The sequence below is a fragment of the Dendrobates tinctorius genome, unplaced genomic scaffold, assembly GCF_039654945.1.
Source record: "Dendrobates tinctorius isolate UK_male_01 unplaced genomic scaffold, ASM3965494v1 ptg000011l, whole genome shotgun sequence".
In the NCBI taxonomy this organism is placed as follows: domain Eukaryota; kingdom Metazoa; phylum Chordata; class Amphibia; order Anura; family Dendrobatidae; genus Dendrobates; species Dendrobates tinctorius.
The window spans coordinates 105,959,500-106,103,678 of NW_027361679.1; the positions used below are offsets into that span (position 1 = coordinate 105,959,500).

Consider the following 144,179-nt stretch of genomic DNA (forward strand, 5'->3'; position numbering starts at 1 on the left):
TCTTAGACCCCGGATCCTTCTCTGGTAGTCTTAGGGTTTCAGGGCTGCGGGGTTCCATCCTGCCGGCTGCGCCAAATGTAACAAGGTGGCACAGGGTGGTAGTCATGGGCAAGTTCACTAGGTCACAGTCACTGAGCACCCTAGCCCCTTGCACATGAAAAGACAGTTCTAATCCCAGTCCCACGTCACAGTTGATTGCACAAAAATATTGCAACTTTTGTAGTTTTCATAATAGTCTTGGTCACCTATGCCAATACAGGCAGAGCATGGGTTGGACCGCTTGTGGCTAAATCCACCTTTCAAATTAAAGTACTTTAGTCACTGACTGGAGCACATTTCTGTGCAACAGGCATTTTGCTGCTATTATTGTGTGTCTCCACTAGACAGAAAACTTCAAATATGTACCCCAGAAATAAATGGCAAATGCTTATAACTGTATGTTGTTTTTATTTCTATTACTATTTCTAATTTACACACACTTGAATTATTCTGAAAGACAAAAACTTAGAGATATTAAGAATGAGTGATACGCCAATGTCAGACATTAAAAGTGAGATTCCTCACTATTGGTAGGGAAATAACCAATATTAGGTTTTTAATGAAACACTGCTGTATATTGTTTGATAAGTGTTTTCAATCTGAAGTCCTCAAATAACCCAAACAGGTCACAATTTAAGGATATCTCTTAGGGAGAGCAAACAATTCCTGATGCATGGAGAATAATAAAATCACCTTGAAAAACAAAGGAAATCCTGAGACATGTACTGTAATAGGTAATAGTCCTTGAGGACTGGAGTACTTACCGTAAATCAAGGTTAGAGACTTTCATGGTTATGTGCAGACTATAAAGACTTTGCCCACAAAGAAGCTCGTTTTGGGTGAAGGAATAGACTGATTCAAGCAGAGTTTCAGTCTAAACATGCAGTGGAGAAGATTATCCTTGGTAGGTACCTACCAAGCAATTTTAAGGGGGGAAAAAAAAAAAAAAAAGTGTAATGTAATAAGACAGAGGCTAATGTGTGAATAGCTCGAACTTCATGTTCAATTTTAATATATTTTTTTAAGAAATAAATTCTCATTGTGACAAAAAAAAAAAAAATAAGGTTTTCCTATCCATTATAATTTTGAAGAAAATCTTAAGATTTTCAAAATGTTCCCTTTTATTTTGTCTAATGACTTCAGTCTTCTCATCACACAAGTTTTTTTCTATAAAACTACCCAACCTTAGAGTATCTGCATACATATTATAATAACATCTGAACCTTCCAACATTGGCAGGATCAGCTGATAATCTAATGTGTATTGGGATCTTCCGACTCTTCCCTGACAGATCATATCAAGGGAAAGGAGGATCAGAGTGTCCTATTTCAGACTGCCAATCTTTGTTCTCTCAGAAGAAAAGCTGCCACCAAAGAAGTCTGGTAACAGCTCTCTCCTAAAGGACATCAGAGCTTTTGGCCAAGCCTGTTTATCAGAAGTCAGGAGAGATAGCTTTCAGGCAATGGCTATCTATTGTGTATGGGGCTTTACTGTTACTTTCAGAAAAAAAGTCCTCCACTAATTACAAATGTGGCTTGGAGAGCAATTAACTTCTAATTTCTGCTTTCTAACCCTTATCACGTATCATTACTTTTATTTTCCTCCTTAGCTCCAGTGTGTTTCTTCAGAATTGCTGCAGAACGAAGATGGTGGGACTATCCTACTGTGCTAGTTGCCAAAACACTCTGCATCGTGCAGTCTGCCCTCAATGCCCATGAAGTATCCATTGGCACAACTCTAGGCAATACAGCGCTATGGAAGATAAATCATGGGCTAGCTTCCCAACATCTCTGTATGATTATCTGTACTCAGCTAGCACAGTGGTGAGTACGGAATACAGATGTCACGATAAATGACTGACCAGGTATGAAACAACCCACCAGTAGGATGGTCACCAACCACACAAGGGAACACAATTACAAAGGTGGGCCCTGCGATAGGGAACGCGGAATGGACACCTCCTATACTCTTAAGGATATGCCCTGGACTATCCTGATGTCCCTATACAGCTTCTTTCAAACCGTCGCCGAGCAGGATACCTTAGCCCTCGCTTACCCTGCACCTATCCCTAATTAGGGAATTGGCTAGTGCAGACACTGGTCCCATCACTGCACTAATACAACACCAAGGGTAGATATGACAAACAAGGTAAAGACAAAACACTTAGGTTTCTGCTGTAAAGCACCGCACAGCAGGATCACGACGCCAGATACACCATGAACAGCTGAGGCACCACTGCTCCCAGCAAGCTCCTTCTCCCAGCGTGGTCACTGCAGAATAACCTCTAACACCGATGGTCAGCTGATTCATCAGGTGACCCTTTGAAGGAAGGTGGGAGTGGTCACCACCTGCATCAGCAAACTCAACAGCCATGTAGTTACACCAGCGACCACCGTGGGGAAAAACTGACATTAACACCCGATGGCCTGAAAGGAAAAAAGTTTATATGTGAGAATCCAGTCTGCCACAGATCCAAGAATGGATCATGACAGTTGATCCCCTTTACTGGTGAGGTCCGGTCTTGAGGGTCCAGAGGCCCCTCATTAAACAACCTATGATGAGGACACCTCGATCCTCCAGAGTTCACCTCGGCAGTCACCTGACCCTCAGGTTTATGGCGAATGCAGTGCGATCGAGATGACCAACATGTAGGCTCTGGAGGTGCCACAAATCTCCAGAGCGCCGACCTGTGGAATGAGTTGTGTACGTGCATTACTGGGGGGCAACTCCAGCAGATAAGTCTCTGGGCCAAGAATGGCAGACACCCGATATGGCCCAATCATCCGATAACTGCAGACCCCAGCAGCACACTTCCACCAGATGTTTTTGGTGGACACCCACACAAGTCTGAACCTGAACGTTTATTTTCAAGCATGTGTGTCACAAGATGGTAAACTCATTACAGAACTGACAGAGGCGTCCCCCTGTGTCGTCACTCACACCCCCACTATGCACAGAGGGAACCACCACTCTCCTCTGACCCCCTCCTCTTATGAGGACTCCGACTCACCGGGTTAGCTTGTGGTGAGGGTTGAGACTTGCCCCTACTCCCTGGCAGCACCTCTGCTGCCCCCACTGGAGGAGAAGGGGTAGGTTGTAGAAAGACGGTAGAGATAGTAGCTCCTGGGCAGCAGTCCTTACACGACTGACCCCAGGTCGCCATTTCCCTGGACCACCAATCTATGACTGGGTTGTGTTTTTTCAACCAAGGGTGTCCTAAGACCATGGGAGTTGACATACCCTCCAAGACGTAGCACGAAAGGAACTCTTCATGACAAGCCCCTATACATAGGTGTATATTTTCTAACGACCTGGGTCACCTTCCCCTGGCTGAGTGGGACAGAGTCAATGGCCTGGACGCTTAGGGGGTCTCGCTAGCATCCTACACCTTAGGCCATGCTTCTGGACAAAGTGAAAATCCACCAGATTGACACCTGCTCCACAAGTACCAGTATATCCTCAGTTATCCTGCCAACCAACACTTCAGCAGACAAGGTACACTGAGGGGAAATGGAGGAAATATACACTCCCTGGTCACCTCCATCCACATGACCAGGGGGACGCGACTTCTTAGATGGTACAGATAATTTGGCGTGTGCTGGGCAGACCCCGATAAAGTGCCCAGTCTGTCCACAGTAAAAACATGCCCCCACACCACGACGAACTGCAGGCAACACCGTTTGGGAATCAACTCTTCCCACCTGCATGGGCTCGTCCGACTGCACCACTGTGTCCTTCTCCCTAGCAAGGACTAGAGGGGACACATTTGGTGTAAGCCTCTCCCTCAAGCGTCTATCCACCCAGATGGCAAGGGACATGGCATCCTCCAATGACCTGGTGGTGGCGTACTGCACCAGAGTATCCTGCAACTTTGGGGACAGACCCTGCACAAAATGACTCCTAAGGGTAGGGTCATTCCACCACATGTCAGTGGCCCACCTCCTGAACAGTACTCCTCAACTAGCCGACGCCCTTGCTTGATCTGATGCATCAGGTGACCCTTTGAAGGAAGGAGGGAGTGGTCACCACCTGCATCAGCAAACTCAACAGCCATGTAGTTACACCAGCGGCCACCGGGGGGAAAGACTGATATTAACCCCCAATGGCCTGAAATGAAAAAAAGTTTATATTTGAGAATCCAGATCTTCCACGGATCCAAGGATGGATCATGACAACAGATCAGATGGAGAAAGTTGTAGGGGAGGCATTTTAGCTGTATAGTAGGGGAAGAAATCGGAAGGCACCTCGGGGAAGGGGGGACTCCATGGTCGTGCTACTTACAGCTCATTAAGTGACAAGTATTTACAACAAAATGAATTTAATACTTTTGTTCTGGTGATAGTTCACATGCATAGTCATTGCCTTGGCATTGCAGATATTTTTTTGAATCATCAGGACACATGTTTTACTTTATAATGACCTGTTACTTATCATAGCATTTGTGCTTAGATAGGAGGTACAGTTGTAGGAGGAGCAGTCCCCGCTGTGTACCCAGGCCTGAACCAAGGAGACTGTCACCAAGGTTCCTAGGGAGATTGTTTCCGAGGGACATAATAAGGGGACAGAACACAAAGTTCTAGAAAGGTTGGGGGTGGAGCCAGTATAAAAGGGGCTGAGGACGCCAGGAGAGGGCAGTCGAAGGAGAAAGGAAGGTAGAGGGAGCCAGAGCCAAGAGAGGAGAGCAGCGTCTGGAGAGACTGAAGGGAGACGGCACCGAGCAGTCCCGCAGAGAGACACCGTCCATCTGTCCCCGCTCCTAGCAGCCACCACCGCCCAACTCAAGCCCGCGGCTGCCGCCACTCCAGTCTGTGGTCGTGGCCTGTCCGCTCCCGCCCGTGGCCGTTGCTACTTCAGTCCAGCCCACGGTTGCGAGGTGGCCGTTGCCAACCGCAGCCACCACCGCCTGACTCAAGCCCGCGGTCACGGCCTGTCCGCTGCCACCCGCGGCTTGGCTTCGGCCTGTTCGCCACCACCTGCGGCAGCCGCTGACCGTTGCCAGCTTGTGGCTGCGGCCTACGGTCCCTGGGCAACGCCGTACAGCCTTCGCCGGGAGGCGCAATGCAGAGGAACTCTTCAGGGGCCTGCTGTTCCCCCACTTCACCTGGGCGTAGGAACGCACAAAGTCTCCGCCAGATCCTTGTCGGCTGGGCCCAGCGGCTGATACACCGAAGCTTCATCGACCATCAATCTGCCGGACATCAGAGAGGATAAGTGACACATTGTAGTTTATACCCAGGACCCGTAGTCGGCCATACCGCGGCCCTATAGTGACCGGTCTTTGCCAAGTTAGTTGTGTTCGTGTTACCAGTGTATTCTTGTCTTGATCCCTGCGAGGATAACTATTGTTAGCTTGTTTGGTTGCTCGAGATAGATGCCTATAGGGGCTATCTATAAAAGTTACACCTTACGGTCATCCCGTCTCCTCACTGCATCCCGCGTACCTGTGATTACTACATAGTCACAAAACAATGCATGCACACATGATGCAGCCATAAAATGTTGGTTTATATTATCTCCTATTTGGTACATTTTATTTAAATTAAAAACATTTTTTGAGCTGTTTTTATATTGAATGCACAACCATAGGATTTGTTCCTTCATTTCACAGCACTTTGTTCCGTCTTTTAAAATGGTTGTGTAAATAAAAGGAAAAACTTTAATTATTTACATGCTTCTTATTTGCTACCTTAATATGGTGAAATATTGGTAACAAAAAGCTTTCAGGATGTATACACAGTATAATGCCCCCATAGTTCTCTTATATGCAATATAATGAACCCCTAGATACACTATACACCACATGAGCCCACAGCTCCCTTATACACAATATGAGGAGCCAACAGTCCCCCCATATTCATATAATATCCCCACTGTTCCCCAAACTGTCTAACACCCTTCCAGTGTGTGCGCTCCTTTAGACCGGGTTTATTTCTAGCTCTGCATATTTTTTCCTCTGTTGAGGTTCCCGGCTGGAGCTGCACCTTTTCCTTAATCACACCTGGCTGGCGCTCCTTTTTGGACTGTCTCACTTATCACCCAAACTGTATAATGACCCCAACAGTAGCCCCCAAACTGTATTATGGCTCCATAATAGTCTCCCACACTACATGAAGGCCCCCCACAGTATCAACTTATAATGGCCCCACAGTAGCCCACCCCTATATGAAAGCCCCATGAAGTCCATCACAGTAGCACCTACAACACTGTATGGACCAAAAAGTGGATACAGAGTATCCTGAACACACCACTCACAAAGAGATATATCATATAAAAAATAAATTGTATTAAGTTAATTCATATCATAGACAAACAAGATACAAGTAAGAGGAGGGAATGTTTACCCAAGTGAAATACACACAAATACAGGAATAAAGGAATGGATACAGGTAATGGTAAAGTGCAAAAATATATCAGCATATATCCACCTAGACCCATAGTGGTCTGTAAAGTGCAAAGTGCTATATAGAGGAAAAAATCCCCAAGCTGGTAATCACATACCCATTTAATCACCTGTTCACAGAATTCCTGGAGTCCGCCACACATTTCACCTTTTTTGCTTTTTCAAGGAAATTGTGTGTGTCATGACTTGAGACCTGTTTGATTTATATAGTAAACCCACCCAGTCATGGGCCAATCCTCCGTCGCCTACATCACCGCCGCCCCCGGGTCTCAGGTGCAGCCGCTTTCAGCACTCAATTGAGGCGTGCATGGAGGAAAACCCCCCTGATGACGTCATATCCGCATGCCACAAATGATAGAGGCCGTCGGCAAGAAGGAGGAGACTCAGGTGTGGTGCACGTGCGCGTTGCCATCTTTTTGTAGCCCGATCACCATACTTTCAGAGACTATATCTGAAGAGGCAAAACCTTTTACTTGCCGCGCCTGCAGCACATATTAAATGCAGGAATCTGGGAAAGTACCGCTGCAGTGTAGAAAGGGCCCTATAATTAACGCCATATGCAAAAGATAACATTAGAAATCGCCTAAAAGGTGAAGCACAGCAATAAAGAGCACACTCCATAACAGGTTAGTAGTGAAACATTAACCTATTCAGAAAATTTGCAGGTTGGTGACAAAGGACTCTTTTTGGAATTAAGAAACAGAGATGGGGGTGTTTTCCCTGTGGGAATTGTCTGGCATGTAATTTACATAATATTATTAGGACAAAAACCTTTACAACCACCGACGGTACCCGAGAATACACACTCTCTCACTATAACTCATTTAGAATATTTTGATCACTGATATTCTTAAGATAAAAGTGTCCTAATCGGTCAGTGTCCCCCAGGATATTTATGCCCATCACATATAGCGAACACATGCGGAATCACCGCATCCTACACATAGACTGGGTTATTTATTTTGTGGATACGGAGTGTCTCTGCAAGATAAATAGAGATGCTGCGATCGATAAAGACGCACCGCGTGTCTGTAATTTTGGGTTCTTCCCCAAATCTAGTGAAGCATCTGTTAGGCGTCGGATTCCTGCAGCTGCACAGCAGGAATCCAGAGCCATACATCCTGCGGTCTCCCTTTCCGACCGCTCAGGGACCTGCACAGCAATCTCGGCGATCCAGGTGCCCTGCTCAGACCAGCTCTCTGGGTCTGGAAGTTGCTGCCACCTCTGGACCAGCAATGGTAGCGCAACCTGCTTTGCAGGAAACCACTCCAGAGGCTAAGTCCTCTCGCCGCGCTACTGGGCACGCCCACGAGACGATCTCCCAGTGGAGATCGGGGGTCACATGCTCAGGTCCTTGTCCTGATCTGACTGGCCCATCTCAGAGGTCTGGAAAGTCCCGGAAGTGCATGGCTATAAAAGGCCCACATGGCCGCTCGCCCATGCACTAGTATAGGCTATACTTCCTATGTGTGAATGGTGACGGATGTATGATTCTGCTGACTGACTCATTTGAAACCCTTTCCGTCTGATATTACGCATGTGGATAGGGAACTAGAAAGATAGTCAGCACCAGTCAGTGGCAAGCTATAGGCCACAGTGCATACCGCACCTCTGCACTAGCGTCCGATGGTGTCACGCCTCACGGCACTATCGTATAGCGGCAGTAGTTACCGCCGCGCTGCAGTTAGCAGCACTTACCGGCGTCCGCGGTTGCGATGCCGCACGGTAGGTCAAGACGGACACCCACCTCTGTCTTGGGCCATGTCCTGTGACCATATACCGTGTGTGCACGCCAGCTGAGACCTGTGAAGCTAACAGGCTCGGTGTTTATGCTTTAGGGCCTCTGTGTGTTTAACAGAGTCCACTCTGTGCACCCCGGGTGACGTTTAACCCGAGCGCAGTATGCCGCCATATAAGCGAGTCCGCCTTTGCTCAGCAGCGGTTGTTGCACCTACTGCATGGTGGACCCCAGGTTTCAAACGCACTTCCTATTTATATTTAGTGCGTTTCGCCGTCCCTAACATTATACTAGAGCCAGGGTCTGGCTAGTAATGACGGACCTGCTGCATTCGGCAGCAGGAGAGCAGGTTGGCAGCTATCGAGAGCTCCACCTCAGCTGCGAATGCTATGGTAGTCGTTGCTCAGGTAGTCGCAGAGGCTGTCTCGCGCGTGCCCACACTCACGCCTATACCGACAATATCTCGCCTCCTGCTCCCCGACAAGTTTTCGGGTGACAGCGCCACCTGTAGGGGATTCGTGAGTCAGTGCTCTATCCAGCTTGAGTTACTAGTTGCACGGTTCCCTACAGAGCGGGCTAAGGTGGGGTTTATTGTTTCTCTTATCTGGCAGGGCAAAAGAGTGGGCTACGCCATTGTGGGATCCCGTGGTTCATGGGGCTACTCAGTTCCTTGCAGCTCTGAAGCAGATATTTTTGGGACCATGGATCACGCACGACACCTCTCTCCAATTATTGGCCCAAACACAGGGGTCTCTCTCAGTCAGCCATTATGCCGTCCGATTCCGGCCATTGGCTTCCGAACTGGATTGGCCCGATAAAGCACTCATCCCTGTCTTTTGGAGAGGGTTAGCAGAGCATATCAAAGATGCTCTAGCAGTCAGAGAGGTCCCCACAAGTCTGGAGGAAGTGATTGCCATCTCCACCCGCATTGGTCTCCGGTTTACGGAGCGCGGGCTGGAACGTGCGCAATCCAGACGAAGGGTTAACTTGGCTCCCACCTTCACCGAGCCGCTAAGATCTTCCTCTCAGGAGCTACATCCTCCGAACCTATGGAGGTGTCTCGCACCGGCTCCAAGCCACGTCCGGTGCGAAGCTCCGCACGTTGTTACCAGTGCCGGCTGTTTGGTCACTCGGCTAGCACGTGTCCTCTGCGGTTGGAAAAACGATCACGTCCAGTGGTCATAGGTGGTGGCCAGACAAATATGAAACCCTTTTCTCCCAAACCGGTATTCCGAGGGACATTAGATAGTGGGGCCTCCACCTGGGAGGTAAAGGTTACCATGGATTCCGGGGCTGAGGGGAACTTTATGTCCCCGACCTTCGCCCAGAAACACGCTATTCCACTGGTGTTACTGCCCCAAACTCTGACCATCAGGGTGGTTAATGGTGCACCTTTACCATCTCAGGTGACCCACCAGACAGCCCCACTCGGGCTCTCAATCTCACCCTCTCATCGTGAGATTCTGTCCTTGTTCATTTTGCCAGATGGCATCGACCAGGTGCTTCTCGGAGTTCCCTGGCTCTGTTGTCACTCCCCTCATATTGATTGGGCTTCAGGGAATATACTGGGTTGGAGCAAGGACTGTGAGGGAAGGTACGTGAAGGGCAGTGTTCAGGTAGCTTCCACTGAAGTGCCCGCGGATCTCTCCGCGCTTCCTAAACCTTACCACCAGTACGCGGACGTCTCCTCTAAAAAATCTGCATAGACGCTCCCGCCGCACCGTCCTTACGATTGCCCGATAGATCTTCTGCCAGGCACAGAACCTCCTAGAGGCTGTGTGTATCCGCTGTCACTCCCTGAGACAGATGCTATGTCTCAATATATCCGGGAGAACCTGGCCAGAAGTTTTATCAGAAAGTCAGTGTCGCCGGCTGGTGCAGGGTTCTTCTTCATGCAGAAGAAGAGCGGAGAGTTACGTCCCTGCATTGACTACAGAGGTCTCAACGCCATTACAGTTAAAAACAAATAACCTCTCCCGTTGATCTCTGAGCTATTTGACAGGTTGCGAGGGGCCCGGATCTTTACGAAATTAGATCTACGGGGGGCGTACAACCTGATCCGCATTCGCGAAGGAGACAAGTGGAAGACAGCCTTTAATACCAGGGATGGCCACTATGAATATCTGGTCATGCCCTTCGGCCTTTGTAATGCGTCTGCTGTCTTCCAGGATTTCGTCAATGACGTCTTCCGCGATATGCTCTCCACCTCGGTGGTGGTCTATCTGGATGATATCCTCATCTTCTCGCCAGATTTGACCTCCCACCGGAGAGACGTCTGCTGGGTCTTCGACCGTCTTCGGGTGAACTCTCTTTTCACCAAGCTGGGGAAGTGCCAGTTTGAGCAGGAGTCCTTGCCGTTCCAGGGCGACATCATCTCAGTCCAGGGGTTGGCTATGGATCCGGCCAAACTGCAAGCGGTAATGGACTGGTAGGAACCACACTCAAAGTGGTGCAGCGCTTTCTAGGGTTTGTCAACTATTACCTCCAGTTCATACCTCACTTCTCCACACTGGTAGCTCCTTTGGTTGCTCTCACAAAGAAAGGAGCTAATCCTAACGCTTGGTCTGAACAGGTCTCCAAGGCCTTCTCGTCTCTAAAATCCCATTTTGCTGGCGCTCCCATCTTACACCGTCCTGATGTGGATAAACCGTTTATCCTGGAGGTGGATGCCTCTTCCGTCGGTGCAGGAGCAGTCCTTTTCCAGAAGGATGCTCAAGGTCGGAAGCATCCCTGCTTCTTCTCTAAGACCTTCTCACCGGCGGAGAAGAATTACTCCATTGGGGACAGGGAGCTTTTAGCAATGAAGTTGGCCTTTTCCGAGTGGAGACATCTCCTGGAGGGAGCCCGGTTTCCCTTCCAGGTGTATACGGATCATAAAAATCTGGTCTATTTACAAACGGCCCAGCCGCTTGAACTCTCGTCAAGCTAGGTGGTCGCTCTTCTTCTCCCGCTTCCGCTTCACCTTGCACTACCTCTCTGGAGACAAGAACGTCCATGCGGATGCTCTCTTGCACTCGGTGGTCTCAGCGGAGGAAGGGGAGGCTGAGCCACGGTTAATTCTCCCTCCGCAGAGTTTTACGACCGTGGCTCCAGTTGCTCTCGAATCATTGCCACCGGGCAAGACCTTCGTGCCTCCTCATCTACGGCCGGAGGTTCTCGCCTGGGCGCACGCGTCCAGGGTGGGTGGTCACTTTGGCAATAAGCGGATCACAGAACTCCTGGCAAGGTCGTATTGGTGGCCGCACAAGACTCGAGACACTAAGGAATACATACAAGCATGCGTCTCGTGTGCACGGAACAGGTCCTCTAGACAGAGGCCGGCTGGGTTATTGTACCCTTTGCCGGTGGCGGATAGACCTTGGGAGATGGTTGGCATGGATTTTGTGGTTGGCCTGCCCAAGTCTGGTGGCAGTACGGTCATCTGGGTGGTCACTGACCATTTTTCTAAAATGGTGCATCTGGTGCCACTTGCACGGTTGCCTTCTGCTCATGGTCTTGCCACACTGTTAATAAAACATGTATTCCGTCTGCATGGCATGCCGGACAAAATTGTCAGTGATCGAGGTCCCCAGTTTGCGTCCCGGTTTTGGAGGGAGTTCTGCAGCCTACTCAGCATTGAGCTAAACCTGTCCTCCGCTTACCATCCCGAGACGAACGGCTTGGTTGAGAGAGCCAACCAAACCTTGGTCACGTACCTGCGGCATTTCGTCTCTGCCAGGTAGGATGACTGGGCACCCTTGCTACCATGGGCTGAATTTGCCCTGAATAATGCAGTGGCTGATTCCACTGGTCAGACGCCGTTCCTTCTAAATTACGGCCAGCATCCGCACGTCCCTGTCCCGATGCCAGTGTCCTCCGCTATCTCCAGGGTGGCAGACAGGGCAGTGGAGGCTTGCGACATTTGGGATCGCACTCATAATGCAATTCGTGCCTCTAAAGAGAGAATGAGGGCATCCGCTGGCTCTCTGCTCGAAACATCAAGCTGCGGGCCGAGTCCTCCAAGTTCGCGCCGCAATACATCGGACCTTTTAAGGTTCTCGAGCGAATCAGCTCGGTGGTCTACCGCCTGGCTCTTCCTCCACATTTAGCCATTTCTGATGTTTTTCATGTGTCCCTTCTCAAACCTGTTCACATGGCCCGTCTCTCTGAGTCATCTGCCGGGTCATCAGACTTGTCTTCGGACGAGTTTGAGGTTAACGCCATTGTGGGAGGCAGGATTGAGCGTGGCAAAAAGTTTTTATTTGGTGGACTGGAAGGGTCATGGTCCAGAGGCCCGGACCTGGGAACCTGTGGAGAACATCCACGCTCCACTCCTGATCGCAGCCTTTGAGCGTAGCGAGGCTCAGAGGGAGGGCAATGTTAGGCTAGTTTCACACTAGCATTTATGAGCGCAGCGACAGCCTGCGCACGGCCGCCGCTAAGCCCCACCCCCTGCCACCACAGTAGCTCCGCCCACCGGCACATGACGCTGCATGCGCCCCCTATCTTTATCACTGGGGCACAGGCTGTGCACAGTATGCGTTTGGCAGCGCATGCGTCCTTTTGACGGTGCGCCAAACGCAACCTGCTGCAGTTTGGTTGCGTCGGCGCACCGTCAACAAGGCGCATGCGCCGCCAAACGCATACTGCGCACGGCCTGCGCCCCCTGTGATAAAGATAGGGGACGCAGGGTGCATGCAGCGTCATGCACCGGAGCTACCGGCGGAGGCGCGGCTTAGCGTCGGCCGTCGCTGCGCTCATAAACGCTAGTGTGAAACTAGCCTTAGGCGTCAGATACCTGCAGCTGCACAGCAGGAATCCAGAGCCATACATCCTGCGGTCTCCCATTCCTTTCCGACCGCTCAGGGACCTGCACAGCAATCTCGGCGATCCAGGTGCCCTGCTCAGACCAGCTCTCTGGGTCTGGATGTTGCTGTCACCTATGGACCAGCAATGGTAGTGCAACCTGCTTTGCAGGAAACCACTCCAGAGGCTAAGTCCTCTCGCAGCGCTACTGGGCACGCCCACGAGACGATCTCCCAGTGGAGATCGGGGGTCACATGCTCAGGTCCTTGTCCTGGTCTGATTGGCCCATCTCAGAGGTCTGGAAAGTCCCGGAAGTGCATGACTATAAAAGGCCCACATGGCCGCTCGCCCATGCGCTAGTATAGGCTATACTTGCTATGTGTGAATGGTGACGGATGTATGATTCTGGTGACTAACTCATTTGAAACCCCTTCCCTCTGATATTACGCATGTGGATAGGGAACTAGAAAGATAGTCAGCACGAGTCAGTGGCAAGCTATAGGCCACAGTGCATACTGCACCTCTGCACTAGCGTTCGATGGTGTCACAGCACTATCGTATAGCGGCAGTAGTTACCGCCACGCTGCAGTTAACAGCACTTACCGGCGGTTGCGACGCTGCACGGTAGGTCAAGACGGACACTGACCTCTGTCTTGGGCCGTGTCCTGTGACCATATACCATGTGTGCACGCCAGCTGAGACCTGTGAAGCTAACAGGCTCGGCGTTTATGCTTTAGGGCCTCTGTGAGTTTAACAGAGTCCGCTCTGCGCACCCCGGGTGACGTTTAACCTGAGCGCAGTATACCGCCATATAAGCGAGTCCGCCATTGCTCATCAGCGGTTGTTGCACCTACTGCACAGTGGACCCCGGGCGGCGAACGCACTTCCTATTATTTATATTTAGTGCGTTCCGCCGTCACTAACAGCATCATAGTAATCTTAGTGTATGCAATCTTTTGTCTTTGCAGTAATAGAAATGCTTTAAAACATTCTCTCTCTTATTATTCTAGCATTTGGCAAATATTAATATTTATGGTAATGGTACTTGACCAAAAAAGGGGAAAGGTTTATTCTGATTTCATGTCAGATATTGAGAAAAACATGCGTGTGTCTTTTTATGTAGTGTATGTAAACTTCTGGTTTCAACTGTAGGTAAATTTGATCATGTTTATGATGTTTTTGTTTTAACATGGCACACAATGTACCATTATTTTCATGGTACTGTGGTGTAGTAACCACTGTGTCCACTAGGGGGCGCTGTGTGGATATCCCAGGAGAAAGGATGAATGGCAGAATACTGAATGGCCATTATGTATCTCAAATCTCAAAGTGGGTGGCTTTGAGATGGAGACTTATGTGTGTGTTGATCAGCAGTGATACTGCTGAGGTGCTGCTTTAATGTGTCAGGGAGAAGTCTTCAGGTAACTAGGGAGATGGGCGGGCCAGTTACCTACAAACCCACCCAAGGGGTGTGTTTATGAGTGTCATAATAAAGTATATGTGTGTGAATGCTTGAAGGACCTGTGATGAGGTCATAGCCATGTGACCCGCTGGGCGTGACTACGGACCATATAAGGTAACCAGAGTAGGTCACGAGAGAGAGCGCATGGATCTGATTGGACCATGTGGAAGGTCCCGACAGGCCTATGTGGAGGAAGGTGTGCTACCTTCCTGAAGACCACGTGCTGAGGCTGCTGACCCGGTGAGGCCTATGTGTATTGGCTGTATATGAGGACGGATAAGCCTCCTGTGTTTTGCTGAGGCTCCAGGACAGAGTCTGAAATCATGGACACTTATGCTTGCTTTTGCCTGAGCTAAAGGCTATTCATTATGTGCTGCTTTATGGGTTATGAAGCAATAAACCCTATGAACTTTTAAAGGAACGTGCCTCCTGATTGACTCCCGTGGCTCCTGAGTGAGTTGAATCCCTACAGTACCTACATATTGCTGCTTACTTTTATCATGGACTACACTGTTAATGTTTTGTTTTTGACTTCTAGATTTATATCCAATGGTCTCTCCTATGCAGCACTTCATCTGGAGTTTCTTATTGGGCAATGTACCATCTCAGCCATTGTACGTTCTACTTGTACAGAAATCTGGTCCCGCCTTCAGAATTCCGTTATGCCCGACCTCTAACGAGAAGACTGGCTGCACGTTTGGAATCGGTACCTTATGTAATGGCTGCTGATGAAACCAAGTAGAGGACTTGACCACCGGCGGCGAATTTAAAATTATCGGCTATCACGCACAAGGCTATTGTTGGAGTTTGCCTTTGGAATCCTATGTGCAAATACTTATGTCCCCCCCTAAAAAATTGAGAAAAGTATTCAAGCAGTGATACCTTTTATTACAAGTAATCTAGCCTGATGAAGGGGCCTTTTGAGCCCTGAAAGCTTGCTTGCAAATATAATTTCTCTGGTTAGCCAATTAAGGTATAACTGCTTGAATACTTTTCTCAATTTTTTTTTTTTTTGGGGGACATAAGTATTTACATCTATTATTCTGGCTAACACAGTACCACAATATTATTTTGTATTGTACATCGTAAGAATCCTATGTGCAAAAGAGTGGATGTCAGCCATCCAATTAAGTGAAGCTAATGTAAATGGTGTGATTATGGTCTGTGTGATCCTTCACAGTTTCACAAGGATCCCTGACTGTCCAAAAAATGATGCTGATGAGGGAGAATATAGGAATAATAGCTGACCTACAACACATGTTGTCAGCCTTTTGGCCTTAAAGTGCGGGACATATTCATAAATTATTTTGTTTCACCAGAGGGATATACTCCTTGGCAAGACTATGATGTGTCTATGTTATAATAGCCTTTGTTTACTTTATTTCGAGAAAAAACTGTTAATATGTACAAAGTGTATGATGTGTTATGAATGAGTCACCGAAGGAGGAAAAAACAAAAATATACGCTAAGTCCAGAAAACCGGAGAGGTTGGTCGCTATCGGATTGCAGACCCCTGATCCTATTCACACAACTAACAGTAGCCGTGGGGGGTTCCTACGGTGCCCTAGACCCCTCGTTCACAGCCGGAGAACTATATAAGCCTAAAGAAAGAAAGGGGAAATCTAAACTTCCCCAGAGCAGACCCCAAAGCAATAGACAGCCCCCAACATGTATTGTCGGTGAAAAGCATATGAAAACACAAACACAGACAGAAAGACAGGTTGAGCAAATGATGGGGCCCAACTAACTAAATAGGAAAGGACAGAAAAGATGCTGGCTGCAATTCGCAAAAATACTGCCAAAATAATGTCCAACACGTCTGATAGAAAAAAGGCCCTGAAGTCAGTAGACTTCAAAAACACTATATCAGCACTCAGGTATATTCTGAAGACTGAGCAAAAGATCAACTTGACCAGAGACAAAAATGGAGCTCAGCCTGTACCAACAAGGGCAGGCAGAACACAAACACTAAGTAAACAGACAATATCTCATGGAAAAATAGGAGAGCAAATACTTAGCTTTCAGAAGACAGGTACTCAACTGGTTTGCAAGAGCTCAGAGCAGAATGGATCACCAGCACCCCTGTAGGGCGTCGGCTGCCTTATATCCACTCAGTGATTCCGGGTGTCCAATCAGGCTCCACCTGTTCAGATGACAGGTTCTTCCCAACCCAATTAATTTCACTACCTCTCTTCATCAGCAGAGGGAGTTCATCAGACATCAACGGTGAAGGGGAAAATGAACTCACAACAGCACCTCCCCCTTGAGGAGGGGTCACCGAACCCTCATCCACGCCACCAGGACAATCAGGATGGGCCCGATGAAAAGCACGAACCAATCTTTCGGCATGAATATCGGATGCAGGGACCCAAGAATTATCCTCTTGGCCATAACCCTTCCATTTAACAAATACTGGAGTCTCCGTCTAGCCAGGCGAGAATCCAGTATCTTCTCAACCTCATATTCCACATTACCTTCCACCAATACAGGGTCAGGAGGTGCCACCACAGGAACTACTGGCTCAACAAACCTCTTTAATAGAGACTTATGAAACACGTTATGGATCTTAAATGTAACAGGAAGAGCCAATCGAAAAGAGACAGGATTAAGAATCTCCAAAATCTTGTAAGGTCCAATAAATCTAGGTTTAAACTTTGGAGAAGCCACCTTCATAGAGATATTCTTTGATGACAACCAAACCATATCACCCACCTTAAACTGGGGACCAATGGTCCTATGACTGTTGGAAAACCGCTGGGCCATTTCCTGGGAGAGAGACAACTTATCCACCACTTGGTCCCAGATCTGGTGCATTCTCTCCACCACAGTGTCAACACCTGGGCAGGCAGAAGACTCCACCTGCCCTGAAGAGAATCGAGGATGAAACCCAAAGTTACAAAAAAAAAGGTGACATCAAAGTGGCAGAACTAGCTCTATTATTTAAAGCAAATTCGGCCAAGGGCAAAAATGAAACCCAATCATCCTGATCAGCAGAAATAAAACATCTCAAAAACGACTCCAAAGTCTGGTTTGTTCTCTCCGTCTACCCATTGGTCTGAGGGTGAAACGCAGAGGAAAAGGCAACTGAATTCCCAGCTGGGAACAGAAAGTCCTCCAAAATCTAGAAATAAACTGAACTCCTCTGTCAGATACAATGTTCTCAGGAATCCCGTGCAAGCGAACCACCTGTTGCAAAAATAAGGGCACCAACTCTGAGGAAGATGGCAACTTAGGGAGTGGTACAAGATGGACCATCTTAGAGAATCTATCACAAATCACCCAAATAACAGTCATTTTCTGAGAGACAGGCATATCAGAGATAAAATCCATTGAAATATGGGTCCATGGCCTCCTGGGCACCGGCAAAGGCATCAGCAACCCACTAGAGCGAGAACAAGGTTTAGACCGGGAGCAAGTACCACAGGACTGCACAAAACTCCTGACATCACGAGACAAGGCGGGCCACCAAAAAGACCGACTCACCAAATCTTTAGTACCAAAAATACCTGGATGACCAGCCAATGCAGAGCAATGAGCTTCAGACATCACTCTCTTCCTCCACTGGTCAGGAACATACAATTTTCCAATGGGACAACGCTCAGGTTTGTCCTCCTGAAACTCTTCCAGAGCACGTCTCAAATAGGGCGAGATGGCAGAAAGAACTACCCCCTCACCTAAGATGGTAGCAGGCTTGGTCACAACAGGAGAATCAGCAAAGAAACTCCTAGAGAGGGCGTCTGCCTTGACATTCTTAGTGCCCGGAAGAAAAGAGACCACAAAATCAAAACGTGTGAAAAACAAGGCCCACCTAGCCTGTCTAGGATTCAAGCGTTTGGCCGACTCCAGGTAAATCAAATTCTTGTGGTCAGTAAGGACCACAACTTGATGTTTAGCTCCCTCCAACAATGTCTCCACTCCTCAAATTCCCATTTCATGGCCAACAGTTCCCGATTCCCCACATCATAGTTACGTTCAGATGGGGAGAACTTCAGGAAAAGAAAGCACAGGGATTCATCTTAGATGTTACCGGATCTTTTTGGGACAAAACAGCTCCTGCACCAATCTCAGAAGCGTCCACCTCTACCTGAAATGGGAGTGAGACATCAGGTTGCCGCAAAACCGGAGCAGAAGTGAACCTTCGCTTCAGCTCCTGAAAGGAAGAAACAGCCTCCGGAGACCAATTCAACACATCAGCACCCTTCTTAGTCAAATCAGTCAATGGTTTGGCAATACCAGAAAAATTAGCTATAAATTTACGATAAAAATTAGCAAAACCCAAAAACTTCTGGAGGGCCTTCAAAGAAGTGGGCTGAACCCAATCATAAATGGCCTGTACCTCGGCTGGGTCCATTTCAATAGTTGACGGAGACAAAATAAATCCCAAAAATGAAATCCTCTGTACCCCAAAAAGGCATTTCGATCCCTTGACATACAGGGAATTATCCCTCAAAATCCGGAACACAGTCCGAACATGTTCCACATGAGAGTCCCAATCCTTGGAAAAGATCAAAATATCATCCAGATAGATGATCAAAAATTTATCCACAAAGTCTCGGAAAATATCATTCATGAAGCACTGGAAGACAGAAGGGGCATTAGTGAGCCCAAAAGGCATCACCAGGTACTCAAAATGTCCCTCTGGCGTATTAAACGCCGTCTTCCATTCATCCCCATGCTTACTGCGAATAAGATTATACGCCCCCCTGAGGTCAAGCTTGGTAAACCAGCAAGCACCTTTAACTCTAGAGAATAGATCAGAAATCAGGAGTAACGGATACTGATATTTAACAGTAATTTTGTTGAGGGAACGATAGTCAATACAAGGCCTTAATGAACCATCCTTCTTGGCCACGAAAAAAAAACCAGCACCTAAGGTGAAGAGGATGGTCTAATATGACCCTTCTCCAACGACTCCTTAATATAGGATCGCATGGCCTCGTGCTCGGGTACAGATAAATTGAAAAGTCGACCCTTGGGAAATTTACACCCAGGGCTTAGCTCAATTGCACAGTCATAACTCCTATGAGGAGGCAAAGACGCAGACTCATTCTCACTAAATACATCATAAAAATCAGCCAAATAGTCAGGAACATCATGCTACTGGGGAGAGGTGGAGAAAACAGGAGCATCACTAAAGGCACACCGACAACCCCAACTCACCACAGACACAGATTTCCAATCCAAAACTGGATTATGGATTTGTATCCAGGGAAACCCCAGAACAATGCTATCATGCAGATTATGCAACACCAAGAATCTGCAATTTTCTTGATGATCTGGGGCGACCCGCATTACCACCTGGGTCCAAAACTGAGCTTTATTCTTCACCAAAGGAGTAGCATCAATACCCCTCAAAGGGATAGGCGTCCGCAGAGGTGTCATAGGAAATCCACAACGTTTAGCAAAATCCAAGTCCATCAGGTTCAGAGCTGCTCCCGAATGCACAAAAGCCTTAGCGGAAAATGTGGACAGGGAGGAGATCAGAGTAATGGCTAGAAGAAACTTAGGTTGAACACTGCCCACAGCAAATGTGTGTGCAAAACGTTTCTCTTGTTTAGGGCAGAGAGAAATAATATGCGAGTCATCTCCACAGAAAAAACACAACTTATTACGCCTTCTGAACTCCTGACGTTGCGCCCTAGACAAAACTCTATCACATTGCATAGGTTCAGACATTTGTTCAACAGGTGGCAACACCTCTCGTGCAGTTTTGCGTTCGCGCAAACGCCGATCAACCTGAATGGCTAATGACATAGAATCATCAAGACCAGAGGGAACAGGAAATCCCACCATAGTATCTTTTACGGTTTCTGACAAACCCTTCTGAAAGAGAGCTGCCAAGGCACCATCATTCCAAGTAGTAAGGACCGCCCACTTTCGGAATTTTTGACAGTACAACTCTGCAGAATCCTGACCCTGGCTCAATGCCAACAGGGCCTTTTCAGCCTGATCAATAGCATTACATTCATCATACAACAGCCCTAAGGCTTGAAAAAATGCGTTCACATTAGCTAGAATAGGATCATCAGGTTTCAAAGAAAACGCCCAATCCTGAGGATCGCCGCGCAGCAAAGAGATGACAATTTTAACCTGCTGCGCGGAGCTCCCTGATGAGTTAGGCTTCAAGGCAAAAAATAATTTACAATTATTCTTAAAGTTCAAAAATTTAGACCGATCCCCAAAAAACACATCAGGAGTAGGGATCTTTGATTCAGCAACATGTGAATGAGCAAGATAGGTGGAAATTCCCCGCACTTCAGCAGCGAGCTGCTCCACACGATCAGACAATTGCTTCATCTCCATTGAGAAGAAAAAAATTCCCCCTACAGCCTCAAAGACATAGAGGAAAAAATATACACAAAAAAAAATTCCTTTTTTTTTTTTTTTTTTTTTACAATTCTTTCCTGCTATTGAGTACCCTAGAATCTGCGGTATGGCTGGTGATTCTGTTATGAATGAGTCACCGAAGGAGGAAAAAACAAAAATACAAGCTAAGTCCAGAAAACTGGAGAGGTTGGTAGCTATCGGATTGCAGACCCCTGATCCTATTCACACAACTAACAGTAGCCGTGGGGGGGTTCCTACGGTGCCCTAGACCCCTCGTTCACAGCCAGAGAACTAAATAAGCCTAAAGAAAGAAAGGGGAAATCTAAACTGCCCCAGAGCAGACCCCAAAGCAATAGACAGCCCCCAACATGTATTGTCGGTGAAAAGCAGATGAAAACACAAACACAGACAGAAAGACAGGTTGAGCAAACGATGGGGCCCAACTAACTAAATAGGAAAGGACAGAAAAGATGCTGACTGCAATCTGCAAAAATACTGCCAAAATAATGTCCAACACGTCTGATAGAAAAAAGGCCCTGAAGTCAGTAGACTTCAAAAACACTATATCAGCACTCAGGTATATTCTGAAGACTGAGCAAAAGATCAACTTGACCAGAGACAAAAATGGAGCTCAGCCTGTACCAACAAGGGCAGGCAGAACACAAACACTAAGTAAACAGACAATATCTCATGGAAAAATAAGAGAGCAAATACTTAGCCTTCAGAAGACAGGTACTGAACTGGTTTGCAAGAGCTCAGAGCAGAAAGGATCACCAGCACCCCTGTAGGGCGTCGGCTGCCTTATATCCACTCAGTGATTCCGGGTGTCCAATCAGGCTCCACCTGTTCAGATGACAGGTTCTTCCCAACCCAATTAATTTCACTACCTCTCTTCACCAGCAGAGGGAGTTCATCAGACATCAACGGTGAAGGGGAAAATGAACTCACAACAATGATGCCTATTTATGTGAAAAACTATACCCTCTATATCTGAAGCATAGAGTATACATTCAAAAACACAAAACTCACACACTTAACTAACATTTTAACTTCAAACAAGTGTCATTTTTATCAAAAACAGCCATATTAAAATCATATGGCAAATTAAGGAATTATTTGTGGGCTCTGTCTTGGGACAAGGTATTGGCCACTTGGGTAAGGGTAGGTAAGCTCATGTGGAATTTAGTATTGCATATGGCTAAACCTCCCAGAATGGCCATGTTGAACATTCCCATGTTGAGACCATTCTCCTACAGTGGGTAAGTACAAGTGGCCATATTGGGCAGGTACAGCTGGATTTGGGAAGTTTAATTGTGGTGCTTATAATTGGAGGCGTTGGTAAGGTGTTTGCTGTGGATGAGGTGATGGGATCCATGGGAGAGGTGGACCAGTAGAAGCGCAAACCAGCGTGAAACGTTCGTTGTCTGTCATTTTTCTCTTTATGGAATTACTGCACCTGTTGCCACGCTGCTGGCACTTTTGCAATTTTTTGTCAACTGTCCAATAGAATAAAAATTAAAAAGGACTGAATTTTCTTCAAAAAGAAGGGTGAGCTCTGACTTTCTTTTTATATACGTTATAGTAAAGCTCCAATTATTTCCTGTCTTGGCAGCGCTCTTTATTGGAAAGTAGAGGCAGCAATATCAATAACAGGTACCTTTAAAGGGGTTGTCCGGGCTTTTCACATAATCTCAGTACATATCTGGGCTGCAGAATTATGACATTAAGGCTGAGTTCACACGTGGCTTTTTTTCGCGTTTCCGCGGCGGTTTTAACTGCGTGATTTTGCCAGGAAAACGCGAAAAATAAGCATCCCATGCATTCCTATGGGATTCCGCAATGCTGTGCTAATGCTGCGGTTTTTACCGCGGCGGAATCGCTTTGTGGTAAAAACCGCAGCATGCTCATTAATTTGCGGAATCGCGGCGATCCCGCACCCATAGGAATGCATTGTTCCACTTACTTCCCGCATGTGGCTGTGCACACCATGCGGAAAGTAAGAAGAACAATTGCGGATGGTACCCACGGTCCGGAGGAGAGGAGACTGTCCTCCAGGCTTTGGGTACCATATCCCTGTAAAAAATAGAATTTAAAATAAAAAATATTGTTATTCTTACCTTCCGGCGTCCCGCGCAGCATTCCCGCCTCTCTCCACGCTCCCGGTCCCAGTAAGCCTTTGCGAAAATGCCCGCGATGGCGTCCGTTCTCGCGGGATCGCGAAGTCTGGCGGTCATTCGCGCGACGTCATCGCGAATTACCATGAGACATCGCGATCCCGCGAGAACGGACGTCATCGCGGGCATTTTCGCAAAGGATTACTGGGAACGGATGCGCGGGATGTCGGAAGGTAAGAATAACACCATTTTTTATTTTTTTTTACATTCTATCTTTTACTACTGATGCCGCATAGGCGGCCTCAGTAGAAAAAAGTTGGTCACACTTGTCAAACACTGTGTTTGACGAGTGTGACCAACCTGTCAATCAGGTCTCCAAGCGATGCTACAGATCGCTTGGAAAACGCTAGCATTTTGCAAGCTAAATACGCTTGCAAAATGCTAGTTTTTCCGCGGGAAAATCGCGGGAATTTAAAATGCGATTTTCCTGCGGAATGGAATTCTGGAATTCTCGCAGTAATTTCCGCGAGAGTTCCGTTACGTGTGCACTTAGCCTAAGTAATTTACTTTCTGTCACTAGTTTGCATGGTTTTCTAGATATTCTGAACAGAACATCCAAGGGGGGTGTGTTATGGCATTGAAATGAGAACTAGTCGTAACCTCCTACTCTACTCCAAACATGCCCTCTATAGCAACAACCCCACCCTCCATAGCTCCAGGCCCTCCCCGTCCACATGAAGAAGCCCTCCTCACACAGTAACGAATCCTCCCCCTCTATCAGCCTCACTACAGAGAGCAGCTGCTCCTCCCCCAGACACACACAGTTATCTATATCTATGGAAAGTGAAACCAGTGACGAGGAGGGAAAATCGTCCTGTATTCTAATCTGCACAGGGGATTTCAGTCACTGATGTAATCTGTTGTGTGACAAAGCCTCTGCTGTGTGAATGAGACAGCTCTGTGTCACTGATGTCTTCACACAGCAGCAGATTTGGTGCAGTGTATGTGTGAGCACTGTTGTCACGCTTACCGCCTCTCTCGGCCCCGCCGGCTCCACGCTCTCCACCCCCACCTCACGCGCGGCTCCTGCTGTCGCCTCCCTGTCGGGCTCAGCGTCGCCCGTGGCCTCCGGGAGCGCCCGCCACCTTCGGCACGCCCCTGCAGCGGGCGCGCGCTCGCCTGCACTTCTGCCGTCGGGTCCGCGCTCTGTCCCGGTGGTCTACCCGCGGTGCATGCGTGCCTCGCACCCCTGCTCTCAGTACAGGCCAAGCCCATCCTTCTCTCCGCCTCCCTGACCCTGCTGACCGGACCCGGAACTCAGGTCTCCATAAGAGGCAGCCTCTTCCTCGGAATCACTGCCTGATCGTCACTTGTGACTCTCTGTGACTCCGGCTCCCTGTCTGCCTGTCATTTCCTGTGCTCCTTGCTTTATCTGGTCCTTGTGTTTCCCCAGCTCCCGCCATCTCGTGTCCCCTTCCAGCCTGTGTCTCCGTCTGACCCGTGTCTCACCGTTCCTGAGTTCCAGTCCTACCGGTTCCGGTCCAGCGCCTTCATCTGCCTGCCTGCCAGTTCTCTTGTCGTGCCTCCGGCCCTCTCGGGTACCAGCTGCCGTGGTGAGTAGTTTCCCCTGGGCCTGTCCCTAACGCTCCCTGTATAGGGGGTGGTCCACCTGGCCCGCTCGCCCAGGGGAGGTTCGCTTGCCACGGTCCAGTGGGTTCTCCCTTGGGAACCATCACAACTGTGTCTCTAATGACACAAATACTGATGGGAGCAGCCTGTCCAATCAGCAGCTGTAACAGTGTGAAGTGTTGGGGGGTGTATGTATGTATTGTGCTGCTTTCACAAATACAGGATCACTGCTGTGTTCTTTCAAATGCTGGAATGATGATAAAGATGAGTGCTGGTGCAGTTTACTGCCAGCCAATGAGTGGGCAGTGGGTGGTGCTGGTCACTGGAGCTTGCTGGGAGTTTGGTGGAGCTTCGCACCTACACTGCACCAACTCTCATTCACACAGCAGAGGTTTTGTCACAGAACAGATTACATCAGTGACTGCCATCCCCTATGCAGATTATAATACAGGACAATTTTCCCTCCTCACTAGTTTCACTTTCCAAAGATCACTGTTCAGCGTGTGTCTGGGGGAGGAGCAGCTGGGTGGTCTGCTCTCTGCAGTGAGGCTGCTAGAGGGGGAGGATTTGTTACTGTGTGATGAGGGCTTCTTCATGTGGATGGGGAGGGCCTGTAGCTATGGAGGGTGGGGTTGTTGCTATAGAGGGAATGTTTGGAGTAGAGTAGGAGGTTACGACTAGTTCTCATTTCAATACCATAACACCCCCCCCCCTTGGACGTTCTGTTCAGAATATCTAGAAAACCGTGCAAACTAGTGACAGAAAGTAAATTACTTATTGTCATAATTCTGCAGCCCAGATATGTACTGAGATTATGTGAAAAGCCCGGACAACCCCTTTAACACTGGTGAAAAAGCTTTCAAATTGGTGCTTCAACTCTTCTGTGATTAAATAAAATTATTTGCTTACAATATTTACCTGAGGGCCAAGTTTTCTACAAGACAAATTCAACTAGACCGTAACCAAATATTACCAACATATACAGTAGTGATAATACCACTACCCTAATTATTAATCCGAACCAGTGTGGTATGACTAACATTACTACCATACAGCGACCATTCAATGGTCTGTTCCACACCGGTGCTCTGCAGAGGGCATAGTGAAGAAACAGATGGGGCACTCACTACTTAGCATTTAATTCTTTATTTGCGGATCCTCATGGAAAACATTGCTTACTGTTCAGAAGAAGAGTGGTCGCTACACGAAATAGCTGTAAGCTAAGCTTGTCTCGTCAATCTGTTTTCCATGAAGAATCACAAATGAAGCACTACATGTTGCGCTAAGTGATGAGTCCCCCATCTGTTACTTTGCTATGCGTAAGTGAACTTTTTCTATGGTAAGCACCACTGAGGCTGTCTTATACAGCTTATCTATTTGGTGTATTTATACACATATCGATTAACTACTGCATCCATATGGGTATACTCTACTGGTTTTTACCAATGGCTGATTGTAGTGATTTATTTTCCCTTTTCCATTTGGCCCAGACCACCATGACCACTTCTTCCATCCATAACACATCCTTACAAAATGCATCACAGATACATCTTTGACTTACAGCTTCACATGCACAATCTTCACATTCATACATCTCTAGACAAGCCATGTAGTGCTATAACCAGGCTCCGCCCACAGGAGAGCAGGAGAATCCTCTGGTAGGCCCCTATGAAGGAGTAAAAATGAGTAGTGCTATTATATTGCAGGAAAAGATATAATCTAATCATTTGTTAAACAAGCTGTAAAACTGCTAAGATGTTGTAGTGTGCAACCTCCACCAGGAGGTGCTGGTGGGGGAAAAAGGTTGCACTAACAGTGGAGCACCACAACGCCACAACACAGGTGCCATTAGGTGGCAGATGAGAAGTCAGACAGATCGGGTCAGTAAGCGATAGGAAACTAAGTACCAGAGGACACAGCAATACACGTGGTCAGAAATGTCAGAGCCGATTGGGAGCAGGAAGGCCAGAGACAGAAGACAGACAAACAGGTCAGAGGGCAAGCCGGGTCAAATACCAAGGGGTCACAATACAGAGAGCAAGCACTAAGACGAGCGTAGTCACAGGGGAGCGCAGGAACAGGACCTAGGAAAACGGGCAGAGGACAAATCAGGGTATAACGGGGTCAGCCGCTCAAGCCCGAGGCAGGAACTATAACTGACGCTGCCTGCAGGTAGCAGTGGACTGAGCTAGCCAAAAAGATCCCAAAATGAGGCAGGGAGAGTTAACCTCCGCATGACCAGACACAGAGAAGATAACCAGAAACAAACCCCAACCTGGATCATGACACAAGCTAGTCAAATTAATATTACATATAAGCAAAAGTAAATAGTAAATTTGTGTACTAAGGTCATGTTAATTTTTGCATGTAGCTGAACAGTGGGCCCCAAGAATTAATAGAAATCACAGGCCTCCATAGCAAAAGTCCTATCACGGCACATAGGAGCGGTCACAGTAGGACACACAGGCAGACATACCGCCGATGCAGCTTCACAGGGTCCCAGAAGGAGAGGGGGCCTGATCAGCTGCGGAAATGTCTCATAGAGCCATCAGAAGGAAGGGGGCCCATACCTGAGTCTTTTGCCGTCAGATAGGTAGGGGCATTCACTCTGCAGAAAATGTTAGAAGGGGCCTCCTTCCTCTCCTTCTAGTTGACACTACCGCTGGCTCTATGATGCAGGAATCCAGTGTTCATGGACACTCCCCTGGCTTCTCAGCGTCATTCAGGCACAGGCAGGATGACAGGCCTGGTAAGTATGGCTGACGATCTATACCAATTCTGCCTCCTCCCTGCCTCTGGCAGAGGAGAGGTGAAGGATGCAGGTGGAGACCTAAGCAGAGGTGGAGGTGCCAGAATCAGTGGAGAGGAGGAAGTGTTAGAAACAGAGGTTTATTCCGCAAGCCTTGGGGATTCCGAGACTTGTGGTGGAGCCCCTTGATTGCCTGTCCCCACAGATACTGGAGTCACCCATTGCCCAGTCAGCGAGATGTAATTCCCCTGCCCGTGTTTGCTTGTCCAGGTGATAGTGGTCAAATGCACCCTGGAAAATATAGACTTTTTCAGGGAACGCGTGATGTTGTCAGCGACATGCTGGTGCAGCGCAGGCACAGCTTTCTGACAAGTAATGGCGACAGGGCAACTGGTACTGGGGGACTGTGATGGCCATCAACTTTCGGAAACCATCTGTATCCACCAGATGGAAAGGCAGTATTTCCGTGGCTAACAGATTCTAGATGCTAGAGTTCAAGCTCTTAGCTTCGGCATGTGTAGGAGGAAAAATTATTTTACGTGCCCACAACTGTGGGATTGAGGGCTGGCTGCTGTGCTGAGAGGGTGGAGTAGGGTGAACAGGGCAAACTGCTGGACTGTGAGTGAGGTGCAGGGGGAATTTTTTATTTTTTTGGATTGAGAAAGATGTGGTGTGCTCAGTGAAACAAAAGCAGCAGTCTTGTCCACTTCCATAACAGAAGACAGACTCTCACTAACCTCGACTGTAGGGGATAAATAAGTGGAGATTCTGCAGATGGAGACCTGTGTGAGAACATTTGGCACTGTGATGGAGGAGTGAGAAGCTGCACATGGGGTTGATGGGACAACCAGTGGCTGGAGAGGCCAAAGACAAAGGCATGTTGATCGTGCATGTGCCAGTTCATGCATGTAGTAATCAAATTATTGCAGATTTTACCTCTATTGTGTAGTTTTTTACAAAGTTGACAGATAACGTTGTAGACTCATGACTGGTGCTAGCCACAGTTGTGGTGGAGAATGCCATGCTTGTTGTGGTTGAATCACTGCATGTCTGTGTGGCAAGCCGCAACATAACCTCATCGTCTTTCTTCACCTCCTCTGCTAAGCTACTCAGCTGCGTTCCTCTGGGTTCACATCAAGTGGGATCTAAACCTCCTCATCATCCTCTCTGTTCTCCCACTCCTCGCCCTGAAAGTCACCCTCCGCCTCTATTCCTGCCCTGACAGCACAGTACAACCCGCGTGCGCCCCTGGTATCTGAGTGTCATTGGTATCGCCTCCCCTCCGGTGGTTAACGTCTGGTGAAGAGGGTCTGGATTGTGCTTTGACCCTACTTTGTCCTGCCCTGGATCCAACAGGAAAAAATGTTGGACATCTGTGCAGATGCTTTCCACCTCTGGATCCTGTGAATCTTTGGAACAGGCCTTTGATGCCCATGGAATGTGTGAACAGCTCTGCAGAGTGGCCCATCTGTGGTTTCTCACAGTCAGTTGAGCAGTTGGAAATTTGTGACGTGGGGGAAACAAGGGTGATTGGGGTGACATCTCTGAGGATTGTACTGTGTGATTTTAAGGTGGAGGAAGAAGAGGAGAGGCCACTTGAGGCAGTGCTTGCCATCCACTGGAGCACATGCTTTTTCTGGCCCTCATCCACAAGGCATACCACTGCGCAGCTACCAAAGAAAGGGAGTCGAGTAGCCCATCCAGAAGCAGATGTTGTCAGTTGTCTTTGGATAGGACGACACAGTGTTTGTTCAGTTGAACTTTAAGTAACATTAACACCTAATCCACGAACACGTCGAACACCAAGCCTATTCCTCTTTCCACCACAACCTTGCTTTTTCCCACTCATGTTGTATGTACCCTTCCCCTCTTTTAATCAGATGTTTCACAATCTTAGGTCCAGACCTGTCAGTTACTTGTCACTAAATGAACAATCAGTATTTATTTTCTCAGATAGTGTGCCTGAACAACACTTATAGCCCTAACAATTTTGATTAGCAAATGGGGCCTACTGGCTGAACCCCAATAATAGGCCTAATGATTTTGACTATCAAATGGGGCCTCCTGATTCCTGACTCCAACAATTTTAGCCCAAATGATTTGGATTAGCAAATGGGGCCTCGTGGCTACACCCCAATATTAGACCCAACGATTTTGATTAGCAAATGGGGCCCCTTGATTCCTGACTGCAACACAGTTTTAGCCCAAATGATTTGGATTAGCAAATGGGGCTGCCGGAATGTACACACAATCAGTTATCAAAACAAAAATTACACTCCGCCGCTCCTCTGACCTATACACACCACCTCCCCTCATAAAACATGTCTCCCCTGCTCATCATACAACAACACTATCCTAGAAAAACTAAAATGACAGCATTAGTGGAATTACGATAATTTACCAATCTTTGACCGAATTTTGCCAACTGAGGAAAAATGCTCAGGAAACCAAACACGAATCCGAATGTGCTATGTTTGTGCCGAATCTAAGATTGGAGAACATTTTTCAAACAAGTTCGCTCATCTCTAGTTGTGAAACTTAACTCATGCGAAAATTGGTCAGGGAGTTTATCACATCAAACCCCTCTTGCACCCCGTTAGTTACATTACATTAGCTACTTTATTGGAAAACTGCTGCACTGTCACATTCAGAAACAGTGCAGTCATTCCTCATTAAAGAACCCTCAGTACAGGGTTTGGTAAGTGGCTACAGGTGGGGAAGGGAGGTTGATGTGATGACTGATGTTAATGTGAGGGAGCACCAGGGCCGTAGTCATAGCTGAGGCTAATGGCTCTTGCGCACCCTGGTCTCCCATCACATATAAAGAATGTCCTTTAATCAGTGTACTTGCCCCTCTCTGCTCTCTGCACCTTCAGGGTCTCCTCTGAGCTGCTGCAGCGCTCTTCCATACAATTGTACACAAACAGAGACACAGTCCAGTTGCAACTTAAAATGCAGAACTTTACTTTTTCCTTGTCGCAGCACATCCTTGTCAGACGCAACATCAGCATAGGATTCCATACAGTCCACATTCTCCGCTTTCCCTGAACTTCTCCTACGGCCTTCAGTACGTGCCTGGGTCGTACCGCCTCTTGCGGTAATGCAGCATCCTCCCTGTTCAGACTTTCTATGCTTAGGAGTTCCCACGTCCGTTTCGCCCCAGGTAGGCTAGTTTCACACTAGCTTATTTTCCACGCAGCGCTCGGCGCCGCTAAGCCCCGCCCCCTGCCGGCTCCCTGCCAGCCCCATCCGGTCATCGCCGCCTACTATCGCACACGGCTGCATGTGATCTGCGCACCCTATCTTCTAGCGCACGGTCTGCGCACCCTATGCTAAAGATAGGGTGCTCAGATCGCATGCAGCCGTGTGCGATAGTAGGTGGCGATGATCGGATGGGGCGGGCAGGGAGCCGGCAGGGGGCGGGGCTTAGCGGCGCCGAGCGCTGCGTGGAAAATAAGCTAGTGTGAAACTAGCCATACAGCATCAGCTCATGCAGTAAACTGCCACATTATAGAGTCACCTGCATCCCCGTACTGGTTTGGCCTCAGCTGTAGTCTCTATTCCACCACTGCTGTCACACTGCTGCTCAGGCTGTACTTCTGGCCCACTGGGCCCTGGATGGCTGGGTTCCTGGCTTTGTATGTTACGGAGCTACCGGGTAGCTCGGGCACTAAACTCCACCCGAGCTCTCCTCTCCCCCATAACAACATTATATATCCCTATGCACATAGCAGAACATATATATATATATGTGTGTGTGTATATATATATATATATATATATATATATATATAGCAAATTAATCGGGACAAAGCATTTTTTTAAGTAAAATCGTAAGTTGGTTACCAGTCAGTGATTCAAACCAGTTTTAACTGCTTTGAACAGGAGTGAGTGCCTGTTGAATCACTGACTGGTAACCAACTTACAATTTTACTTAAAAAAATGCTTTGTCCCAATTAATTTGCACAGCACTGTGTGTATATATATATATATATATGTATATATATATTTTTTTTTTTACTCATAGATTGTAAGCTTGCGAGCAGGGCCCTCATTCCTCTTGGTATTTGTTATAATCTATGTGATTATTGTTATGCTGTAAGGTCTATTGTCTGTACAAATCCCCTCCGAAATGTACAGTGCTATTATTATTATAAATAGGAATCAAATTTATTAACCAATGGAGGCCTGGATTTGGAGTCCCACACAAAATTAAAGTGGAATGTTGAGACTGTGTGGACCCCATCTGGAATGTAATGTCCTTAAAACAAGTCAAAATGATGCTCAGTAATGTGTGTGGCCTCCACGTGCCTGTATGACCTCTCTACAACGTCTGGGCATGCTCCTAATGAGGCGGCAGATGGTGTCCTGAGGGATTGCCTCCCAGACCTGGACTAAAGCATCTGCCAAATCGTGGACAGTCTTTGGTGCAAAGTGACGTTGAATGGAGCGAGACATGATGTCCAAGATGTGCTCAATCGGATTCAGGTTTGGGGAACGGGCCAGTCCATAGCTTCAACGCCTTCATCTTGCAGGAACTGCTGACACACTCCAGCCACATGAGGTCTTGCATTGTCCTGCATTAGGAGGAACCCAGGGCCAATCGCACCAGCATATGGTCTCACAAGGGGTCTGAAGATCTCATCTCAGTACCTAAAGGCAGTCAGGCTACCTCTGGCGAGCACATGGAGGGCTGTGCGGCCCTCCAAAGAAATGCCACCCCAGACCATTACTGACCCACTGCCAAACGGGTCATGTTGAAGGATGTTGCAGGCAGCAGATCGCTCTCCACGGCGTCTCCAGACTCTGTCACATGTGCTCAGTGTGAACCTGGTTTCATCTCTGAAGAGAACAGGGTGCCAGTGGCGAATTTGCCAATCCTGGTGTTCTGTGGCAAATGTCAAGCATCCTGCACGGTGTTGGGCTGTGAGCACAACCCCCATCTGTGGACGTCGGGCACTCAGACCATCCTCATGGAGTTGGTTTCTAACCGTTTGTGCAGACACATGCACATTTGTGGCCTGCTGGAGGTCATTGTGCAGAGCTCTGGCAGTGCTACTCCTTTTCCTCCTTGCACAAAGGCTGAGGTAGCGGTCCTGCTGCTGAGTTATTGCCCTCCTACGGCCCCCTCCAAATCTCTTGGTGTTCTAGCCTGTCTCTTGGTAGCGCCTCCAGCCTCTGAACACTACGCTGACAGACACAGCAAACCTTCTTGACACAGCTTGCATTGATGTGCCATCCTGGATGAGCTGCACTACCTGAGCCACTTGTGTGGGTTGTAGAGTCCGTCTCATGCTACCACGAGTGTGAAAGCACAACCAACATTCAAAAGTGACCAAAACATCAGCCAGAAAGCATTGGTACTGAGATGTGGTCTGTGGTCCCCACCTGCAGAGCCACTCATTTATTGAGGTTGGCTTGATAATTTTGCCAATAATTTCCATCTGTTGTCTATTCCATTTGCACAACAGCATGTGAAATTGATTGTCAATCAGTGTTGCTTCCTAAGTGGACAGTTTGATTTACTTGGAGATATATTCTGTTGTTTAAGTGTTCCCTTTATTTTTTGAGTAGTGTATATACACACACCTGTGCAAAGTGTATATATGTATCTATTTGTACTGTGGTTTTCTGCGTATATATGTGTGTATATACACACTGATAACCACAGTACAATATATAGAGTATGTGTATATATATATATATATATATATATATATATATATATATATAATGTGTACTAATATCTGAGCCACTGTAGACAGTAGGTGTAAAGGTAAATATCACTTAACAGGGTTTCCTGGGAGTAGACAAATCGCCGGTGCAGCTGTGTTGGGCCCAGAGGTGGAATGAGGCCGGCTGACACCAGTGAATATTTCATCTCGATGTAACATTATTTTGACATAGTTTTGAAGGCTGAAGGAAGACCTTATGTCCATCTAGTTCAGCCTATTTTTAGTGCAGCTGAATCCTCTGATGCACATTCAGCTGAAAAATATTGCAGTGCAAGGAATCCGCCAGCTCCCTGCGCTGCAGTACACGCTGCAGGCCAATTTGCAGCCAGCAGCTGACATCGGCGTGCTTATGTCTGGGGGCATATGGCAGTGACTTCATGCATGATGGTGGGGACGCCTAAGTCAGCTGGTGGCTTCTGCGCTGGTTACAGAAGAGAATGCTGCCTGGCATGGGAGGGGAGAAAGGTGAGTAGAATCATTTTTTTCTCATGTGTTGCAGTGGAACAAGACAAATTCTGAGATGAAGGGGCATGTCGCGCTATGCATGGCATTCCTGCATGGTGTAATCTTCCACCTCCGTGCAAGGATGCCGGTTTACTCACTGCCCCGGCCTGGTTCCCAGCATACTCCTATACTCCTGCTTCCTCTGTGCACATTGCCCTGTGTCCCAGCGGCTTGCCTAGGGTAAGCATGGGCACGCTCCCCTGTTCTTAAAGGGGCAGTACGAGCACATGGTAAATGCTCCCAGTAACAGCTGGGAGGCATTTAATTAAATGTATGTTCACTTGCAAGGTGTCTCCCTGCCAATAGCTGGAAGACATCTTGTATGAAAGACACCCTCCCCAATAGGGAGGTGCCTGAGCAACCCCTATAGTTTTGTGTTAGGTGGCTGGTTTGTACACAACTGTAAGTTGCCAGGTCCACCATCTCTAGTCTGCTAATATAAAGTCTATAGTATCCAGTATCCTGTTAGTCCTCTGCTATTAGTCATTTCCTGTGACTGCTTCGGTGGTGTATGTATCCCAAAACCGTGTCTGCAGTAGCGGTACCCCATGGCAGCATCAGCGAAACCTGTCTGCCACCCTGGTGGCTCAGTTCCCAGGCCAGAACTCTGAACTTGTCCCTGTGGCCTTCCTGACTGCACAGTGAGAACCTGTCCCAGTAGCCGTCCTTTCGGCACAGTCTGAACTTGTCACAAGTAGTCATTCTGCCCTATCGACAATCTGAAGTAACATATCTGCCCTTTGGGTTAAGCAGCTACTGCCAGACGCTGCCTGGGAGTAGCACCTGACAGTTTCATGCCACACAAGTCTGACCTCACCACTAGAAGCTCCAGCGAACACCAAAGAAGCTGCTTAGGGACGCCTCCAGGGTAGCTGGCACAGTGGGTCCACAAATCACATGCGCCACCTTGAAGTGTGACAGAGCATAAAATGGAGCACACTATCCAAGGAACGGGACCAGGTTGGGGCACATTATACCAGGAATGGGACCAGGATGGAGCACATTATCGAAGGAACGAGACCAGGATGGGGCACATTACACCAGAAAGGGGCCCGGATGGGGCACGTTATTCCAGGAAGGGGACCAGGATGGTGCCCATTCTACCCCAGGAAGGAAACCAGGGTGGGGCACATTCTATCCCAGGACTAAAACCAGGATTGGGCACATTCTATCCCAGGAATGAAGCCAGGATGGGGCACATTCTATCTCAGGAATGAAACCAAGCTGGGTCATGTTTTATCCCAGAAAGGAAATCAAGATGGGAGATGTTATTCTAAAAAGGCCGTGTTGGTAGACATTATCTATGTAAGAGGCTCAGGAAGAAGGACATTAGTACTGGAAAGGAGCCTAGGATGAGGGACATTATACCTGAAAGGGGCCAGGATGAGGAACATCATTATATGGGGGGCAAACAATATGTGTTTATAGGATATAAAACGCTACAAGGGCACATACATCTGACCAACACGCAGGTGGGGGCTGAGATCCAAATTTTGCTAAGTAGCTGATTGCATACGCTCCCACCCCCTAATTCATTAAAAGATCCTGATAACGTCATAATTAATTAGGGGGTAGACGAAGATGTTATCAGGGGCTTAAGGCCCTTTTACATTTAGCGATGCACCAGCGATCCAACCAGCGATCCGACACGGTCAGGATCGCTGGTGCATCGCTAAATGATCGCTAGTGAGCTTTCATACAGAAAGATCTCACAGCGATGCAGCAGCGACGCAGCGCACGATACTTACCTTTCACACACAGCGATCCTGGCGTCCTCCCGCCCGCCTCCACGCGTCACTCGTCGTCACAGCAGGAAGTCTCAGCAGGAAGCAGACGACGAGAAATGGAGCTGGACATTCTCGCGCGATCAGCGACGGACAGCGGGGGAGCCGGTCGTTGGTAAGTATCACACATAGCGATATCGCTAGCAATATCGCTATAACGTCACAAAACCAGTGACGTTTTAGCGATATTGCTAGCGATATTGCTTAGTGTAAAACCCCCTTTAGAATGAATCTGTGTTGGGGGATTGGACACAGGACAGTGACTAAGTCTATGTGCACACATTCAGGATTTGCAGCAGTAAAATTCTGCTATAAATCCTAACGTGTTGGCAGGAAAAATTGCATAAAACACATGCTTTTATCGTGTTTTTTTATGTGCGTTTTTGTTGCGTATTTTTCCCCACTCATTAGTACGGGATAAATACGCTGCCAAGTATTTGACATTATTTTAATCTGCTGTTAATCTGCAAGGAAGAAAAAAAACAAGTACATGACACTTCAGAAATATCATTCACTTTGCTTTTATTGTAAAACGCTGCATATTTTCCACAAATTTGTGAGGGGAAAAGCAACAAAAACGCAATGTCTGCACATAGTCTTTAAATAAATTGGGGGAGAGTAAGAGTGACTGATCAATTTATTTATATTTATTGGGTGCCAGATACTATAGTAAATGGGGGGCACAGTGATGGCTGATCAGTTTATATTTTGATTGGCACGTGGCTAATATACATTAAGGGTATGTGCACACACTGCAGATTCACCTGCGGGTTTTTTCCTGCGGAACCGCAGGTAAAACTGCAGGTAAAGTGACCTGCGGTTTGGCCTGCGGTTTGACACCTGGACAATGGAATAGGTGGCAAACCGCAGCAGAATCCGCAGAAACAATTGACATGCTGCGGAAAAAAACCCGCAGCTTTTCCGCAGGTAAAAAACCGCAGCGTGAGCACTGCAGTTTTTAAAACCCATAGGCTAACATGGTAAAGTACCATGTCTGCGGAAATGCTGCAGTTCTGCAGGGCCAAAACCGCAGCAAAACCGCAGCGTGTGCACATACCCTAATAGTGTAGTACATATTTAGACCCATGAAAGCGCTTACAGTGCAAAATGGCTGTAATCCTCCAACTACTCCACCTCTTCTCCCCTGCAGCTATGTGTTTATCTGCTCTTAAATAAAGAGCAAATGGCCAGTATGGTGAGTGCTGCCTTTTCTCTTCCCAGGACATTAGTACATAGTTGTAGTCAGGGGTACAGCATGGGAGACAAATGTGTGTACACAATATATGAGACCTTGTTATTTTCAGGGCTGCGGTGATGAGTGTGACAAGATGGGTTGTGGCTGGAAGATGTGGACATGAAGGTCTGACCATATGGAGAAGAAACAAGAAAAAATGGCTCTGATCAGACGAGACATCAGCAGTCATTGGATGTAATAATTTATTCTTTACACTGTGTGGTTTGGAGTAATTCTGTTATTTGTAAAACAACCTCCCTTGGGCCACATTCTCGCATTCATGTGAAATGTCTGTGTGCGCAAATTTTTTTTATTGAACAGTACACAGACTCAGTTTCATGGGTCCATCCAAAACATCCATGAAAGTCACATATACCGAGAACGAGATCTGCGAAACTCAGAGCATGTCCTTTTCTGGTTTGCTTTTGAGGATCAGAATAACACACTCAATGGGGCTGTGTGCTGCCAAGAAAAAAAAAATCAGGCAGCACCCCGACACGTCACATGGGTACAGGAATATAGCCATATATATATAGTACAGTCTTAGTATATAATGTACTTTCTTAAATAGAGCGCCATCCCTTAGTATAGTGTTTGTTCTTGTTATACATTCCGCCATCCTTAATTCATTTCCTTTTTCTGGAAAACACCATCTCTTGTTACGCAAAATCCTCTCTATGGTGCCGTCCTCTAATACGTAGCATCCTCTGATCTGTGGAGTGCCATCCAATATTACATAGTATCTCTTGTCATCTGCAGCACCATCCCTTACACTGAGCATTCTCATTTTTGTTATTCACAGCTCCCCTTTGTTTGCCCTTAGTGTTCTCACCCACTGTGATGCCAATTACATAGGTCCCATAAGTATGATTCCTCAAGAATACCTCCACACAGTATAATGAATGACCACATGCAGAATATCCTCACATTCCTCCACAGTATGATGGCACCAAACTCCACAGAAAAGAAGGATACCCTACAGCTTCCCATATATTATGATAGTCACCAGAGCTCCCCACAAAGCACGATGGCCCCCAATAGCCCCCACACATGGTATGATGTCCACCACAGCCCCCAAACAGTAAGGGATCATTCACAACCCACAGTATGATATCAACATAGTATGATGTCCCCCACAACCTCTCATTCAGTACAAGGGCCACACATTGTATAAAGTCTACTAAAAGCCCCATACAGTATGTCTACCACAGCACTACACAGTGTATAATATTCCACACAGAGACTACAGTACACCAAATATATTGCCTATAAAAGCCCACCACACAATATGATGTCCATCAAAGCCCCCCACACATGCCATCTGCAGCCTCCTTCATAGCAGGATAGTCTCCACAACATCATTCTGCCACCCAATGTTCCCTGCGTGACACCAACCTCCAGTAGGCTGGAAGTAGCTGGTGTCCCTATTGGAAAAAGTGGCAGAGCATGTAGACAGTAGCTGATAAAATAGGGCACCAATTGAGAAGTTTTGTTTCTCACATTGATATGGGAGAAGCAGTGATAAACAGTGATGGGCAAACCCCTGGCTGTTCAGGCCAGACGAATAGGTAAGAAAAAAAAGTTTTGCTTGGGTACCAGAACAGTGCCCAAACTGGACCATATTAACATACATGGGGGGGCCTGAACATCTATTGTTTGCCACACTCATGTACACGACAGCGTGGCAAACACCGCCTCTGATTGGCAGCAAGATCATTACTGCCTGTCAGAGCTGCGGTTTGCTGTTCCCACGCTGTCAGATGACAGTGTGCCCATAACTGGGACTACCACTTCCATCAACCTACTCCTGCTGCTACTGATAACAGCAAGAGCAGGTGCCAGCTGATTGGAGTATAAGTATATATAAAAAAAAAGTGGGATCCCCTGTATTTTTGATAATCAGCCAGGCAAAACCAACAGGTGCAGGCTGCAATGCCCAGCTGTCAGCTTTACTACAACAGGTTATTAAGAACAGAGGTGTCCCCATGCGGTGTTTTTATTTTAAATTAATTTTTAAAATAATGCTGTGGGGGGTCTCTCCTATTTTAGACAAGCAGCCAAGCTAAAACTGTGGGCTGGAATTCTCAGGCTGGTAAGGGGCCATGGATATTGCCCTCTCACCCCCAGACAACATCCATGGCCCCTTAAAAGCCTGAGAATACCAGCCCCCAGCTGTCCACTTTACCTTGGCCAGTTTTAAAAATTGGGGATGGACAGATTGCTAGATTAAAAATGTGGGGATACCCCTTCTTGATAACCAGCCATGGTAAAGCTGACAGCTGTCAGTCAGTTTTGCTGTCCTGGTCATCAAAAACACAGGGGAGCCTGTGCTTTGTTTTTTTAATTTATTGCCGTTCGCAACGTACTACTATGAGACAATGCCTCTGTGACCAGAGGTAAACCTTTTACTTCCAGTCACAGCTGCAGGTTTACGCTGTTATTGACAGTGTGGGTACCACAGCGCTCTGGACCAGCTATAATGATCTTACTGCTGATCAGAGTCGCCGGTCTCTCTTTTGTCATGCAGATGACAACACAAGAAACATCTGGTGTTTAGTGTACCAAACTTTAACAGTAACAGACTTCCTGCAGAAATCTGTTTTTGGGGTCCGTGCCTGAACAGTAGGCGTTCGGTACAGCCACTGAACTTTACACTGTGTGCAGAATTATTAGGCAAATGAGTATTTTGATCACATCATCCTTTTTATACATGTTGTCCTACTCCAAGCTGTATAGGCTTGAATGCCAACTGCCAATTATGTAAATCAGGTGATTTGCATCTCTGTAATGAGGAGGGGTGTGGTCTAATGAACCCTATATAAGGTGTGCTTAATTGTTCGGCAACTTCCTTTCCTTTGACAAAATGGGTCAGAAGAGAGATTTGATGGACTCTGAAAAGTAAAAAATTGTGAGATGTCTTGCAGAGGGATGCAGCAGTCTTGAAATTGCCAAACTTTTGAAGTGTGATCACCGAACAATCAAGCGTTTCATGGCAAATATCCAACAGGGTCGCAAGAAGAGTGTTGGTAAAAAAAGACGCAAAATAACTGCCCATGAATTGAGGAAAATCAAGCGTGAAGCTGCCAAGATGCCATTTGCCACCAGTTTTGCCATATTTCAGAGCTGCAACGTTACTGGAGTATCAAAAAGCTCAAGGTGTGCCTTACTCAGGGATATGGCCAAGCTAAGGAAGGCTGAAAAACGACCACCTTTCAACAAGAAACACAAGATAAAATGTCAAGACTGGGCCAAGAAATATCTTAAGACTGATTTTTCTAAGGTTTTATGGACTGATGAAATGAGAGTAACTCTTGATGGGCCAGAAGGATGGGCCCGAGGCTGGATCAGTAAAGGGCAGAGAGCTCCACTCCGACTCAGACGCCAGCAAGGTGGAGGTGGGGTACTGGTATGGGCTGGTATCAAAGATGAACTTGTGGTACCTTTTCGGGTTGAGGATGGAGTGAAGCTCAAATCCCAGACCTACTGCCAGTTTCTGGAAGACACCTTCTTCAAGCAGTGGTACAGGAAGAATTCGGCATTGTTCAAGAAAAACATGATTTTAATGCAGGACAATGCTCCATCACATGCATCCAAATACTCCACAGCGTGGCTGGCCAATAAAGGTCTAAAAGAAGAAAAAAATAATGACATGGCCCCCTTGTTCACCTGATCTGAACCCCATAGAGAACCTGTGGTCCCTCAAAAAATGTGAGATCTACAGGGAGGGAAAACAGTACACCTCTTGGAACAGTGTCTGGGAGGCTGTGGTGGCTGCTGCACGCAATGTTGATCGTAAACAGATCAAGCACCTGACAGAATCTATGGCTGGAAGGCTTTTGAGTGTCATCGTAAAGAAAGGTGGCTATATTGGTCACTGATTTTTTTTGTTTTTGAATGTCAGAAATGTTTATTTCTATATTTTGTGTTATATTGGTTTACCTGGTGAAAATAAACAAGTGAAATGGGTATATATTTGGCTTTTATTAAGTTGCCTAAGGGTGTGTGCACACGCTGCGGATTCTGCTGCGGTTCCGCAGCGGATTTGGCCCTGCGGATCCGCAGCAGTTTCTGCTACGGTGTACAGTACCATTATTCCCTATGGGAAATGGAAACCGCTGTGCAGATGCTGCGGAGTTTTCCACGCAGATTTTCTGCGGTTTCTAAACCGCAGAAAAGAATTGACATGTCAATTCTGAGGATTCCGCAGCGGTTTACCATCTCCTCCATTGTGGAGATGGTAAACCGCAGGATAATCCGCAGGTCTTTTAACCTGCGGATTTATTCTGCGGATTTTGAAAATCCGCGCGGATCAATCCGCAGCAGATTCCGCAGCGTGTGCACACAGCCTAATAATTCTGCACTGTAATAGTTACCTGCACAAACAGAGATCATCCTAAGATAGCCAAATCTAAAATAAAAACCCACTCCAACTTCCAAAAATATTAAGCTTTGATATCTGAGTCTTTTGGGTTGATTGAGAACATAGTTGTTATTCAATAATAAAAAGAATCCTCTCAAATACAACTTGCCTAATAATTCTGCACACGGTGTACTGTTCAGGTTTGCTCATCTCTAGTGATAAGCATTACAAAAGATATGAATCCACTGCCCCCCACACATCTCAAATTTGTGTAATAAGTGAAAACTTCATAGTAGTATAAAAAATTTTATTTAATGAAAAACTAAATTGGTCAATACAAATGCATACAAAAATACCCATGTACTCTGGCTTAAAAAGCAGACAGTGAATCAATTAACACAAGTTGCATATGAACCTTATCTGAATACAGTAACATAACAAAAGTGCAATAATAATAATGCCATAGCAGATTTCAGCCATGTGCCTTAGCATAAAAAGCTTTAATTTTTTTTTTTTACAAACTTAGGCATCGTTTGCATCCACATTTTGCAGCAACAGTCTCCCAAATAAAGTTGCTGACCATGTGCTATAATCCAAGATCCCAGTTATGTCACTGGTGTCTGCTGGTTGCTTCCTTGTGATGCATCCGGCGCTGAAGTGGCTTCTCTTTAACAGAAGCCATCATACAGATGTGTACAGTTCCCAAAACCAAAAAGGAATGGTTTCTTTCGAACTATGGGCCCATGCATACATCAAATGCATGAAGCAATGCAATTGTGTGGTATTTAATGTTACATGATTATAATTTTTTTATATATATATATATATATATATATATATATATATATATATATACACACATACACACAGAAATTCTCAGAAGAGTACAGTCAGCGATAAAGATCAAGTTTAAGGCACATTAGCACATAATGTTCAAGAATTCACTTTAGATATACGACAGCATTTCCCATCCAATAATACTGTAAAAAGGGTCACATTTAAACAGTAACGTACATTTGTGCTTCACAGCAAAAAAATATCCCACTTCATTGACCTCACACCACCTTCTTTACAGAGTAAGAGCTCACTTTGGTGAATACAAGTCATAAGGCATTTGATGTTTTTTGGTGTTTATATATGATATACAGCTCTGGCAAAAATTAAGAAACCACCACATCAAATCCCTGTCATGGCCAGCCCAATCTCCAGACCTGAACCCCACTGAAAACCTCTGGAATGTAATCCAGAGGAAGATGGATAGTCACAAGCCATCAAACAAAGAACTGCTTACATTTTTGTACAAGGAATGGCATAAAGTCACCCAAAAGCAGTGTGAAAGACTGGTGGAAAGCATGTCAAGACGCATGAAAGCTGTGATTACAAATCAGGGTTATTCCACAAAATATTGATTTCTAAACTCTTCCTGAGTTAAAACATTAATATTGTTGTTTCTAAATGATTATGAACTTGTTTTCTTAGCATTATTTGAGGTCTGCAAGCACTGCATTTTTTGGCTATTTTGACCATTTCTCATTTTTGGAAAATACAAAAATTTAGTACTTGGAAATTCGAAGAAATGTTGTCAGTAGATTATAGACTAAAAGCAATTTACATTTTACTCAAAAATATACCTATAAAGAGAAAAATCAGACAAACTGAACATTTTGCAGTGGTCTCTTAATTTTTGCCAGAGCTGTACATTGCCTTCACTGAGCACTTTTATGCAATTCTTCATCAAGATGTCATTTCATAAAATGTCCATCAAATAAGGTTTCCTTGACATGCATGACTGAGGTAAGAGTCTAGCGCCATAATGGTTTGGCTGCATGAAATGGCTCAGTAGGTTCCTCTCCCTCTGACAACATATTTTGAGAAATCTTGGTATAATCAGATTGTCTCAGCCACAAAACAAAGATCATGTCTAGTTTATCACGTCCTGCATAATATGGAATTTTCCCCTAGACAAGCAGTGTTAGTAGGGATTAATGTAGCAAAAGATAAAATAGTTTTAAGGTCTCAAATATAAGGCAACAGCTCTTTGGTACAAAACGTTAAAGCCACCCAATGTGCAGATGATTAGAATCTTACACCCCTGGCCTTCAGTGACCAGAGAATCACTAGTGGCTACTGGATAGTCTCTCCAATCGAGTCCCCTCCACGTTATTCATTTCCGGGACCCTCGCCATGTATGGACTGAGTTGGAAGCTCAGTTTAATGAGAGAGATCCTGAACTGCAGGAAGACCGCCCCCACTCCTGAATTGGCCTTCAGTCTCATCACACTCCCAGATGCAATGAGCCATCCTTATGGAAGGAAGGGAGCACACTCATTTTTTGCAATAATTTCTTCAAGTGAAATGTAGATACAATTCTGCACCATCCTTCAACAGGTCATACAACGAGGACGTATATCTGGAGTGGGTGGATTTGGATCAACCTATTAAAAAAAAAAAAAAAAAAAAAACACTTTAATTCATATTTTACATTAATATTCAGTTTTAAAGTTCTAAATTACTGAAAACAAGCCAGCAGGTTCTAGACAGACTATCAAATGGTTATAAGAATTTAACAATAATGGTCTATCATTAGGATAGGTCATCAATGTCTCATAGGGGTGTTGCACTGGGCACCCTATTGATCAGCTGTATGGTGGCCACAACTTTATACTGAAAACCCTGCCCCTATTTGAATCAATAAATGGCAGATGTGCAGTACCTAGCCACAGGCACTATTCCATTGACTGAGCTGTGCAGATTAGCTGAGCAGTTCCAGACGGCACCAGGATCATTAGTGGTGGGGTGCCGGATGTAGAACCCTCAGACAATGACCTAACCCAAGGATAGGCGAATAATGTTAAAGTTGCAGACCACTCCTTTAAAGGGCCTAGCTGCAATTTCAGGAGTTGAACAGATCACAAGTGGAGAATGACGATGAGACCACAGCCGAGTGAAATTGCACACATCCTCGTTTTAGGGTTCGTTCAAGTGCATTATATGGACAGCGCACACACCGGTTGTAGCCAATGGCCCAAGTTTTAGAATGGCCATCTAAACCCAGCAGAAGAATGAAACAGGTTGTCTATATGAATGTCAGTGCTATTTAATGTGATTAGATACAGGGCAACATGTATTTAGGAATCAGGAGGTAGCATTTGTTTTACCCAGAAGTGTGTGAGGACACCTTAAAAATTGCCTCTCCTGGTGCGGAAAAAAAAAAAAAAAAAAAAAGTGTCAAAATTAGGGCTTACCTCCGAGTAGAGAGGAGGAGGTCTGTTCCTGAACTCCTGGACGTAGGCATAAAACGGTCCCTCTAGAATACAGCCCATACTAGCATGCCGTGGAGGAGCAATCCGGTTTTCAACTTCCTCATCTGACACAATAGAAGAGTATTCAGGAGGAGCTATGAGAAGAGATTATAACATTAATATACTTCAGAAGGTGTTACAGGGCTACATGGGAGATACAGATAGGACTGCTTAGATACTTACGTTCTGGTTGCTCTGGGGCAGTCAAGTACCGCCAGTCCAGATTAACACTATACTGACTACCCACACTGGACGTCCGGCTCCCAAAAGGATGGAGTGGAATAGTGCCAATCACCAATGGCAGCTCCAAGAGCAATTTTGAGGAACCAGGAATTTCTACACACACCTAAAGAGGCAGATAAAACAAAAAAACACTTGTATAACATGTTCTCTACCTAATAGAGATTTACTAATCTGAGTTTTTTGGTGTAGAACAGGGCAGAATTTTGGCACACTGGCATTAGTGGGCCTACCTAAGGGTGCAGTCAGACGAGAGACCGGAACATAGTGCGAGGACTGGCAAGGGGCTCTCCTGACCCGAGTGACTTCATTTCTATGCAGCAATCACGCTCGGTAGGGAGAGCCACCGACCTGTCCACGCACCATGTTCTGAACTCTGCTTGATTTATATGGCCGTCTGACTGCGCTCATAACAGTAGTAATTAGGGAGAGGCAATTTTTACCTTCAAAGCGTATTCTACTCTAATAATTCGGCACTGTGTAATGGAGGGTCCGAGCGGAGGGATTTTTAGAGCTCTCCCATGCCAAGTCTCTCTCTTTCCTGCAGGCACAGCATCTCCAGCCAAAGTAGCGACTACACATTTCTTCTGTTTCACTGTGCCACGGGCAGTGAATGTCTGAGACTGTATTATGGCTGCTTTAGGCACAACTGTTCGACTGGTGCAATTATCAATCTCTGCAAAAATCGGAATGACTTCTCCTAGGGAGAAAAAAATAATTGAAAGAAAAGTTAGTGTGTTTATAAACCCTTATATTGCTAGCCATTTGGCACAATGTTTAAAAGAAGCCAACAACTGATACTGGGTGTCCCTGCTGGAAATAAAAAGGCATGATTCATTATTGAATTTGTGCCCGTTTCGCCCCATATTCATCTCTTGCACAACTCACCACAGGTTTGGTCCCAATAAAATAAAAATCTTATATTCCCCTCCCGTGCCAGCGTTGTTCCCACACTGCCAGCTCTTGCTCTACCCCGGGCTTTTGCTCAAGAGTTTGACTTGTGACCCCAAGATGGCAAGTGCCGACACGGAGAACCGTGCCGGTACGGGAAGAGAGTTTGGGTATTTTATCGAGGCCAAGCATGAGGTAGTCCTAGTAGTGGACAAACCCTGTAAATTTTAGAGTTTAAAAAGGTTTGCCATCCTTTGTGCATCTTTTCGATAAGTTGCAAAGTTTGTGGTGAATGTACTTCAGAAAAAGTTTAAGGAAAAGTGCAGCTAGTGAATCGTGCCCAAAGTGGACATCTATAATCTTCACAAGTGTTTCCACATCTTCTAGGTTTCTAAACGAGACTTTCTTAGAGAACCATATTATTGAAAAAGTGACAAAATATAAGAAAGGGGGCTGTGGCAGATATCTAAGAAACTCGCCTGTAAGTAAAAAAAACAATGCCCGTACCTGGAGTATATCCTTTCCGGTCAATCTTGGCAGTGACAGTGACTTGCCCCAGGTTGCAGTACCAGGCATGTGCAACCTTCTCTTTAGTGCCAGCCTGAGGGGCCTGAAGAAAGAAAAAGGGTTTACATCACGTTGGTTAAAAACAAGCTAAAGTGGTCTACATTTAACCCCTTAATGTCCAATGACGGTCACAGTCCGTCATCAGACATTTCCCCTGCTTTGATGAGGGCTCCGGCACTGAGCCCGCATCAAAGCCGGGACATGCCAGCTGTTATGAACAGCTCACGTGTCCGCAATAGGCGCGAGCAGAATAGCCGTCCGCGCCTATTAACTAGTTAAATCCTGCTGTCAAAGTTGACAGCGGGCATTTAAATAGCATTTCCGGCGGCCGGGCCGGAAATGACCTCATCGCCGACCCCCGTCACGTGATTGGGGGTCGGCGTTGTGTTGCCTGGACAACCAGAGGCCTCTATGGTTGTTCCAGGCATATGGCTTTCAGCGCCACCCAGTGGTCGGCGCTGAAAGCACAGCAGTAAATCTGCTACATAAGGGCGATCTGCTCATCGCCCATATGTAGCAGAGCCGATCGGGTTGCGCATGCTTCTAGCCTCCTATGGAGGCTATTGAAGCATGCCAAGTGTAAAAAAAAAAAAAAAGTTTAAAAATAAAAAAAACCTAAAAGTTCAAATAACCCCCCCTTTCGCCCCAATCAAAATAAAACAGTAAAAAAAAAAAATCCCACATACACATATTAGGTATCGCCGCTTTCAGAATCGCCCGATCACAAAAAAAAAAGCATTAACCCGATCGCTTAACGGCGTAGCAAGAAAAAAAATTCAAAACGCCAGAATTACGTTTTTTTGGTCGCAAAGACATTGCATTAAAATGCAATAACGGGCGATCAAAAGAACATATCTGCACAAAAGTGGTATCATTAAAAACGTCAGCCCGGCACGGAAAAAATAAGCCCTCACCCGACCCCAGATCATGAAAAATGGAGACGCTACAGGTCTCGGAAAATTGAGCAATTTTTTTTTAGCAAACTTTGGAATTTTTTCTCACCACTTAGATAAAAAAAGAACTTAGATATGTTTGGTGTCTATGAACTTGTAATGACCTGGAGAATCATAATGGCAGGTCAGATTTAGCATCTAGTGAACCTAGCAAAAAAGCCAAGCAAACAACAAGTGTGGGATTGCTCTTTTTTGCAATTTCACCGCACTTGGAATTTTTTTCCCGTTTTCGAGTACACGACATGGTAAAACCAATGGTGTCATTTACAAGTACAACTTGTCCCGAAAAAATAAAAAAAGTTATGGCTCTGGAAAGGGGAGGGAAGTTCTACCATCGACCATCTTTCTCTTACCAGTAGGTCTGGCGTGTTAATATCAATGGGTTCAATCACAGTAAACTCCTTCTTTGTCTTCTTCACTGTTGACCATGGGCGGTGCAGTTTTGCTTTGACCCAGTAGCGAACACATCCATGCTTTCCTTCAAAGGAGGTCACCAAGTTCCTGTAAGGCACGACGAGCGGTGATCGTGAGACACCTGCTGAACTGCCAACAACCGGAATATGTTTACGCAGAAATCCCCATCCAGGAATTGGCACTCCTCCATACTTTCTGTTCTGTAGCTACTGACGGGCTGGCTCCTCTATAATATTACAGTGGGGGCCTACACAACAAGGACCATACACCAAGTGAAGGGCGATGGTAGGAGGTCTGCCACCTGACATGCCAGTGCCTTCTCCATCTAGTGTAAAGTGGCAGGACATAAACACATACTCACTCAGGCAGCTGAAAGGTGAAGGGAAACTCGTGCTTTCCTGCCGGCAGAACATGAAGGGCACCATTGTCTGTGCAGAAACAAAACAGAAATATAAGTGCATGCCAACTGCTTCTTACCACACTTCCTCTCACAAGTGTGCACCACCACAGCTTCCTGCTTAAAGGGACCTTTAAATTTGGGGTTAGTCACACGCTCGGACTTTAAATGGGTCCGTTTGTGTGGCAGGAAGCCGCCGTGAGCAGCCGACAGCCGTGACCAGTGGCAGCCGCCCTCACCTGTGTGCAGTAAGCGCTCCCGCAGCTGCAGGTACTCCACCTCGTCGCTGTAGTTCTGGGTGTAAGCCGTGCTGGAGCCGGCGCTGCGGGACTCCGTCCACTGCACCTTGGCGTAGCCTCCAGCGTGCAGCTTCACCGACTCCACCTTGGTGGCGCTCACGAGCTCCAGCAGCACCTTCCCGGACACCGAGGCGCCGCTGCTGAACACGGGAGGCGCGTCTTCTTCCGCGCAGTCCAGGACCACAAGAAACTTCTTCACTTTATCAAAGATCATCCTGCCTGCAGCTCCGCTAATCCTACGTCCCCCGGGGATGCCGCGCAAAGTCTGTGCTGCGCCGGGACCGTCCCTTTATATAGGGGACTCAAGGAGGCGTGTCCATACGTGATCAACAACACTGCTCCAGCCAATGGTGGATCAAAGGGGGTGTGGCTGAACGGGGCACACCCAACAGGAGGAGGGGCTACAGGTTGCCTTGTGCAAAACAAGCGAGCACACACACACACACACACACCCTGCCGTCAGCCTTGGTGCTGTCCTGGACCTGCAGCTTCAGCAGCCCTGCATGACCGGTCCAGCCTGTACCGTGTACACCGGGTACTGCAGGGAAAGGTCAGCCAGTGGCTGATGCCGGCTGCCCCACACACACGGTACTATGTGGCATCCGTGTGCCGCATCAGCGTGACACCTACCAGCGACTGAGAGAAGCGTGGTTCCCGGACACCCAGGCGACAATGATGAGCGATGGATTCAGCATCCGCTGTCTACATAGTGTGTAATATAAAGAATAATAAATGGGAAGAGGGAGGCTAAGTGCCAGATTCGCTCATCTTATCAATGCGCCATTTCTGTGGCAGCTGAGGGCTGACGTTCTTAGCGCGAGAGAGGGGGCCAATATCCCCTGACCCCTTACCAGGCTATTAATATTTATAAGGGGATATATCATTTTTTACAGTTACTAATAGCTTGGGAACTAGATTAGTAACATCAGCCCCCAGCCGTGAGCTTTCCATCTGGTCATGAAAATTACATGGGAGCGCACGCCATTTTTCTAAACATTTTATTTTTCACAGGAGGGACACAGTGGGTACTGAATGCAACTCCCATCATTGTCACCTGGTCCAGCTGAACTTAGGGAGACCAGGCAACAATGATGCGAGCGGTCTTCAGCACCTGGAACCAGCACGAACTGTCCAGCTTTTTCCCAGTCACCGATACGTGTCACACTGATGACATACAGATGTCGTCCGTGTGCGAGACATTTTGCGGTTCGTTCTGCTTATGATAGACATGTCAGCGTGTTTTGTGCATGGAAACGCACTGACATGTACAGGCTCATTCACTTGAATGGGTCTATGTGTGTAAGTGTCTCCGGTAGATGTGAAAACTGTCACCACACGTACCGGAGACACTGACTTGTGAAGGAGGCCTAATTCGGGTGTTTCCAAAATCCTTATTTCTATAAGAAATCCACTTGGCTGTTCATGGAAGTTTTTCAAGCTTTATTCCCCTTCTGGCTACCTTCCCACAATGAGCTTTTGGTGAGTTTTTCATGTTGCAGATTTGCCAAGTGTCCTTAGCGGAACCGGCCCGATTCTCTCGCATGAGAGAACATATGGCAGTGTAAGCGCACCCGTACACTGTATTCTCCCTCACTGCAAGTACACTACAGTCTCGAACCACATTCAGCTTGTAGAATACAACTTTCATGACATTTCTATTTTACAGCCTAAGGCCAGGGTCACACCAGCATAGATTCTCTCTTCCATGAGAATCGGATTGATTATGTTATTGATCATGTTAATGACACTCTGATCAGAGTTTCACCCAAATGTCACCTTAGTGTGATCCCATACTCTCGGCTGACAGAATCGTAACACAGGTGTGGAGAACAAGATTTCTCCATTGTGAGTCTGCAGAAATCTGACTGCAGGCGTTTCTCTACATCAGTGTTTCTCAACTCCAGTTCTCAAGACCCGGCAACAGGTCAAGTTTTCAGGATATCCTTAGTATTGGATGGGTGATAATTTCAAAAAGTTTTCAAGCATTAAGCCCATCACCTATGCAGTACTATGAAAATCCTGAAAACATGACCTGTTGGTGGGTCTTCAGGACTAGAGTTGAGAAACCCTCCTCTTTATAGTTATTACTATATTGCTACCTGTTAGAACCTTATTAGACAGCCATGTGTTTAGAACGTCCAGACCTTGTGAAAAGTGGTTTTCTAGAAGGTTGGTGTCACGGGTTTACGGCGACAGAGGAGCCAGAAGATCACAGCGTAAGATTTCTCCTACTTCTGTACTGTTTAGAAGCACTTCGCCTTCATATTAAACTGTGGTTTATTTTAGTGGTGCAGGGGTTAATCTGCTTTGTTGAGAGCTACCGGAAGCTTTCCTGCATTAAAGGGAATCTGTCACCTCAGTTTGGCGCAGTATTTAAATGACTTGGGTCTGGTCTGATAGGCAGTGTTTCAAATCCTTTCCTCCACCCCATCTTGGCCACTGTCCACAATATTTCTGTGAAATTCCGTACATGGCCTCCATATTATGCGCATGTGCATGGCAATCTGGACTCGCGCATGCGCAGTATGCTTTGCCTAACTGCAGGTAAAGCTGAAAAGCATTAGTGCGCATGTGCCGGTGAACTATATCCCGGAACACAGCGAAATACTTCCGGGACATAGTTCACTGGCGCACTAATGCTTTTCGGCTTTGCCCAGTTGGGCAAAGCATACTGCGCGTGCGCGAGTCCAGATTGCAATGCGCATATGGAGGCCAAGTAGGGAAATTCACAGAAATATAGTGGCCAAGGAGGGGTGGAGGAAAGGACCCAAAACACTGCCCATCGGTCATTTAAATACCACGCCAAAAGGAGGTGACAGATTCCCTTTAAGGTTCTCAGCTGTTCACTGTATGCTACTCCCCTCTCCTATATATTCTGGGCCCTGGCAAGGACTCCTAGCCAGATATAGCTTCATGCTGCTTGGCTAGGAGATGGAAATAAACTCACAGGAAGCGATTAAATCTCAAAATGGCTGAGAACATTTGTATTCATTATTGTACCCCCATACATGGGTGGTAAACTCTAAATTATACAGATAGATAAATATATAGACTTGCAGTTGTCCCAACCTTTTTGAGATGTGCTGCTGCCATTAATTTCTAAATGTCATTTTTTTCCCAAACAAAATGGGAAAATCTCTAACTTTCGCCTTCTGATCTGTGTTCCACTGTGAATAAAATATGGCTAGAATAGATTTCCTAATCAGTGCATTCGTGCTTTCTGCGCATTTTACAGAATCAACGTGGCTTGTACCATTGTAGCTATAAAAAGGTCACGTGTCATCTCTTCTGAAACCAGTTTTATTTAGTCTGTTAAGTTAGTCATAACCTTACCTGACATGAATGAGTTCTGGCTGCAGGCAGTATTTCCTTGAAATGCTATATATAGCCATACAGACAATGACACACTGCATTACAGTCTAATTGAAACTGTGCCAAATAATTCATAATAAAAGCTAATTGTTGTGTCATTAACTGGCTTTTTTACGAGGAAATCAAGAACTGTAAATCCTAATTTCTTTCTTAGCATTACATGGCCAGCAGTTCAGTCTTAACATTCTCAAAAGCTTTACGAAAAAAGCCGTATTCCCACCATAAAAACCAGTGCTCAACCAGCGTGAAATAGGTATCTCTAAGGGAAAAGCAAGTTACTATATAATTATTATGCAATACATTTTCAGTAAAGGGAACCTGTCAGCAGGATTGTGCACAGTAACCTACAGTGTCAGGTCGGTGCCTCATGGGCTCTGCCTATGTAACATTCAAGCAATATCTCCACTCCATTCGCACTGTGCCTCAGATGTAGTTTTTGACCATATATGGGATACTGCTGTACTCAGGGGAAATTGCACAACAAATTTTGGTGTCCATTTTCTCCTGTTACCCTTGGGAAAATAAAAAAAAATTTGGGTCTAAAGTAAAATTTTTGTGAAAAAAAAGTTAAATGTTCATTTTATTCCTTCCACATTGCAATTTTTTTTGTGAAGCACCTGAAGGGTTAATAAACTTCTTGATTGTGGTTTTGAGCACCTTAGGTGGTGCAGTTTCTAGAATGGTGTCACTTTTTGCTATGTGAGGTGGTCCATAAAAGAATGGTTTTGTAAATTTTGTTGAAAAATGAGAAATCGCTGGTCAACTTTTGACCCTTCTAACAAAAATAAATTTTGCTTCCAAAATTGTGCTGATGTAAAGTAGACATGTGGGAAATGTTACTTATTAACTATTTTGTATCACATAACTCTCTGGAGTAAGGTAATAAAAATTAAGTTTGAAAATGGCAAAATCATCGCTGGCAGAGCAGGGGAAAATGATGAGAGCTGTCTTCAGCACCCGGCGCCAGGGAACAGCGCTTACTGTACTGCTGCTTCTCAGGCGCTGGGACACGTCACACAGATGACATCCCAGTGTGTCATCCGTGTGCAGGACTTTTTGCGACCTGTGCTGCCGGTAAAAAACAGACATGTCTACATGTGGGTCACACAGACATGTGCACATCAACGTAGATTTCAATGTGGCCACATGTGTCAGTATCTCAGGTACATGTGAAAACTGTCACCACATGTACCGGAGACACGGACTAGTGAAAAAGCCCTCAGAATCAGTGTGATATGTTGAAGCATTGCAGAGTTATTACTTCATAAAGTGACACTGGTCAGAATTGTAAAATTTGGCCTGGTCAGGAAGGTGAAAACAGGCATTGGGGGGGTGGGTGACGGAGTTAAAGGGGTCTGCTGCATCCTGTTTGCACATAGTTTCTGTGACTTTAGCTGAAAAATACCATTTTCCTTTTGATATGTTTATAATTTAATTTTCTAGGAATTATTTTAAAGTTCTTTTTATTTCTTTGGCTGTGCTTATGAAGAAACTACTGCATGTAGCAATTTGTTTCATATACAGCTCGGTCTGTGAAAAAAACACACATAGGAACAGCACAATAGAACACCACTGGTCAGAGTGCTGCCCATGTGTGTTAAGCCTGTGTAAGGGTGTGTGCACATGTTGCGGATTCTGCTGCGCATCCACAGTGGAATTGGCCCTACGGATCCGCAGCAGTTTCTGCTGCGTTGTACAGTACCCTTTTACTCTATGGGAAATGAAATCCGCAGTGCACACAGTGCAGAATTTTCCACGCGGATTTGCTGCGGTTTCAAATCCGCAGCATGTCAATTCTTTGTGCGGAATCCGCTGCGGTTTGGCACCTGCTCCAATGCGGGTGTCAAACCGCAGAAAATCTGAAATTAAACCGCAGCTCTTTTGACCTGTGGTTGTACCTGCGGATTTAGACAAATCGGCGCGGAAAATTCCGCAGCAGAATCCGCAACGTGTGCACACACCCTAATAAATCACTCAGGAATAATTGGTTAAACTCTAAAAACCAAAACAGACTGACGATTCTTGTACAGACTAGGTATTGAGACACCGCAGTCCCTAGTGTTGCCCGAAGGAACAGAAATACCCTAACTACAAACTAGGAGATGGCAATTCGGCCCTAAAACTGCCTAAATGGCTGTCAAGTTGCTTCACGTTCATCCTAAAGAACCAGAGGCCTGATTCCTGACCTTTCTCATAATCATCCTTACCCCAAGAGGTGTGACCTTGCATACAGCCCCAGACCAAGGAAGATTGACAATCATCTTGTGTTTCTTCCATTTTCTAATAATTGTGCCAGTAGTTGTTGCCTTCTCACCAAGCTGCTTGCCTATGGTCCTGTAGCCCATCCCAGCCTTGTGCAGGTCTATAATTTTGTCCCTGGTGTCCTTAGGCAGCTCTTTGGTCTTGGCCATGTTGGAGAGGTTGGAGTGTGATTTAGTGTGTGGACAGCTGTCTTTTATACAGATAACAAGTTCAAACGGGTGCAATAAATACAGGTACTGATTGCAGAGTAGGAGGGATTCTTAAAAAAAAGGTCTGTGAGCCAGAATTCTTGCTGATTGGTAGGTGATCAAATACTTATTTCATGCAATAAAATGGAATTTAATTATTTAAAAATCATACATGCAATGCAATTTTCTGGTTTTTATTTTTAGATTCTGTTTCTCACAGGTGAAGTGTAGCTACGATAAAAATTACAGATCTCTCCATTCTTTGTAGGTGGGAAAACTTGAAAAATCGGAAGTATCATATACTTATTTTCCCCACTGTGTATCACAGCCAAAAAGTTGTGATCGTACTTCTCAATCCCTAACACAAACACACCTCCCAAAAGCCCAGAGAAAGGGTGCTGGGGGACTTCCTTTTATGATGAAAACATGAGCGCTTTGAAGTTTATGTTGGCACATGCGGCCTGCTGCCTGGAAACTCTACTTTCTTTTAAACGTACAAGATTATTGATATGATTTGAATACCTTCCATGCTGGTATTTGCTATTACTGCACATATACATACATAGTCAGCATCATATCAACAAGTAAAGATTTACATCCAGGTACCCCTTATAGGTGACGACATCTTATCTGATTGAGTCGTTTCTTTTTGTCTCCATCATGTTCAGACGCTATGATGACTTTTTACATCCACAGCTCTTCTCTCCAGATTCCTTCTTCTCGAGCCTTTTGCAGGAAATTCCGACACAGTGCCCTTAAAAATAAGTGTCATTATGCCCTCTGTGTAAAAATATCTCTCCATTCGATGCCCTAAATAAGTCTCCAATGGTATATGGCCTCCACACTGTCCGACTTAATGATCTATAACCGCCACTCTGTCTTGCATTGTCAGATATGACTGCCACACTGTCCGCCTTCATAAACCATGGCCTATACCATGGTTGTCCCCGCTCTAGTTTTCCCTTACACTCTATTTTTCCACACCACTCTCTCCATACTGTGCCCCCATATCACACTGTCCCCTAATCATAACCATTCTGTGTCCCCTTGTCAAACTATGCCCTCATACTGCTCACTATGTTGTCCTCTCCAAATTGTAATCCCTCTTCACTGTCCCCCTACACAGTGTGATGGTCACCACAGCAACCCAAACAGTACGATATCCACAACAGCCTCCTAATATACAATATGATGGCCACCACAGCCCCCCATGAGATATAATGTACACCACAGCCCCCAATATACAGTATGATTTCCAGCACAGCCCCTTATAAAATATAACTAATAAAGTAGCACTCTGTAGCACCATAGTATGCAAACATGAAATATATGAAATTTTAATTACATTACTGGTCTTGAAAATAGGAAAATTAACAATACTTAGCGCATAAATTGACCTATTCATGTGTACCTGGCAGCTACTATAAGGTGATTCTCTCGGCTGGAACCTGCCTAATGTGAATCCTCTCATGGGCTTATGATCGATTACATTTATATGGGATGGAAGGATACTGCTGTGATTAAAACCACCAGAGGCTGATGGTTGGAGTGCTTGGTCAGAGAGCCTATGTATACAGACCTCAATTTTTTTTTTTTTCATATTTTCTAGAGCAGTAATGCAATTTAAATTTCATGTTTTCATGCTATAGAGCTACAGAGTTCCACTTTATTTGTTGGTTATATATGGAGATGGCTACTTTTAGTATGCACCTGAACACACCTGTGTTCTGTTTAGGAAGTGACTGTCTTTTGATATTTGTATTCATAGCGTCTCTGACCGAGCACTCCACCCACCTCTGGCTGGTTTTAATCACAGCAGGATCCTTCCTTCCCATATAAATGTAGGCTATCAGCCAATGAAAGGAGTCACATTAAGTTAGGTCCTAGCTGACAGAATAGCCTTATCGCGGCTGCCGGGTACACATGAATTGGCCAATTTATATGCAAAGTATTCAAATTTAAAAAAAAATAAAATATATTTTCTAGAGCAGTATTGTAATTTAAATTTCATAGATTTCATGTCTGCATGTATATCGCTACAGAGTTCTACTTTATTTGTTGGTTATATATGGAGATGGCTACATACCTGTTTTCTATTTGCAAATGTCAGTCTTTTGATAACCTTATAAAATATAGTCACTACAGCCCCTATACAGTATGATGTCCTCAACAGTCCACTATACAGCATGGTCACCAAAGCCGCCTTTACAGTGTCTTCATAGCCTTCAGTATAATGTCTCCCACAATCTCCTATACATTATGATGTCCCCCATAGCTCGCATATAGTATGACGCTCCCTATACAGTATGGTGCCCTTCATAGCCCCAGTATAATGTCATCCACAGCCCCCTATACAATATGATGCTCTCCAAATATCGTATATAGTATGATGTCCCCACAGCTCCCAGTATAATGTTCCTCACAGTCTCCCATATAATATGATGTGCACCACAGCCCCTCTATCGTATGTCCACAGGCAGCCCATGTTGTTAGGGCTGGCGGAACGCACCAAGTTATAAATAATAGTAGGTGCGTTCGCAGCCCGGGGTCTACCGTGCAGAGGTGGTACACTACTGCTAGGTAATGGCGGAAGAATAGAGCGGCGTGAAAACAGTCACACGTGGGTTACATCACCCAGTGTGAACAGAAGCGAACTCTGTTGACTCACAGAGCCGCACAGTCGCTGAACGCAAATACTGGAGCCTGTTTAGCTCACAGAGCCCGGCCAAAAAGCGCACAGAAAGCGGCCACAGAACTCTACCCCAAGGACACGAGGTTAGAGTTCCTCTAGGCCCTCTGAGCACACGGCGTCGCTGCCGCGAATGCCGCTGGCTATGGAGTGTGGAGCACGTGCACTGAGGCGTGCCGAGTCACTGATGGGTACTAATGCCTGACTCCGACTCTGCCCTACCTACACCTAAGCCTGGGCGCTAGCAGGCTAGGCTGCACAACACATGCGTACCAAGGGTAGGGGTTTCATAATGAGTCAGTCACCAGAGACATTCATACGTGCATACATCACTCACTCCTCACAGTCTGAAAACCCAGTGTATCCTAGCGCATGGCTGAGCGGCCAGGCAAACCTTTTATAGCCGCGAGCGTCCGGGACCTTCCTGGCTTCTCGGATGGGCCAATCCGAACAGGACCTAAGCACGTGACCTTCGATCTCCAATGGGAGATCACTCCACAGGCATGCTCAGTGGCCCGACATGAGGACTTAGTCCCTGGAGAATCTCGCTGCTGAGCAGCCTGCATTGCCATAGCTGTGCCAGAGGTGGCAGCAGCAAGCAAACCCACGGAGGTGGTCTGGGCAGAGCGCCGGGACCGACTAGTTTGCTGAGCAACCTCCTCTGCGGCTGGGGAGGAATGGGAGACCGCCGGGAGCAGGGCTCGGGATTCCCACTGTGCAGCAACAGGAACCTGACCGCCTAACATTACCCCCCCTCCTAGGGCCCCCCCTCTCCGAGCCTCGCACCGCTTGAATTCCGCAATGAGAAGTGGAGCGTGGAAGTTCTCCACCGGCTCCCAGGACCGAGTCTATGGACCATGACCCTTCCAATCCACCAAATAAAAAACTTTTTGCCCCGCATCATCTTGCAACCCACAATGGCATTGACCTCAAACTCATCAGATGACAGGTCTGATGTCCCGGCAGATGGCTCTGAAAACCGGGACATTTGAACCGGCTTAAGGAGGGACACATGAAACGTGTGAGAAATAGCCAAGTGTGGTGGAAGGGCCAGGCGGTAGACCACAGGATTGATCTGCTCGAGGACCTTGAAAGGGCCAATATAGCGCAGTGCGAACTTAGCGGATTTAGCCCGCAGCCTGATGTTTCGGGCAGAAAGCCACACTAAGTTGCCTGGGGCGAAGGTCAGAGCAGGACGCCTGTGTGCGTCAGCGGAGGCCCTCATTCTCTCCTTGGAGGCCCGGATAGCATCCTGCGTGCGAACCCAAATTTCATGTGCCTCCACCGCCCAGTCTGCCACCCTAGAGTCGGTGGATGACACGGGCATGGGCACGGGGACGCGCGGATGCTGGCCGTAATATAAGAGGAATGGGGTCTGACAGGTGGAGTCGGCCACAGCGTTGTTCAAAGTGAACTCCGCCCATGGCAGCAAGGATGCTCAGTCATCATGCCTGGCCGAGACAAAATGTTGCAGATATGTCACCAGGGTCTGGTTGGCTCTCTCAACCAACCCATTCGTCTCGGGATGATAGGCCGAGGAGAGATTTAGCTCGATGCTGAGCAGAGAACAGAGCTCTCTCCAGAACCGAGATGCAAACTGAGGGCCTCAGTTGCTGACAATCTTATCCGGCATGCCGTGCAGGCAGAAGACATGTTTATTAAACAACGCTGCCAGGTCCCGTGCAGAAGGCAGCCGCGAGAGTGGCACCAGATGCACCATCTTGGAGAAATGATCGGTGACCACAAAAATTACGGTGCTGCCACTGGACTTGGGCAGACCCACCACAAAGTCCATACAAACCATCTCCCAGGGTCTGTCTGCTATTGGCAGGGGATAGAGTAACCCAGCGGGCCGCTGCCGAGAGGACCGATTCTGAGCGCAAGAGACACACGCCTGAATATAGTCCCTGACGTCACGGGCCATATGCAGCCACCAGTACGTCCTTGCCAGGAGATCAGAGGTCCGTTTGGTCCCAAAATGTCCCCCCACCCTAGACGAATGAGCCCAAGAGAGGACCTCCGGTCGCAGATGGGCAGGGACAAAAGTGTTGCCCAGAGGTACCGACTCGAGAGCAACCGGAGCCACGGTCCTCAGGCTCTCCGATGGGACTATCAGCCGAGGCTCCTCCTCCTCCGATGACACCACGGAGCGAGAAAGAGCGTCAGCCCGGACGTTCTTCTCCCCGGAGAGAAAATGCAGGGTGAAATGGAATTGGGAGAAGAACAAGGACCATCTGGCATGGCGAGAATTCAGCCGCTGGGCTGTCTGTAGATAGACCAATTTTTTGTGGTCGGTGAACACCTGGAAAGGGTGGAGAGCCCCCTCCAGGAGGTGTCTCCACCCCGAGAAGGCCAGCTTCATTGCTAACAACTCCCTGTCCCCAATGGAATAATTCCTCTCCGCCGGTGTGAAGGTCTTAGAGAAGCAGCATGGGTGCTTCCGACCATACGAGTCCTTCTGGAACAGGACCGCTCCAGCACCGACGGAATAGGCATCCACCTCCAGAATGAAGGGCTTATCTACATCGGGGCGATGTAGAATGGGAGCGCTAGCGAAGTGGGATTTAATAGAAGCGAAGGCATTGGAGACAGTTTCCGACCACAGTTTGGGGTCTGCACCCTTCTTGGTGAGGGCTACCAAGGGTGCTACCAAAGTTGAGAAATGGGGAATGAATTGGCAATAGTAATTTATGAACCCCATAAAGCGCTGCACCGCTTTGAGAGAATGGGGTTGTTGCCAATCCATCACCGCCTGTAGTTTGGCAGGATCCATGGCCAAACCCTGGGCAGAGATGATGTAGCCAAGGAAAGGCAAGGACTCCTGCTCAAACACATATTTCTCCAACTTGGCATAAAGGGAGTTTGCCCGCAGGAGATCGAAAACTTTGCAAACATCTCTCCGGTGGGAGTCAATATCTGGAGAGTAAATGAGAATATCGTCCAGATACACTACTACAGAGGTGGTAAGCATATCCCGGAAGATATCGTTCACAAAGTCTTGGAAGACGGCTGGAGCATTACATAGCCGGAAGGGCATCACCAGGTATTCATAGTGCCCGTCTCTGGTGTTAAATGCCGTCTTCCATTCGTCCCCATCACTGATGCGAATCAGGTTATAGGCTCCCCGCAGATCAAGCTTAGTAAACACTCTCGCTCCCCATAGCCCATCAAACAGTTCTGATATCAGGGGCAGAGGATATTTGTTCTTAACTGTTATGGCGTTAAGACCCCTGTAATTGATGCACGGACGTAATTCTCCTTTCTTCTTTTGGACAAAGAAGAATCCCGCTCCTGCCAGGGACACCGACTTCCTAATGAATCCTCTTGCCAGATTCTCCCTGATATACTGAGACATGGCCTCTGTCTCTGGGAGAGATAGGGGGTAGACTCGACCCCGAGGAGGCTCAGCACTGGGCAAGAGGTCAATAGGACAGTCGTAAGGGCGGTGAGGCGGAAGGGTCTCTGCCGCCTTCTTGGAAGAAATGTCTGCATACTGCTGATACGGCTTGGGAAGCGAGGAGAGATCTGTGGAAACCTCAGGAGGTAGCGACCTGTACGCAGTCCCTCAGACACCTACCCTCGCAGGACTTGCTCCGAGGATTTTTCCCGAGTACCACTCTATATGAGAGTGAAATCGTAGCCAGGGAACCCCTAGGAGGACCTGGTCGATACCTTCGGGCATAACAAGAAGAGACAGCATCTCCTGATGAGGAGACAGTGAGAGCCTCAGTGGAGCCATCTGGTGGGTGATTTGGGATGGGAGTGTCGCACCATTCACCACTCTGACAGTGACTGGTTGAGGTAGCAGGACCAGGGGAATTGCGTGTTGTTGGGCGAAGGCAGACGACATGAAATTGCTCCCCGCCCCAGAGTCCACGCAAACCTCCACAATCAGAGTGGAAGAATTGAACTCTAACACCCCTTTAAACAGGAGCTTGGAGGAGAAAGTCACTGTGTCTAGTAGGCCCCCTCCGATAACCACTAGACGTGAGCGTTTCCCGACCACTGTGGGCACTGGTTAGCAAAGTGCCCAGTCTGCCGACAACAGAAACAGACTGGAGATACCCGTGCAGGCCGGGACTTGGACCCCGTGCGGGACACCTCCATGGCCTCTGGAGGCTCGTGCGGCTGTTCGGGAGATTCCAGCAGTCTAGCAAAGTTTGGAGCCAACCTATATCGTTGGCTGGACTTGGAGCGCTCCAGCCCTCGCTCGGTGAAGCGAATGTTAATTCAGGTGGAGACTGTAATGAGCTCCTCCAAAGTGGTGGGCACCTCCCTGGTAGCCAGGGCGTCTTTGACATGATCAGCCAGGCCTCTCCAGAATATAAGTATGCAAACCTTATCTGGCCACTCCAGCTCGGAGGCCAGAGTTCTGAAGAGGATGGCATACTGGCTGACCAGAGACGGACCCTGGGTTAGGGCCAGCAACTGAAGTGCGGTGTCATACGTGACCCGAGGTCCCAGGAACACCTGCTTCAGAGTGAGCAGAAAATGGGTGGCACTCTGTACCAGGGGATCCCCACGCTCCCACAGCAGGGTGGCCCACTCCAAAGCCCTGCCCGACAGGAGGGAGATGATAAATCCCACCTTGGCCCGCTCAGAGGGAAATCGTGTGGCTGGCAACTCCAGGTGAATGGAGCACCGACTCACGAACCCCTGCATGATGCACTATCACCCGAGAACTTCTCGGCAGCGGGAGGCGAGACAAGGTCGGGGCAGGGCTGGCCGTGGAGACACGGGCGACAGCCTCTGTAGCTGCTTGAACAGCGACCGAGGCAACATCCGCAGCTGAGGTGGAACGCTCTAGCGCTGCCAACCTACCCTCCAGCTGCTGGATGTACCTGTGCAGTCGTTGTTCGTCCGCCATTACTAGCCAGACCCTGGCACTAGGATAATGTTAGGGTTGGCGGAACGCACCAAATTATAAATAGTAGGTGCGTTCACAGCCCGGGGTCCACTGTGCAGAGGTGGTACACTGCTGCTAGATAATGGCGGAACAATAGAGCGGCATGAAAACAGTCACACATGGGTTACATCACCCAGTGTGAACAGGAGCGAACTCTGTTGACTCACAGAGCCGCACAGCCGCTGAACGCAAATATGGGAGCCTGTTTAGCTCACAGAGCCCGGCGAAAAAGCGCACAGAAAGCGGCCACAGAACTCCACCCCAAGGACACGGGGTTAGAGTTCCTCTAGGCCCTCTGAGCACACGGCATCGCTGCCGCGAACGCCGCTATAGACGCTGGCTACGGAGTGTGGAGCACGTGCACTGAGGCGTGCCGAGACACTGATGGGGACTAATACCTGACTCCGACTCTACCTACAACTAAGCCTGGGGACTAGCAGGCTAGGCTGCACAACACATGCGGGGGTTTCATAATGAGTCAGTCACCAGAGACATTCATACGTGCATACATCACTCACTCCTCATAGTCTGAAAATACAGTGTATCCTAGTGCATGGCCGAGCGGCCATGCAAACCTTTTATAGCCGTGAGCGTCCGGGACCTTCCTGGCTTCTCGGATGGGCCAATCTGAACAGGAGCAGGACCTGAGCACGTGACCTTCGATCTCCAATGGGAGATCACTCCATGGGCATGCTCAGTGGCCCGACAGGAGGACTTAGTCCCTGGAGAATCTCGCTGCTGAGCAGCCTGCATTGCCATAGCTGTGCCAGAGGTGGCAGCAGCAAGCAAACCCACAGAGGTGGTCTGGGCAGAGTACCGGGACCGACGAGCTTGCTGAGCAACCTCCTCTGCGGCTGGGGAGGAAAGGGAGACCGCCGGGAGCAACAGGAACCCGATGCCTAACACATGTTATGTCCCCCCATATATTTCCCCACAGCTATCCCTTAGTTCCCACAGCCACCCTTTTGTGTATACGTCCCCACAGCCAGCCTCACTTGTATATCTCCCCATAGTTAGCCACATGTTTACACATCAAGACAGCCAGTTCCACAGTATTTGTCCTCACAACCAGCCCCATGTTAATATGTCCCCACTAGTGATGGGCGAACGTGCTCGGATAGCGCGTTATCCGAGCATGCTCGGTTGTTATCCGAGTATCTTTGGAGTGCTCGTATCATGTTTGAGTCCCTGTGGCTGCATGATTTGCAGCTATTAAACAGTCTCAACACATGTGGAGATTGCCTGTTTGTTAGGGACTCCCCACGTGTTCAGGCTGTCTAATAGACGAAAATCACGCAGCCTCAGGGATGCGAACATAATAAATGAGCACTGAAAGATACTCGGATAACACCCAAGCGTGCTCGGACAAGAAGCGCATCCGAGCACGTTCGCTTATCACTAGTTCCCAAAGCCATCCCCACGAAGTATATACGTCCCCACATGCCCCCATTCATTGGCAATCTAATATAAAATAAATGTGATGTTTATACTCTCCTAATTGAGGCTCCTCATCCAGCACAGCTCCGTTTCCTTTTCTTCTATGAAGTACAGCAGTGGGCGCTGTATGCACCGCGTCATCCGACGTCCCCTGCATCCGCCATCTCAAACAGGGTGCACAACGGAAAAGGCCTGCGGTCTGCTGGAGTTCCCAGTGGAGTAGGGAGCTGATTACAGCTCCTCTCTTCCTGTGCTAACAGCACAGCTCACACCATTTGTATTTACGTCTGTCAGGAGCAAATACAATTGAGTGCAGGGAAGGAGCGATGGCCAGAGCGCAGGGAGAGAGAGGGCTTAGCGGTGTCCGTGACAGACACTGCTGCCCTTTGCGCCTGCGCTCTGTCCGTCACTATGCTAAACGCCTGCAGCCAGAAGTAGATGCGAGGTGGCTGCAGGCATTCAGCAATATCATTTTTTCCCCTTATACTGCACCCCCATGAGGGAAACAGGGTATGGTTGCAAGCATGGAGTTTTTCCCCTCATTCCCATATATGGCTGAGATGGCAACACCCTCTTTTATCTGCCAGCATAAACATTAAAAGGGATACCAAATATATGTACAGTAAAGACCAAAAGTTTGGACACACCGTCTCATTCAAAGAGTTTTCTTTATTTTCAAGACTATGAAAATTGTAGATTCACTCTGAAGGCATCAAAACTATGAATTACCACATGAGGAATTATATAATTAACAAAAAAGTGTGAAACAACTGAAAATATGTCTTATATTCTAGGTTCTTCAAAGTAGCCACCTTTTGCTTTGATTACTGCTTTGCACACTCTTGGCATAGTCTTGATGAGCTTCAAGAGGTAGTCACCGGAAATGTTTTTCACTTCACAGGTGTGCCCTGTCAGGTTTAATAAGTGGAATTTCTTGCCTTATAAATGGGGTTGGGACCATTAGTTGTGTTGTGCAGAAGTCTGGTGGATACACAGCTGATAGTCCTACTAAATAGACTGTTAGAATTTGTATTATGGCAAGAATAAAGCAGCTGAGTAAAGAAAAACGAGTGGCCATCATTACTTTAATAAATGAAGGTCAGTCAGTTTGAAAAATTGGGAAAACTTTGAAAGTGTCCCCAAGTGCAGGGGAAAAAAAACCATCAAGCGCTGCAAAGAAACTGGCTCACATGAGGACCACCCCAGGAAAGGAAGACCAAGAGTCACCTCTGCTGCGGAGGATAAGTTCATCCGAGTCACCAGCCTCAGAAATCGTAGGTTAACAGCAGCTCAGATTAGAGACCAGGTCAATGCCACACAGAGTTCTAGCAGCAGACACATCTCTACAACAACTGTTAAGAGGAGACTTTGTGCAGCAGGCCTTCATGGTAAAATAGCTGCTAGGAAACCACTGCTAAGGACAGGCAACAAGCAGAAGAGACTTGTTTGCGCTAAAGAACACAAGGAATGGACATTAGACCAGTGGAAATCTGTGCTTTGGTCTGATGAGTCCAAATTTGAGATCTTTGGTTCCAACCACCGTGTCTTTGTGTGACGAAGAAAAGGTGAACGGAAGGACACTACATGCCTGGTTCCCACCGTGAAGCATGGAGGAGGAGGTGTGATGGTGCTTTGCTGGTGACACTGTTGGGGATTTATTCAAAATTGAAGGCATACTGAACCAGCATGGCTACCACAGCATCTTGCAGCGGCATGCTATTCCATCCGGTTTGCGTTTAGTTGGACCATCATTTATTTTTCAACAGGACAATGACCCCAAACACACCTCCAGGCTATGTAAGGGCTATTTTACCAAGAAGGAGAGTGATGGGGTGCGGAGCCGCGCGTGTACCAGGCGTACGGAGCCGAGCCGAGCGTGTACCAGGCGTACGGAGCCGAGCCGAGCGTGTACCAGGCGTACGGAGCCGAGCCGAGCGTGTACCAGGCGTACGGAGCAGAGCCGCGCGTGTACCAGGCGTACGGAGCAGAGCCGCGCGTGTACCAGGCGTACGGAGCAGAGCCGCGCGTGTACCAGGCGTACGGAGCAGAGCCGCGCGTGTACCAGGCGTACGGAGCAGAGCCGCGCGTGTACCAGGCGTACGGAGCAGAGCCGCGCGTGTACCAGGCGTACGGAGCAGAGCCGCGCGTGTACCAGGCGTACGGAGCAGAGCCGCGCGTGTACCAGGCGTACGGAGCAGAGCCGCGCGTGTACCAGGCGTACGGAGCAGAGCCGCGCGTGTACCAGGCGTACGGAGCAGAGCCGCGCGTGTACCAGGCGTACGGAGCAGAGCCGCGCGTGTACCAGGCGTACGGAGCAGAGCCGCGCGTGTACCAGGCGTACGGAGCAGAGCCGCGCGTGTACCAGGCGTACGGAGCAGAGCCGCGCGTGTACCAGGCGTACGGAGCAGAGCCGCGCGTGTACCAGGCGTACGGAGCAGAGCCGCGCGTGTACCAGGCGTACGGAGCAGAGCCGCGCGTGTACCAGGCGTACGGAGCAGAGCCGCGCGTGTACCAGGCGTACGGAGCAGAGCCGCGCGTGTACCAGGCGTACGGAGCAGAGCCGCGCGTGTACCAGGCGTACGGAGCAGAGCCGCGCGTGTACCAGGCGTACGGAGCAGAGCCGCGCGTGTACCAGGCGTACGGAGCAGAGCCGCGCGTGTACCAGGCGTACGGAGCAGAGCCGCGCGTGTACCAGGCGTACGGAGCAGAGCCGCGCGTGTACCAGGCGTACGGAGCAGAGCCGCGCGTGTACCAGGCGTACGGAGCAGAGCCGCGCGTGTACCAGGCGTACGGAGCAGAGCCGCGCGTGTACCAGGCGTACGGAGCAGAGCCGCGCGTGTACCAGGCGTACGGAGCAGAGCCGCGCGTGTACCAGGCGTACGGAGCAGAGCCGCGCGTGTACCAGGCGTACGGAGCAGAGCCGCGCGTGTACCAGGCGTACGGAGCAGAGCCGCGTGTGTACCAGGCGTACGGAGCAGAGATGTGCGTGTATTTTGGCATGGGGGGCCCTATTTGAAAGTTTGCACCGGGGACCATAACTTTGTAGTTACGCCACTGCTTCAGAGTGAATCTACAATTTTCATAGTCATGAAAATAAAGAAAACTCTTTGAATGATGAAGGGGTGTCCAGACTTTTGGTCTGTACTGTATATGACTAATTGGGCTCTTAGCACTTGTACATTATTCTGTACATCCTCTGATCTCTACCAAGCTTTAATACAAAATATAGAAATATAGCACTGAAGGTCAATAATCATGTTAAATGGTTAGACAAGGACACATGCCTAAATAGCTTTTCAGATTACACACTAGTGCAAATATCATTAAAAGAGTAAAAGCTCAAATAGCATCAAATAGTGAAAGAGGAAATATTGGGGTATAATAGACAGTTAAGAACCAGAATAACTCAAATCTGTGCATCAGTTCAGATAAGGGACATTAAAAGGGAAGCTATCCGCACCAAATGATCTATTATTTAGATCAAGTTTTTGTGTTTCACGTATTTTTTTTTAATGTTGGCAATTTTTGTTATATTGCAATCCTTAGAAAAAAAACACAAAATCAGTAATCTTATACATAAGTTGTTTCCTGAAACAAAAGGAATTTTGAGTTTAAAAAAGTATCTAGTGTGAAAATTCCAAGGCTTCTCTGTTTAATACAGATGTTGAAATGTAAACTTAAAAAAAAAAGAAAAATATTTTTTAAAAATATATGTAACAAAAAAATCAGATTTAAACAATAGGTCAATTTCTCAAAGTAACATCACTTTAAGGAGCATAGAAAAACTGAAGTAAGGCTATGTGCATACGTTGAGAATTTGATTTGCAGAAATTTCTGCAACGTTTCTGCATCTGTATTTAGCAGCAAAAATGCAATGGAAAATACACGCATTTTTTATGCGCTGTTGATGCGTTTTTTGGCATGTGTTTTCCTACAGCAATGAATGCTTTTTGGAGCTAAAGATATTTGAAAAAAGAAATACAATGTCTTATGATGTAATTTCCTTATTGAACCTTTTTTTCATGCTTATTTGGCCTGTCTCAGGCTAAAAATACCAGCCCTCATCTGCCCCAGAAATGGCACTTCATATTTGGCTCTTCCTGATGCCCTGGTGCAGTCACATGGGGGTAATGGGATTAGGTGTTATTGTCAGCAGCTGTCACTGACACCAAGCCCTAGGTTTAGTAAGGAAGTGGTGTCAGCGAGAGACCCTCATTACTAAACTTGTATTTAAGTGTTAAACACTTTATAAAACAGACATTCTTTAATCATTTAAAATTAACCCAATGCACTCACCCCAAATCTGACGGCAATCTAAGGGTTTAAGCGATGTCACATTGGTTACAGCCTATGTAGGTTCATTCTATGAACGCTCCTACATAGGCTGGTGACAAACAGCAAGGTTATGTGCCCACAACCAGGAAATAGCAGCACTTTGGATGCAGCGCATATTCACTGTGTCAAAAACGCTGCGTTCAATCAATGTGGTTAAATCCACATGTTCATTGAACTATGCGGATTTACCGCATATACTACTTTCTATTATTGGAATTTCTCTTACAGAAACTAGCATCTCCGAAACAGAAATTGACATGCGGTGGCTCATAATTTCTTTGTTAGGACGTTTTAAAAAGTTTTAAAAAGTTGACCAGCGATTTCTCATTTTTCCAACGAGTGTGTTTACACAGCATCAAATAAAAGCACAGTCAGCATGGGATTTCTATAAATCCCATCCACTGTGCTTGTATCGTAGAACACAGCAGTTCAGACGCAGCACAATGAGCTGCATCCAAACAGCTACTATTCCGGATTGTGGGCACATACCCCAAATGGCAGAACGCGTCACGCACCTGGTGACACGCATGGGGTTATTCCAGTTCATATCAGCGGGCTCCAAACACTGACATCTATTTATTAAAAAAAATGTAGGCTTCAACGTAATTTTCATAACCAGCAGAGGGAAAGCCGATGGCTGAGGGCTGATGTTAACCCCTTAGTGACAGCCAATTTAGTACTTAATGACCAAGCCAATTTTTACAATTCTGACCACTTGACCACTGTCACTTTATGACGTTATAGCTCTAAAACGCTTCAACGTATCCCACTGATTCTGAGAATGTTATTTCATAACATATTGTCCTTCATGTTAGTGGTAAAATTTCTTCGATTTAACTTGCGTTTATTTCTGAAAAAAAAACCCAGAAATTTAGCAAAAATGTTGAAAATTTTGCAAAATAGTTAATAAATAACATTTCCCACATGTCAGGTTACATCAGCACAATTTTGGAAACAATTTTTTTGTTAGGACGTTTTAAAAAGTTTTAAAAGTTGACCAGCGATTTCACATTTTTCCGACAAGTGAGTTTGGGCGGGTCACTATAAGAGAAAATACTCAAAAGTGACACCATTCTAAAAACTGCACCCCTCAAGGTGAGTAAAACCACATTCAAGAAGTTTATTAACCCTTCAGCTGCTTCACGAAAACTAAAGCAATGTGGAAGGAAAAGTCTTAGTTACTCACCGGTTAACGGTATTTTTCGGAGTCCATGACAGCACCACCTGAGAGAGGGGATCCGCCCTTTAGGAACAGGAAACCTACAGATACAAAAGGGTGGCACCTCTCCCACGCATCAGTTGGATTACAGAGCACAAGAGGACTTCCAAGGTTAATGCATGATTTATGTACAGTATTCTTTACAATTATAACTTATCACCAGTGAGTATATACAAGAAAAAAGACGTGCACACCCCAATTAAACTAAAGGGAGGGAATATACGGGTGCTGTCATGGACGAAATTATTCGGTCGTCCATGACAGCACCACCTGAGAGATTTACAGAGAGTAATATCAGTTTTAGGGAGGGACTACAGCCTGCAGCACCCTTATACCAAAAGAGAGGTCTGTGGAAGCACCTAGGTCTAGCCTATAATGACTATAAAAGGTGCTCGGAGAGGACCAAGTAGCCGCCTTACATATCTGGTCGATGGAGACTTCTGATCTTTCGGCCCATGAGGTTGCCATTGCCCTGGTGGAATGCGCCCTCAGCTTTCCGGGTGGCGACCTGCCCTTTGATGTGTATGCTATTGCAATCGCCTCTCTAATCCATCTGGCTAGTGTATTTTTTGATGCTCTACAACCTTTTCTGGGGCCTTGATGAGAGATAAATAGGGCATTATCTTTCTTCCAGGGATCAGTGACTGACAGATATTCTATGAGGCCTCTCCTGACATCCAGGGTGTGTAGTTTCCTTTCCTTCTCATTAGTTGGATTAGGGAGGAAGGATGGCAGAACTATCTCCTGCGTCCTATGGAAACTAGAAACTACCTTTGGCAAGTACGCTGGATCAGGTCTGAGTATTACCCTATCCTCTTTAAACTGTAAATAAGGAGGACACCTAGATAAGGCCTGAATATCGCTTATTCTGCGAGCTGATGTCAGAGCTACCAGGAAGGCTACCTTGAGGGACAGGATTTTTAGGGAAGCCGACGAGATAGGTTCGAATGGAGTCTCTGTCATAGCAGTGAGGACTAGGTTCAAGTCCCACGGCATAAACCTATCCTTCATTATTGGCCTGGATCTACCTGCTGCCTTAATGAATCTGCTTATCCAATAATTACCAGCAATGTTGCAGCTAAACAGAGCCCCCAAGGCTGACACTTGTACTTTAAGGGTACTGGTAGAGAGTCCCATGTCTAGACCTTTTTGTAGGAACTCTAATATCTGCATTATAGGTGCTGAATCCCCAGCGATTACTTCTGAGTTTTGAAGGAATTTTTTCCAAATCCGGACGTAAATTTTTGTGGTAATGATTTTCCTACTTTTTAGAAGGGTGTTAATTAGGTCTGTGGAGAAACCCTTTTCTTCTAATAATGACCGTTCAAACTCCACGCCGTCAGATGAAGGCCAGCCACCTGAGGATGGAAGACTGGGCCCTGGGACAGGAGATCCGGGATGTCCGGCAGAACCCAAGGATCGGACACCGACATGGTCCTGAGGCATGAGAACCATGCTCTCCTGGGCCAAAACGGAGCGATAACTATCACCCTTGCTCTGTCTTTCCCGATTTTCCTCATCACTAGGGGTAGAAGAGATAGGGGAGGGAAGGCGTAGGCTAGTTTGAAGTCCCAGTTTATCAGGAAGGCATCTACCGCCAGAGGATTTTCTCTGGGATTCAGGGAGCAGAAATGTTCCAATTGAGTGTTGTCTCTGGTGGCGAATAGGTCTACCTCTGGATATCCCCACTTTTGAACAATCACTTTGAATATGGAGGTGTTTAAAGACCATTCCCTTTGCTTTAGCCGATTGCGGCTTAAAAAGTCTGCCGTGATGTTGTCTTTCCCTTTTATATGCAATGCTGTTAAAGATAGGAAGTATTGTTCTGCTAGATGGAACAACCGTTCTGCTACCAACATCAGGGGTCTGGAACGAGTCCCGCCTTGGCGATTGATGTATGCCACGGTGACCTGATTGTCGGAGAACACTCGCACATGATGGCCCTGTAGATACACAAGGAACTTTTTAGCCGCCTGTTCTACTGCCGTTAATTCTTTTAGGTTAGATGACATTCCTAACTGATGATGTTGCCATCGGTCCTGGACTAAAATTTCACCCATATGAGCTCCCCAACCGTAAGGACTAGCATCCGTGGTGACTATGCGGGTTACGTTATACTCCCAGGGCACCCCTTTTAATAAGTTATCCTTGTGTAACCACCACTCTAGGGACTCCCTTGTGTTACGGGATAAGGTTAGCTGACCCTCCAAGTAACCTCCAAGGACTTTTTGATGTAATAAGACCTCGCTCTGTAGTTTCCTTGCATGAAACTGGGCCCACTGGACTGCCGGGATACAGGCCGAGAGAGAGCCTAGAAGGGACATGGCTTTTCTGAGGGACATGGTGGGGTTATTGGAGGCGTTCAGGATCTGATAATGGAGGCGAACAAGCTTGTCCGGAGGCAGACGGCATTCCTGTTTTTCAGAATCCAGGGTTAGGCCCAAAAATTGCTGGACTTTCATTGGCTGCAACCGGGACTTTTTGACGTTCAGCAACCATCCTAACCGTTCTAGGGCAGACATTGCCTTTTGTAGCTGTTGTAAACAATGGTTCGCCGTTTTACCTACAATAAGAAAATCGTCCAGGTAGGGGATCACCAGAATGTTTGATTCACGTAGATGGGCCATGACCTCCGCTATCACCTTAGTAAACACTCGGGGAGCGACTGCCACTCCAAAAGGGAGGGCCGCATATTGGAAATGTCGAATTGACCCATCCAAATGAACCGCCACTCTGAGGAACCGCTGATGGCCTGCATGGATGGGTATATGGTAGTATGCGTCTTTTAAATCTAACACCACCATGAAGCAATTTTGGAACAGCAATTTTATTGCAGATTTAATCGTTTCCATCTTAAAGGGACGTATGACCAAAAATTTGTTGAGGGCTTTAAGGTTAATTATTGTCCTAAAGGAGCTGTCCGGTTTGCGGACCAGGAACAGAGGGGAGTAGAATCCCTTCCCCCATTCTTCCTCTGGAACCTCTATCAGGACTTTCTTAGCGCACAGGATATGAACCTCGGCTTCCAGGGCAGCTTGTTCTGCCGCAGATGACCTGAGTGGGGTGATTTTAAATTGATCAAGGGGAACCCTAGAAAACTCTAGTCGTAGTCCCACGGCTATTATCCCCAATATCCAGCTGCTATTGGAGATCAGAGACCAGGATGGGTAGAAGGCAGCTAGTCTCCCTCCTACCGGGGCCACTAGTCATTGGGGTGGCTTTTTCGTGTCCCGAGCTGGACCTTCCTGGCGCCCTCCCCCAAACATGAATCCTGTACCTTTCCTTTTTTTATCATCCCACCTGCCCTGATCTCTGGACGGCCTTCTCCGGAAAACCCCTTTCCTGGCGAAGGGACGTCTGTACGAGGGGTTCGGGAGACTGGGAAATTTCTTTTTGTCATCTCCAGCTTTCTCCAACAATTCGTCCAAGACGGGACCGAATAGGTACTCCCCCTCGCAGGGAATGGAACAGAGACGGGACCGGGTTTGAATATCTCCTGGCCAGCATTTTAACCAGAGCGCACTTCGCGCTGCATTAGACAGACCTGCGGCTTTTGCCGCCATTCTTGCAGAGTCTGCAGAAGCATCGGCTAAAAACGCTGCGGCATTCTGAATGATGGGTAAATTTTTCCGAATAGATGATCTTGAAGCTCCATCTCTTAGTTCGGAATCTAGCTGATCTAGCCAGACCATCATGGATCTGGCTGTACAGGTGGCAGCTACCGCTGGTCTTAACGCGCCTGCTGACATCTCCCATGTCCCTTTAAGGAAAGAATCCGCTTTCTTATCTAACGGATCTTTCAGGGAGGCCATATCGTCAAATGGTATGGCGGATTTTTTAGATGCTTTGGCTACTGCAGCATCTAGTTTCGGGGCTTTATCCCATCTATTTACTACCAGGTCCTCGAAGGGGTATCTCCGCTTAAAGGCTGGTGGCATGGAGCCCCTTTTTTCCCGGTCTCTTCCATTCTCTATCAATTAGGCTCTGAACCTTTTCGTTTAATGGAAAGGCTTTACGTTTTTTGGGGTCCAACCCCCCGAACATAATGTCCTGTGCTGAGAGCTCCTGTTTTTTGTCCGCTACCCCCATGGTGGACCGTATAGCTTTCACTAATTTGTCCATCTGGTCTAAGGGGAAGCAGAACCGGCTAGAGTCTTCATCCGAGGAAGACGACGAGGAGGCCGAGGAGTCCGAGGAATTGTCCCCCTTCCCAGGGGCGACTGAGGCCTCCGAGCCTGAACCACTAGCCTCTCTTCTCCTAGAAGGTTCTCTTTGAGGTAAAGCTTTCATTTCTGCCCTGATCATGTCTCTCAGGTTTGAAGTGAAGTCAGGTGTCTCTTCCGCTACCTGCATAAACAGGGGAGAGTATAAGGGCCTGACAATCTACCCCTGGACTCCCTGTCCTTAATAACTCCTACCGTCTGCCGTATGCATGGCTGGCATAATTTTTTAGGGTGGCCATCTGGTAGGGGGGAACTACAGAGGGCACATTCCCTGTGTTTCCGTTTTCCCGTAACCTTCTTCCCCTGAAAAAAAACATAAAGGAACACTGCATCAGGGTACATTCACGGAGATCTCTTACCCATGCAGATGAGGCAGGTACCGGATCACGGAGGGAGGCAGGGGGGTCCTTTCTGGAGGAACTTTCGCGGCTCTGGTCGCTGGTTCGTTTCTGTCTCTTCTGCTGGCCACTCGCCTGTTTCTGCGGGTGTTCCTGCGTCTCGTCCTGCTGGACTAAGGGGGCTTCCGACGTCTCCATTGCTGGGGCCTTCAGAAGCACCCCAGCGGCGTCCCCATCTGCCTTATATGGCCTCCTGTCCGGGTCAGCAGGCATACTGTCCTAGCACCACCCCCCGGCATTTGCGTTCCCTCCCCCATGCTCCGGCCCCCCCTCGCCTTCGCCGGGTCGCCGCGCGACCCCCGGACCGGCATTGACCCGCGGCGCGCGCCGGAGGCCGCCGGCACCCGACTTCCGGTATCGGCGCTATCGCTCCGCCCCTTCCGCCGCGTCACTTCCGCCGCTCACAGAGCCCTGCGGGAGCGCGCGCGAAGGAGCTGCGCAGGCCCGCCCGGAGTGCCAGCACCCCCCGCGCCCGCCGCCATGAGCCCGGCCAGGAGACAGCACTGACCCGGAGGACCGGGCCTGGGGAAGCGCACCGGGGCATACCTACCAGGTGCTGGCTCTGGAGACGGCATCCACCGGACCCTTGCTCCACCTGCTTCGTCCACTGCCGTGGTGACCTACCCGGCCCCACCGTGGCGCTTCCAGGGACCCCGCACTGACCGAGGTAGGAGACCCCCTCGCTACCTGGGTCGGTCAGCCGGCCTGGGTATTCCATGATGATCCTGACGGACGATCTGTAGAGAGTCCTGTCCTCTAGGAACAGGAAACCAACTGATGCGTGGGAGAGGTGCCACCCTTTTGTATCTGTAGGTTTCCTGTTCCTAAAGGGCGGATCCCCTCTCTCAGGTGGTGCTGTCATGGACGACCGAATAAAAACGAACATTTTACTTTTTTTCACAAAAAAAAATACTTTGGAACCAAGTTTTTTCATTTTCACAAGGGCATCAGGAGAAAATGGACCACAAAATTTGTTGTGCAATTTCTCCTGAGTAAGCCAATACTCCTGGAAGTGGGGGAAAAAACACTGTTTGGGCACATGGCACGGCTCAGAAGGGAATGAGCACCATTTGACTTTTTGAATGCAAAATTGGCTGGAATCAATGGTGGCACCATGTCGCGTTTGGAGACCCCCCTGATGTACCTAAATAATGGAACCCCCCAATTCTAACTCCATCCCTTACCCCAACACACCCCTAATCCCAACCCTAACCATAAACCTAACCACAACCCTAACCCCAACACCCCTAACCCTAATCCCAACCCTAACCGTAATCCCAACAATAACCACAACCCTAACCCTTTCTCAACACTAACCCTAGGTCTAGCCCAAACCCTAGCTCAACCCTAACCCTAGGTCTAGCCCCAACCCTAACCCTATCGGAAAAAATGGAAATAAATACATTTTCTATTTTATTATTTTTATCTAAGGGGTGATAAAGGGGGTGTTTGATTTACTTTTTTTCATATTGATCACTGTGATAGGGTCTATCACAGTGATCAAAATGAACCAATAGGAAAAACTTCCTATTGTTGCCGGGTGCTGAAGGAACGGGGGTGGAAGATTGGGGTACCTCAGTTCTCTCTTCTGTGATGTGCGATCACATCAGAGGAGAGACAAATTAAATGGGAAATCGAATTTTTTTTAGGTCCCCGTTATTTTATTAATAACGGCAATCGCAACACTAGGGTCAGTAAAAACAAACCAGAATCATGTTCTCTGGGTAGCCGAGACCCCGGAGAAATTCCGACGCTGGGGGGCGTTATACACTTATTTCTCAGCGTCATTAAAAAGTTGCGCTGAGGAATAAGTATCCTTAACTGCCGCCGTTAAAAGGCGTATCGACTGTCATTAAGGGGTTAATATTCTGGGATGGAGCCAATAGCCATAAAGGCATAAAGGATCCCAGGCTATGAATATTAATTATTAAAGGGAACCTGTTAGCATGATTGTGCACAGTAACCTAAACACAGTGTCAGGTCACAGCCGTTATACTAATTAAAATTATACCTTGGTTGATGAAATGCATCTTGTGGTTGTTGTTTAACCTTTATTTTCAGTTTTTAGTTAATGATATGCCCGAGCCACGGGACGGGCCCGGAGGTGGGGTGTTTATGTGGTGCTCTGCTTAGGTATTAATAATGCACCCTGCTGACAGGTCACTGATCCCTGAGCAAGTACAAAAAAAAAAAAAAAAAAAATCGCCGAGAGCTGTCACTGTGCAGGTGGCGCCATCATGGAGGCTTTTTTTTTCCTTCTCCAGCAAGTTGGCGCTGCTGGCACCTGTGCAATAGCAGCTATCAGATCTCCATACACACCGATAGCTGGTACTGCGCAGGTGTGGCGGGCGCCATTTTCACGGCTGTTTGCTTAGCCTTTATTGGATAGTATACAAGGGGACCCCAGAAAAAAAGTGACAGAGTCCCCCTATAAGTTCTAATCAACAAAGGGTGAACAGACAGCTGCGGGCTGATATTAACAGCCTAGGAAAGGGCCATTGTTATTGGCCCCCTCCCAGACTAAAAACATCAGCTCTCAGCCGCCCCAGAAATGGCGCATCAATAAGATGCGCCAAATTCGGCACTTGGCCTCGCTCTTCCCACTTGCTCTGATGCTGTGGCAAGTGGGGTGATAGTTGGGGGGGGGGTTCATATCAGCCTTGTATTGGCAGCTGACAAAAGGCCAGGGGTTCGTAATAGAAAGGTGTCTATAAGGCACCCCCATTACTAACCCCAAAATAAGTAAATAAAAACACACCCACAATAAAAGTTCTTTATTTGAAATAATTGACTACACAAGTTTGATGTCATGGTCCAGTCCGGGTTTTCCCTGGTCTGGTCATGTCAGGGGTTAACTTTTCTCTGCCTCATTCTGGTGTAAGGTCGGCTATTTCTCTGCGCTGCATCCTGCAGGCAGTGTCAGTTATATTTTCTGCTTACGGTGTAAGTAGCCGACTCTGGTTATACCCTGATTTGTCCTGCTGTGTTTTGCTGACTGTGCCCGTGTCTGTTCATTCCTCGCTTCCCGTCCTGACTCAGCTGACTCAGTGTTTCCCTTCGTGTTTGGACTCCCCCGGTACCCAACTCTGCTTTGGCTCTGACCTGATCCCGTCTCTTGCTTCTAGTATTTCTGCTTCTGACCGGTACTGACATTTTTTGGCATTCCTCTGTGTGTTTGGTATTTTCCTTGGTACTGTACTACTCTCTGGTATCGACCCTTTTGTTTGACTACTCTGCTGCCACCTGGTGGTAGCCTCACTGCAGTGCTGCTGGTCTGCTCTGAGCAGTATTTCAGTCTTCCCTCCACTCTGCTGCCATCTTGTAGAGTTTGCATTTACCTGCAGAGCTACAGCGTGACATTTGCACATTTAAAAATGAAAACCACATTATACTTACCTTGACACCTAATCCCCGATGCCCTTGTCCCATGTAAAAAACAAAAAACAAAAAAAAAACAGGGAAAAAACCAGGGGAAGAGTCTTGAGGAGATCATTTGCATATTCCCAGTGCCTTCTGGGATAAGTGAAGAATCTCCGCGAGCTAAACGATCACTGGGTTTTGGCCGCTGCAGCTGAAAAGAGGAAATCGGAAAACCAGGGGAAGAGTCTTAAGGAGATCATTTGCATATTCCCAGTGCCTTCTGGGATAAGTGAAGAGTCTCCGCGAGCTCAACGATCACTGGCTTTTAGCCATTGCAGCTGAAAAGAGGAAATCGGAAAAACCGCGCGCCGATAGGCTCATCTTTCATCATTTTTAAGAAATCTTAAGATGGAAGAGGCCAGGAGCCATTTGGTGAGCTGCATTTCTTGCTACATGTTCACAGATTTACCAGTGGAAAAGCCAAACTTCACATGCCACAAATGCAAGCTTGTGTCCCTGTTGGAGGAAAAGTTGCAAAATCTCGAAGAGAGGTTAGCTACGTTGAAGATCATTAAGGAAGGTGAAGAGTTCTTGGACAGAGCAGAATTATCTCTTCATGTTACAGAAAGAGAAGAAATTCGAAGTGCACCTGAAGAAACAGAGGAATGGAGACATGTGACCCAGAGAAGCAGGAGGATCAGGAGGCAGTCAGCACCCATACTGCTCAGGAACCAGTACCAGGCTCTCACGCAGGAGAACGATGAAGAAATACATCAGGATAAGACTTTGCCAACAAACAGCAACCTTGTACGCCTTCAGAGTCCTCCTGGATGGAGAAAGAAAAATGTTGTGAAGAAGAAACGGAGAGTGGTGGTCATGGGGGATTCCCTGTTGAGAGGAACAGAGGCCGCTATCTGCAGACCGGACATAACTTCAAGAGAAATGTGCTGTCTTCCAGGTGCAAAAATTAAAGATGTGTCTGACAGAATATCAGGACTCTTCAGACCTACAGATGACTACCCATTCCTGCTACTACATGTGGGGACAAATGACACCGCAAGAAACGACCTGGAAACCATCTGCAGAGACTTTGAAGACTTAGGCAAGAAAGTGAAAGAACTGGGAGCGCAGGTGGTCTTCTCTTCTATCCTCCCAGTGGATGGCCATGGAACAACGAGGTGGAATATGATTCTGCAGGTGAACAACTGGCTACGTCGATGGTGCCGTCAGCAACGACCTGGATTTCTGGATCACGGAGTGAACTACTTATACGATGGACTACTTGCTAGAGATGGGGTGCACCTTACGAAGACTGGAAAGCATGTATTTGGAAGTCGCCTTGCTACACTTGTAAGGAGAGCTTTAAACTAGAACAACGTGGGAAGGGAAGCAAAAGACCAGAAAAAGCCATACACCTGACAAATGCTATTGAGAACTCTGCTATTAGAAGTGGAAAGGAAGAACAAAGACAAAAGAATCTAATAAAAATATTGGAGAAAGAGAAACCAATCACAAACTAAAATGTTTCTATACTAACGCACAAAGCATGGGCAACAAACAAGGAGAATTGGAACTACTAACACAGGAAAAGAAATATGATGTCATTGGAATCACTGAAACTTGGTGGGACAATACACATGATTGGAATACAAGACTAGAAGGATACAACTTATTTGCAAGAAACAGACTTGATAAACGAGGAGGGGGTGTCGCATTGTATGTTAGAAACGCGTATATCTGCACAGAGATTGAAGCTTCAGAGACTGGGAGTTCTGTGGAAACTGTTTGGGTAAGAATACAAGGACAGAACAATGGAAAGGACACCATTGTAGGCATTTACTACAGGCCGCCTGTGCGAGCTGAAGATATGGATGAACTCTTTATGCATCAAATGGCCAAGTTCTCCAAAAAATATGACATAGTTGTCATGGGAGATTTCAAATATCCAGACATTTGTTGGGAATCTCTCTCATCCAAAACTAACAGGTCAAGGAAATTCTTATCCTCTCTTGCTGACAACTTTATCTTCCAAAAGGTAGGGGAGAAAACAAGGGGAACTGCTACCTTGGATCTAATCCTTATAAACAGGGAGGAAATGGTTGAGGAGGTAAAAGTGTCTGGGACCCTAGGAGGTAGCGACCATGCTATTTTAGAATTTTGGATAACTAGAGGCGGAAGACCTGTGAAGACTCAGACGTCAAGGTTAGATTTCAGAAAGGCAGATTTTAAGGGATTCAGAAAGAGAATTGGAGGGATCCAATGGCTGAATAGCCTTAAAGACAAAAATGTCCAGGAAGGATGGGAAATCTTGAAAAATGAAATTCTCAAAGCACAGTTGTTAACAATTCCGAAAAGAGGGAAGAATAGGAAGCATTTACGGAAACCAGGATGGATGAACACAGTACTTAAGCACATGCTAAAAAGGAAGAAAAAAATGTTTATAAAATGGAAAGAGGGAGGCATATCTAAAGAAGAATATAATGCTGTCTGCAGAACCTGCAGGGCACAAATAATAATAAATTTTATTTTTATAGCGCCGACATATTCCGCAGCACTTTACATTTCAGAGGGGATTTGTACAGACAATAGACATTACAGCATAACAATAATCACATACAGTAGATTATAACAAATACCAAGAGGAAAGAGGGCCCTGCTCGCAAGCTTACAGTCTATGAGGAAAGAGGTAGACACGAAAGGTGGGTGGTAACAGTTGCCCTGATTGTATGGACCAGCCATAATGTTAGGTGTGTGACAGTACGGACACAGAGGGCTAATGGATGCAAAAAGCATGTGGGAGAATGATGCGGGGAACCTGGTTATGGTAAAACTTTTGGCTCTGCCACACAGGGATAGATTAGGTTAATGTGTTGAGGCGGTAGGCCAGTCTGAATAAATGCGTTTTCAGGACACGCTTAAAATTGTGGGGATTGGGGACTAATCGTATTGACCTGGGAAAGTGCATTCCAAAGAATTGGCGCGGCACGTGTAAAGTCTTGGAGACGGGAGTGGGAGGTTCTGACTATTGAGGATGCTAACCTCAGGTCATCAGCAGAATGGAGGGCGCGGGTAGGGTGGTATACTGAAACAAGGGAGGAGATGTAAGGTGGTGCTGAGCCATGGAGGGCTTTGTGAGTGAGGGTAATAAGTTTATATTGAATTCTGGAGTGGATGGGTAGCCAGTGTAATGACTGGCACAAGGTAGAGGCATCGGTGTAACAATTGGTGAGGAATATGATCCTGGCTGCAGCATTCAAGACAGATTGGAGAGGGGAGAGTTTGGTAAGAGGGAGACCGATTAGAAGAGAGTTACAATAGTCGAGACGAGAATGAATAAGAGAAACAGTAAGAGTTTTTGCAGAGTCAAAGGTAAGAAAAGGTCAAATTCTAGAAATGTTTTTGAGGTGCAGATGACAAGAGTGAGCCAGTTATCGAATGTGGGGGGCAAAGGAAAGCTCGGAATCAAGTATGACCCCAAGACAGCGGGCCTGTTGCTGGGGAGTAATAGTGGAACCACACACAGAAATGGCAATGTGGGGTATAGGTACATTAGTAGAGGGAGGAAACACCAGGAGTTCAGTCTTTGACAGGTTCAGTTTCAGATATAGTGAGGACATGATATTAGACACAGCGTTTAGACAATCGCCGGTGTTTTCTAGAAAGGCTGGCGTGATGTCAGGAGAAGAAGCGTATAATTGGGTGTCATCAGCATAGAGATGGTACTGGAAACCAAATCTACTGATTGTTTGACCAATAGGGGCAGTGTACAAGGAGAAGAGGAGGGGGCCTAGAACCGATCCTTGGGGGACCCCAACAGTAAGGGGAAGATGAGAGGAGGAGGAACTGGCAAAAGATACAGTAAAGGAGCGGTCGGAGAGATAGGAGGAGATTAGGAGGAAATCAGATTAGCTAAAGCTGAAAATGAATTGAGGCTTGCAAAAGATGTCAAAAGCAATAATAAAGGATTTTGGGGATATGTCCAAAGTAAAAGAAAAGTCAAAGATGCTATAGGATTTTTACAGGATGAAAATGATGAAATGGTAAGACAGGATGTTGAGAAGGCTGAACTTTTAAATTCCTATTTTGCATCTGTTTTCTCTCAGAAAGGAAATGTAACATCAACTGTTATTCACTGTCCTATTAAGGGAATAGAAGAATCCAGGATATCTATAAACAGAAAGATAGTGAGGAAACAGCTAACCTAAATGAATTCAAGTCTACAGGTCCAGATGAATTACACCCCAGAGTACTGAAGGAGATAGAAGAAATTTTTGAACCCCTCTCCATAATCTTTGAAAATTCTTGGAGAACAGGAGAAGTGCCAGAAGACTGGAGAAGAGCAAATGTTGTTCCTATCTTCAAAAAGGGGAAGAAGGTGGACCCAGGCAACTATAGGCCGGTGAGTCTGACTTCTATACCAGGAAAGATCTTTGAACAAATTATTAAACATGTATGTCATTACCTGGATATGAATGAAGTGATTAAACAGAGTCAGCATGGGTTTGTAACTAATAAGTCATGTCAGACTAACTTAATTTCCTTCTATGACGGTATCACTGATTGGGTGGATCAAGGAAATGCTGTAGATATAGTATATCTTAACTTCAGCAAAGCATTTGACAAAGTCTCTCATACAATCCTTATTGAAAAAATGACTAAGTATGGAATGGACAAGGCAACTGTTAGGTGGATTCATAACTGGCTTAGTGATCGGACCCAAAGAGTGGTCGTAAATGGCTGCACATCCAGTTGGAAGAATGTCTCAAGTGGGGTACCACAGGGCTCTGTCCTGGGCCCTGTATTGTTCAACATCTTTATCAACGATTTAGATGAAGGAATTGAGGGTAAACTGATTAAATTTGCTGATGACACAAAGCTAGGAGGGATAGCTAATACTAGAGAAGAGAGAGAGAGGATTCAAAAAGATTTAAATAAACTGGAGAAGTGGGCAGCAACTAACAGAATGGTTTTTAACAGGGAGAAGTGCAAAGTACTACATCTGGGCAATAAAAATGAAAAAAGCATATATAGAATGGGAGGAATAGGGCTAAGTGACAGCACATGTGAAAAAGACTTGGGTATACTAATAGATCACAGACTGAATATGAGTCAACAGTGTGATGCAGCAGCAAAAAAGGCAAATGCAATTCTAGGATGTATTAACAGAAGCATACAGTCTAGATCACGTGAAGTCATTATTTCCCTCTACTCCTCTTTGGTCAGACCTCATCTGGAATATTGTGTCCAGTTTTGGGCACCACATTTTAAAAAAGACATCAACAAACTGGAGCAAGTTCAGAAAAGAGCGACCAGAATGGTGACCGGTCTGCAAACCCTGTCTTATGAGGAAAGGTTGCAGGATTTGGGAATGTTTAGTTTGCAAAAGAGAAGACTGAGAGGAGACTTAATAGCTGTCTACAAATATCTAAAGGGCTGTCACATTGTAGAAGGATCAACTTTATTCTCATTTGCACAAGGAAAGACTAGAAGCAATGGGATGAAACTGAATGGGAGGAGACACAGATTAGATATTAGAAAAAACTTTTTGAGAGTTAGAGTGATCAATGAGTGGAACAGGCTGCCACGAGAAGTGGTGAGTTCTCCTTCAATGGAAGTCTTCAAACAGAGGCTGGACAGACATCTGACTGGGATGATTTAGCGAATCCTGCTTTGAGCAGGGGGTTGGACCAGATGGCCGAGGAGGTCCCTTCCAACTCTACAATTCTATGATTCTACTATATATTCACCTCCTGATGACTTTGAGAGTAGTCACTAATGAGACTGCTCTCAAGGACAGCAGGCTCACACTGACAAAGGAGGTAATCACTCCTGCAGTGTGTAGCACTGAGCTGCGGTGAGAAAGTTCACCGGAGTTCATTAGCTGATGAACCCCGATAAAATCACTGATGGCACCGCTGCTACGTGAGAACTTTACATGCTCCTATCAGTGTGTAGCTTGCTGCCGAGTAGAGCAGTCGCATCAGCTGTGACTGTTCTACAAGTGATCCGAATCATTGTGGACCAGTATGGGTTACAGCAAATAGATGAGGGCTATGGTGATTTATTTTTTCTCTTTTTCAGGTGACATGGAAATCGGAGATTAGGCGTTAAGGTGAGTAGTTTTTTTTATTTTTTACAGGAGACAAGGGCTTCAGGGATTAGGTGAAGGTGAGCATACTGTATTTTTTATTTCAATATTTCTTTATTTTAACTTTTTTTTTCTTTACTTAGCACAGGCTGATAACTACGCTCAACATCTGCGCCTGCTCTCGCTATTATCAGCGACAGCAGGCGTAGGATGATAGGTGTTGAAGTCTCTCATCAATTGACATCTGACAATGTGACCTCGCAGTGTTTTGATGGGCGATAAATATCTTACAGCCAATCAGAGCCGCCAGTGTTTCTCATGTTGTCATATAGATGACAGCATAGGAAGGACCATATGAAGTACATAAAAACGAAAGCAAATCAGCAAACATTTTTATACCTGCGTTGTGCTGCGTATTTGACTGACTCCATTAAAGTCAATGGGTGAAAAACGCGACAAGAACGCACAAAGAATTGACATGCTGCAGGTTTAAAAGCAGACCAAATTCTGAGAGGAAAAATACTGATCATGCGCACAGCACTTAAGGATTCTCATTGACTTTGCTGGCATAAGCATTCCCTAGCGTTTTTGGGCTAATTCAGTGTGGAAAAAACGCTACAAAAACACACCGTATGCACCAAGCCTACGGGAAGGTTTTCCTGTGGCTTTCATATACGCAAAAGTGACAGCAAAAAATCTTGAAATCAGATTTGCCAGTCACCACACATCTACCCCCACTAAGAAAACATCCTCATTTAAATTACGTTCAGTATAACTGATGAAAACCTGTATACATGGTAATTCAGAAAAAGAATTCAAAGAAGCCATTGTCAGTACATTAAACAGCAAGACTGGGAGAATCCTACCATCTAGTGGGTGAATGGAGTGCTACAGTGTGCAGAGTAAAAGTCACAAGTTTCAAGTCACATAGCTCTATAGGGTTATTCCCATATTTATAAGTGGATTTTGCTGCATAGTGTATGCAAAAACAAGCTCTTATGCAATTTACGGCTTATTAAAATTTGCAGCTGTTGAAGACATTAACATTTTTTCCTTTGTTTACACCTTGTTGCCTAGGAAACTGACCAGAGCTTGTGCTACTCATTGCACTGGTTACTCTTCTGCTACACAGTACAATATAAACTTCTCTCTCACTCAAACAGCTCTCCACAGTTCTGCACTACCCTAAATCTTCTCCCTAATCTCTATCACCCTACCTGTGCTCTCTGCTCTGCAACTGATCTAAGACTAAGATCCTCCATAATCCAAACCTCCAACCTCGGTCTCCACAACTTTCTTTCTGCGCCAGATTTCTGGTATATACTACCTAAATCTGAAGTCACAACACAGCTATTGAGAGAAATGGACCAGGGGCTCCTTTCCCGGCCTTAAGACTAGGGGGTGCCCTAGCTCGCCCTGTTCCCTGTGATACTTCAGATGGCGAGAACGCCGGGGCCTCAGTCCTTGCCTTATCTCCTAAGTTAGCCCTTTGTCTGTCCCCCTTCTCCCACCCAGGGAAGCGGGGGGCCCTACTGTGCACTGCAGTACACCAACCTGACAAACAGGGCAACAAAGACAAGGGTAAACTGAAAACTCCACACATACAAAATATACACTCATATATAACAGAGGAATCCACCAGGGTGTGTAGGAAGGGGAAGAGGGCAAAACAGGGAAGGATAAGGAATTACCAAGCGTACAAACCAGACAACAGTTGTTAATAAATTCTTCCAGCCCTCCTTCTCAAAACCAACTTCTCCCACTCCAATGTCATGCAGCAAGTGCTAACTCTGACAAGGACTTGGTAACAGAGCCCAGATTTTAGAGGGAAATGTAGTGGCTCACCAAGCACAGCTGAACACAGGAATTTCCAACATGGCCGATTAACCCTTCTTCTGCTGGAAGAAATAAATACATTTAATAAACTGGAGAAGTGCTTCTTCTCAGAGGTGGAGTAGGAACAACCAGATGCCTGGACCGTACATGACTTGTCTCCCCACTATTTCCTTATCGATTGTTAGCTTGTGAGCAGGGTCCTCATTCCTCCTGTAACTGTTACTCTGTGTTAATTTGTCATGTCTTTATTGTCTGTACACGTCTCCGCTTAATTGTAAAGTGCTATAGAAATAAAATGATTACAGCCTTGAAGATGGCTGGAATTAGGAAGTAACTGTATAAGGCCGGGATCACACATGCGAGAAACTCGGACGAGTGTCGCATGTTAATACCTGGCACTGCCGCCGGCACTTGGATCGGAGCGTGCGGCCGCATAGCAATACATGGAGCCACACGCTCCGCTCCCGAGTGCCAGCGGCAGTGCCAGGTAACACGCGAAACTCGTCCGAGTTTCTCGCATGTGTGATCCCGGCCTTACAGCGATCTTGGCCAGCTTCAAAACAGCGCTTACAAGCGCAAGAGAAAACAGCAGCAGAGGCAGTTAGTCTCCAAGTGTTAATATCTCAGAAACAGTAGAAAGCTTTAATGAGAAACGGACTGAAAAATTATTGGAATTTATAATCTCTGTACGAGCAGCAGAGGCCGTTAGTCTCCAAGTGTTAATATCTCAGAAACAGTAGAAAGTTTTAATGAGAAACGGACTGAAAAATTATTGGAATTTACAAGCTCTGTACGACAATACCCATTTATATGAAGATAAGAATAACCCTTTAAATAAGCTAAATGTAGTATAAATTTACATTTCAAATCAGAACCATGTTTTCACTCCTAGTTCTGTCTTCCCAACACTAATGATAGGTTTCTCTGTGCAAAAGTGGCTACAGGCAGTGTTATAGTGCTGATGGCAGAAAACGTGGTAATGGTGCCCTTGACATGGGGGTGGCTGCTGAATAGAAACATTGCCCTCCCCTCTCCCTTGCATGGCAAACAACACCATGAAAACCAAGGATATCTCCAAACAAGTCAGGGACAAAGTTGTCAGGGAAGTCAGGGTTGGGTTACAAAAAAAAGTCCCCATATCTGATGATCCCCTGGAGCAAGTTCAAATCCATTTTCGTCAATGGAAAGAACATGGTACTATAACAAACCTGACAAGAGATGGCTGCCCAACAAAACTCTCAGGAGGGTATTAATCAAATAGGCAGCATAGAAACCATAGAGACTCTGAAGGAGCAGCAGAGTTCCTAAGCAAAGACTGGAGTATCTGTCCATACGAACACAATAAGCTGCACACTCCACATAGGTGGCCTTTATGGAAGAGTTGGCAGAAAAAAAAACCTTTGCTTACACACAAAAATTGTAAGGCTTGTTTTAAGTTTGCCTAAAGACATTTAGGAGACTCCCCAAATAAATGAAGGAAGGTGCAGCAGTCAGATGAGACCAAAATTGGACTTTTTGGACACCAAGATAAATGCCATTTCTGGCGCCAAACCAATGCAGCTCATCACTCCAAGAACAGCATCATACTGCGGGAGATTTTTCAGCAACAGGAACAGGGAAAACGGTTTCAGTTTAGGGGAAAATGGATGGTGTGAAATACTGGGATATTCTTGAGCAAAACCTGTTTCAGTCTGTCAGTAATTTGAGACTGGGACAATGACCCATGGGCAGCACGGTGGCTCAGTGGATAGCACTGCAGCCTTGCAGCGCTGGGGTCCTGGGTGCGAATCCCACCAAGGACAACATCTGCAAGGAGTCTGTATGTTCTCCCCGTGTTTGCGTGGGTTTCCTCCCACATTCCAAAGACATACTGATAGGGAATTTAGATTGTGAGCCCCATCGGGGACAGTGATGATAATGTGTGCAAACTGTAAAGCGCTGCGGAATGTGTTAGCGCTATATAAAATAAATAAAGATTATTATTAATGACCCAAAGCATATTGCTAAAGAAATACTTGAGTGGTTTAAGGGCAAACGTGTAAGTGTTTTGGAGCGACCTAATCAAAGCCCAGACCTTAATCCAACTGAAAATCTGTGGTCAGACTTGAAGATTTCTGTTCACCAGAGGAAACCATCTAACTTTAAGTAAATAGAGCATTTTTGCCTTGAGGAATGGACAAAAATTAGAGTTGCAAGATGCAGAAAGCTCATGGAGACTTATCCAAAGTGATTTGTATCTGTAATTGCCGCAAAAGGAGGCCCTACAAAGTTCTAACTTTAGGGAGGGTGAATAGGACAGTGAAATTCCACTGTATAATCAATTTGGGCTGACAGTGTAGGCTCTCAGCTTAAATTTGAGGGTATTCACATCCTAATTGGAGTAAAGTTTTAGGATTTACAACTCTTTAATGAGTAGCTGTCTCTTTTTAAAAGATACCATAAGTAATTGGACCATTATCTAAAAAGCTCTCAAATGGGATGCATGAGCTATTCCCTGGTTAATCAATCATCAATTAAGCAGGTGAAAAAGGCAGAAGCTTATTCCAGGTGTGTTATTTGCACTTGGAGGCTGGTGCTCTGAACACACAACAAGCGGTCAAAGGAGCTCTCAATGGAAGAGAAACAGACCGTCATTACTTAGAAAAAACAAGAAAGCCATTTGAAAGATGGGAAAAATGTTTGCAATGACTATATAATATACAAGTTTCACTATTTGTATTGAAGAACTGAAATAAATTAACTTTTTGATGATATTCTAATTTTGTGAGAGCACCTGTGTATATATCACAAATAACAGCAATACATCTCTAAGACAGTTCTCGACAAACTAAACCCATCACAAGTGTAACAGCTGGAAGATGGTTACGGTATAAAAGATCAATGGTGACACTCAGCAATAGATATTCTTAACCCCTTAACCCCCTGGAGCTTTTTTCGGTTTTGTGTTTTTGTTTTTCGCTCCCCTCCTTTTCAGAGCCATAACTTTTTTTTTATTTTTCCAGCAATATGGCCATGTAAGGGCTTATTTTTTGTAGGACAAGTTGTAATTTTGAACAACACAATTGGCTTTACCATGTTGTCTACTAGAAAACGTGAAAAAAATTCCAAGTGCAGTGAAATTGCAAAAAAAGTGCAATCCCACACTTGTTTTTTGTTTGGCTTTTTTGCTAGGTTCACTAAATGCTAAAACTTACCTGCCATTATGATTCTCCAGGTCATTACAAGTTCATAGACACCAAATATGTCTAGTTTCTTTTTTTATCTAAGTGGTGACAAAAAAAATTCCAAACTTTACTAAGAAAAAAAAAAAAAAAGAAAAGAAATTGCGCAATATTCCGATACCCCTAGCATCCTCATTTTTTGTGATCTTATTTTTTGCGTGCCGGGCTGACGTTTTTAATAATACCATTTTGGTGCAGATACAATCTTTTATTTCAATGCAATGTCACAGCGACCAAAAAAAATGTAATTCTGGCGTTTTGACTTTTTTCTCGCTACGCCATTTAGCGATTAGGTTAATCCTTTCTTTTATTGATAGATCGGGCGATTCTGAACGCGTCAATACTGAATATGGGTATGTTTGATTTTATTTTTATTGTTTTATTTTGAATGGGGCGAAAGGGGGGTGATTTGAAATTTTATATTTTTTTATACTTTTAAACACATTTTTCTTTAACTTTTGGCATGCTTCAATAGTCTCCATAGGAGACTAGAAGCTGCCATTGCCCGATCGGCTCTGCTGCATAGAGGCGATGGTCAGATCACCTCTACAGTATGTAGTAGAATTGCTATCTATGAGAGCCCACCACTAAGTGGCACTCATAGCAATCTGGTACTGACAACCATAGAGGTCTCCATGAGACCTCAAGTTGTCATGCCAATACACCGGTGACCCACGATCATGTGACGCAGGTCACCGTGTGCGTATTTCCGGCACGACTGCCGGAAGCTCTATTTAAATGCCGCTGTCAGCGTTTGACAGCAGCATTTAACTAGTTAATAGCCGAGGGTGGATCACAATTCCACCAGCGGCTATTGCGGGCACATGTCAGCTGACATGTCCCAGGAAAGGTGTGGGCTCACCGCCGGAGCCCACATCAAAGGGAGGGTGTCCGACATCGATGTAAATATACGCCCCATGTCGTTAAAGGGGTTAATCATTGCTCACTCACTCACAAGAAGGAATGACAGGTTGTTGGAGGCCTTATGGTAGATTTATATGATAATGGATAGGATAAGAGGCTATCCATCATCAATAAAAAGCTAGAACGACAGGTCAATAGAGTATTGAGAAGGTAGTGCTTTGTGAGAATGGGTTACAGCACAAAGGACATAAGATAGATAAAGCTGGGGTGGATGGGGCTTGTGCTTAAACAGTAGTTTTCTCCCACAGACAGTATTGGGTATCGGCATGCTCAGGAGAAACTGCACAAATTTCGGGGTCCATTTTTTTCCTGTTACTCTTGTGAAAATAAAAAAAAATTGGGTTTAAAATAAAATTTTTGTGAAAAAAAGTTAAATGTCCATTTTTTCCTTTCACATTGCTTCAGTTACTGTGAAGCATCTGAAGAATTACTAAACTTTTTGAATGCGGTTCTGAGCACCTTGAAGGGTGCAGTTTTTAGAATGGTGTTATAACTCTGTCGGGAGACCCAGGAACAGGGGATCTTTCCCTATCCCCAACACTAGGGGGTGCCCTAGCTCGCCTAATTCCCCAGGTTACTTCAGAAGGTGAAGATGCCGGGGCCACATATCTTGCCTTATCTCCTGAATCTGCCCTCTGTCTGTACCCTTCCCCCACACAGGGAAGAGGGGGGTAGCAGTGCACTGTAGTACACCAACCAGACGAACAAGTTAGGCTACTTTCACACTTCAGGCTTTCTTAATCCGGCGGCCTGCGGTGAAAATTTGCAAAACCGGATCCGGCGATATGCGTCGCCGGATCCGTTTTTTTCCACATTGACTTACATTGTTGCTGCAGGCACACGCGGCGCGTCCGGCTTTTGCCGGATACGGCAAAAAGTGATGGTGCGGCGTCTGTAAAAAAAAACGTTCCATGTAACATTTTTTTGATCAGCGCTTGCCCGGAAGATGTTCGCTAGCATGAATTTTAACCCTGGAAGTGGCGAATCTTTCTCTCTCTTTCCCCGGATCGCCATTCCTTTAAATTTTTGGGGCGGCATATCCGGCCAAAAACCGGATCCGGTGTCATCAGTTTGTGGCAAAACAAACGTATCCAGTTTTTCACGCTTTGCCAGTTTGCAACTGACGGCTAAAACCTGAAGTATGAAAGTAGCCTAAAGGGTATGTGCACACATTGCGGATTTAGCTGCGGATTTCTCCGTGCGGATTTGGCTAAATTCGCAGGTAAAATGACCTATGTTTTACCTGCGGACTTAGCGCAGATTTACTGCGGATTTTCTGCAGATTTCACCTGCAGATTCCTACAATGCAAGAGGTGTAAAAACGCTGCAGATTCCGCTCAAACAATTGACATGCTGCGTAAAATAAACCGCAGCAAATCTGCATGGAATTTTCCACAGCATGTGCACAGCGGATTTGGTTTTCCATAGGTTTACATGGTACTGTATACCGTATGGAAAACTGCTGCAGATCCGCAGGGCCAAATCTGCAACGTGTGCACATACCCTTACACGAACACGGGAAACCGAAAATACCAGGCATACAAATATTCACACACATTTAACAGAGGATGGGGTAAAGTCAAAGTAGGAGAAGGAAAGGGAATTATCACACTTACTAAACCAAGCAACAGTCACAGATAAATCCACCGAACTCACCAACACCTATCCTCCCAGCCATGCAGCAAAAGCTAACTCTGAGGATGTGTGTCAGTCAGGATCCAGATTACATAGGGGATAGGAGTGGCTAACCGTGCTCAGCTGAGAGCCTTAGCTCCCAGAGCTCCGAACATGGCCGATTAACCGCTGTACTGCCAAAAGAAATTTAAAACATTTAAAAAGAAGATGAAGTGCTTTTAATTGTAGGAGAAAGAGCGGTCATCTGGCTCCTCTCTGTAATGGTAACTCCAGGACAGGTATTTTCTGTCACAAAGTAACGTGAAGTAACTTCAAATGTGATGTGGTCCCTAAAATTTGTAAATATTGTAGGAAAAATGAGAAATTGCTGGTCAACTTTTAACCCTTCCAACTTCCTAAATAAAAAAAAAATATGTTTCAAAAATTGTGCTGATGTAGACATGTGGTAAATGTTATTTATTAACTATTTTGTGTGATATACTGTACCTCTGAGTTGTGAGAATAAAAACAAAGTTGGAAAATTGCAAAATTTACAACATTTTCACCAAATGTTCAATTTTTTTTCACAAATGCAAGTCACATTGAATAAATTTTACCCCTATCATAAAGTACAATGTGTCACTTGAAAAAAACAGTATCAAAATCAGTGAGAGTTGATATTAACACAAAGTGACACTGGTCAGAATTGTAAAAATGTCCTAGTTATGAAGGTGAAAACAGGCATGGGGGTGAAGTAAAAAAATTTCAAAAAGGAAAATGGGCTGATACTAAAGTTTGGGCACCCTTGGAGATTTGTGTACTCAGATAATGTTGACCCAGGTTTCAGACCTTAATTAGCCTTTTAGGGTTATGACTTGTTCACAATCTATGTTATGAAAGGCCGGTTGATTCAAATTTTCCAGCTTTAAAAAAACCCAGCTTCCTCTTACCTTGTGCCATGGGTTCTTCTAAGCAGCTGCCTAACACAATGAAAATGGTGGAGTCCCACAAAGCAGGAGATGGCTATAAGAAGATAGCAAAGCATTTTCAATTCGCCCTTTCCTCAGTTTGAAATGTAATTAAGAAATGACAAGTTAACAGGAACAGTGGAGGTCAAGATAGGGTCTGGAAGACCAAGCAAAATTTCAATGAAAGCTGCTTGTAGTATTGATTTAGAGTCAAATCAGAACAACCCCCCCACTTGACAGCAAAAGATCTTCAGAAAGATTTAGCAGACCCTAGAGTTGAGGTACATTGTTCTACTGTTCAGAGACACCTGTATAAATATTGCCTTCATGGAAGACTCATCAGAAGGAAACCTCTCCTGCATCCTCACCATAAAATTCAGCTTCAGAAGTATGCAAAAGATCATCTAAACAAGCCTGATGCATTTTGGAAACAAGTCCTGTGGATCGATGAGGTTAAACAGAACTCTTTTGCGACAATCAAAGGAATGTGTGGAGAACAAAGGGCACAGAATTTCAGGAAAAGAACATCTCGCCAACCATTAAGCAGGGGGTGGATCAATCATGCTTTGGGGTTGTGTTGCAGCCTATGGCACGAGGAACGTTTCAAAAGTAGAGTGAAGAATGGATTCAATAAAATTTTAACAAATTCTTGATGCAAACATAACACCATCAGTAAAAAAGCTGAAGTTGAAGAGGATAGCTTCTACAAATAGATAATGATCCCAAACGCACGTAAAAGTCAGCAATAAACTACCTCAAAAGAGGCAAGCTGAAGCTTTTACAATAGCCCTCAGAGTCCTCTGATCTGAACATCATTGAAAATCTGTGGCTAGACCTCAAAATAGCAGTGCATGTGCAAAACACAGGAATCTCACAGAACAGGAAACCCAAATTTTTCAACAGACTATAACTCCAAGTAAACCAAACTTCTGTGAAATCAAACTGTCCACTTAGGAAGCAACACTGATTGACAATCAATTTCACATGCTGTTGTGCAAATGGAATGTAGACAACAGATGGAAATTATTGGCAATTATCAAGACACCCTTAAATAAAGGAGTGGTTCTGCAGGTAGGGACCTCAGACCACATCTCAGTACCAATGCTTTCTGGCTGATGTTTTGGTCACTTTTGGATGTTGGTTGTGCTTTCACACTTGTGGTAGCATGAGTCGGACTCTACAACCCACACAAGTGGCTCAGATAGTACAGCTCATCCAGGATGGCACATCAATGCTAGCTGTGGCAAGGTGGTTTGCTGTGTCTGTCAGCGTACTGTCCAAAGGCTGGAGGCGCTACCAGGAGACAGGCAAGTACACCAGGAGATGTGGAGGGGGCTGTAGGAGGGAAACCACCCATCAGCAGGACTGCTACCTCAGTCTTTGTGCAAGGAGGAACAGGCGGAGCACTGCCAGAGCCCTGCAAAATGACCTCCAGCAGGCCACAAATGTGCATGTGTCTGCACAAACGGTTAAAAACCGACTCCATGAGGACTGTCTGAGGGCCCAACATCCACAGATGGGGGGTGTGCTCACAGCCCAACACCGCGCAGGACGCTTGTCATTTGCCACAGAACATCAGGATTGGCAAAGTCGCCACTGGCGCCCTGTGCTCTTCACAGATGAGCAGACACAAGGGAGCTGTGGGCCCAAAACGACACAGTGGGGAATTATTACTTTCGAGGGGGGCAAAACGAGGGCACTGTTTTCTAGGGACTTGCACAGGGAATTAACATATTTGGGGGTCAATTTTGGAGAGCACAAAAGGAGGTATTTTTCTTTATAATGGACACAGTTGAGGGCATTATTATATGGGGCAGTAAGAGGAGCCTTTCATTTGCACCATATAGCAGGTGCAGTAATAAGGACATATACGGCAGCAGCAGCTGAGTATTGAGATATCAGTAGGATCGAGCATTTGAGCAGGTTGGGAATAGATGGGGACGGTGCTGGAAATATGAGAAGTAAAATGTGTCTTTCTTGTAAACTCTGCAGCTGAGTCCTGGCCAGGGAAATTGTCAGGTCTCTCTGGGACAGATGGAAAAGACGGGGAGAATGAACAGCTCCATCAGTAAGAACGTCAACTGTAAGTCCCTATATATAAATATACTGTAATCACTGCAGGACTGAAATCTACCACTATATGGTTACCATATGGAGGTAATATTGATGTAGGTCTTTTGTATAGTGATTTATTTTCAGTACCAGCATAATCATCTGTTTGAGGTTCCTTCGTAGGGTGTGCCATAATAGTTGTTAACATAGTTACCTAGTTAGGGGCTCACTCAGAAGTTTCGGCCCCCTGAGTTGAACCATTAGCTATGCTTCTGATGGCGCAGAAATGTCTAAAACAAATTTGGCACTCTGGAAACCTTGACTCACTTTTAGTTCTTACTTCCCTACAATACTTTGGACAATGCTTGGACTATCAAGACAAGCCTATAAATAAATATAAAGAAAAATTATTTTTAGGTCATGTTCACATACTTTGCTACCAATTTATCTGCAGGAAAAACATAATATTGCGTCAGAAAGCCATAGCAGCAATTCTGTTTTAAGTTTTCTACTGTGGATATCTAAATAGCAATGCGAGACTGAGAATACAAAATTACTTTAAAAATGCAGCAAATCCACAGTAAGGCCGGGATCACACATGCGAGAAACACGGCCGAGTCTCGCATGTTAATACCCGGCACTGCCACCGGCACTCAGGAGCGGAGCGTGCGGCTCCATGTATTGCTATGCGGCCGAACGCTCCCATCCGAGTGACAGCAGTAGTGCCGGGTATTAACATGCGAGACTCGGCCGTGTTTCTCACATGTGTGATCCCGTCCCTAAAGAAAGAATTGTCATGCTGTGAATTAAAAAAAATGCATCACATACCAATTTACGCAAGGCAAGGCAAAATAAAGTCATTGGTGAATGGGATATCTAAGTATCTCTGCTACTGTAGTAGAGTGTTTTATTCACAAAAAAAAAAAAATTCCTGGACAAAATGTATAATTTAAATAGTCACTGGCCTTTCAACACACATTGCATAAATCAATTGTCCAGGCAAAAATTAGTAACTCTGCAACACACCTTAACAGAGATATCAGGTCCAGATGAATTACACCCCAGAGTACTGAAGGAGATAGCAGAAGAAATTTTTGAACCCCTCTCCATAATCTTTGAAAATTCTTGGAGAACAGGAGAAGTCCCAGAAGACTGGAGAAGAGCAAATGTTGTTCCTATCTTCAAAAAGGGGAAGAAGGTGGACCCAGGCAACTATAGGCCGGTGAGTCTGACTTCTATACCAGGAAAGATCTTTGAACAAATTATTAAACAACATGTATGTCAGTACCTGGATAAGAATGAAGTGATTAAACAGAGTCAGCATGGGTTTGTAACTAATAAGTCATGTCAGACTAACTTAATTTCCTTCTATGACGGAATCACTGATTGGGTGGATCAAGGAAATGCTGTAGATATAGTATATCTTGACTACAGCAAAGCATTTGACAAAGTATCTCATACAATCCTTATTGAAAAAATGACTAAGTATGGAATGGACAAGGCAACTGTTAGGTGGATTCATAACTGGCTTAGTGATCGGACCCAAAGAGTGGTCGTAAATGGCTGCACATCCAGTTGGAAGAATGTCTCAAGTGGGGTACCACAGGGCTCTGTCCTGGGCCCTGTATTGTTCAACATCTTTATCAACGATTTAGATGACGGAATTGAGGGTAAACTGATTAAATTTGCTGATGACACAAAGCTAGGAGGGATAGCTAATACTAGAGAAGAGAGAGAGGATTCAAAAAGATATAAATAAACTGGAGAAGTGGGCAGCAACTAACAGAATGGTCTTTAACAGGGAAAAATGCAAAGTACTACATCTGGGCAATAAAAATGAAAAAAGCACATACAGAATGGGAGGAATAGGGCTAAGCAACAGCACATTATTCAGACCTCATCTGGAATACTGTGTCCAGTTTTGGGCGCCACATTTTAAAAAAGACAATCAACAAACTGGAGCAAGTTCAGAAAAGAGCGACCAGAATGGTGACCGGTCTTCAAACCCTGTCTTATGAGGAAAGGTTGCAGGATTTGGGAATGTTTAGTTTGCAAAAGAGAAGACTGAGAGGAGACTTAATAGATGTCTACAAATATCTAAAGGGCTGTCACATTGTAGAAGGATCATCTTTATTCTCATTTGCACAAGGAAAGACTAGAAGCAATGGGATGAAACTGAATGGGAGGAGACACATTAGATATTAGAAATAACTTTTTGACAGTTAGAGTGATCAATGAGTGGAACAAGCTGCCACGAGAAGTGGCGAGTTCTCCTTCAATGGAAGTCTTCAAACAGAGGCTGGACAGACATCTGACTGGGATGATTTAGCGAATCCTGCTTTGAGCAGGGGGTTGGACCAGATGGCCCAAGAGGTCCCTTCCAACTCTACAATTCTATGATTCTATCAGTTTCATTCTCCACTTATAAGATGCTTTTCCCCTCCCCCCCACCTCCTGAACTTACCATCTACTCTGAAAAAAATGCTCATGTTGGTCAAAACATATTGGACTCCCAGCAAAGAGAGGAGTCACGTTATAACTGAGGGGGGGGGGGGGAGTGAGAAGCACTCGACATAATGCACACAGACATGCGCTGCAGCTTCAAGCAACTGTTATACCTTAGTACAGAGTTGGATTCACATCTACACTGCTCAGTACTGCTGTATAATATACACCGAGAGAGTTTAAATTTGTCTATGATTGGGGGCAGGGTGGATTTGAATTTCTGATTCAGGGCCCATGAGCTTTTAGGTTCTCCTCAGTCTGCAAATGATACTGTAAGTAACGAGATTAAATTAGTACTCTGTCCACTTCCCTCATACTTTCTATGGAAAGCTCAGAGTGATTCCTTGACCAATGTCAAATTTCTGTGATATAATACTTAATGATACGGTTTCTAGCAAAGAGGCCCCACATAGTAAACATGTTTTGCTGACCTTCAGCAGCTTTTTCCTTCTGCAGAATCTCCCAGGAGGCCAATATAGAGGAAGATTTGGCAAGTTTCGAGCACATTCCTGTGATATCATTCCAATGTGAGCAAACAGCTCTCACTATATCCAGTTCTCCACCGTCTATCGTCTGACCATCTATTCAGCAGATGTTTGGAACTTTCATTAAACTTTTCTACAAAAGTATGCGAAGATAAAACTTCTTAGGCAGTACTCATATTTTCAGTGTCATGGAGCTGCAGGCACTATACAAATCACAGACTACCAAGTTTACAAGGACATTTCTGTTTTTAGCCCAATGCAGGGAGTGTTCCAGAAGTTGTGTCATGACAAGAACAAAACTTTACCCTTGTACCTTAAGGCTAAGTGCACACGTACCGGAACTCTCGCGGAAATTACCGCGAGAATTCCGGAATTCCAGTCCGCGGGAAAATCGCATTTTAAATTCCCACGATTTTCCCGCGGAAAAACTAGCATTTTGCAAGCGTATTTAGCTTGCAAAATGCTAGCGTTCTCCAAGCGATCTGCAGCATCGCTTGGAGAACTGATTGACAGGTTGGTCACACTCGTCAAACATAGTGTTTGACAAGTGTGACCAACTTTTTACAACTGAGGCTGCCTATGCACCATCAGTAGTAAAAGACAGAATGTAAAAAAAAAAAAAAAAAAATAGTGTTATTCTCACCCTCCGGCGTCCCGCGCATCCATTCCCAGTAGTCCTTTGCGAAAATGCCCGCGATGACGTCAGTTCTCGCGGGATCGCGACGTCTCGCGGTAATTCGCGATGACGTCGCGCGAATGACCGCGAGACTTCGCGATCCCGCGAGAACGGACGCCATCGCGGGCATTTTCGCAAAGGACTACTGGGAACGGATGCGCGGGACGCCGGAGGGTGAGAATAACACTTTTTTATTTTTAAATTTTATTTTTTGCAGGGATATGGTACCCAAAGCCCAGTCTCCTCTCCTCCGGACCGTGGGTACCATCCGCAATTGTTCTGCTTACTTTCCGCATGGTGGGCACAGCCACATGCGGAAAGTAAGCGGAACAATGCATTCCTATGGGTGCGGGATTGCCGCGATTCCGCAAATTAATGAGCATGCTGCGGTTTTTACCGCGAAGCGATTCCGCCGCGGTAAAAACCGCAGCATTAGTACAGCATTGCGGAATCCCATAGGAATGCATGGGATGCTTATTTTTCACGGCAAAATCGCGCGGTTAGAACCGCCGCGGAAACGCGAAAAAAACGCCACGTGTGAACTCAACCTTACCCCTTTCCTTAAATTCAGTATATTCACCCCTCCCTCGGTTAAACTTGATGGACGCATGCCTTTTGTCAATTAGCTAGGTAATATCATATCTGACTTTGTACAGTATCACTAATGCAGAGGTATGCTTTTGTAAGAACATGTAGTGTTATTCTTTTAGTGGAGACAATGGCTGCGGGGAGCGAAGTTATTGAACAGCTTGCTGCGATGTTGTCTGTGCCTTGTAAACTTGAGAAAATGATCAGGAATATCTAGATATATTACACATAATCACACTTCATGGGCCCAATTCATCCTTTACGTTTTTTTGAAGTCCCTTTTTTTGTGTCTGGTGTTACTCATTGCCATTTTTGTGCCAAAATGGCGCTAGTGGTTAATGAATTTCACAAAATCAAAAATGTTCTTTATTTTTGTCTTTTAGCTTTTTTTGCGCCTTTTTCGACAAAAAATAAAAAGTCACATGATCATACAACTAACATTTGTGCAAAATTTCCAGCGTACAAATATAATTCACTCAAGGGGGACTGAAGTATATTTGTGCTAAAAATTATTGATTTTTTAAAAAAGTCACAAATAATGAATCGACCACATACATCTGAATTACAAAAAAACATGACCACAATGGAGAGCAGAACAAAAAATAAACATACAAGCAGAAACCTCGAAATGGGCGCAGCTTAAAAGAAAAAATACTGATCGTGTGAATATGGCATTATTTACCTAAAAGGTGCAAAAATGCTGCAGAATACCTCATAGTGTGGACGTAGCCTTAAGGTCTCCTTCACACATCCTGACATTCCCGGTACTAGAAAAACCAGTACCAGTCCTATCAATATTCGTGTGTCCATGTGTGACATCCGTGTGCCGTATCAGTGTGACACGTACCGACGCCTGGGAAAAGCAGTACAGTTAGAACTCTTCCCAAGCGCCGGGTGCTGAATCCAGCTCTCATCATTGTCGTGGGATCCCTCTTAATTTTTCTAGCCAGATGAGCAGCTGGTGTTAATATTCTTGGAAGGGGCCAATAGCAATAAAGGTTCCAAGCTTATTAATAAACATTCACAGCTGTTTGCCTAGCCTTTACTGGTTATTAAAGGGGGGACCCAAAAAAATGGAGTGGGGTCCCCACAATTTATAATAACTAGCAAGGCTTAACAGAAAGCTGTGGGCTGATATTAATAGGTTTACCCCGTAGCCAAAATTAATAAAGGCACATTGTAAAGTCAATAATATTACCACAGATCATAGGCCGGCTCACACAGAGGTTTCAGTAGGAACTATTGTCTGTGACTGGCGGTAACTTTAATGACGTCACCGCTCGTCACTGTAGACACGTTCTCACACTAAGCTCAGTGTGGTCCGGCTGGCATGCTCAGCGGTCACAATACTGATGTCACCGCTCACCAAACCCTCCGAATGGAGAAGAGTTGGGAATCGTCGTGACGCCTCATCATTATGGATTAACGGCGGAAAGGTGAGGATTACTTTGATTTTATTTTTAGGTTAATATATGGATAAATAGAGGATTTGTCGGAGAGTGCTTTTTTTCAATTAAAGGACTTTTTTCTGTGTCTTTATTAATTTTCTTTTTTAATTAATTGCTGACATCAACCCTAAAACTATCATACCACTTGCCAACGCAACAGGGAAATTGGCGAATCTAATACATGAAGAAAAAAAAACAAAAAAAAAAAAAACAACATTTTACAGTAGCAGCAAAATTAATGAGATTTCTAAAAATCTCGTTCCCATGGAGTGTTATTTTTTCCTTTATGATTTTTTTGACCTGTGGTACATTTTTTTTTAAAACGTAGCAGGTCAATTCTTTCAGTGCTCTTAAAAGAACTTTTTTCAAATTAGATCAAAATGAGTTAGCACCAGAAAAAACTATGCAATTTTCAGGCCATATATTGAAGTTTTCATGAAGAAAATAAAATAAATGAAAAAAAAAAGCTATATGTGAACATAACCTTATACTGTCATTTCATTTTGCTTTCTGTCCTACACCTCCCACTCCTGCTCACTCCAATGTCTTTCTGTATGCCACCCAGCCACTGTAGTTGATGAACCTCATTCACCAGAGCCCAAGCTCCTCTGTTCCTTTACCACATCTCTTGGAGGATAGATGAATTGCCAAAAACCTGCCTGATCTGAACTGAAGTTCAGCAAAAGAAAGGGGAAAAATGCACGCTGAGTCTTTTGAGCAGAAACTGAACAGAAATTCTCCAAATCTTCTGAAAAACACAAAACGCATAAAAAAAAACTTGGAGTTTCTGCTCAGTTTTACTTCAAAAACTCAGCAATAAAAATCAGTGTGCCTGAAAAAGCACCATAAAACCATTGAAAAAATGAACACAGTGAACAGCAATGTAAAACTAAATTATTGGGTCTTTTGCTACTTATTTTAAACATTCTAAAGTTCGGAAACTTAAGCGGTTAAAAGTAGTGGCATGTTCATTCCACCGTAGTGGAAAGTAAAAAGAAAAGACAACAGTGGCAGAAGTGCTCCAAAAAAATGATGGCAATGCCGCTAGCAAAGCCACTTCCGGAAAAGTACCACCACCGGTATTTACGAAAGCGGCTTCACCTAGGAAAACTCAGCGGCTTTGTAGTCAGAAAATGGACATCATGTGCACATGTCCTAAGGTGGGCTTTTTTGGACTTTCATAAAGTGAAAACACATTCACCCCGGAAGAAGGCTAACTGCCGAAACGTATTTCGGGTCTTATGGTGGGCGCCACATTCCATACTACAGGTATTGTCTTATTTTTATACCTACATTATGGTCTCTGCTGAGTGATATCAGTTTTGGAGGGTGGAGTTCTCCTCGAGCCCTAGGGTAACCTTCTGCTCTTAGTACTACTGACACTATGTCTTTATATAGGTAATTTTTTGATATGTATTATCTTATCTACTCAGCATGCATTATGGTTTCTTTAGGCTCTGTGTGGTTTATTGTTGTGCCATCTTGTGGTTTCCCACTTTTAATATTTCTAGTCAATTACCGTATATGCATTTTTCCTGGATATATTAATAAAATGTATATATTTGTATATTTTTATTCTGGGGTTATTGTTCAGATGTGACTGTTCTGCTCGATTGTACTGAATCTGTTATTTTTGTCCTTGTAGCATTATGTTGTGGCATTGGGTGTATCCTATTATTGCGTAGCTACAATGTTGTGCTTGTGGATTTTTGTATTTATAATGTCACAAGCAGCGTTGACTTAGAAACGTTTTAGGTTAAATCCTTACAAGGAGTTCTTCGGCTGAGCCAAAGTGAATTGGATTTGTAAAAATCTCATGGCCACTGTGTTTTTTTTTTTTTTTTAAAACACTGTGCAAACTGACCTGTGGTTCGATTTACACACATGGTCAAAATTGTTGGCACCCCTCGTTTAATGACAGAAAAACCCACAATGGTCACAGAAATAACTTGAATCTGACAAAATTAATAATAAGTCAAAAGTTATGAAAATGAACAAATGAAAGTCAGACATAGCTTTTCAACCTTGATTCCACAGAATTTTAAAAAAAAAGCAACTCATGCAATAGGCCTGGACAGAGATGATAGTACCCTTGAAAGTAATGTGACAAAATGGACATGTTAAATCAAGGTGTGTCCACTTATTAGGTGTCTACAATCTTGGAATCAGTGAGTGGCCTGTATAGAGGGTTACAGATACTCACTGTGCTGTTTAGGCTAGTTTCACATTAGCGCTTTTGAGCGCAGCGACGGCCTGCGCACGGCCGCCGCTAAGCCCCGCCCCCTGTCGCGCCTCCGCCGGTAGCTCCGCCTACCGGCGCATGACGCTGCATGCGTCCTGCGTCCCCTATCTTTATCACTGGGGGCGCAGGCCGTGCGCAGTATGCGTTTGGCGGCGCATGCGTCCTTTTGACAGTGCGCCGACCTGCGCCAAACGCAACCTGCTGCAGTTTGGTTGTGCTCGGAGCACCGTCAAAAGGACACATGCACCGCCAAACATATACTGCGCACGGCCTGCGCCCCCAGTGATAAAGATAGGGGGCGCAGGACGCATTCAGCGTCATGCGCCGGTAGGCGGAGCTACCGGAGGAGGCGCTGCAGGGGGTAGGGCTTAGCGGCGGCCGTGCGCAGGTAGTCGCTGCGCTCAAAAGCGCTAATATGAAACTAGCCTTAGTGACATGGTGTGAGGAAGTAGACCAGACCATGGACGAGAGGAAGCGAAGGAAAGAGTTGTCTCAGGAGATTAGAAAGAAAATTATTGACAAACATGTTAAAGGTAAAAGTTATAAGACCATCTCCAAGCAGCTTGATGTTCCTGTGATTACAGTTTCACATATTATTAAGAAATTTAAGCTCCATGGGACTGTAGACAACCTCCCTGGACGTGGCCGCAGGAGGAAAATTGATGACAAATCAAAGAGATGGATCATACGAATGGTAACGAAAGAGCCCAGAAAAACTTCTAAACAGATTAAAGGTGAACTTCAAGCTCAAGGAACAGCTGTGTCAGATCGCACCATCCGTCGTTGTATGAGCCTTGTATGCCAATGTTCGAAGAAATTGACTTTTATAATTGCTACTTCCAATTTGTAGCAGTAGATTTCTAGTCCTCTTCCTCTCTAAATAAATTCCCAGAGGAGCACTGCAAGGTTTAAAAGTCTCCTCACCTTGGCATGTCAGGCTTGACATGTCAGTCGCCGCAAGGAGAAACACTGAAATCTGTTGCATTTTAAGGCTGTGCAGTGTGTAAGTTTTTCACATATAAGTTCTATCCATAGTTTTCATGGCTAGAATCCATACATAGTTTATGATGCTGCTTACAGTTCTGTGTATTTTTGTGGACCGAGCGACCAGTGGAAAATTACAAAGACATGTCCAATTCAGATCAGAGTCAGGTATGAATCTCACCAATGCAACTGTATGGGTCTTTCCCCATTGTATGGCTGGACAGCACTCGGTAGCCTTTTATGTGGGGTCCGTTTATCACAGACTGATAAGAAAACTTTGAGAACAACCATCCTTTTTTTCTCATTCGAAAAAAAACTGAGACTCTCACCAAACTCTAGTAGTTAGACGAAATGCTGATGAAACTTGAACCCTCTTTTGCGTTCGAGAGAAATCACTGACGTCTGAATGAGCCCTTAGAATTAGAATGTATTGATAAATTGGCACCATTATCTGTCCATACCACTTTACAGGAATACTTAAAAATAAGAAAAAGTTAAAAATAATGTCAACTTGTGGCAAAGGATGTTGTGTTTTACACTGCATGCAACAACTTTTAGCTTCTATGTGGCTTTGGGTCAGATATCTTTACTTGAAAACTTGTCACAAAAGTATTTTTCTATAAAGCATTACGGTTTTTATCCCAGACATCCTCAAGAGACAAAAAAATTATTTGTCATTGCAGCAATGTAGGAGAGACCTGTAAGTAGTGGGCAATGTTGGCAGATTACCTATCGTAAAGTGGTTGGCAACGTTGGCAGATTACCTATCATAAGCCTGGGTTTTGTGTTGTCGTTTATGTTTTTACTATAGTACTACAATGGCCCTCTAACAATGTACGTTGCTGTTGCGGTTTGTGGAGTCTTATGACTGTGATGCAATGGAAACTGCCAACCAGAAAGTAGTAGCTGATGACAGTGGCTGATAAACTACTTTCCAAGCCTCATTAAGAAGGGGTGTATGTCAGACTTCTCTCACTATGACCAGGTTTCCAAATAGCCTTAATTTCTCAGAGTAAGGCCACGTTTACACGTTCAGTATTTTACCTCAGTACGTGTAAGCCAAGACCAGGAATGAAACAATCAGAGGAAGTGTATAACAGAAACACGTCACCACTTCTGTATTTATCATCCATTCCTGGTTTGGGCTTACAAATACTGATGTGACATACTGACCAAATCCTGAACGTGTGACCGTGGCCCAAGTCAGTAGTTTACCCCCCTTCCTTCTGCCGGCATGTACAGACACATTATAGGGATTACATCAATATTCATAATGGCTAAAAGTGCAATGTGTTTGCAAAAGCAAGCAAGTTTAATCTTATAAAAACCCTCTCTGTTAAAGAGAACAGAGGAATTTTTTACATTTTTAAACAGCAACCAGGTAGCCTGGATAGTTGTGCACTCCCAAAGAGGGCACATGGAAATAACCCTTAAAGGGTATGTACACAAAATAGGATTTTCAAGCAGATCCGCACCGTAACCCGCATACAAAAAGCTTAAGTATGCTAAAAAGAGTAAACATATGCACTACAATGACAAAAAGGATTGCTGTGCAAATGTTCATTCTTTTTGATCTTCTTTTAACTCATACATGTCAAACTCTGGCACGCGGACTAAATCTGACCTGCACCCGCAGGGTGATTGTATATGACCTGTGTCACAGGAACAAGGAGAGGTATTTATTTATTTTTTAATGTCGGGCATATTATTGTGTGCAGACGACTATGAGATCCATTATTCTGTATGGGGGACTATATGGGGCCCATTATTCACTATGGAGGACTATGGGGGGCCTATTATTCAGTATGGAGGAGCATGTGGGGTCCATTATTCTGTGGGGACCATTATTCTGTATGGAGGACTATGTGGGGTTCATTATTCTATATATATGACATTGTGGGGCCCATTATTCTGTTTGGAGGACTATGTGGGTCCTATTATTCATCCTCTGGAGTTCCATGCCTCAAAACGTCCGATTATCCACCACCCTCGGATACTTCAAACGGAACCTGAAAACCCACCTTTTCAGGAAAGCTTACAGCCTGCAATAACCATTCTGTTGCCTCACCACCGCCCGAGCCGCCGCCTCAAAACCACCAGAGCTGCTGCACCCCTGACCTTCTGTCTCTTTCCCACCATCCTGTAGCATGTAAGTCCGCAAGGACAGGGTCCTCTCCCCTCTGTACCAGTCTGTCATTGTAAATTTGCTTACTGTTAACGATATCTATAACGTTGTATGTAACCCCCTTCTCATGTACAGCACCATGGAATTAATTAATGGCACTATATAAGTAAATATTATTCTGTATAGGACTATGTAGAGCCCATTATTCTGTATAGGACTATGGGGGGGCAATTATTCTTTATGTTGAACTATGTGGGGCCCATTATTCTGTATGGGGGACTATGTGGGGCCCAAAATACTATATGGAGGACTATGTGGGATCCATTATTTTGTATGGAGGATTACATGGAGCCTATGGAAAGCTATGTGGGCCCATTAAACTATGCGAAGGGCTGTGAGAGGAACAAAGGTGGAGCATCATACTGTGTTAGGGGTTACCATACTTTGCTGGAAGAGAAACGGGGTATGGGGTACAGTAGGGTCATCATACTGTACGGGTGAAGGGTACTGTGGAGGAATTCACTGTGGGGGTATCATACTGTATTTGGGGGAGCACTTTTCTTGGCATCATAGTTTATGGTGATAATGAAAGGCCAATTTGGGACTTAAATAGGATAATTACTTTGCAAAGGCTGCAGAGTTGTGAGATATGTTCTCCTGTGACCCCACCAAATATTAAGGGCTTTATTTTGGGGGTGAGGTGCAGAGAAATTAGAACTTCTGCTAAGGGGTCCCATGATTTCTATGTTTACCCCTTCTGGTGTGACGGGTGGTCGCATGGTTAATGGGAGGTATATGTCACATGGATGGATGCTCCCTGCGATGCAACCTGGAGTATTTTGTCTATAGTGTACATGAGCACTAAAGATGTCATTTAGTGCACTGGTCCAGGTAGCTATGAGAGATGGGAGGGTCTGGCTACCCATATTGCTTCACCTTTGGGTGAGGGTGCGGACTGTACTCCGTTTTGCCTGAAGATATGTGTATGTTCAGGACTTGTGGTGAGGTCCTGACCATGTGACCAGCTCATGTGATCCATACCTCACCTATGGGTGTGGTTACAGGGCTATGAAATTGAGGTGTTTAGCACATGTGAGAGTGTGAGGGAGTCTGTCAGAGTGTGGACAGACTTCCATGTGTCCAGGTGGGACACTACAGAAGTGGTCTGTGTTCTAAGGAAGGAGAAGCCTTCTTGTGTCTGCGGCTGAAGATTGAGCTCTGCTCTGGACATTGCCCAGCTAAGGACTGTTTTTGTGTTGCTGTAAGACTGTTTGCCTTTTGTTCATGCTTCAATGGTTTATGGAGAAAATAAATCGAATGGACTCGCTTTAACCCTGCGTGTGCCAGTGTTTACCTCAAAGACCTGGAAAGTGAGTAACCCCCGTCCACAGGCAGTGGAACGTTACACCCTACATGCAAGGTAATACCCAATGCTTCGGTCATGTGATCTGACTTAATATCTATTAATAAAAATTTACTTGGTGCTTTCCGACAACCCCTTTAAGTTTCTTTACATATGAAAAGGTTCCTTGTTATATTTGATGATCAGGAAAACTTCCTCTATTGTAGAAATTTGTTTAAATAAATATCAAGGTTGGCGAACAACTTTGTCCAAGTTTTTAGTTTTGGCCCTCTGTGGCTTTGAGTTTAACATCCCTGTTTTAACTGCATCAGTCTTTGAAAGCCGCAAAGCGGTTAAAGGGAATCTGTCACCACTTTTTTCGAATATGAGAGCCTGCGCCGGAGCCACGACAGGAAGGTAAGAAGAGGACGGCACCGTTAGAAGGGAGGCGCTGGACGGGACGGCGACACCCATCGGACCGGACCAAACGCCGGGGTGAGTATAATCTAACTCTTTTTTTCTTATCTTACAGGTTACATCGGGTCTTATCTACAGCATTACAGAATGCTGTAGATAAGCCCCTGATGTTGGTGCCGGCAGCTCATCTTCGAAAAAAAGGGGTGACAGATTGCCTTTAAAAGTAGTAATGGCCAATTTCATTTGAAAACCATTCAATTCTGGATATACAGTGGGAGAAATAAGTATTTGATCCCTTGCTGATTTTGTAAGTTTGCCCACTGACAAAGACATTTACAGTCTATGATTTTAAGGATAGGTTAATTTTAACATTGAGAGATAGAATCTAAAATAAAATCCAGAAAATCACATTTGTATAAATTACATAAATTTGCATTTTAAAGTGAGAAAAATCCATCTGAGACTTAATACTTGGTGGCAAAACCCTTCTTGGTAAGAACAGCAGTCAGACGTTTTTTTGCAGCTGATGAGGTTGTTCACACATGTCAGGAGGAATTTTGGTCCATTCCTCTTTGCAGATCATCTCTAAATCATTAAGATTTTGAGGCTCGGATCTTCAACTCCCTCCATAAGTTTTCTATGGGATTAAGGTCTGGAGACTTGCTAGGCCACTCCATCACCTTAACCCCTTCCTTACCGATGACGGAATAGTACGTCATCGGTAAGGATCCCCTGCTTTGAGGTGGGCTCCGGCGGTGAGCCAACCTCAAAGCCGCGACATGTCAACTGTTATAAACAGCCGATCGAGTTGTGCCAAAAGTAAAAAAAAAAAAAAAAAGTTTAAAAATAAAAAACCTAAAAGTTCAAATCACTCCCCTTTCACCCCAATCAAAATAAAACAATTAAAAAAAAAAAAAAAAATCACACACACATTAGGTATCGCCGCGTTCAGAATCGCCCGATCAATAAAAAAAAAAAAAGCATTAATCCGATCACTAAACGGCATAGCGAGAAAATTCAAAACGCCAGAATTATGTTTTTGTGGTCGCCGCGACATTGCATTAAAATGCAATAATGGGCGATCAAAAGAACGTATTTGCACAAACATGGTATCATTAAAAATGTCAGCCCGGCATGCAAAAAATAAGCCCTCAACCGATGCCAGATTATAAAAAATGGAGACGCTACAGGTCTCAGAAAATTGCGCAATTTTTTTTTTTTTTTAAGCAAACTTTGGAATTTTTTTCCACCACTTAGATAAAAGAGAACATATACATGTTTGGTGTCTATGAACTCGTATTGACCTGGAGAATGAACCTAGCAAAGAAGCCAAGCAGAAAACGTGTGGGATTACACTTTTTTTGCAATTTCACCGCACTTGGAATTTTTTTCCCGTTTTCGCGTACACGACATGGTAAAACCAATGGTTTTGTTTAAAAGTACAACTTGTCCCACAAAAAATAAGCCCTCACAAGGCCATATTGACAGAAAAATAAAAAAGTTATGGCTCTGGAAAAAGGGGAGTGAAAAACGAAAAAGAAAAATCGAAAAAAGCTCCAGGAGTTAAGGAGTTAATGTGCTTCTTTTTGAACTACTCCTCTGTTGACTTGGCTGTATGTTTATGGTCATTGTCTTGCTGGGAGACCCAGCCACGACCCATTTTTAATGCCCTGGCAGAGGGAAGTAGGTTGTCACTCAATATTTTACAGTACATGGCTCTATCCATTCTCCTATTGATGCGGTGAAGTATTCCTGTGCACTCAGCAGAGAACCACCCCCAAAACCTAATGTTTCCACCTCCATGCTTGACAGTAGGGCCGGTGTTCTTTGGATCATAGGCAGCATTTCTCTTCCTCCAAAAACTGTGAGTTGAGTTAATGCGAAAGAGCTAATTTTTTCTCTCATCTGACCACAGCACCTTCTCCCAATCACTCACAGAATCATCCAGGAGAGCACATAGCCTTAATCTGTTTCATGCCGAATAATCAGAGTAGTCAGACTTTAAAGACCTACCTCTCAGGATGGTCTCCAAAAACATACAGAGGGGTTTTCATTGGTTTCCTCTGAAATTTTGTACTGTGTGGTAACAATCTCTGCACCGAACTATGGAATATATTGGTGCCATATTATCAATTTTTTTTTAAAATCTTAAATATGAGTACAGTGAGTTGGCAATGTAGAAGTATATGAAGAGGGCAGCACGGTGGCTCAGTGGATAGCACTGCAGCCTTGCAGCGCTGGAGTCCTGGGTTCGAATCCCACCAAGGAGTTTGTATGTTCTCCCCATGTTTGCATGGGTTTCCTCCCACATTCCAAAGACATACTGATAGGGAATTTAGATTGTGAGCCCCATGGAGACAGCGATGATAATGTGTGCAAACTGTAAAGCGCTGTGGAATATGTTAGCGCTATATAAAAATAATGATGATGATTATTATTATATGCAACGTTAAAGCTTTAGCCAAATATAGATGCTATGTACGATATTACCACAAGAGGGCACCTGCTCTGCTTTCTAACAGCTTACTCCAGGGCTGGGGAACCTTATTTCTGCCAGGACAATTTGGATATTTAAACCATGGGGGGGCATAAAAATTGTGCGCTAACTCCACCCAAAAAGTATGTTTTGACACTGACACTGGTGACAGGATGTAATATTTCATTTCACGCATCTCAGCGCATGTGTGTGCTCAGAGAACAAGAATGTTATTCTTCAGATGTTGTATTAGTCTATGCCTGAAGAGACCTGAGTAGTCTCGGAAGCTTGCAATTTGTTACCATCTTTTCAGTTAGCCATTAAAAGGTATCAACCACTAAGGACTCTCAATTCTGAATATTCTTCAGAGAATAAGAAGGAATTAAAAGGCAGGTAGCCATCAAAACAAAGCTGCCTAACAAAGCATTGCAGTCTCCAGAAAACTGCCCTGGGGTAGGAGAAAAGGTCATTATGGGCTGTAAATTACCCAAAGGCCTGAGGTTCCCCACCACTGGCTTAATATCTTAGGCTACACAGAGTTTTATTATAAGGCTTTTTGAGCGAGTTCCCTAAAAAAAAATGCCTGAAAAAAAAAAAAAAAACCATTGCTCAAAATATGCTTGAAATACTTAATTTCTAATATAAAACCACTTTTAGGCTGCGTGCCCACGTAGCGATTTTTAAGCGTTTTTGCCGCGATTTTCGGTGCGAAAACGCAGCGAAAACGCTTAAAAATCGTGCACAGAACGCACCCCATGCATTCCTATGGCATTCCGCACATGCTGTGCTAATGCTGCACTTTTTTCCGCGGCGGAACCGCATCGCGGAAAAAAAATCGCAGCATGCTCATTCTTTTGTGCGGAATCGCAAAGAATTGCCGCGATTCCGCACCCTTAGGAATGCATGAGAATCACTTACTTCCCGCATGTGGCTATGCCCACCATGCAGGAAGTTAAGCGTCTCATGTGCGGTTGGTACCCACGGTGTGGAGGAGAAGAGACTGTCCTCCAGGCCCTGGGTACCATACCCCTGTAAAAAAAAAAAAAGAAAAAATAAAAAAATCTGGGTATATTTACCTTCCGGCGTCCCGCGCTGCATTCCCGGCCTAAGCTTTCCCAGTAATGCCTTGCGGCACGGTCCAGTGATGACGTAGTCTCGCGAGATCGCTATAGCAACGCGAGACTACGTCATCACAGGTCTCGCAAGGCATTACTGGGAACGCTGTGGCCGGGAATGCAGCGCGGGACGCCGGAAAGTAAATATACCCAGATTTTTTTTTAGTATTTTAACATTCTATCTTTTACTATTGATGCCGCATAGGCAGCCTCAATAGTAAAAACCTGGTCACACTTGTCAAACACTATGTTTGACGAGTGTGACCAACCTGTCAATCACTATCCAAGCGATGCTTGGAAAGTGCTTGAATATCGCAGCAAAATTGCGATCATAATCGCGGTGAAATCGCGCGGAAAAAAACGCACGATTTCTGGGAAGGAGTCCGGTTTTTGGTGTGCGTTTTAACGCGCACCGTGGGCACATAGCCTTACTGCTCATATGTTCAGGCTCTTGAGCGTTTTTCTTCCACTTCAGGCTTTGAAAAATGCCTGGAAGAAAAGAACTTTTCTCGAGTGGATCCTAATAGTAAACGCTCTAAACTAGGTGCTACACAATCAGAATGTTGTAAAAAACAATTCAGGAAAAAATATCATCTAAACTCACTTGAAAAACCTTTTTACCCATTGTCACTTTATGAGGTTAGAACCTGGAACACTTCAACGGATCCCACTGATTCTAAGAGACTCTTTTTTCATGACATATTGTACTTTAAAATAATAAATAATATTTCCCACATGTCTGCTTTACATCAGTACAATTTTCGAAAAATGATTTTTTTTTTTTGTTAGGAAGTTAGAAGGGTTAAAGTTGACCAGCGATTTCTCGTTTATCCAACAATTTACAAAACCATTTTTTTAGGGACCACCTCACATCTGAAGTCAGTTTGGGGGTGGGTCAATAAAACAGAAAATATCCAAAAATGACACCGTTCTGTAATCTGCACTCCATAAGGTGCACAAAACCACATTCAAGAAGTTTATTAACCCTTCTTGGTTCACAGGAACTGAAGCAATGTGGAAGAAAAAAATGAACATTTTTTTCACAAAAAATTTTTTTAGACCCAAACTTATTTATTTTCACAAGGCTAATAGGAGAAAAGGGACCACATTTTGTTGTGCAATTTGTCCCATATCTTATTTGTGGAGGAAATCTACTGTTTGGGCGCACGGTAGGACTCGAAAGGGAAGGAGCACAAGGACTTTTTAAATGTAAAATTTGATGGAATAATTAGCGGATGCCATGTAGAGTTTGGAGAACCCCAGATGTGTCTAAACAGTGGAAACCCCCTATTTTGGAAACCACACTCCTCAAGGATCTTATCCAGTGGTATAGTGAGCATTATGAACCCACAGGTACAACACAGAATTTGATAACATTAGGTCGTCACATTGAAGTGCTTGCATCGGGTGCTCGAGTGACATGCTTGATTTCTTGCCCCACATGTTTCGCGGCTGTTAGACACCCCCAAAAAAATGAGAGGCTCCACAACACTCCGTGAACCCGGTGCAAACTCAAGTAGCGAGCACTTGCGCTCAACACTAGCCATCATACTAGGAGCCATCCACTCTATGTGAATCTCCCCCCAAATATTTGAATGGCCTTTTCTTAATCCTTTCAAGGCTGTGGTTATCCTGGTTGCTTGTGCACCTTTTTCTACCACACATTTTCCTTCCACTCAACTTTTCATTAATATGCTTGGACACAGCACTCTGATCAGCCAGCTTCTTTAGTAATGACCTATTGTGGCTTACCCTCCTTATGGAGTGTGTCAATGGCTGCATTCTGGACATCTGTCCAGTCAACAGTCTTCCCCATGATTGTGGAGCCTACTGAAACAGACTAAGGGACCTTTTTAGATGCTTAGGAAGTGTTTGCAGGTCTGTTTTTTGTTAATTTTTTAATTTGCTGAGATAATGACTTTTGAGTTTTCATTGGCTGTAAGCCATAATCTTCAACATAAACAGAAATAAACACTTGAAATAGATCACTCTGTTTGTAATGACTATATCACATATGAGTGTAACTTTTTGTATTGAAGAATTGAAATAAATTAACTTTTTGATGATATCCTAATTTTGTGAGACGCACCCTCGTATATCAAGTCAGAAGACAGCGAAATCATTGTAACAGCAGGCACACTTTTTTATGACTGGGATCCCGGAGATTTTCGAAGTCTGGGCGGCACTACAGCCTTATTCCCAATATTCCCAATGAGGGAATGAGGGAATAAGTACCCTTAGCGGCAAGTGTTTTAATGTGTATCGGCGGTCGTTAAGGGGTTAAACCGCTTCAGTAAACGAAAGAACGCTAAAAAAACAGTTTTTTTTCTGACGTAATAGTCTATTAGATAAACATTTTTTTAGACATTCAAACACAATGAGTTATTAGCAGAAATTGTGTGAAAACACTCCACATCAGCCTCCAAATCTCAAAACTCCCCAAAACCTTTAGTCTCGATTCACCAGGACTGCCATTGTTCATATGTGGCGCCCCTGAGGCTCAGTCGCCACAGAGGTACTGCACCTTCCTCTCTCTTTAAAGGTGTAGTGCCCCACCATCCGGGTAAGGTGGGAACTCCTTTACACACTCCAACACTCGCACCCCACAAAACAGGGTAGTTCTGCACAACCACATTGCGGCTCCTTGCTCAGAGGGTAGCAGAGCACCTTTGGTGGTTCCCTTCTTGGAACACTGGACGTGCTGGGAGGTGGGTGGAGTTAAGATACATAAAAGAGTGGGAAAGTGTAGGATGAGAGGTTCAGTCTGACAGGTCAGTCGGGTAGGAAGTCACTCAGACAGGAGTGAGGATCCCTGGAAGAAGGGATGGAGGAGGGAGTGCTGCAGCTACCTCAGTGATCTGAGCCAGCTGGCACAGGAAAGGAAAAGGAGAAAGACGTAGAACTGAAACCTAAGCTTCCATGAGAAAGAAAGACAAGTACGGAACGAAGGAGTAGAGAGAACAGAGAGGATGTGGGTTAGAAGAGGAACCCTGCCTATAGGCTCTCAGTGCAAGGCTGGGGCCCGGTCCCCGAGGTTGTATGGACACTTATGGTCCTGCAGCAGACACCGGTGGAGTAGTTGGCTGTAAATGCACTACTCCCATCTAAGACTTGGGGCACAACAGCAATTGAATAGATAGCCAGGACTCAGGAGAAGGGAGTCCCCGAAGTAGGCTACAGCTGTCTGCCATACAAGTAGAGTTTTTGGGAACATCTGTCAGGAGGAAGTCCAGCGTACCCCGGTACTGGAGATCTTCACACTTAAAGGCGCTATAGAGGAGACGTTCAGGAAAGTGAGGAAGGGAGCTTTCCATCTTGCCTGGGGGTTGACAGAGTTCCTGACCCGGAGGACACGGCGCAAAAGCGGGCACTACTGACTGTGAGTAAAGCTTTGGAACTACATGTCCTGGTGTCCTCCATTCCTTCCCGGGACCGTCTGCTACATCCCCTGCGCCAGACACTACACCACCTAAGTGTCCCCACATCTACACTGCTCTGGGACAACAGCCCTGCCTGTGGAAGGCTATACCATCATTGCTGCACCACACCATCTGTCCCGGAGGATCTGTTTGCAGCGACGGCTTAACACCTCCCTTGCTGAACACCACAGGTGGCGTCACGAACTATTCCATTCCACTTAAACTACATTACAAACTCCCATTGATTTTTGGGCGCCCAGGGCCACAGACCGGGTCACCGCTGCTGTGACACACTCCCCTGACAGCAGCCCGGTACTGAGTACCCCACAGCCCTGGGAGGGTGACGCACATGTCTGTCTTGATGAGGGTGCAGGCTGCAGTCAGATGTTCCTGATTCATGAAAATGACTAGAATAAGGAGCATCTGATGAATGGTGCCCACCACTGTGCGGTCCAGCCCAATGGGTGTCGCAGGTCCGGGTCCGATGCCTCCCATCTTCTTGTGATGCCGTCCTCCTGCTTCTTCATCACTCCCCGGTATCACATTCCTGCGTAGGCGTACTTCTCTGCCCTGTTGAGGGCAGAGTAAAGTACTGCAGTGCACAGGCGCTGGGCCTCTCTGACCGATCCCGCCGCCTGCGCACTGCAGGAATTTGTTCTACCCTCAACAGGGACGAGAAGTACGCCTACGCTGGAGCGTGATGTCGGGGAGCGATCAAGAAGCAGGAGGGCGGCATCAGAAGAAGATGGTAGGCACCAAACTCGAACCCACGACACCCATCGGGCTGGACCGCCCCCCGGGTGAGTATAATAAAACTTATTTTTCTTATCTTTCAGGTCGACTGGGGACTTATCTATAGCATTATAGAATGCTGTAAGATAAGCCCTGAAAGGCAGTGGCCGCATCTTATAGCGGACAAAACTGCTGACAGGTTCCCTTTAAGGCCAGAATCCTGGTGTGAAAGCTTTGATGAATTAGGCTCTTTGAGTTTCCGCTCAGTTTCTGCTCCAAAAACTCAGTAAAAAGATGCCGTGTACACTTAATCGAAGGCTACGTTCCCATAGTGAGTTCTCCATGTTAGGTAAACTACGTTTTTCATTTCGGTTTTGAGTGCGTTTTTTTCACTCTATCACATTTTGGACACTGTTTTTTGTGTCTATTTGCGATGTAATTTTTAAAATAAAGCTGCTTTGCTTTTGATACTTCCTGACATTTAGGAAAACTTTATTGATAGTCATGTGTTGATTATATGCGTTGTTTAAGTGTGGATTTGAAGCAGTAGTTGAAGTGTTTTTTCATGTGGATTTTGGAACAATCTCTACGTCAAAACACTATGTGAACATACCCTAAAAGAGGACACTACAATGTTATTTTATTAATCTATAGAACTGTTCAGTGTTTTGTGCCCAGAGTATTTCCTGGTACATACAGTGGGGAAAATAAGTATTTGATACACTGACGATTTTGCAAGTTTTCCCACAAAGAATGGAGAGGTATGTAATTTTTATTGTAGGTACACTTCAACTTTAAGACAATCTTAAAAAAAAAAAGAATGAAAAAAGTCAGTGTATGATTTTTACATAATTCATGCAATACAATGCAAATTAATTAAGTATTTGATACAATAGAAAAACAGAATTTAATATTTTGGGTACAGAAACCTTTGCTTGCAATTACTGTGCAGTCGTGCTGTCCACTTTGCTGAAAAGCACTCCCATAGTATGATGTTTCTCCCACCATGCTTCATGAATGGGACGTTGTTCTTGAGGTTCTACTCATCCTTCTTCATCCCCCAAACACGGCGAGTGGAGTTGATACCAAAAAGTTATATTTTGTTCTCACCTGAACACATGACTTTTCCCTATGCCTCCTCTGAATAATCCAGATCATGACCAAGCTGCTTACCTATCGTTCTGTAGCCCATCCCAGCCTTGTGCAGGTCTACAATTTAGTCACCATTGTCCTTAGACAGCTCTCTGGTTTTGGCCATGGTGGAGAGGCTGGAATGTGATTGAGTCTGTGAACAGGTGTCTTTTATACAGGTAACGAAAACAGGTGCAATTAATGCAGGTAATGAGTGCAGAGTAGGAGAGCTTCTTAAAGAAAAACTAACAGGTCTGTGAGCCAGAATTCTTGCTGGTTGGAGGGTGATCAAATACTTATTTCATGCAATAAAATGCAGTTTAATTATTTATCAGTCATACAATGTGATTTTCTGGGTTTTATTTTTAGATTCTGTCTCTCAGGTAAAGTGTACCTACAATAAAAAAAATTGCAGATCTCTCCATTCTTTGTAGGTGGGAAAACTTGCATAATCGGCAGTGTATCAAATACTGATTTTCCGCATTGTATGCTGAATATACAGTATACAAGATTTATAACATAAAATTCATAGGGCCCAAATCCTCAAGATCAGCGGCATTTACACCATTCTCGATGAGGTGATGTGCTACAGTGAGGAGCTCCTGATTCATTTCGCCGCCACTTGTCATGAACTTGATGAGCAGTTTGTTATCCGAAGCTTCCGGTGTAATGAGCAGGGCTTCAGTAAGATTTATGGCGTCCAGGAACAGACAGGTAGCCTTGGAAGACTTCCAGGGCATGCGCAATACTAATTTTATACTTTGCTCACAAGCGAGGGCCCTTTTCAATGCGCACGCGCGGAAACCCTGAATGCAGTAATAAGAAGAAACAAGTGCGTAGGGCAAGACGGGGGGGGGGGGGGGGGGATAAGGCCCGCCCATCGGACCTGACCGCGGCAATTTGCATATATCGAAAGACAGATTAAAAAGGTATGAGGTCAGGGGGCTATGAAAGATACTACTATAAGCCTTATGGGACGCACAATTGTGTGATATCTTTACCTGATATCACAAAAAATGGGTCACAGATTCCCTTTAAAGTAATTGGCCCAATAGCGGCTGTGTGGTCTGCCTCCATAGAAGGTATGCCACTGTGCACTAGACCACTGGCGGCCAAACAGACACGTTTTTACACTCCATATGGTGCATGGGACCCGTGGATACATTTGACACATATGCCATGATTGAGACAGGTGTATATAGCAAATGGGAGCTACGAGAGAAATGTGCATGCACCTTAATTGAGGTCACATAGCTGAAAATTTGGAACATTTTACATTCCCTACTACACCACAACACCTGGATTTCCTGAGGTTCTAAACCACTTATCACCATGGCAGTCGGTAATAATGGGAGGTCCAAGCCATATGACCATGTGAAAACAGCCATATGTTTAACACAGTATGTCGCTGACGATAGAAAGCCCTATTCTTAGCAAAGAGTCCCAAGCCCAACAGACTACGCACAGAGCAGTCATGGTGGTGTAAAGGTGCAGAGAGCGTCCTTAGGAGACGAGCCATCGTGGGCCTCTGCTGGATCTGATAAATGTGTGACTTGTGTACGGACACTATGAGCAAGATCGATTTCTACAAGCACCGCCGACGGAGACGCAGCGCCACAGACCGGAGACGCAGCGCCACAGACCGGAGACGCAGCGCCACAGACCGGAGACGCAGCGCCACAGACCGGAGACGCAGCGCCACAGACCGGAGACGCAGCGCCACAGACCGGAGACGCAGCGCCACAGACCGGAGACGCAGCGCCACAGACCGGAGACGCAGCGCCACAGACCGGAGACGCAGCGCCACCAAAGTGGAGTACCATCCATTTCAGTGAAAGAATCCTGTAACCCTTTGCGTGCTGCTGCAACAAACATAACGTTAAACAAATAGGCTTAAATATTATTCTTCCCCACTATGTGGACAGAAAACATGGGGAAAATACAAAACTGACCAAGTTCTTAGCTTTGTAATTATCTAATGGTATCTGTGATCTAATCATAGGGAAATACGGAACCCTTATGTGATGAACATGGAGGAGACGCCATGCTGTTGGTGATGGTTATATTCATATGGGAAATAGGCGAATGCTGGAACAAGCTGTGGAAAAGGTGGGCACTTGGCAATATTGGTATAAGGAGGTGTGCTGGGCAGCAGCTGGGTCACTTGGGGGGCACAGTACCCACCTGCTAGCAAGTGCTGCCGCCTTCTTAGGTAGGTCTCCTGCGCAGTGAAGTCGCTGTACACCGTGTTCATGCCCACGCTGCGGCTCTCCAGCCAGTGCACGCTCGCCAGCCCCCTGGCACACACCTCCAGGGATGAAACGCCAACGTCCTTGCAGAGCTCCAGGACCACCTGCCCCGTCAGCACATGCCCAGCGGTGTACACCCCGAGGGGGCTGGGGCTGAGCTCCACACCGAAAGCCGTGACCTTACTGAAGTGCATGGTGCGCCCCCACTAGGGCGCTGGCACAGGAGGCCGCACTGCACCGTGTCCGGCAGCCGACAGCGGAGGCAATGCACGGGGCGGGACCGGCGCACCTGCTGTGCGGCCACTGTCAGGATGGTGACGTAGGTCTCGGAGTAAGGAGGGGAGCTTAGAGCTGCAGGGGTTAATGAGGACCTTGCTTCTGGGGGATTCTGTGCTGCAGGGGCTCTGTGTATAACGATAGGGGGAGTCCCAGAAGTTAGTTCAGGAGGAATTAGATGTGCCATATGCAGAACTTGCTGAAGATGGAAGGGTTCTAGTGCATGAGGGGTTAATATGCTGTGCCTAGGAGCAGTTCTGGTGCAGAATGGGTCCAAATGCGGTATATGGGGGGATGGGATAATGGTTTGTTTTAGTTATTAGTGCAGTAGGGGATCTCTGTGCCACCTGGCATACACTACAAAAGTACCAAATGGGCACTTGTATGCCAAGTATGTGTAGACCCCCTCTATTAACAGGCAATGCCATTTTGGTTTTTCCCACTTGCCCTAAAAATTCTCCTCCCGCTCCCAGGATAGCGCTGATCTTGTATCTGGGAGAGACCTGGATAGGGTTGCTTTCACATATCAGTTTTTTGGCGTCAGTCACAATCCGTCAGCTCAAAGGATCGACGGATCCATCGCAGATTGTAGAAAACTGATGCGACAGATCCGTTTTTTCACCAGATCCGACTGCCGAATCAGTTTCGTCTTTTCGTTTTTTTTTTTTACGGATCCGTTTTTAAAAACACCCACAGACAGACAGATCTATAGATAGATAGATATGGGATAGATAGATAATATACATAGATCTATCCACATATATTTTTTAAAAAAATGGTGTGGGCTCCCGCGCAATTTTCTGCACCAGAGGGGGAAGGCCGACGGCCGGGGGGCCTATATTTGTGGCCTGGGAAGGGGGTAATACCCATGGCCCCTTCCTAGGCTATGAATATTAGCCCGCAGCTGTCTTCATAGCCTTTACTAACTATTAAAATAGGGGGACCCCCAAAAAAATGATGGGGGTCCCCCTATATTTTATAGCCAGAAAGGCTACACAGACAGCTGCGGGCTGATATTCATAGCCTAGGAAGGGGCCATGGATATTGCCCCCCCGGCTACAAATACCAGCCCGCAGCCACCCCAGAAATGGCGCATCTCTAAGATGTGCCAATTCTGGCGCTTGTCCCCTCTCTTCCCACTGCCGTGTAGCGGTGGCATATGGGGTAATAATGGGTTATTGTCACCTTGCTATTGACAGGTGACATTAAGCCGGGTTAATAATGGAGAGGTGTCAATAAGACCTGTTTCACACATCCGTTTGTCACCATCAGTCAAAGTCCGATTTGCAAAAAAAAACGGATCCGCCATTTATCTTGGCGGATCCGTTTTTTTCCCCATTGACTTTCATTATCAGCGGATTTTGACTGAGGATCGTCCGTTGCATCTGTATTTCTGCGGATCCGCCAAAATTTTGTCGTACGCTGAGATCACCGAACGGTCAATGCAACGTTTTTTTGTCCGGATCCGTATTTTCCTCTTTTGCTACATGTTTAACCCTAAATCCAATCTGGCTGCTGGATAAAAAAATCTCTCTCTCTCTCCTCCACTCACTGCCTCATCGCCCGAGATCTCGCCTCATCGCCCGAGATCTCGCCTCCACTCACCGCGACATCGCCCGAGATCTCGCCTCATCTGACCGCTTACATCGCCGGTAGTCATTTTTTCTTTTCAGCCGCGGCTCCTTAAAATTCCGAAATCGTCGGATCCTGGTGCACAAACGGTCCGGTGGCTCCCATTGGTGTTTCATCGCCCATAGATCCGTTATCTGCCATTTTAGCAGCTGCCAACGCACAGGAAAAACGTAAGTGTGAAACAGGCCTAAGATACCTATCCATTATTAACCCTAGAATAGTGAAGTGTTAAAAAAAGACACACACACATTAATTAAAATTATTTTAATGCAATAAATACACAAAGTTTTTGACCATATTTATTAATCTGCTAATCCAAAAAAGCCCTTGTTCTGTAAAAAAAAAAAAAATATCCATACCTCTCCGCCGTTCAGTGAGGTCCCCCTGCTGTAATCTATCACAAGTGGTTAACTAGTTTACAACGGGGACCGGTGCTAATGCTACCGGTACCGCTGTAAACCACTGCAGTAAGAATGAATTCATCTCTGCGAAGGCGCCCCAGCTGACCGGAGATGAAATGATTAGTGTGGGAAAGTTTCTGAACTTTTTCCCACGCTGTCCGTTCACCTCAGGTCAGCTGGGGACTCCGCGCAGCCTCAGTGACATCAGTGGTAGTCGGTGAGGCTGCGCGGAGTTCCCGACTGACCTGAGATGAACTGACAGCGTAGGAAAAAGTTCTGAAACTTTCCCACTCTAGTCAGTTCATCTCCGGTCAGCCGGGGCACCTGCGCAAAGATGAATTCATTCATTCTGCAGTGGTTTACAGCGGGGCCGGTAGCATTAGCACCTGTCCCCATTGTAAATTAGTTAACCCCTTGTGATGAGGACCTGACTGAACGGCGGAGAGGTATGGATATTGTTGATTTTTAATTTTATTTTTACAGAACAAGGGCTTTTTTTTGATTAGCAGAATAATAAATTTGGTCAAATTTTAATTAATGTGTCTGTCTTTTTTTAACCCTTTACTATTCTAGGGTTAATGGATAGGTGTCTTATTGACACCTCTCCATTATTAACCCGGCTTGATGTCACCTTTCAATAGCAAGGTGACATTAACCCATTATTATTAACCCATGAGTCACCACTAAAGGCCATGCGAATAGAGAGGTTAAGTGCCAGAAGAGGCGCATCTTATAGATGCGCCTTTTCTGGGGTGGTTGGGGCAGATTTTTTTTTTTTAGCCGGGGGGGCCAAAAACAATGGTCCCTCTCTAGACTATTAATATCTGCCCTCACTCACTGGCTTTCCCTCTCTGGGGGAGAAAATTGTGCGGGATCCCACGCAATTTTTTTCCGCAATTATAGCCTTAAATTTAACCCCTAGAGTTCCAAAAATCATTTATGAATTACATACATGTCCCATAATTTGCACGCACACTATACTAATTGGATTGGTCACTGACATCTATATATCTAACTATTCTATATGTATTTACTGTATGTAAACCATGTCTCCCATCCTGTCAGCTCCTGCATTGATTTTACAGAAGCTGACAAATGAATTACCGGCTATTCTTCTATGTATCTCTCTATGAAGTATATATCTATGTGTGTGTGTCACTGACATATTCTATGTGTATGTATGTAATCTATCTGTTCTAATCTAACCTGTCAGTGTGATTTTACAGTAGCCACCTATGAATTGCCGGCTTTTCAAAGGACACCGGTACATAAAAATCGGACAGCACCCGCATGATGTGATTTTTTTTCTCAGTCCGATTTCAGCTGAGGAAAAAACTCAAAATTGAAAATAAGGATTAAACAAAAATCACAAGACGGATTTCATCAACCAAGGTATAATTTTAATCAGTATAACAGCGCCAATCTGTCACTGTAGGTTACTGAGCACAATGCTGCTGACAGGTTCCGTTTAAATGACTTTGGGACTACTGATCTCACACCATTACATACAGGTGCATCCAGGGGTGACCCTAGACTCTCTGCCGCCTGAGGCGAACTGCAAAATGACGCCTCCACCCCGTAGTTAAATCAGTACAAATAAATCTGGTTTACTCTTTACTAGCCTAAACTGACGCACATGTAAAATACATACACTTTTAAATAGGAATATATTTGAAACATTGATCTTTACACTTCTTCAGGGACCAAATGCCACCTGAGGTGAAGTGATCAACTTACTTCATTTTAGGTGTGCGCCTGATCAGGGAACAGTGCTTACTGTAGCGCTTCTTGCCCGGCGGCCGTCCGTGTAGTACTGATGTGGCACACAGTTGCCACACGTATTACACACACGGATATCTCCACTAACAGTTTTTCTGGTACCGGAAATATCAGGATGTGTGAAACCAGCCTAAAGCCACATTCACACGTTCAGTATTTGGTCAGTATTTTTCCTCAGTATTTGAAAGCCAAATCGGGAGTGGGTAAGAAATCCAGAAGTGGTGATGTGTTTATATTATATTTTTCCTCTGTTCCACTCCTGGTTTTGGCCTACAAATACTGAGGTAAAATACTGAACGTGTAGACGTGGCCTGATAGAGGGTTTCTGCTACTTCTGACTTCCCGCAGACAGAAGTTGCAGTCACAAGATGGCGCCGATAAAAGGAGCTCTGTATATAGTGAATAGTGTATACGTACGGTAATACAGTGATCACCAGTGACATACACAGGAGCTCTGTATATAGTGTCAGTGTACAGGTAATACAGTGATCACCGGTGACATTTAACACAGGAGCTCTGTATATAATGTATAGGTAATACAGTGATCACAAATGACATTATACACCGGACCGTTGTATATAGTATGCAGTGTATAGTGTCAGTGTACAGGTAACACACTAACTCACCAGTGACGTCTCTAGGTGAAGTCCTTCATCTTTGCTTTTCATATTTCATCCAGCACAGACCGCCGTCACTTCTTCCAGCCAGGGCTCATCTCTGCAGGAAATAACACAGTTATCTAGAGCACCAGATGAAGAAAAAAAGTGACAGTGTCGCTCTGCACATTAACAGGACTTCCCACCCATTTAAAAAAGAAAATAAATACATCACTGCAGTAATAAAATCCCTTAATTAGCATATAAACCAGGAATAGAGCAATCCATAAAATAGATTATCGGTGTAGCAAGGTGGATATTAAAACTTAACCTTTTATTAGGTAAAATTATAAAAAGCCAAATTAGTCAAACAACAATTAAACAAAGGGTACCTGTCATGGTTTGAACAGGGTTCTTGCCCTGCACTCACAGGGTTAAGTGTTCGTGGCCTCTTTCTGGATCTGGGAGGGGTATTTATACTCACTCTTTACCAGGGTTCTCTGTCAGCTATACTGTTGTTCTGGTGTGTCTGACCTCTGGTGTGCGTGTATTCTGCGTTGCTTGTTTGCTTCCCGTGTTTGACCCGGCCTGTTCCCTCACTCTGTACTCCGTCTCTCGCTTTGGTACTATTGTCTTCTCCGGTTCTGACCTCCTGGCTTAGCTATCGTTACTCCGTTACAGTTTGTCCCTATTGTACCGTCTATTGCCCGTTCTGGTTTTCTGACCTATTGCGACGTCCTGACTATCCATTCTGTCTAACCCTTTGGTACTGTATTGCTATCTTGTACTTTGACCTGGCTTCATCTGGTTTCTGTCTCTGTCTATGCCCCTTGGTAACATTGTCCTGTAGTTACCTTTCTAGGAGTTTCCCTGCAGCTCCTAGATCTGTGGAGCTTAGGCCACGCCCCCAGCAGTCATGTACTTCAGGTCCTGATACTCTGAAGCACACATCGTCACCACTACTGCCCTGCTCCACAGGTATCTTTGAGCACTGTCTTTGTACTCAGGACACGCGCACTGGCTCAGTGAGCAAGTGGAGTGTGGGGCTCCTGACATTATAGCTGACCATTTCAGTTTTTTTTTTCCTCTGAAGAAAAAAAAAAAAGTGTTATCCTCATGGATCCCATACAAGCTTTGGCTGATCAGGTCAAGCACCTGACCCAAATGTTCCACAAACTTAATGTGGAACAGCGCACGATGGCCCAGACCCAGCAACAGTTGGTGGATACTGTGCAGGGGGCTTTCGCTGCAGGGGCTCCTAGTGCTGGGGATAGAGATGTGTCATTGGCATTCCCCGAATCTCCGGTCAAATTGCCAGACCTTTTCTCAGGGGATAAAAAGGAGTTCAGGTCTTTCAGAGAAGGATGCAAGCTTTTTTTTTTTCCCTGAGGCCCTGCTCCTCCGGGGATGAGTTCCAGAGGGTGGGGGGGTCAACATTCCCCTACTTCTGGGGGCTCCACAGGCATGGGCTTTCTCTCTCTCTTCCTCTGCTCCTGAACGTATGTCTGTGAATTTGTTCTTTGAGGCTCTGGGGCACATTTATGATGAGCCTGATAGAGTGCGTCTGGCAGAGGATATGGGGATGAGTGTGACACAGGGGAGGAACTCTGCTGAATGGTTCTGCTCTGAGTTCAGATGCTGGGCAGTGGAGGTCTCCTGGGATGATGCCCTCTGGGGTTTGTTCTGTAGAGGCCTGTCCGAACGTTTGAAAGATGCCCTAGCCCTTCATTCTCCACCGGATTCTTTGGAGGATGCTATGATCCAGGCTGTCCGCATGGACCGTAGGCTGCGGGCAAGAGGGGTCATGCTACAGGAGACCCCTTTATTCTCCAATCTGAGAGACTCTGCATCTAGTCCTGAGCCCATGGAGGTTGGTGCCATGTCATTGGAGGAGAAAGAGAGGAGACACCGAAGAAACAACCAATTGTGCTTTTACTGTGGATCCGCTGGACATTGGAGAAGGAACTGTCCTTCTTGCCCTTCTTCAGTGAAGCCATCAGGAAAACGACTGAGTCTGGGTAACAATCGAGGAGGTTGCCCAGACTCCCAGGTACCCTTTTCCTCACTTACTAAAATTCTGCTTCCGATGGAACTGGAACTTACAGGCGGTCCAGTTGGGACTACCGCCTTTGTTGACTGTGGTTCTTCTATTAATCTGATCGATGCCAAAGTTGTGACTTTTTATAAGATAGGGACAGTCAGGTTAAAAGATCCTGTTAAAATCGTGGCAATTGATTCTTCACCTATCACCTAGGAGGGAATTTGTTTCATGACTGATACCTTTTCACTGAAAGTGGGTTCCACTCACGTGGAAAAATTAAGGTGTTTTGTTATAAATCTGCCGGCTGGACTGGTACTGGGTATGCCTTGGCTTCAACGTCACAATCCTACTATTGACTGGGTCACGGGGGAGATCATTCAGTGGGGTTGTATGGCTAACGGTCTATGTTGTAACTTGACAACTCTTATCACCCCAGTAAAATCTGTGTCAGTGTCGTCTGTCGATCTGGAATGTATTCCGGAGTACCTGAAAGATTTTGAAGACGTATTTTCTGAAAGTGAGGCTGAGGCGCTTCCACCACATAGACCCTTTGATTGTGCCATTAATCTAGTCCCTGGAGCCAAGTTACCCAAGGCTCGCCTGTTCAATTTGTCCGGGCCCGATCGTTTAGCCATGAAGGAGTACATTACCGAAAGTCTCTGCAAAGGACATATTAGGCCTTCTGTTTCACCTGTGGCAGCAGGCTTCTTTTTTGTTAAGAAAAAAGATGGTGGTTTGCGGCCGTGCCTCGACTTTCAGGAATTAAACAAAATTACTGTGAAAAATACATACCCTCTCCCCCTAATTACTGATCTATGTAACCAACTCACTGGGGCCAAGTGGTTCCCTAAACTGGATTTACGTGAGGCATATAACCTTATAAGAGTCCGGGAAGGGGACGAATGGAAAACAGCATTCCTGACGACTGAAGGGCTGTTCGAAAACTTGGTTATGCCCTTTGGTCTCACCAACGCTCCTGCTGTTTTTCAGAATTTTATTAATGCAATTTTCTCTGATTTATTTGGTTGTTTTGTGGTTGTCTATTTGGATGACATTCTGGTGTACTCGGTGGACAGTCAATCTCACTTGCACCATTTCGGATGGTTCTCATGAGACTGAGGGAGAATCATTTGTATGCCAAGTTGGAAAAATGCTCATTTTTCATGCAAGAAGTATCCTTTCTGGGGTTGATTGTGTCAGGGGAGGGGTTCCGCATGGATCCTAAGAAGGTCCAGGCTGTTACGGAGTGGGTGCAGCCTCATGACTTGAAAGGGTTGCAGCGATTTTTGGAATTTGCCAACTTTTATAGGGAATTTATTAAGTGCTTCTCGCAGGTGGTAAAGCCTCTAACGGACCTCACTCTCAAGGGTGCTGATGTAAAAAATTGGTCTGTAGCTGCAAAAAATTCTTTCATGACATTAAAAAAGTGCCTTTCTTCAGCCCCTGTATTGGTACAACCCGACCCGTCAAGACCTTTTGTGGTGGAGGTTGACGCCTCGGAAGTAGGGGTGGGGGCAGTTTTGTCTCAGGGCCCCCCTACTCTTACTAATCTGAGGCCTTGCGCCTTCTTCTCTAAAAAATTTTCCTCTGCCGAGAGAAATTACGATGTCGGCAATAGAGAGTTGTTGGCGGTAAAGTTGGCTTTTGAAGAATGGAGGCATTTCCTGGAGGGGGCTGTTCATCCCATTACAGTCATCACTGATCACAAAAATTTGGCCTATATCGAGTCTGCCAAGAGATTGACCCCCAGACAGGCTCGGTGGGTGCTTTTTTTTTCTCGATTTCAGTTTACCATCACATTCCGCCCGGGATCTAAAAACATCAAGGCTGATGCCTTATCCCGAAGCTTTGATTCAGTGTCCCCTCCAGAACCTCCCTCCTCCATTCTTCAGCCAGGAGTAGTGGTTGCCGTAGTCTCATCTGAGTTACAGAGAGGGATTTTGGAGGCCCAGGCTCGGGCTCCTGGTGGCAAATCCCCAGGTAAATTGTTTGTACCGGAACGTTTCCGTCTCGGACTTATGCAGGAATTTCACGATTCTGTGTTGAGTGCTCATCCTGGGATTGCAGCTACCTGGGGGGCAATTGCGAGGGATTTCTGGTGGCCCTCTATGGTAACAGATATTAAAAAGTTTGTGACTGCATGTGGGGTGTGCGCTCGTTCTAAAAGTTGCATTTGCCAATTCCGGATAGACCATGGACACATTTGTCCATGGATTTTATCACAAATCTTCCTCCTTCCAGGGGCAACTCGGTGATATGGGTGGTGGTGGATAGGTTTTCAAAACAAGCTCTCTTTGTACCTCTCCCCGTGTTACCATCTGCTGAAACCCTGGCCCGCTTATTTATGCAGCATATAATTAGGTTGCATGGAGTGCCTATGAATGTGGTGTCAGACAGAGGGGTACAGTTTGTAGCCAGGTTCTGGAGGGCTTTTTGCAAAAAACTGGGGATATCGTTGTCCTTCTCCTCTGCCTACCACCCACAGTCTAATGGACAGACGGAGCGCACGAACCAATCGTTGGAGCAGATTCTGAGATGTTTGGCCTCTTCCAGGCAGAAGGACTGGTGTGAAGTATTGCCTATGGCAGAGTTTGCATTCAACGGTCGTGTGAGTCAATCTACTGGGAAGTCTCCCTTTCAGGTCAACTATGGCCCTTTCAGGTCAACTATGGGTTTAACCCACATTTTGGAGAGTTTTCCCGCATGGATTCAGGTTGTCCTGGTGCTGAGGATGTGACACAACGTCTTAGAATTCTTTGGAGGGAGGTTCAAAGGAATATTTCCAAGGCCCAGGAAAACTATAAGCGGTTTGCTGACAGGAGGAGGGGGCCAGGTCCAGTATTTGCAGTAGGGGAGAAGTTGTGGCTATCCACCCGCAATTTCAAGCTTAAGATACCATCTATAAAGCTGGGCCCCAAGTTTATTGGCCCATACAACGTTGTGGAGGTTGTTAACCCAGTAGCCTACCGACTGCAGCTGCCCACCTCCTTTAAAATTTCTGATGTCTTCCACAGGTCCCTGTTAAAGCCTGTGGGGACAGTGAGAGAGGATCCCTCATTAAATGCTCCGCCAGTGCTGGTAGAGGGGCAGCTGGAGTATGAAGTAGGGCGCATTGTTGACTCCCGGTGGGTGCGCCGGAGACTCCAGTATCTGATACACTGGAAGGGGTACTCTCTGGAGGATCGGTCATCGTTTCCGGCCAGTTCGGTGCATACCGATCGTCTGGTGCGGGCTTTCCACGCCAGATACCCAGACAAGCCTGGGGGTCCAGTGGCCCCCCGTTAAGAGGGGGGTACTGTCATGGTTTGAACAGGGTTCTTGCCCGGCACTCACAGGGTTAAGTGTTCGTGGCCTCTTTCTGGATCTGGGAGGGTATTTATACTCACTCTTTACCAGGGTTCTCTGTCAGCTATACTGTTGTTCTGGTGTGTCTGACCCCTGGTGTGCATGTATTCTGCGTTGCTTGTTTGCTTCCCGTGTATGACCCGGCCTGTTCCCTCACTCTGTACTCCGTCTCTCGCTTTGGTACTATTGTCTTCTCCGGTTCTGACCTCCCAAGTAAGTCACAATAACATGTATGGGTATATCATCCTTTTCTTATAAGCACCACTTATTTGTACCATATAAATGAGATCATGTATATACTATTCATCCTATGGGCAACTATTAGGGATGAGCGAGTACTGAAGTATTCAGACTCGCTATATTCGTACCGAGTATACCCTAATACTCGAGTATTCGGTACGAATAGCGAGTCCAATGATAGTCAATTTAAAATGCGAGTAATTGTCTGCTGGACCCTTCAAAGTGGTCTGGGGGCTGAGGAAAACGCTAAAAAATGTGTAAATGTTAAAAAATGTATGCTGTAAACAAATGTATATAGCATGGGGGCACCTGGTCAGGGGCTGCACAATTGTTTTTACACCACTGCTTCACTAGAATGTGCAAACACTATTTTAAGTCCTTTGGTTTTTTGCCGGAAGAGCGGGACTCGTACGCCACTTACGCAGTGCCAGTCAGTGATATATCAGAAGTACCGTAAGAGCGAGTGATGCTGGAGGTAATCTACTGACAGCTAAGTGTGTAAGTGGTGTAAGGAGAGCAATCTGCCCTAGGGGTAGGGGCTTTGTTATGGTTAACGCAGGAAGAAGCCACCTCATCATCATCATCACAAGGGATTCACAATTATAAAGCTTGGACTACTGTCCTTGTTGTGCCACTTCCCAATGTGTAGGCATAGATTTAGTGTCTTCAAAACATTAGCCCCAGGGGCTGTATCCTGGTTGATGAAGGAAGCAAGGCAGGTCTGAAGGGCCAGACCATTATGATAAAGCCAGGACTACGAGCATAGAGGTTGCCATGCCCAGTGTCCAAGCATAGCAATAGTGTCTCCAAAAATTTGACCAAGGGGCTGCATCATGGTTGATGAAGTAATCAAGGCAGGTCTGAAGGGCCAAACCATCATGATAAAGCCATGACTACGAGCATAGAGGTGGCCGTGCCCAGTGTCCATTCATAGCAATAATGTCTCCAAAAATTAGCTCAAGGGGTTGTATCATGGTTGATGAAGGAAGAAGGGTCTCACTCTCATCACAAGTGCCTCCGATGGGAAATATTAATGTAACATTGTTTTTAGCTTATTGACCATGAGGTACATGCGTCAGAAGCAGGTTTCGAAAACGTGTAAGAAGAAAAGGGGCTTGTATGAGAAGGGATGGATGTGATCACCAATTTTTAAAAACGTGTTGGGTGAATTTAGGTTGGGATACTGTCATCTGGAGGGCTTAAATACTGTTGCGAAATCCAGTCCTTGTTAAATTTTATCAGAGTCTGCCTGTCTGCATTCTCTGTAGTCAACCGTGTGCGTGTGTCTGTGATGATTGCCCCAGCGGCACTGAAAACACGCTCTGACATCACACTAGCAGCAGAGCAGGCCAGCACCACCAAAGGTATAGGAGAGGTCGGGCCAACTATGCAGCTTGGATACCCAGTAATTAAACTGTACAGAAGCGTCAGGAAGGATGCAGGTATGGTCACTTAGATAGTTGTTGACCATCTTGTTCAACTTCTCCCTCCTTGACATTGCTACTGTTATGGCTAGTCCTTGGTGATGAGCCGGTTTATTGAAGATGGCCCAGTTTGTGGACATTTTACCAACACCTCTTTTGGACCTGCTTGGCGTCTCTCTCCCCATTAATGCATGCTGTTGCACAGAGCTGGTATCTCTGCTAGCAGAGGTGTCTGAGGGTACTGTTGCCATCAAATTATCCACAACAGCCTTCTTGAAGGATTCCATTGTGAAACCCCTTGGTGACTGCAACAATAGCAAAGGAAATTTGTCCTTGTACCGTGGGTCTAGAAAGGTGGCCAACCAGTATAGGTTGCTATTGAAAATGTGGATTACGCGAGGGTATTGGCACAGACAGTCAGATATGAAGTGTGCCATGTGTGCCAAGCTGCATAGAGGCAAATTTTCTTTGACCCCTGAAGGAGGAACAATACCCATCCTCTCCTCACACTGACTCTCCACCTCCTGCTCTTCAGCCCACCCATGCTGGACAGACATGAAGCTTGGGTTGTGATTCTCCTCTGTAGCATGAGGTGTCCCCTCGGTACCACTGAAAAAGAAGTCCTCTCCCTCCTCATTTTCATCATTCTCTTCATCTCCCAGTGTTACCTGATGATATTGGCTGGGCTGGGTAGGATCACCCATTGTGAAATCTTGCTCCATACCCAGCTGCTGGGCACGCAAAGATTCCATTTTTTGATTCTGCAGTGATTTTTTTCAGCAGACATAGCATAGGGATTGTTACAGTGATAATAGCCTGGTCACCGCTCACAAGCTTGGTGCAGTACTCAAAGTTAACAAGCACCTCACAAATATCAGCGATCCACACCCACTCAACAGTTGTTAAGTGTCTTGGCTGAGTCTCAGTGTGACGGGCATGTTTAAGCTGGTATTCAGAAAGTGCCCTCTGCTGCTCACTTACCCTTGCCAACATATGATATATTGAGTTCCACCGTGTTGGCAGGTCTCAAATGAGTTTGTGGTTTGGCAAATTAAATTGCTTTAGAAGCGCTGCAAGACCGGCAACAGCGGTTGAGGAATGGCGGAAATGGGCGTAAGTACGGCGCACCCTCTCAAGTAGGTACGGCAAGTCAGGGTATGTTTTTATAAATTTCTGCACCATCAGGTTCACATGAGCCATGCATGGCACATGTACCAGCTTCCCGAGCTTTAAAGCCGCCACCAGGTTACGCCCATTGTTGCAGACAACCAGACCAGGTTGGAGTTGCAGTGGGGAGAGTCATAGAATCATAGAATCGTAGAGTTGGAAGGGACCTCCTGGGCCATCTGGTCCAACCCCCTGCTCAAAGCAGGATTCGCTAAATCATCCCAGTCAGATGTCTGTCCAGCCTCTGTTTGAAGACTTCCATTGAAGGAGAACTCACCACTTCTCGTGGCAGCCTGTTCCACTCATTGATCACTCTAACTCTCAAAAAGTTTTTTCTAATATCTAATCTGTGTCTCCTCCCATTCAGTTTCATCCCATTGCTTCTAGTCTTTCCTTGTGCAAATGAGAATAAAGTTGATCCTTCTACAATGTGACAGCCCTTTAGATATTTGTAGACAGCTATTAAGTCTCCTCTCAGTCTTCTCTTTTGCAAACTAAACATTCCCAAATCCTGCAACCTTTCCTCATAAGACAGGGTTTGCAGACCGGTCACCATTCTGGTCGCTCTTTTCTGAACTTGCTCCAGTTTGTTGATGTCTTTTTTAAAATGTGGTGCCCAAAACTGGACACAATATTCCAGATGAGGTCTGACCAAAGAGGAGAAGAGGGAAATAATGACTTCACGTGATCTAGACTGTATGCTTCTGTTAATACATCCTAGAATTGCATTTGCCTTTTTTGCTGCTGCATCACACTGTTGACTCATATTCAGTCTGTGATCTATTAGTATACCCAAGTCTTTTTCACATGTGCTGTCACTTAGCCCTATTCCTCCCATTCTATATATGCTTTTTTCATTTTTATTGCCCAGATGTAGTACTTTGCACTTCTCCCTGTTAAAAACCATTCTGTTAGTTGCTGCCCACTTCTCCAGTTTATTTAAATCTTTTTGAATCCTCTCTCTCTCTTCTCTAGTATTAGCTATCCCTCCTAGCTTTGTGTCATCAGCAAATTTAATCAGTTTACCCTCAATTCCTTCATCTAAATCGTTGATAAAGATGTTGAACAATACAGGGCCCAGGACAGAGCCCTGTGGTACCCCACTTGAGACATTCTTCCAAGTGGATGTGCAGCCATTTACGACCACTCTTTGGGTCCGATCACTAAGCCAGTTATGAATCCACCTAACAGTTGCTTGTCCATTCCATACTTAGTCATTTTTTCAATAAGGATTGTATGAGAGACTTTGTCAAATGCTTTGCTGAAGTCAAGATATACTATATCTACAGCATTTCCTTGATCCACCCAATCAGTGATACCATCATAGAAGGAAATTAAGTTAGTCTGACATGACTTATTAGTTACAAACCCATGCTGACTCTGTTTAATCACTTCATTCTTATCCAGGTATTGACATACATGTTGTTTAATAATTTGTTCAAAGATCTTTCCTGGTATAGAAGTCAGATTCACCGGCCTATAGTTGCCTGGGTCCACCTTCTTCCCCTTTTTGAAGATAGGAACAACATTTGCTCTTCTCCAGTCTTCTGGCACTTCTCCTGTTCTCCAAGAATTTTCAAAGATTATTTAGAGGGGTTCAAAAATTTCTTCTGCTATCTCCTTCAGTACTCTGGGGTGTAATTCATCTGCTGGACCTGGAGACTTGAATTCATTTAGGTTAGCTAAGTGTTTCCTCACTATCTTTCTGTTTATAGAGTCACTGATCGGTCTGTTGTTTTATTCCTTACCAAAGCTCTGCTGCAGTGTGTGGTGTGTCACCTAAGCAGATCAGCTTCAGCAGTGCGTTTTGCCGATGTGCTGCTGCACGGCTCCCAACTTGGGAGTAATGTGGAGGGTAATTCAGCATAGGATGACGAAGCGGAAGAGGAGGAAGAGGGGAGACTGGACGTATATGATGAGGCAGAAACCCTGATTGAGGTTGGGCCCGCTATTCGTGGCGTTGGTAGGATGTGTGTTGATGGTCCCACACATGAGACTTTGTCCCACCTTCCACCAGGTTCAGCCAGTGTGCCGTGACAGATGTATTGTCCCTGGCCACAAGTACTTGTCCACGTGTCTGTTGTAAGATGGACCTTCCCGGTTACAGCGTTAGTGAGAGCATGCTTTAGATTGTTTAACACGTGCTGGTATAACACGGGGATGGCACACTGGGAAAAATAGTGCCATCTGGGAACTGAGTATCGTGGCGCAGCCACAGCCAAAAGATCACGGAAAGACTCTGTCCCCACAAGCCTAAACGGCAACACCTCCACGGCTAGCAACTTGGCAATGTGCGCGTTCAGTATTTGTGGGTGTGTGGCTTGGTATTTGCGCCTCCTTTCATACATCTGGGGCACGGACAATTGGACGCTTTCCTGGGACAAACAAGTGGATGAGCTTGTTGTGGCCTGTGTCTGTGCAAACGCAGCTTGTGAGCAAGAGGTTTGATGATCACCTGCTTCCTGCCCAGCATATTGGTGTATCACAGACGACATGGCAGTGGTCTGACCCGCAGTCGCAGACACTGATTTGGTACCCTGTTGTTCAGCCCACCGACTAGGGTGCTTGGCTGCCATGTGTTTCCGCATACTGGTGTTGCTTTGGTTGCCTTTGCCCTGGCCTCTGCTCAGCTTCCTATGGTGGATGCTACAGATGACAACATTTGGTTCAGAAGGACTATCGAAAAAAAAATTTCCAGACAGCGGCTGAACGCACCCTTGCCTTGACTTAGGGCACAGAGGGATTGCTCTTGGCAACAGTTGACACACTTCGCACTCTGCTCAATCCAGTAGCCCTTGGTGCCTTTGTTGGTGCTACGTATCCACCTTCATCCTCTGTGCTGCTGTGCTGGCTATGCGTGCCAACGGCCCAGGTCGGATTCGTGGTCTCATCATCGACCACCTCGTCGTCCATGTCATCCTCCTTCCGTGTTGATATTGGCGACTGGACAGATGGCAACTGTGTGTCATCACCATCAGCCTCCACCTCTCTTCACCTGGTAGATCACGTGGATGAAAGTGGCTTTCTTCTAGACGTGGGGTTTCAAATATTTGGCCATCTTTAACAGACGATACCCCCTCACGTTCCTCTTAAGTGTCACGCGGTGAGAGGCCAGAGACAACGAAAGAAAATGGACCAAACAGATCCTCGGCGTGACCAAGGTTGGGGTCAAATGTTTCCTGTGACTCCTGACCAGGTGATGAACTAGGAACAGGTTGAGAATAGGATGACCCAGCGTTATCTGTATGCACAGTAGACTGTTTTGTCATGGATGATTCGGTGCTGCTAGAACATTTCGTGGAGGCCTTATCAGCCATCCAAGACAGTATCTGCTCTTGTTCTTCTGGCTTCCCTGCCCATTTATGTTCCAGACCAGGAAATTTTGCCAGGAAACTAGATGCATCAACCTTCTTTAATCTCCCAGGCTCTGTACCTTGTTGGGCAGCAACGACCCCACGTCCACGTCCCTGTCCCTTCACAACAGCCTTTTTAGGAATTTTAGGAATTTTTTTGCCATAGTTGCAGATGTTCAGATGCAGATATTGGGGAACAAGGAGCAGTTAGTGCTTTGTGGAAGGTAGCACTACAGCCCAGTACTGCTTTGTGTTTTACAAACAGTACCGCAGCAGCAGAAAAAAATTGCCCTGAGGTTTAAGGTGAAATTGCGCACCCCAGTCACCGCACAAGACAGCGGTGCTGCCACTAAATAATTTCCCTGAGGTTTAAGGTGAGATTACGCACCCCAGACTCCACACAAGACAGCGGTTCTGGCTGCGTGTCAGTTGTGCAGTACCGTGCGTGCGTACTATTTGCTGTGATTATGTGAACGGAGCACGGCGGCAGCACAAAAAACTGCCCTGAGGTTTAAGGCAAGATTACGCACCCCAGACACCACACAAGACAGCAGTGCTTGCTGCGTGTCAGTTGTGCAGTACCGTGCGTGCTATTCGCTGTGAATACAGCACGGCAGCAGCACAAAAAACCTGCCCTGCAGGGGTAAATGTGACCTAAAAAAACAGCTGGGAAAACGGTCACTACTCGGTCCCTGACCTTATACTTTCAGCTCTGAAAAGAACTTTTGGGTTTCACAGAGGATTTCTGGCTGATTTGAACCAAAAAACACAACTCTCCCTAGCAGCTGCTCACACTCTCCCTACACTAGCTGTGTTCTGCATGCAATGTGCAGAAAATGGCGGCGGCAGGCAGGGCTTAGTGCCAGGCTATGATTGATGAATCATAGGAAGCTGGGTGGCCAGCCAATCATAGTAATGCCGCCCACAACCAAGAAGGGTGCGGCATTACTTTGGCAACTGCTGGGCGGGAGAACCGAATAGCGAGGCGAGTAGTGAAATACTTGCTATGTTACGAGTACCGCATTACTCGCCAAGTACCGAATACCCACGAATATGCTCGCTTATCCCTAGCAACTATATATTCCTTCACTGTGGTACCCCTTTGTTTTTGTTGTTTGACTAATTTTGTTACAATTTTACCTAATAAAGGTTAAGTATTAATATCCACTTTGCTACACAGACAATCCCTTAATTAGCCCCTATGGTATATCCTGGCCCCCATGAATCAAATTCCTGGCTCCAGCCATATGTTCTCCCATCCTACCCCCCATAAGTATCCACTCTGCCCTCATGTGATGTCCCATGATCCTGCCCCATCTACAGTGCCTTGCAAAAGTATTCGGCCCCCTGGAACTTTTCAACCTTTTCCCACATATCATGCTTCAAACATAAAGATACCAAATGTACGTTTTTGGTGAAGAATCAACAACAAGTGGGACACAATTGTGAAGTTGATCGAAATTTATTGGTTATTTTAAATTTTTTGGGAAATTCAAAAACTGAAAAGTGGGGCGTGCAATATTATTTGGCCCCTTTACTTTCAGTGCAGCAAAGTCACTCCAGAAGTTCATTGTTGATCTCTGAATGATCCAATGTTGTCCTAAATGACTAATGATGATAAATATAATCCACCTGTGTGTAGTCAAGTCTCCATATAAATGCACCTGCTCTGTAATAGTCTCAGGGTTCTGTTTGAAGCAGAGAGAGCATCATAAAGATCAAGGAACATAACAGGCAGGTCTGTGATACTGTTGTGGAGAAGTTTAAAGCTGGATTTGGATACAAAATGATTTACAAAACTTTAAACATCCCAAGGAGCACTGTGCAAGCGATCATATTGAAATGGAAGGAGTATCATACCACTGCAAATCTACCAAGACCCGGCTGACCCGCTAAACTTTCATCTCAAACAAGGACAAGACTGATCAGAGATGCAGCCAAGAGGCCCATGATCACTCTGGATGAACTGCAGAGATCTACAGCTGAGGTGGGACAGTCTGTCCATAGGACAACAATCAGTCGTACACTGCACAAATCTGGCTTTTATGGTAGAGTGGCAAGAAGAAAGCCATTTCCCAAAGATATCCATAAAAAGCGTTGTTTAAAATTTGCAACAAGTCACCTGGGAGACATACCAAACATGTGGAAGAAGGTGCTCTGGTCAGATGAAACCAAAATTGAACTTTATGGCAACAATGCCAAACGATATGTTTGGCGTAAAGGCAACACAGCTCATCACCCTGAACACACCATCCCCACTGTTAAACATGGTGGTGGCAGCATCATGGTTTGGGCCTGCTTTTCTTCAGCAGGGACAGGGAAGATGGTTAAAGTTGATGGATGGAGCCAAATACAGACCCATTCTTGAAGAAAACCTGTTGGAGTCTGCAAAAGACCTGAGACTGGGACGGAGATTTATCTTCCAACAAGACAATGATCCCAATCATAAAGCAAAATCTACAATGGAATGTTTCACAAATAAACATATCCAGGTGTTAGAATGGCCAAGTCAAAGTCCAGACCGGAATCCAATCGAGAATCTGTGGAAAGAGCTGAAAACTGCTGTTCACAAACGATCTCCATCAAACCTCACTGAGCTCGAGCTGTTTGCCAAGGAATAATGGGCAAGAATTTCAGTCTCTCGATGTGCAAAACTGATAGAGACATACCCCAAGTGACTTGCAGCTGTAATCGCAGCAAAAGGTGGCGCAACAAAGTATTAAGTTATAGGGGTCGAATAATATTGCACGACCACTTATCAGCTTTTGAATTTCCACAAAAATTTTAAATAACCAATAAATTTTATTCAACTTCGCAATTGTGTCCCACTTGTTGTTGATTCTTCACCAAAAATGTACATTTGGTATCTTTATGTTTGAAACATTATATGTGGGAAAAGGTTGAAAAGTTCCAGAGGGCCGAATACTTTCGCAAGGCACTGTATCTCCATCGTATCCATCCTGCCCCATTTGTCTCCATCATGTCCATCCTGCCCCATCTATCTCCAATCCCCTGCTCTATTCTGCCCCCTGTGCTTCATTCTTCCCCCTCTGTGTTCCATTCTGCCCCGCGGCAAATTGTAGGCCATGCCCTGACCGCACCCATTTCACAACTAGCCACACCCATATCCACACCCCAATCACACCCATTTAGCATTTCTGATCACACTAACTGGTACTGGGGGCACAGTGGCTGGCACTATGGGCACACTGACTGGTACTGAGAAAAAGAAAGAAAGAACAGAGAAAGAGAGAGAACAGAGAGAAAAAGAAGAGAGAAAGAAAGAGGAGAAAGAAAGAACAGAGAGGGAGAAAGAAAGAAAGAGAGGAAAGGAAGAAGAGAGCGAAAGAAAGAACAGAGAAAGAAAGAGGGGAAAGAAAGAACAGAGAGAGAAAGGAAGAATAGAGAGAAAGAAAGAGGGGAAATCAAGAACAGAGAGCAAAAGAAAGAGGGGAAAGAAAGAACAGAGAAAGAAAGCACAGAGAGGGAGAAAGGTAGAACAGAGAGAAAGAAAGAGGGGAAAGAAAGAACAGAGAGAGGATGAAAGAAAGAGGGGAAGAAAACAGAGAGAGAACGAACAGAGAAAGAAAGAGATTAGAGAGGGAAAGAAAGAACAGAGAGAATTAAACTGAGAGAAAGATTAGAGAGGGAAAGAAATGACAGAGAGAAGAGAGAGAAATAAAGATTAGAGAGGGAAAGAAAGAATAGAGAGAGAAAGAAACAGAGGGAAACAAAGAAGAGAGAGAAAGAAACAGAGAGAGAGAAAGAAAGATTCTATAAAGATAATACGGCAGCCCGGTTCCCATTCTAATGTCCACATGAGCCACCCGGTGCAGGACATATCATGATCTGCTTACATGGCCGGCTGTTATGAATGCGTCACCGAGGAGAAAAAAACAAAACAAGCTAAGTCACAGAAAACCAGAGAGGTTGGTAACTATGCAGATTGCAGATCCCTGATCCTACCACTCAACTAGCAGCAGCCATGGAGCGTACCTACAATGTCCCTAGACGCTTCGTCACAGCCAGAGGACTAAATAAGCCTGAAGCATGAAATGGGGAAAACTAACTGCCCCAGAGCAGACCCCAAAGGAATAGATAGCCCCCACACATGTATTGACGGTGAAACAAGATGAAGGCACAAACACAGGCAGGAAAATAGGCTGAGCAAACGATGGGGCCCAAACTAACTAAAAAGGAAAAGAAAGACACTGTCTGCAACCTGCAAAAAACCCTACAAAAATAATGTCCAACACTTCTGATAGCAAAATTAACCCTGAAGTCACTAGACTTCTCCCACTATATCAGCACTCTGAAATATTCTGAGACAGAGCAAAAAGAGACCAAACTAGTAAGGGACAAAAAGCAAATTGGCAAATACAGATAAATAAGAGTGGAAATTCAGCACAGCCCCCAGCCGGGGCTGGCTGACCACAAAAAAAACTGAATAGACCACCAAAATCAAGTGTGAACATTATCAGAAAAACTTAGCTTTAGATGACTGGAACAGAGCTGAAAACCAAGAGCTGACAAGCCAGAAGGAATCACCAGCAACTGAATAGGGCGTCAGCTGTCTTAAATCCAATCTGAGACTCCTGAAGTCCAATCATCATCCTCAGTCTCAGGTGGCAGATCTCCACCGATCAAATCAGCCTCACTACCTCCTGTTACCACCAGAGGGAGTCTGGAAGGAGAACTCACAACTGGTGAACCAGAGAATGAACTCACAACAGCCGGCATTCCCGAATCCAAGTCGATCCCGCAGCCCGAGCTGTCGGAGGAGGACACGGTGATGGATCTGAAGCATTCCCTGAAGTGCTTCCATGGTTTCGTCACAATCTCCTCCTGAAATTACCTAATTTCCAGTCAGCTTCCAGCATGTCACTTCCGGTGGAACGGGAAAAGTAAGCTCCCGAACGGGACAGCGGGGCAGACTCTCAAAATCGAGGGACGGTTGGGAGGTACCATACACCGACCTCGTACACGCACGGCTCTGCGTGTTCCTGGAACGCTGCCCACATTCAAAACACCACATGTGAGGGGTTGACTCAGCTGCTTCCAAAGATAGACATAGGAACACTTCCTGTGGTAAATCACTTGCTGGTTTATTATGGATCAGCATAAAACCTTAGCAGAGTTTAGCAAAGTAAACATGGTCTTTCTGGCATAACGGCAAAAAAAAAAAGTTAATGTAAAGCAAAGTCCATATGTGTGAGGGATTCGCCTGCTCAGACCACCATGTGTCTTCAACTCCACCTGGAGCTACCATTTGGAGTCTTTCCTCTCCAAACCACCACACACAAAAAAAACAGTGGCTGTACATTTAACATCCCAGCCACACCCTTGAGGTGGAGATATGGTGAGTAGGCGTCCCGCCCATCTCTTACCTAGATATCTGTCCCAACATGGCTGATTAACTTCTTCAGCACAAAGCATGCTAAAGAGAAACATAGGTTTCTAGATCAAGGAAGAAAGCAATCTTCATGACTAGAGATGAGCGACTTTGCCTATTTTAGGGTTGAGTCGGGTTTCATGAAATCCGACTTTTGCAAAAGTCGGGTCGAATGAAATCGGCCGACTATAGGGAAAAGTCGGAGGTCCGACTGAAACATGAAACCCAATGCAAGTCAATGGGGAAGCAAAGTCGGCAGGGAGTGGAGGACAGTAAACACACCTACAGTGCCCATTTCAATGCCAAAAACATCAATTCTTATTACTGAAGCTTGTCAACCTTAATTTACTTCATAATAATAGTTACGCATTGAAAACTGGGGGTTATTTGTGTCATGATCACGTGTGTCAGGACGCAGATGATGTCGCAAGGCGAACCCATAACACACGTGACCCTGGATACACCGCCTCCAGTGGGGCGAATTTAAATAATAAAGCGTGCAGGTGGATACGCCGCCTCCACCTGGCGGATTTAGGTATTACACGCCATGCATACATTTCTGGAAACACCGCCTCCAGTAAGGCGCATTTAAATAATAAAGGGGGGAACCTGGGAAACTTTAACAATGGTGGGCCCTGCGATAGGGAATGGGGAAATGGAGACCTCCTGCACTCCCCTGAGCCAGTGTCCCTACACTCCTCACATTCCCTAAACAGGCTCCGCACCTGTCGCCGCACGCGTACCTTAACGCCCTTGCTTGCCCTGAGCCTAAACCCTCACTAGGGAATAGGTCGGTGCAGAGACTAATCCCACCACTGCACTAACAACACACATGAGGAAAGAGACAATACAGGGGAAACACCACTTATCTTTGCTCTGTTGCGTGCGCTCCTAGCAACAGAGCCCACCACCTGTGTGCATCTTCTCCACCCTGATCCATCACCATAACTGGATCCATCACCATCGTGCAGCCTGGGAGCAGAGTCCATCACCACTTGCAGCAGTCCAGTACACAGAGTCCCAAGATGAGTCCAGCCTCTGCCAAGAATCCAAGCATGCTCGAGTCCAGTTCTCAGCAACCAAGTAGAGCATGCTGAGTGCAACTCTCTTCCTAGTCGCCCCTCCTCTAAGCCATGCCCGCACTTCCCGCCGACACCATAAACTGCGACTCCACTAAGCCATGCCAGTCCTTCCTGCAGACACCATTAGCTGGCACTCATTCTCTCTGGCTGACTGCGCAGGACTCCTATCCAGCTCCATCCTTCCACCAGGCTCTCCAACAACTCAGCAAGAAATATCACCAGCAGTGAGTGATCACCCTGAGCACACCTTTATAGGGAGTCCCACCTGATCCATAATTAAGTGAACATTAACCTAAACCTAAGGTGCGATACCGCTAACCACCACCGGGGACAGTCAAAACACCTTTGAACTCAACCAAAGTAAAAAAAGTTCACTTTGTGCTTTTAACACCGCCAGATCCAAACCAGGATCATGACAGTTTGGCTAAAGATGTGGGGGGGTAGGGCTGGCTCCAGGTTTTCGTGTGCCCTGGGCCAAAGAGTGTCAGTGTGCCCCTTTAACACATACCACAACTCATGATGCTCCGATACGGCACAGAAATATAGGTATAGTACAATGACAAATACTTCACTGCTTACATGACATGACCTGACTGATCTATTTTAAATTCTACAATAGCTCAAAAAAAGGACAGTATATTACTCCATACAGTATTATGGCCACCACATTGTGCGCCATACAGAATAATGAGCCACATATATTTCTCCATACAGAATAATTGGTCACATATAATGTTCCATACAGTATATGATGAGCTCCACATAATGCCACAGTATATGATGGGCCTCATGGATGATGCTCCAGTGTGTGATGGGCCCTACTAATGCTGCATTTCTAATTCTCCAGTGTATAATGGGCCCTGTAAATGCTGCTCCAGTGGCATGGTATGTGAAAAGAGCTCCATGGAGTTATCTTAAGGGTGTGCTGCCGCATCCTTCACTTTTGATGTGGGTGAAGGACACAATGAAAGTGGTTGCTCCTGACCAGAAGCCTGCACTGACGACTCAGTGCTTGTTTTTTTTAAACTTCAGAACATTAGGCGATAGAGCTGGAGGCTGTTTCACCAATGTAAGGCAACACCAGTTCCTGATGTTCCGGCTTTAAAAGCAGTCTACCTACTCCCATAAAAGGGAGCCTTACAGGCCTTCTGGAGCTACACCATGACGCAGGCTCAACACCTCCTGCCCTAGCTGCTATTGTGTTTTTGGCACTACCAGCAGATGCATCACCATCACTAACAGGTAGCCCCCCACACCCACTTCCGCATCCTCTTTCACCATACTTCCTCATGTTTTTTAAAATGGACCCAAAATACCAGCAGATATATGGTACTGTATCAGAAGCGTATAGCTCTATACAGTCAACGGATAACAGTAAATCTCCGTATGTATTTCATGAGTCATACACAGACGCTCACAGGCTCAGTATGGATTACCCAATAAAATAACATGTTGAAAAAGAGTTCAGTATCACCAGATACAAGGTATATATAGTATAGTGTAAACATTCTGAATCTCCGTATATATTTCAGGGGGCAGACACAAACGCTCTCAGGCCCAGTATGGATTACAAAAAATATGAAAAGCTGTAAATGGGTAATGTAACACAAGCGTACAGCTGTATACAGTGTTGGGGTAATCTTAAATCTCCAAATATATTTTCGGAGTAACTGACAGACGTTCACAGGCTCATTATGGATTACACCTGAAACTAAATAGCAAAAAAGGTTACTGTATCAGAAGCGTACTGCTGTAATCAGTGTTGGCCAAATTTGAAATCTCCGTATATATTTCCGGAGTCACCCTCACACGCTCACTCAGTCAGGGTTTGACCATAATAAAAAATGTTGTTAAAAAGGTACTGGATAACAAGATGGCAAGTATATACTGTATAATATAGGGTACAATTAAAATCTCCGAATACATAGTCCCGTAGTCACTCTCAGACGCTTATTCAGTATGGATGTGACCGTAACACTAAATGTCGACCAAAAGTACTGTATAACAAGAAACAAGCTGTATCGAGTATAGAGTAAAAATTGGTATCTCCTATTCACCATCTATATAGAAGGCGGAAACCACACGCTCACTCACTATGGAGGATACCTTACTAAAACATTTTGAACAAAAGTACTGTATCAGAACATACCAGATGTATCCAGTCTAGGGGTAATTGTAAATTTCTGTCTACACTTCCGGAGTCAGACACAGACACTCACAGGCTCAGTATGTATTACACCATAATTTAAAAAGAAGAAAAAGGGAAAGGTATTCGAGGCGTACACCAGTATACAGTGTTGTGGTACTTTTAAATCTTCGTATATTTTTCAATTTCAGTAAGCCAGTCCAGACTCTCCACTACTGCAAACTACTTGGATAAAAGTACAGACGGAAAGTCGATTGTTTGCAGAGATTTCGGAATTACTAATCGTGGGAAAACCTCACAGTAGATGTTGCAGAGGCAATGCAGACCCTCAATTACTGTGTCTGTGGAGACAGTGAAAACGCTTCTTTGCGAAGAAAGGATAGCTTTATCGCAGTAGCGTGGATCACATCACTGTTACTCGTATCCATCAAATTGTGATCACAGGGAGAGATGTACACATGGTCCTCACTGCCTATCATGATGTGTCTGGGCATTTTGGAGGGCAAAAGACAGAAACAACAGGCCGTAGGCAATTCTATTAGATTGGCATGAGAGGAGACATTGGAAAATGGTGGCAGGAATGTCACACGTCTGTGACTAAGAAAACTGTGAAAGCTGATCATAAAGCACCACTGCATCAGATTGTGAGTTGACGTCCATTGCAAATGGTAGCCAATTATCATCTGAAGTTAGAGGCCAGGAGGACAGGCCATTGCTACATCTTAACCATCACCGATCAATACACCAAATTTCTATTGGCCGTCACTGTGAAGGATTTAACAGCCCAGACTACACAGCGATGAAGCACAGAGAGGTAAGTATTGAAACTTGCAAGTGCTATGGCTATGACCAAGCAAGGGAGGCACACACGTGGGCGACGGTACTGGCACAGGGCCCCTCATAGTACGCTGGTGTGTCTGACGGCAAGTGGGACCCCCCACCGTCACAGACACTGTGTTGCACTATGAGGGGCCCTGTGCCAGTGCAGTCGGCCATCCGTGGGCCTATCCACCTGTTCAGAGCAACGGCACTTGCCCAGGTGCACCAGGTGTTGACCCCAGCCCTTGGGGGGGGGGAGTGGGCGGCCCAGTTATGGAGGTTTAAAAAATGGCATATGTTGATGTGTAGCCTGGACATTCAGCAGCTGTAAATGGCAGAATTGGGCAAGTCAGAGGAAGAGGACAACAAAAGCGATGCAGCTTTCTGGCAACCTAGGTGTCATCAGGGGAAGGTGGGACAAAATACTTGGAAACCCATGCATGGTTCATTTTAATGAAGGTTAGATCATCATCATTTTGGGTCGACAGATGGGTCCTTTTTTCTGTCAGGATTGATCCAGCAGCACTGAAGACTCTTTCAGATAACACACTAGCAGCAGGGCAAGCGAGCTCCTGTAAGGAATATTGTGCCAATTCAGGCCAGGTGTCCAGTTTAGAGGCCCAATAGTCAAAGGGGAATGACCTGTGAGGGAGAACATCGATATGGGAGGATAAGTAGTTTGTAACCATAGTTGACAACTGCTGTCTCCTGTCACTTTGAATCGATATAGAAACAAAATCAGTCGCATAATGAAACTAGGGGAAACATCACCAATTGGCGAGCAACCCAGCTAGGAAAACACACCAACTCCAATAAATTATAATATACCAGAGAAAGAGGAGTACACGGTGGAAACAAAAGAAATAAATAAATATAAATGTTTATTGTACATACAAAAATACATAAAAGGTATAACAAAATAGTCATAGTGCACCAAGGAACATGCAGGCAAGCAAAGGGGCACCCATCTGACAGTATAATCCTATATTTGTAAGCGCTCCGGTCAAGTGACCCCAAAGAAGAAATAAAGACAATGCAGCTTACCGAGGTGAATAGATGTCAGAAAGAGGGCCCCACAGCCAGATTATACCTTTTATGTATTTTTGTATGTACAATAAACATTTATATTTATTTCTTTTGTTTCCACCGTGTACTCTTTCTCTGGTACACTTTGAATCGATGCAGTATTAGCTGTCGCGTGAGTGGTACTTGAGAAATCAGTCCACAACATGGTCATGAAACCCCTGTCTCCAACGCCACTTTGGCTGTGTGCACCACGAACACCTCTTCCATTGTGCCCACTGTGGCTCGTGGGAGAAACAGCACCGCTGCTGTGTGTTGGGAAAGCCTCAAACAAACGGTTTACCAGAGTTGCTTGTTTGTCAGCCAGTATTATCTCTAGGTTCTCGTGTGGCATGATGTTGTGTAATTTGACTTTGTTGCGTGGATCGAGGAAGCTGGCCAGCCAGTAGTCTTCATCTCTCATCATTTTGGCAATGCGGGGGTCCCTTTTTAGGATCCGCAAGGCTTAATCGCA

The 144,179-nt window shown here is 45.7% G+C and overlaps 1 protein-coding gene across 2 annotated transcripts; it reads right to left on the reverse strand.

Annotated features, from left to right (window-relative positions):
- Positions 1-41,150: 41,150 nt before the first annotated feature.
- ARRDC2 (arrestin domain containing 2) lies at positions 41,151-117,232 on the reverse strand. 2 transcript variants are annotated; one of them, XM_073545879.1, is made up of 8 exons: positions 116,885-117,232; positions 47,589-47,655; positions 47,167-47,314; positions 45,801-45,903; positions 44,846-45,102; positions 44,346-44,508; positions 44,106-44,257; positions 41,151-43,295 (listed from the first exon to the last, which is right to left on the reverse strand). In XM_073545879.1, the coding sequence occupies exons 1-8, from the start codon at positions 117,141-117,143 to the stop codon at positions 43,242-43,244; spliced, it is 1,203 nt and encodes a 400-aa protein (XP_073401980.1). In that variant the 5' UTR covers positions 117,144-117,232; the 3' UTR covers positions 41,151-43,241. The 2 variants fall into 2 exon arrangements, with proteins under 2 accessions (XP_073401980.1, XP_073401972.1); XM_073545871.1 differs by lacking the exon at positions 116,885-117,232 and adding an exon at positions 47,864-48,200.
- Between the last annotated feature and the right edge of the window lie 26,947 nt (positions 117,233-144,179).

What these genes read in the sequence shown, in the direction of transcription:
- ARRDC2 (XM_073545871.1), bottom strand. Translation starts at nt 48,137, where the DNA reads ATGATCTTTGATAAAGTGAAGAAGTTTCTTGTGGTCCTGGACTGCGCG. An exon ending in TTAACACGCCAGACCTACTG is followed by an intron (nt 45,904 to 47,166) that starts GTAAGAGAAAGA and finishes TTCTTTCTTCAG; the next exon opens with GCCCCTCAGGCTGGCACTAA. An exon ending in CTCCTCCTCTCTACTCGGAG is followed by an intron (nt 43,296 to 44,105) that starts GTAAGCCCTAAT and finishes TTTTTTTAATAG; the next exon opens with GTTGATCCAAATCCACCCAC.